Source organism: Chlorocebus sabaeus, chromosome 24 (assembly GCF_047675955.1).
Source record: "Chlorocebus sabaeus isolate Y175 chromosome 24, mChlSab1.0.hap1, whole genome shotgun sequence".
NCBI lineage: Eukaryota > Metazoa > Chordata > Mammalia > Primates > Cercopithecidae > Chlorocebus > Chlorocebus sabaeus.
Genome location: NC_132927.1, coordinates 40,047,604 through 40,191,782, shown reverse-complemented (window position 1 = coordinate 40,191,782; position 144,179 = coordinate 40,047,604). Strand labels below are relative to the sequence as shown.

General features: G+C 41.7%; 1 protein-coding gene and 1 pseudogene across 2 annotated transcripts; one reads left to right on the top strand and one right to left on the bottom strand.

The window, feature by feature from the left end:
• Positions 1-92,447: 92,447 nt before the first annotated feature.
• LOC103229158 (eukaryotic translation initiation factor 2 subunit 2 pseudogene) lies at positions 92,448-93,941 on the bottom strand (annotated as a pseudogene).
• A 6,465-nt stretch (positions 93,942-100,406) lies between these two features.
• SGPP1 (sphingosine-1-phosphate phosphatase 1) lies at positions 100,407-141,641 on the top strand. Of its 2 annotated transcripts, XM_007986930.3 has the most exons (3): positions 100,407-101,259; positions 132,755-132,844; positions 139,195-141,641. In XM_007986930.3, the coding sequence occupies exons 1-3, from the start codon at positions 100,576-100,578 to the stop codon at positions 139,744-139,746; spliced, it is 1,326 nt and encodes a 441-aa protein (XP_007985121.1). In that variant the 5' UTR covers positions 100,407-100,575; the 3' UTR covers positions 139,747-141,641. The 2 variants fall into 2 exon arrangements, with proteins under 2 accessions (XP_007985121.1, XP_037840027.1); XM_037984099.2 differs by lacking the exon at positions 132,755-132,844.
• Positions 141,642-144,179: the final 2,538 nt, after the last annotated feature.

Here is a 144,179-nt window from a genome sequence, read left to right as displayed (position 1 = left end):
AAGGATGCTCAACTCACTTATATAGAATGGCACAGTATTTGCATATGGCCTATGAACATCCTCCCATACGCTTTGTTTTTATTTTGTTTTTCTTTTTATTTATTTTTTGAGATGGTGTCTCACTCTGTTGCAGTGGCATGATCTCAGCTCACTGCAACCTCCACCTCCCAGGTTCAAGCAATTCTCCTGCCTCAGCCTCCCAAGTAGCTGGGATTACAGGCATCTGCCACCACGCCTGGCTAATTTTTATATTTTTAGTAGAGATGGGGTTTCACCATGTTGGCCAGGCTGGTCTTTAACTCCTGACCTCAGGTGATCCACCCACCTCAGTCTCCCAAAGTGCTGGGATTATGGGTGTAAGCTACCTTGCTGGGCCCTTCCCATATACTTTAGATTATCTCAGGTTACTTACAATACCTAACATAATGTCAATATGGTCTAACTTGGTGGTGTACTGTATTTTTTTATTTGTATTATTTTTTATTGTTGTACGTTATCTTTGTTTTATTTTTCCCCAAATATTTTATTTTTTCCCTTGAGACAGGATCTCACTGTCACCCAGGCTGAAGTGCAGTGGCACGATCATGGCTCATGGCAGCCTCAACCTCCTGGGTTCAAGGAATCCCCTTCCACCACAGCCTCTGGAGTAGCTGGGATTACAGGCATGCACCACCACACCTGGCTAAGTTTTTGTTTTTTTTTTTTTTTTTAAAGATGAAGCCTCATCATGTTGTCCAGGCTGGTCTCAAACACTTGAGCTCAAGTGACCCGCCTGCCTCAACCTCCCAAAGTGCTGGGATTACAGGCATGAGCCACTGCGCCCAGCCCCAAGTATTTTCAATCTGCTGTTAATTGAAACTGCAAATGTAGAACCCATGGATATGAAGGGCTTACTGTATATATTGTTTGGAGTCATGACTATTTAAATCCTTTGCCCATTTCTTGGCTGATCTCATCTTGCTGAGGTCATTCCGCTCTCCCTCTGTGAGAATGTAATACTGTGCTTAATAAACTTTTGCTGCTTTCCTTTGAAAAAAAAAAAAAAAAAAAGCCTTTGTCCATTTCTTTTTTTTCTTTTTTTTTTTGAGACAGAGTTTCAATCTTGTTGCCCAGGCTGGAGTGCAATGACTCAATCTCGACTCACCACAACCTCCGCCTCCCGGGTTCAAGTGATTCTCCTGCATCAGCCTCCCGAGTAGCTGGGATTATAGGCATGTGCCACCACACCCGGCTAATTTTTGTATTTTTAGTAAAGACAGGGTTTCACCATGTTGGCCAGGCTGGTCTCAAACTCCTGACTTCAGGTGATCCACCCACCTCGGCCTCCCAAAGTGCTGGGATTACAGGCGTGAGCCACTGTGCCCAGCTGCAAGAATTCTTTATATATTCAGGATACTAAACATTTATCAGGTATATAATTTGCAAATATTTTCTCACTCAAATGGGTTGTCTTTTCACTTTCTTGGGGAGTTTTTAAAGCTCAAAAGTTTTCACTTTTGATGAGGTTTAATTATCTCTTTCATATTTTATACCTGTGCTTATTGGTGTCCTCTCTCAGAAACCATTGCCTAACACAAGGTCACAAAGACACTCACCTAGATTTTTTTCTAAGAGTTTCATGTTTTAACTCTTATAAATTGATGATCTGTTTTTGGTTAATTTTTGTAAGTGATGTGAGATTCAATTTCGTATTTGTAGGTGTCACTCTTGTGCATGTGAATATCATGTTGTGCCGGCAACATGATAGCAAATGTCCCAGTCTCATTGAAAAGACTATTGTTGGCCAGGTGTGGTGGCTCACACCTGTAATCACAGCACTTTGGTAGGCCGAGGCAGGTGGATCATGAGGTCAAGAGATCAAGGCCATCCTGGCCAACATGGTGATACCCCGTCTCTACTAAAAATACAAAAAAATTAACTGGGTGTGGTGGCGCGTGCCTGTAGTCCCAGCTATTCAGGATGCTGAGGCAGGAGAATTGCTTCAACCCGGGAGGCAGAGGTTGCAGTGAGCTGAGATCGTGCCACTGAACTCCAGACTGGTAACAGAGTGAGACTCGGTCTCAAAAAAAAAAAAAAAAAAACTATTGTTTTTCTACTGAATTTTTTTGGCATGCTTGTCAAAAATCAATTGACCATAAGTGGAAGAATTTACTTGTGGATTCTCCATGCTATTCCATTGATGTATATAATTGATGTATATATCTGCCTTTATGCCAATACCACACTATCTTGATTACTGTAGCTTTTAGTAAGTTTTGAAATTGGAAAGTGTGTAACTAAGTACTCTAACTTAGTTATTTTTTTTTTTCAAGATTGCTTTCACTGTTCTGGGTTCCTTGCATTTCCATATGAATTTCAGGATTAGCTTGTCCAATTCTTAGAAAATGGCAGCTGAGGTTTTACAGCTATTGGATTCAATCTGTAGATCAAGTTCGAAAGTGCTGCTATCTTAACAATATTAAGTATTCCAGCCCATCAGTATGAGCTACTTTTCATTTACTTAAGTCTTTACATTTCTTTCTCTTTTTTTTGAGGCAGAGTCTCACTCTGCTGCCCATGCTAGAGTGAAGTGACACAATCTTGGCTCACTGCAAACTTCGCCTCCTGGGTTCAAGCGGTTCTCCCTGCCTCAGGCTCCCAAGTAGCTGGGGTTACAGCTCACTGCAACCTCTGCCTCCCGGGTTCAAGCAATTCTCCTGCCTCAGTCTCCCAACTAGCCGCCACCATTCCCGACTAATTTTCGTATTTTTTAGTAGAGATGGGGTTTCGCCATGTTGACCAGGCTGGTTTAGAACTCCTGACCTAATGTGATCCACCTGCCTCGGCCTCCCAAAGTGCTGGGATTACTGACGTGAACCACCGCACCTGGTTACATTTCTTTCAACAACATTTTGTAATTTCCATTGAATAAGTCTTGCACTTCTTTTGGTAAATCTATTGGTAAGCAGTTTCTTCTGTTTGATGCTGTTGTGAATGATATTTTCCAATTGTAATTTCTTGATTTTTTTCATTGACAGTATATAGAAATACAATTGATTTTTGTGTATTGCTTTTATATCTTGCAACCTTGGTAAACACATTAGTTTTGGTGTTTTTTTGCAGATACAATAAGATTTTTTACATAAAAGTTTATGTTATTACTATTAAAGACAATTTAACTTCTTTCCTTCCAACCTTGGTAATTTTTTTTATCTTACTCCAGTGCTACGTTGAGTGGAAGTGATAAAAATATACATCCTTGCTTTGTTCCTGATACTCAAAAAAAGCATTCTGTTTTTCACCATACAGTATGTTAGTGTAATTTTCTTCATCAATGTCCTTTATCAGGTTAATAAAGTTTTTGTCTGTCCCTAACTTTTTTTTGAGATGGAGTCTAGGTCTGTCGCCCAGGCTGGAGTGCAGTGGCATGATCTCAGCTCACTGCAACGTCCACCTCCCAGGCTCAAGCAATTCTCCTGCCTCAGCCTCCCGAGTAGCTGAGATTACAGGCTCCTGCCACCATGCCCAGCTAATTTTTGTATTTTTAGTAGAGCTGGGGTTTCACTGCATTGTGCAGGCTGGTCTCAAACTCCTGACCTCGCAATCTGCCTGCTTTGGCCTCCCAAAGTGCTGGGATTACAAGTGTCAGCCACTGAGCCCGGGCATCTGTCCCTAACTCTTAAAAAAAATTAATTTTTAATTTTTGTGGGTGCATAGTAGGTGTTGTGTATATTTATGGCTTACATGAGATATGTTGATACAAGCATGCAACGTGTAATAATCACATCAGGTAATGGGGGTAAATGGGGTATGCATCAACTCCAGCATTTATCCTTTGTGTTTCAAACAATCCAATTACACTATTTTAATTACGCTTTTTTTTTTTTTTTTTTTTTTGAGACAGATTCTCGCTCTGTAACCCAGATTGGAGGGCAGTGGCACCATCTCAGCTCACTGCAACCTCTGCCTCCCAGGTTCAAGCAATTCTTCTGCCTCAGCCTCCCAACTAGCTGGAATTACAGGCACCACCTGCCACCACACCCAGCTAATTTTTGTGTTTTTAGTAGAGACAGGGTTTCGCCATTTTGACCAGGCTGGTCTTGAACTCCTGACCTTAGGTGATCCACCCACCTCGGCCTCCCAAAGTGCTGGTATTACAGGCATGAGCCACCTCGCCTGGCCTATTTAAGCATTTTTAAAAATCTCACTCTGTTGCCCAGGCTAGAGTGCAATGGCACAGTTACAACTCACTGTAGCCTTGACCCCTGCAGCTCAAATAGAGCTTGAGCCTCCTGCCTCAGCCTCCCAAGTAGCTGGGACTACAGGTGCTCACTACCATGCCCCGCTAACTTTTATATTTTTTGTAGAGATGGGGTTTGATCATGTTACCCAGGCTGATCTCTAACTCCTGAGCTCGAGTGATCTGCCTGCCTTGGCCTCACAAAGTCCTAGGATTACAGGCATGAGTCACTGCGCTCTTCTCTCTTTTAGTTATTTTTAAATGGATAAGTACATTAATTTCTTACTGTAATCACCCTGTTGTGCTAGCAAATAGTAGATCTTATTTACTCTTTCTAACTATTTTTTTGTGTCCACTAACCATTAACCTGGGCCAGGTGTGGTGGCTCATGCCCATAATCTCAGCACTTTGGGAAGCCAAGGAGGGAGTATTGCTTGAGCCCAGGAATTTGAGACCAGCCTGGACAACATAGGGAGACTGTTTCTACAAAGAATAAAAAAATATTAGCTGGCCATGGTGACAAGTACCTGTAGTCCAAGCTACTGGGAAGGCTGAGGTGGGAGGATTGCTTGAGTCTGGTATGTTGAGGCTGCACTGAGTTGAGATAGGGCCATTGCACTCTAGCCTGGGTGATAAAGTGAGAACTTGTCTCAGGAGAAAAAAAAAAATGTTCTTTCCTTGTGGTGTTTTTGTCTGATCTTGATAACGGTGTAATACTGGCAAGGAATGTTTTAGGGAGTGTTCCCTCCTCTTCTATTTTTTGAGAGTTTGTGAAGTATAGGTGTTAATTATTCTTTAAAGATTTGGTAGACTTGGGCTGGGCGTGGTGGCTCACACTTGTAACCCCAGCACTTTGGGAGGCTGAGGCAGGTGAATCACCTGAGGTCAGGAGTTCAAGACCAGCCTGGCCAACACGATGAAACCCTGTCTCTACTAAAAATACAAATGTGCCAGGCATGATGGCACATGACTGTAGTCCCAGCTACTTGGGAGGCTGAGACAGGAGAATCACTTGAACCTGAGAAGTGGAGGTTGCAGTAGCCGAGATTGTACCACTGCACTCCAGCCTGGACAACAAAAATGAAACTCCATCTCAAAAAAAAAAAAAATAGAGATTTGATAGACTTCAGCTGAAAAGTCAAGTGGGCCTGGATTTTCAACTATGGGAAGATTTCTTTTCTTTTTCTTTCTTTTTTTTTTTTTGCAGAGACAGATTTCACTCTGTCTCCCTGGCTGGAATGCGGTAGTATGACCATAGTTCACTGTAACCTTGAACTCCTAGGCCCAAGGGATCTTCCTGCCTCAGCCTCCTAAGTAGCTGAGACTACAGGTGCATGCCACCACGTCCAGCTAATTTTCAAAAATTTTATAGAGATGGGGTCTCACTATGTTGCCCAGGCTGGTCTCAAACTCCTGGCATCAAGTGATCCTTCTGCCTTGGCCTCTCAATGTTCTAGGATTACAGTTGTGAGCCACTATACCCAGCCCTTTCTTCTTTTTAAATATAGGTGTCTACAGTTACAAATTTCAAATTAAGCACTGCTCTGTACATGTGTTGGAATGTTTTCAAAGCTCCAGCCCTGTGCCTTAGCCTTCACTTCCTGCTTATGCAGAACCCTCAAGGTTCATTCTAGACATGAGCAGAGCATTGCACTTGCATATGGTCTTTTAGGTTTCCAGTAATATGTTTAACCTTTGCAAAGTTTCATATGAACATCTCGTTCCACAGTTTTCCTTTTTAATTGTTTTTTGGTGGGTAACAAGGTGGGTCACCTTGTTAGCTCTAACTGGTATCACTTCATCGGGCATCTGCAGTGTTAAATGATGGCCACTGATTGTTTCCAACAAATGCCCTAGGGATAAAGCTAGTCATACATAGTGAACCTACTCAGGTCATATAAAGACAGTCCTTGGGAATGGAGATTTTCAGGGAGCTGCAAGACAGGTTAAATAGTGACAATTCTCTGGGGATAAAACTTAAGCCTACCCTGAAATTAAGGAGCATAGGATGGAAATAGTGTAAGTTAAAACCTACAAAACTCACTGTTCTTTCTGATATCCAGCAGGGTTTTGTTTGTTTGTTTGTTTTTTGCTTTTGTTTTGTTTTGTTTTTTTTGAGACAGAGTCTCCCTCTGTCACCCGGGCTGGAGTGAAGTGGTGTGATCTCAGCTCACTGCAACCTCTGCCTCCCAGGTTCAAGCAATTCTCCTGCCTTGGCCTCCCAAGTAGCTGGGAACACAGGCACATGCCACAATCCCCAGTTAATTTTTGTACTTTTAGTAAAGACGAGGTTTCGCCATGTTAGCCAGGCTGGTCTTGAGCTCCTGACCTCAAGTGATCTGCCTGCCTCAGCCTCCCAAAGTGCTGGGATTACAGGCATGAGCCACCATGCCCAGTCCAGCAGTTTTTCTTCAATAAATGCTCCTAAGATGGTGCAACCTTTTGGTTAATTTCTAATGTTTTGAACAATTTGATTTGGACAATTTTTGTTAGTGTTCTGTTCCTTTTATGAACAGATTTTCATAGGTCCTTACTCCATTATTCTTTTTTTTTTTTTTTCCGAGATGGAATCTAGCTCTGGAGACTCCCAGGCTGGAGTGCAGTGGCACAATCTCAACTCACTGCAACCTCTGCCTCCCAGGTTCAAGTGAGTCTCCTGCCTCAGCCTCCTGAGTAGTTGGGACTACAGGTGTGCACCACTATGCCCAGAGAATTTTTTTTTTTTTTTCAAGTAGAGATGGGATTTCACCACGTTGGCCAAGCTGGTCTCAAACTCCTAACCTCAAGTGATCCATCCACCTCAACCTCCCAAAGTGCCAGGATTACAGACATGAGCCACTGTGCCCAGCCTCAGTTACTCCATTATTCTAGAAGTGCTTCTACACAAGTACATTTTGAAGTTTCCTTATTTATATAGGACGTCTGGAGTGCTATATTTTATTTTTGATTTCTCACTTAATTGCAGTTTTCTTATGTACCAAATTTTAAATCGTAGAAGCTAGATTAGTAAGTTGAAAAGCAGCAGGTTAAATTAACTTTAATAGATCCAAAATGTAATTTCAGGCTGTGATCGGTATAAAAATTATTGGGAAGATTTTTATAATATTGTCTTTGAAATGTAGTAAGTTTTTATATTTTTATGTTTTACTGAGTTTACCTGGTATACAATAGGTTGCATATAATATAAAGTATACAATTTAATAAGTTTTATATATCCATGAAACTGCATCAGTACAATCAAGTAATGAAAATATCCTTTATTTACCTCAAAAGTTCTCCTGGCCGGGTGCAGTGGCTCGTGCCTGTAATCCCAGCATGTTGGGAGGCCAAGGTGGGTGGATCACTTGAGGTTAGAAGTTCAAGACCAGCCTGGCCAACATGGTGAAACCCTGTTTCTAATAAAAATACAAAAAATTAGCTGGGTGTGGTGGCGCTCACCTGTAATGCCAGCTACTCAGGAGACTGAGGCATGAGAATCACATGAACCCAGGAGGCAGAGGTTGCAGTAAGAGGAGATTATTCTGCTGCACTACAGCCTGGGCAACAGAGTGAGACTCCATCTCAAAAAAAAAATAAAAAGTTCTCCCATGCTCCTTTGCAATTCCCCTGCTAGCTCATCCATCCCAAAACAAGCACTGATTTCTTTTCTGAAATAATTTCCTTTCTGGATATAAGTGCTTTATCAGATATGTGATTAGCAAGTACATCCCAGTGTCTAGCTAGTCTTCATTCCATAGCAGTGTTTTCTGAAGAGAAAGAGTTCTAAATTTTTTGAAAAATCAAATTTTTAAAATTCTCTTTATGAATTGTTTATACCATATGTAAGAACTATGCCTAATCCAAGACTACAAGGTTTTTCCTATGTTTTCTTCTAAATGTTTATAGTTTTAGGTTTAAATTTATGCTCTGATCCATTCTTAATTAATTTTTGTACATAGCACCAAGTATGTATTGAAACTTTTTTTTTTGCACACGGATATTCAATTTTTCTAGTTCCATTTGTTAAAAAGACACTGACTTGTACTTGACCTTTTGTTCACAATCAAGTGACCATATATGTATGGGTTTATTTCTACTTGCCCTATTTGCCTATATTGATGCTATCTATAATCACATTATCTTGACTTCCATGAATTTATAATAAATCTTAAGTCAGATAGTATCAGTTCTCCAACTTTGCTCTTTTTCAGAGTCATTTTTGCTAATCTAGGTCATTTGTATTTCCATATAAATGTTATGGTCTTCAGTTATTTAGATTTTTTTTTGGCTCATGATTTCACAATGAAAAAATAAATTAAAAAAAGACTTTTAATTCCTTTTATCAATGTTTTGTAGTGTTTTACTAGCTATGTCTTGCAAATCTTTTGCCAGAATATTCCCTAAGTATTTTATATTTTTTGATGTATTTTTAAAATATATTATTGTAATTGGATTTCTAATTTCAGTTTTTGATTGTTTATTACTAGTATAAAGAAATAAAATTGGCCAGGCACAGTGGCTCACACCTGTAATCCCAGCACTTTAGGAGGCCAAGACAGGTAGATCACCTGAGGTCAGGAGTTCAAAACCAACCTGGCCAACATGGTGAAACCCCATCTCTACTAAAAATTCAAAAATTAGCCAGGCATGGTGATGGACACCTGTAATCCCAGCTACTCAGGAGGCTGAGGCAGGAGAATTGCTTGAACCTAAGAGGCAGAGGCTGCAGTGAGCCAAGATTGTGCCATTGTACTGCGGCCTGGCCAACAAGGGCAAAACTCCGTCTCCAGAAAAAAAAAAAAAAAGAAAGAAAGAAAAGAAAAGAAAGAAATTGATTTTTGTATGTTAATCTTGTATCCTGGTGACTTACCAAATTTATTTTCCAGTTCTACTAATTTTTTTTTTTTTTTTTTTTTTTTGAGACGGAGTCTCGCTCTGTCACCCAGGCTGGAGTGCGGTGGCTGGATCTCTGCTCACTACAAGCTCCGCCTCCTGGGTTTATTCCATTCTCCTGCCTCAGCCTCCCAAGTAGCTGGGACTACAGGCACCCGCCACCTTGCCTGGCTAGTTTTTTGTATTTTTTTCATAGAGATGGGGTTTCACCATGTTAGCCAGGATGGTCTCGATCTCCTGACCTCATGATCCGCCCATCTCGGCCTCCCAAAGTGCTGGGATTACAGGCTTGAGCCACTGCGCCCGGCCGTAATTTTTTTTTTTTTTTTTAATTTCAAAGGATTTTCTGTTTGAGCAATCACATATAAGTGGTTTTACCACTTCCTTTACAATTTGAATCTTTCTAGTTTTTTTTTCTTGCCTTATTGCACTGGCTAGAACTCCTAGTACAATATTGAAAAATAATTTATGAGAATAGATATCTTTGCCTTGTTCCCATACTTAGGGAAAAACATTTAATCTTTTACCATTCATGATATTATCTGTATGTTTTATGTAGATGCTTTATATCACATTGAGAAAATCCATTTTATTTCTAATTCACCCACATACATTTACTTATTTATTTATTTATTTATTTCGAAACAGGGTCTCACTCTGTTGCCCAGCTGGAGCGCAGGGGAGCAATCATAGCTCACTGCACCCTTTAATTCCTGGCCTCAAAGGATCCTCCCACCTCAGCCTCTTGAGTAGCTGGGACTACAGACACGTGTCACCATGCCCAACTTTTTTTTTTTTTTTAGACGGAGTCTCAACGGAGTCTCACTTTGTCACCAGGCTGGAGTGCAATGGTGCAATCTCAGCTCACTGCAACCTCCGCCTCCCAGGTTCAAATGATTCTCCTGACTCAGACTCCCGAGTAGCTAGGACTACAGGCATGTGCCACCATGCCCAGCTAATTTTTGTATTTTTAGTGGAGACAGGGTTTCACCATGTTGACCAGGATGGTCTTGATCTCCTGACCTTGTGATGTGCCCACCTTAGCCTCCCAAAGTGCTGGGATTACAGGCATGAGCCACTTCGCCTGGCCTAATTTTTATTTATTTATTTATTTACTTATTTATTTTTTTGAGAAAGGGACTCACTTGGTAGCCCAGGCTGCAGTGCAGTGGTTCTATCATGGCTCACTGTAGCCTCAGACTTCTAGGCTCTAGTGATCCTCCCACCTTAGCCTCCCAACTAGCTGGGACTACAGGTATGCACCACCATGCTCAACTAATGTTTTAATTTGTTTCTAAAGACAGGGTCTCCCTATGTTGCCCAAGCTGGTCTTGAATTCCTGGGCTCCAGCAATCCTCCTGCCTTGGCCTCCCAAAGTGCTGGGATTATAGTCATGAGCCACCATGCCTGGCCTGACATTTGTTTTAGGTCTGAAATGGATATTGGACTTTGTTATATGCTTTTTCTGCATGTATTGAGAGATTACCATACAGTTTTTCCTTTTTAGTCTTGTTAATATGTTACATTGGTTTATTGATTATAATTTAAAGGATATCTCAACTTGAACTAGCTTCATTTTAAGTGCTCAGTATCTCATGAGAGATGAGGCTGGAAAAAGTGGGTGGAGAATGATGACTTATGTCTTTGTTTGTTTGTTTTTGTTTTTTATGGTTTTTGAGACAGGGTCTGGCTCTGTCACCCAGGCCAGATTTCAGTGGAGTGATCACGGGTTACTGCAACCTCTGCGTCCTGGGCTCAAGCTATCCTCTCATCACAGCCTCCCGAGTAGCCAGGACTACAGGCACATGCCACCATGCCCAGCTAATTTTTTGTGTGTGTTTTTTGCAGAGACAGGATTTTTCCATGTTGCCCAGGTTGGTCTCCAAACTCCTGAGCTCAAGCAATCCACCTGCCTCAGACTCCTAAAGTGCTGGGATTATAAGCATGAGTCACCTCACCCAGCTGACCTGTGTTGTATGTACATAGGAACAATCAGGAACCAAAGTCTAAAGCTTTGCAAGAGAACTGGGATAGTCTGGAATTGTCGAATCCAAGGGCAGAAAGAAAAGGCAGGATCTGAAATAAAGAATCATCAAGTCAAGCATGGTGGTGTGCACTTGTAGTCCCAGCTATTCAGGAGGCTGAGGCAGGAGGGTTGCTGCTTTAGGTCAGGAGTTCAAGGCTGAAGTACAGTGTGATCATGCCTGTGATTACCCTGACCAACATAGCAAGACTCTGTTTCTTAAAATAATAATAAAGAATAGCCAGGCATGGTAATGAGTCACCTGTGGTCTCAGCTACCCAGGAGGATCACTTGAGGCCAGGAGTGGCTGCAGTGAGCTATGATCATGCCACTGTACTCTAGCCTGAGTGATATAGCAAGATCTCATCTTTAAAAATAAAAATAAAAAAGACATTTTCAGATTTTTCTCTGTCACCCTTCATCTTCAGAGAGAGAATATTCTTTCCCTAAAGCTACAGAAAAGACACCTCTTATGTGAGCGTCTTATGACCAGCTTCAGGGAAGGTCAGGGATTTCTTCCTAGATTGTATGACCTGCTCCAGGGAAGAAGGGTAGGAGGAGAGTGAGAGTGACCTTTCTGTTCCTGCTGTTATTCAGTATACCAAGGTAGCATATTTTGGGTAGCACGTCTTGAACACCAGCATTCCCTCTTATGACACTTCCCCAAGAAATTTCACAATCCAAAAGCTGAGTTGATAGGTTATTCCATAATCCATTGAACTAGTCTTTCAGCTTGGGGAATAGTTCAGTCCACTTAAATGACTCTGTCCATTTCAATGTGGCAGGTGGGCTCCCACCAAAATTAGGCCTCCATATGGTAATAATAATAATTTAGGCTGGGTGCGGTGGCTCACACCTGTAATCCCAAAACTTTGGGAGGCCAAGGCAGGTGGATCACGAGGTCAGGAGACTAAGATTATCCTAGCCAACATGGTGAAACACCATATGTACTAAAAATACAAAAATTAATTGGGCATGGTGGCACGTGCCTGTAATCCCAGCTACTTGGGAGTCTGAGGCAGGAGAATTGCTTGAACCTAGGAGGCAGAGGTTGCAGTGAGCCGAGATTATGCCACTGCACTCCAGCCTGGCGACGGAGTGAGACTCCATCTCAAAAAAAAAAAAAGAATAACTTAATAAGAACATTTCTATGGAAACAAAAGAAAAACAAAGGTTAATGGTTGAAGCAAATTATAAACTCAGTTTCTGAGTCTGGAGAGCAGCCAGTGGAGATTTATAGATTTGAGGTTTGAAGCGTATCTTGTAATTCGAGTGTTGTGGTGGTATCGTAGTGAATTTTCTGAGTGGCCCATGCAGCATCAGGCATGAAGGTTGTCCATACCTGAGTTGTTATGGTGATGTCTCTAAAGTTTATATCAAGTTTTCTACCTTCAGCTTGCAGAGCTTTGGGAAAAGGGCAGTGTGATGGTTAATACCGAGTGTCACCTTGATTGGATTGAAGAATGCAAAGAATTGATCCTGGGTGTGTCTGTGAGGGTGCTGCCAAAGGAGATTAACATTTGAGTCAGTGGACTGAGAAAGGCAGACCCACCCTTCATCTGGGTGGGCACCATCTAATCAGCTGGCAACACAACTAGCATATACAGCAGGCAGAAAAACATGAAAACACTAGACTGGCCTCCCTTCCCAGCCTATATCTTTCTCTTATGCTGGATGCTTCCTGCCCTCAAACATTGGACCTCAAGGTCTTCAGCTTTGGAACTTGGACTGGCTTCCTTGCTCCTCAGCTTACAGACAGCCTATTACGGGACCTTATGATCATGTGAGTTTAATACACCTTAATAAACTCATATATATCCTATTAGTTCTTTCCCTCTAGATAACTCTGACTAATACAGGCAGTTTTTTGTTTTGTTTTGTTCTGTTTTGCTTTGTTTTGTTTTTGAGACGGTGTCTCACTCTGTCACCCAGGCTGGAGTGCAGTGGCATGATCTTGGCTTACTGCAACCTCTGCTGTCTGGGTTCAAGCAATTCTCCTGCCGCAGCCTCCTGAGTAGCTGGGATTACAGGTGCCTGCCACTGTGCCTGGCTAATTTTTTAGGGTTTTTTTTTTTTGAGACAGAGTCTTGCTCTGTCGTCCAGGCTGGAGTGCAGTGGTGTGATCTCAACTTACTGCAACCTCTGCCTTCCGAGTTCAGGCAATTCTTCTGCCTCAGCCTCCCAAGTAGCTGGGACTACAGGTTCATGCCACCACACCTGGCTAATATTTTTTGTATTTTTAGTACAGGCAGGGTTTCACCATATTGACCAGGCTGGTCTCAAACTCCTGACCTCATGATCCACCCGCCTTGGCCTCCCAAAGTGCTAGGATTACAGGTGTGAGCCACCACACCTGGTCTAGTATTTTTTTAGTAAAGACAGGGTTTCACCATGTTGTCCATGCTGGTCTTGAACTCCTAACCTCGTGATCCACCCCCCTGGGCCTCCCAAAGTGTTGGGATTACAGGCATGAGCCACTGCACTTGGCCAATACAGGCAATTATTGTTCTTAGTGATTTCAAGTCACAAGTGTGGAAAATTGGACATATTTGTTTGAGGAATCATAGCTAGACATTGGAGGAAAGTAGACTAGTTCAGATTTACATGTCCAGTTTACAAGTAGACAATAAAACCTCAAAGACAATGAACAGGGCTAGTATCTAATATCCACACGCACTATAGTTTTTTTGAAACACAATCTTTCTCTCTACATTCACTCTTGTTTCTGCCAAAGACAATCACAATAAGACTAATTTATTTCCAAAATAAGTCTAGTCTCATTAAACTTGATTGATTGTTTACATAAGTGCAGCAAGAATAGTGATTGATTATATAGGCTTTACTTAAGTCTGCTTTGTTGAAACTCTAAAAATTTTACACTTTTAAAAACCTCTGGAGGCTAGGAAGCCAAGCAAATGACTGACCATCAGAATTTGACTACGGTAGTCAAACATTTGGGTGAATTCCTCTCTTCTTGAGGTCCCCAAAGTATCTCCAGTTTCCTGGGCCTACCAGGAAGTGACCACTTCTACTCACATGTAAGGCCAGAAACCATTTAAAGCCATGTATCAGGCTGGTTTTTCTCTTTTTAATTTTTTTAATTTTACTTTAAGTTTCAGGATACATGTGCAGAATGTGCAGGTTTGTTACATAGGTATACATGTGCCATGGTGGTTTGCTGCACCTAGAGGCTGGTTTTTCTAAGGGGCTTTATAAGCATTAGTTCCTTAAAGTCAACTGTTGTGGGAAGTCAGGGACCCCGAACGGAGGGACCAGCTGGAGTCATGGTAGAGGAATATAAATTGTGAAGATTTCATCGACATTTGTCAGTTCCCAAAATTAATACTTTTATAATTTCTTACTCCTGTCTTTACTGCAATCTCTGAACATAAATTGTGAAGATTTCATTTTAATATGGACATTTATCAGTTCCCAAAATTAATACTTTTATAATTTCTTACGCCTGTCTTTAATCTCTTAAATCCTGTTACCTTCGTAAACTGAGAATGTATGTCACCTCAGGACCACTATTGTGTTAAACTGTACAAATTGATTGTAAAACATGTGTGTTTGAACAATATGAAATCAGTGCACCTTAAAAAAGAACAGAATAACAGCGATTTTCAGGGAACAAGGGAAGACAACCATAAGGTATGACTGCCTGCAGGGTCGGGCAGAATAGAGCCATATTTTTCTTCTTGCAGAGAGCCTATAAACGGACATGCAAGTAGGAAAGATATTGCTGAATCCTTTTCCTAGCAAGGAATATTAATAATTAAGACCCTGGGAAAGGAATGCATTCCTCGGGGAAGGTCTATAAACGGTCACTCTGGGAGTGTCTGTCTTACGAGGTTAAGGACTGAAATACACCCTGGTCTCCTGCAGTACCCTCAGGCTTATTAGGGTGGGGAAGAAACCCCACCCTGGTAAATTTGAGGTCAGACCGGTTCTCCGCTCTCAAACCCCGTTTTCTGTTGTTTAAGATGTTTATCAAGACAATACGTGCACAGCTGAACACAGACCCTTATCAGGAGTTTTTGATTTCGCCCTTTGCCTTGTGATCTTGCTTTGCCCTTTGCCTTGTGATCTTTATTGCCCTCAGAAGCATATGATCTTTGTTCTCCTTTTTGCCCTTTGAAGCATGTGATCTTTGTGACCTACTCCCTGTTCACACACCCCCTCCCCTTTTAAAATCCTTAATAAAACTTACTGGTTTTGCAGCTCGGGGGTATCATGGTCCTACTGATATGTGACGTTACCCCCAGAGGTCCAGCCGTAAAATTCCTCACTTTGTACTCTTTCTCTTTATTTCTCAGCCAGCCAACACTTAGGGAAAATAGAAAGAACCTACACTGAAATATTGGGGGTGGATTCTCCTGATAGTCAACCTTAGTTCTTTAAAACTGGTCATATCTGAAAATATAATATTCCAGTCAAGGCCGGGTGCAGTGGCTCATGCCTGTAATTCCAGCACTTTGGGAGGCCAAGGCTGGAGGATTACTTGAGCCTAGGAATTTGAGAACAGCCTGGGCAACATGGCAAAACAGCATCTCTACAAAACAAAAATACAAAACAAATTTAGCTGGGCATGGTGATGCGTACCTGTGGTCCAGCTACTCAGGAGGCTTAGGCAGGGGGATCACTTGAGCCCGGGTGGTCAAGGCTGCAGTGAACAAAGATCATGCCACTGCACTCCAGCCTGGGTGACAGAGCAGAGCAAGACCCTGAATCAAAAACAATAATAATAATAATAATAATAATAATAATAATAATAATACAGTCAAAGCCTTGGTAAGATAACTGATGTTTCCAATTTTGCCTTGTTACAAGGAGAACAGAGTCTTATTAAACACATGCAAATAAGTATATTGCATGAAAATAAGAGTATTCACTATGGGCATGGTGGCTGACAACTGTGATCCCAGCACTTTGGGAGGCCAAGGTGGGCAGATCACAAGGTCAGGAGACCAAGACCATCCTGGCTAACACGGTGAAACCCCATCTCTACTAAAAACACCAAAAAATTAGCCGGGCATGGTGGCAGGAACCTGTAGTCCCAGCTACTCAGGAGGCTGAGGCAGGAGAATTGCTTGAACCCAGGAGGGAGAGGTTGCAGTGAGCTGAGATTACACCACTGCACTCCAGCATGGGCAACAGAGCAAGACTGTGTCTTAAATAAAAAAAAAGAATATTCACTAATACTTTCTGAATTCTGGAGGGATCAGTCAGAGAGAAAAGCAAGCATTTCAATTCTGTTTACAAAAGTACTTTACTAAATTGCTATAAGCTATAGACAGGTTAAGAGAAAAGGGCTTCCTTAAATCGGGAAAACAAAAGATTAAAGAACTGGCAATGTTTCAAATAGAAAATAAAAAAAATTATAATCATCCTTATCAGTTTTTTCAGTGCCATGTAATTAACTCTTGTTCTGCTTGATCTTGGGTTAACAGTTTCATGAAGCCATCAGTTTCTTCATTAGTGTTACAGAAATTCTTACCCAGGCCAATGGTATGATCCCAAGTTTTCAAAAGTTTGTATTTCAGAGTACTTCCCAGAGTCTTTTTCATAAATTATCTTTGAAGATGAAGCAATCTCATTATATCTTAGCTCCTTACAAAAGCTTCCAGGAAAGCATCAGAGTAAAACCGTAACCAAGCTTTATACATTTTTGACACATTTACTATATATATGGGTTTATCATCACTTATTCAACATGTTTCCATGCAATTTAACATATCAAATACTGCTAATCAGTTAAACATCTTTCTTTTTCCTTTCTCACTCTCTCTCTTTTTTTTTTTTTTAAAAGAGTCTTACTCTGTTGCACAGGCTGGAGTGCATTGTGCAATCATAGCTCACCCTCCTAGTAGCTGGAACTAAAAGCATGTACCATCACACCTTGCTACTTGTAAAATAATTTTTTGTAGAGACAGCATTTGGCTAAGTCGCCCAGGCTGGTTCTGAACCCTGGCCTTAAGAGATCCTCCTGCCTTGGCCTCCCAAAGTGCTGGGATTATAGGCATGAGCCACCAGACCTAGCCTTCTTGCCTTTGATAAGGAGAGAGAGTGGATTTTTTTGAGATTTTTTAGGAGCCCTCTGGGAATCCTCAAAGTTAGTTTGAAGTCAAAAGACCTCCATTTGATTTCAGGAAATTATCAATAAGTTTTAAAATACTTAATTAGCCAGGCGTGGTGGTTCATGTCTGTAATCCCAGCACTTTGAGAGTCTGAGGGAAGAGGATCACTTGAGGCCCTGAGTTCAAGACCAGCCTGGACATCATAGAGAAACCCTGTCTGTCCAAAAAATAAAAAAATTAGCCAATCATGGTCGCATGTGCCTATAGTCCCAGCTACTTTGGAGACTGAGGCAGGAGCACCACTGGAGCCTGGAGCACTGGGCCTGGGGCCCAGGAGTGGAGGGTGCAGAGAGCTATGATCACGCCCCCACACTCCAGCAGCCTTGGTAACAGGGAGTGACCCTGTCTCTTTAAACAAACAAACAAAAAACCCACTTGATTATAGGATCACAGACCACAATGAGGCAGTACCTGGTTATCTATTTAACCAAAACAACAATAAAAGATTTTCAAGGCAAATACAGAAGCTTAGATATTTGTGAACAAAATATAACTCTTTTAATATTGAGAAAATTCAGTTTTCTTAAGTAATCAAAGACCTCAGAAAAACAACATGAAGCACACGGCATTTTTTTGATAAAATACAGGCTGTTTCCTAGGCAAATTTACTTAAAAAAAAAAAAACAAACAAACATGGAACACAAACCCTTTATTTAAAGATGCATCTTAATTCCTCTGTGGTAAGCAAAAATAAAATAAAATAAAGGAGCAGATAGTGGCACTTCATTCCTGTGGGCCAAGTGGTCAACCCGAACATCCAAGCAGCCAAGCTCAGTGCAACCTCCGGGCCTCTCCACTTTGTCTTTGTTTGTTTGTTTGTTTTTGAGACAGAGTCTCACTGTTGTCACCCAGGCTGGAGTGCAGTGGTGTGATCTCAGTTCACTGCAACTTCCGCCTCCTAGGTTCAGGCAATTCTCCTGCCTCAGCCTCCCGAGAAGCTGGGATTACAGGCATGCGCCACCACGCCCGGCTAATTTTTGTATTTTTAGTAGAGATGGGATTTCACCATGTTGACCAGGCGTGTCTCAAACTCCTGCACTCCTAACCTCAGGTGATCCACCCACCTCGGCCTCCCCAAATGCTGGCATTACAGGCATGAGCCACCGTGCCCAGCCACCTCTTCACTTTGACTCCAACAGGGTGAGCATGTCATCCTTGCACATGGGGCCTTTGACACAGTGGATAATGGAGTGGCTCCTGTTGTCCACAAATTCCACGTCCATCTCCATACACTGTCCCTGAGAGCCGGTCATCCCAGTACCATGGTGCCCCAGGCTCGCTTGAAACGCTGCACACAGCTGGTGTCCATGATGGCAGCGCAGCAGGGGATGGGTGGAGGCAGATTTTTTTTGTTTGTTTTTGAGACGGAGTCTCACTCTGTCACCCAGGCTGGAGTGCAGTGGCATGATCTCAGCTCACTGCAACCTCTGCCTCCTGGGTTCAAGCGATTCTCCTGCCTTAGCCTCTGGAGTAGCTGGGACTACAGGCACTTGCCAACTCACTCAGCACATTTTTGTATTTTTAGTAGAGACAGGGTTTCACCATGTTGGTCAGGCTGATCTCGAACTCCTGACCTCAGGTGATCCATCCGAGGCAGATTTCTTAAAGGTAAGGAAAAATTAGCTGGGTGCAGTGGCTCATGTCTGTAATCTCAACACTTTAGGAGGCCAAGGCCGGGGAATCGCTTGAGCCCAGGACTTTGAGACCAGTCTGGGCAACACAGCAAAACCTCACCTCTATAAAAATTTGAAAAATTAGCCTGTGGAAGGTAAGCTATGAGAAGGCAAAGGCATAAGAATGATGTAATGGACTTTGGAGACTAGGAGGAAGGGTGGGAGGGTGGGATGGGGGTGAGGGATAATAAAACTACACATGGGCATGGTACACTGTTCAGGTGATGGGTACACCAAAATCTCAGAAATCACCCAGAAGAACTTATCCATGTAACCAAACACCACCTGTTCCCAAAAACTATTGAAATTAAAAAAAAAAAAAAGCCTGGAATAGTGGTTCATGCCTGTAGTCCTAGCTACTCAGAAAGCTGAGGCTGGTGGATCCATTGAAGTGGAGGCCATGATCCTGCCACTGCATTTCTGCCTGGGAAACAGAGTGAGACCTTGTTCCAAAAAAAAAAGGTACGGAAAAACTTTTCACGATCGCTTACCAAGAGCTGACCAACTCTCTGAGAAAACTTTGTCATTGTACAGAGAGAGAAAACTAATTTCTAGTTTTGTACAAGTGTACTATTAATAACAAAGCTGATTTTAATAAATCCTTATAAATAAATCCATCTAATCTCAGACAGTTTTGACCACACAAGATATCCTTTTCCAAGATTCCTTTTCTGCAAACCTTACATAATTTTTATAATGTATTCAGTTTTTGTCCTTTACTCTCCTTTTTCATTCTGAAACAATCTGTTTTTCTACGTTAGTACAGACCTACTTTTTTTTTTTTTTTTTTTTTTTTTTTTTTGAGACAGGGTCTTGTTCTGTCATCCAGGCTGAAATGAAGTGGCACAATCAGCTCACCGCAACCTTGACTTCCTGTGCTCAATCTGTCTACCTGCCTCAGCCTTCTGAGTAGCTAGCTGGGACTACAGGCAAATGCCACCATGCCCAGCTAATCTTTAATTTTTTATTTTTTGGAATTTTTTGTAGAGACTGCATTTCACCACGTTGCCCAGGCTGGTCTTGGACCCTGGGCTCAAGCAATTGCCCACCTTGGACTCCCAAAGTGCTGGGATTACAGGCATGAGCCACCGTGCCTGGCCCGGAGTTACATTAAAAAGAAAAATGTGGACGGGCATCAGTGGCTCACACCTGTAATCCCAGCACTTAGGGAGGCCAAGGCAAGAGGATCACTTGAGGCCAGGAGTTTGGAACCAGCCTGGGCAACATAGCGATATGTTCTCTCTATTCTTTTTTGAAAAATAATTTTTCAAGTTTAAAAAGAAAAAATAGGATTGATAGGTCACTAGTTAGACTAATAAAAAAAAAAAGAGAGAAGATCCAAATAAACACAGAAATAACAATGGAGACATTACCATTTACCCCACGAAAAACAAAAAATCTTTCAGGAGCAGTCAGATTTGTTAAATTAAAAAAAAAAAGAAAGAAATACAAAAAGCCTTCAAAAACTATTACGAACAACTTTGCACACAAACTAGAAAACCCAGAAGAAATGGATGCATTCCTTGAAACACAAAATTTCCCAAGATTGAACTAGAAAGAAACAGAAACCCTTACCAAACCAATAATGACTTCTGAAGTTGAATCAATAATAAAAAGCCTACTAATCAGAAAAAGCCTTGGACCAGATAGATTCACAGCTGAATTCTACCAGACGTATAAAGAAGAGCCAGTACCAATCCTACTGAAACTACTCCAAAAAACAGAGGAGGAGGGACTCCTCTCCAACTCATTCTTTGAGTTGAGTTACCAGCATCATTCTGATACCAAAACTTGGCAGAGACACAGCAAATAAAGAAAACTTTAGACCAAAATCACTGATGAACATAGATGCAAAAATCCTCAACAAAATACTATCAAACTGAATCCAGCAGCACATCAAAAAGTTAATCCATCATAATCAAGTAGGCTTTATTCCTGGAATGCAAAGTTGTTTCAACATACACAAATCAACAAATGTAATTTGTGACATAAACAGAATTAAACAGAAAAACCACATGATCATCTCAACAGACACAGAAAAGGCTTTCAATAAAATTCAACGACTCTTCATGTTAAAAACCCTCAACAAACTTGGCATTAGAGGAACATACATCAAAATAATAAGAGCCATCTATTACAAACCCACAGCCCACATCATACTGAACTGGTAAAAGCTGGAAGCATTCCCCTTGAGAACTGGAACAAGCAAAAGATGCCCACTCTCATCATCCTATTCAGCATAGTACTGGAAGTCCTAAACAGAGCAATTAGACAAGAGAAAGAAATAAAAGGTATCCAAATAGGAAGAGAGGAAGTCATATTATCTCTCTTCACAGATGACACGATTTTATACTTAGAAAACCCCACGGTCTCTGCCCAGAAGTTTCTAGATCTGATCGACAACTTCAACAAAGTTTCAGGATACAAAATCAATGTACAACAATCAGTAGCATTTCTATATACAAACAACATCCAAGCTGAGTGCCAAATCAGTAATGCAATCCCATTCACAATAGTCACACACACACGTACAAAATACCTAGGAATACAGCTAACCAGGCAGTAAAAGATCTCTACAATGAGACTTACAAAATACTGCTGAAAGAAATCAGAGGTGACACAAACAAATGAAAAAAACATTCCATGCTCATGGATAGGAAGAATCAATATTGTTAAAGTGGTCATACTGCCCAAAGTAATTTACAGATTCAATACTATTGCTTTCAAACTACCAATGAAATTTTTCACAGAATTAGAAAACCTATTCTAAAATTTCAAAAAGAACGCAAAGAGCCAAAGTAATTCTAAGCAAAAAGAACAAAGCCAGAGGTGTCACACTACCCAACTTCAAAGTATCCTATAAGACTAGTATGGTACTGGTACAAAAAGAGACACACAGACCAATGAAATAGGTTTGAGAACCCAGAAATAAAGCTGCACACCTACAATCATCTGATCTTTGACAAAGTTGACAAGAACAAGCAACAAGAAAAGGACTCCTTATTCAATAAATGGTGCAGGGATAACTGGCTAGCCTTATACAGAAGATTAAAACTGGATCCCTTCCTTTTATCATACACAAAAATCAACTTAAGATGGATTAAAGGTTTAAATGTAAAACCATTCGAAGTAATGGCAAAACCACAATTACTTTTGCACCAACCTAATAAAACTATAAAAACCCTAGAAGAAAGCCTAGGAAAGCTGGGCACAGTGGCTCAAGCCTGTAATCCCAGCATTTTGGGAGGCCAAGGCGGGCGGATCACCTGAGGTCGAGAGTTCAAGATCTGCCTGACCAACATGGAGAAACTGCCGTCTCTACTAAAAATACAAAGTTAGCTGGACGTAGTGGCATATGCCTGTAATCACAGTTACTCAGGAGGCTGAGCCAGGAGAATCACTTGAACCTGGGAGGTGAAGGTTGCTGTGAGCCGAGATTGCGCCATTGCACTCCAGCCTGGGAACAAGAGAGAAACTTTCGTCTCAAAAAAAAAAAAAGAAAGAAAAAAAAGAAAAGAAAACCTAGGAAATACCATTCTGGACATAGGTCATGGCAGATTTCACGACAAAGACTCCAAAAGCAAGTGCAATAGAAACAGAAATTGACAAATGGAACTTAATTTAACTGAAGAGCCTCTGCACAGCACAACAAACTATCCACTGAGTAAATGGACAACCTGCAAAATGGGGAAAAAATGCAAACCATGCATCTGACAAAGTTCTAATATCCAGAACCTATAGGGAACTTAATTCAAAAAACAAAAATCAAATTAAACTGATTTTAAAATGGGCATATTAGTTCATTCTCACACACTGTTGTAAAGAACTACCTGAGACTGGGTAATTTATGAAGAAGAGAGGTTTAATTGACTCACAGTTCCACAGGCTGTACAGGAAGCATGGCTGGGATGCCTCAGGAAACTTATAATCATGACAGAAGGTGAATGGGAAGCAAGAACATCTTACCATGGCAGAGCAGGAGAGAGAGTGAAGGGGGAAGTGCTACACATTTTCAAACAACTTGATCTTATGAGAACTTACTCACCATCATGAAAACAGCAAGGAGGAAATCTGCCCTGATGATCCAATTACCTCCTACCAGATCTCTCCCTCAACACAAAGGATTACAATTCAACATGAGATTTTGGTAGGGACACAGAACCAAACCATATCATTCCACTCCTGGCCCCTTCCAAATATCATGTTCTTCTCACATTTTAAAACATAATCATGCCTTCCCAACAGTCAACCAAAGTCTTAGCTAATTTTATCATTAACTCAAAAGTACAAGTCCAATGTCTCATCTGAGATAAGGCAAGTTCTTTCTACCTATGAGCCTGTAAAATAAAAAACAAGTGTGTGGCTGGGCGCAGTGGCTCATGCCTGTAATCCCAGAACTTGGGGAGGCCAAGGCGAGCAGATTACCCGAGATCAGGAGTTCAAGACCAGCCTGGCCAACATAGTGAAACCCCGTCTCTATTAAAAACACAAAAATTAGCTGGGCGTGGTGGCACATGCCTGTAATCCCAGCTACTCGGGAGGCTGAGGCAGGAGAATCACTTGAACTCGAGAGGCAGAGGTTGCAGTGAGCCAAGATCGCGCCACTGCACTCCAGGCTGGGCCACAGGACAAAACTCCATCTCAAAAAAGAAACCAAACCAAACCAAAACAAAACAGGTTTGTTACTTCTTAGATACAGTGGGGGTACAGGCATTGGGTAAATGCCTCTGTTACAAAAGAGAGAGATTGACCAAAACAAAGGCATGACAGGCCCCAAGCAAGTCTGAAACTCAGCAGGACATTCATTAAGTTTTAAAGCCCCAAAATAATCTCCTGTGACACCAAACAGGGAAAGACTCACTTCCAGGGCATGCTGATGCAAAGAGTGGGCTCACGAAGCCTTGGGCAGCTCTTCCCCTGTGGCTCTGCAGGGTAAAGCCCCTGCAGCTGCTTTCATAGGCTAACATTGAGTGCCTGTGGCTTTTCTAGGTGCACAGTGCAAGCTGTCAGTGAATCTACCATTTTGAGGTCTAGAGGGTGGTGGCTGTCTTCACACAACTCCACTAGGCAATGCCCCAGTGAGGACACTGTGGGAGCCACAACCCCACCTTTCCCCTCCACACTGCCCTAGTAGAGGTTCTCCATGAGGGCTCTGCCCCTCCAGCAGACTCCTGTCTGGACATCCAGGCATTTCCATACATTCTCTGAAATCTAGGCAAAGGCTCCCAAATCTCAACTCTTGCCTTCTGTGCACCCCCAGGCCCAACACTACATGGAAGCATGGCTGGGAGGCCTCAGGAAATTTATAATCATGGCAGAAGGCAACGGGGAAGCAAGCACATCTTACCGTGGTGAAGCAGGAGAGAAAGAGTGAAGGGGGAAGTGCTACACACTCTCAAACAACCAGATCTCGTGAGAACTCACTCACCATCATGAGAACAGCAAGGGGGAAATCTGCCCCTACAATCCAATCACCTCCCATCAGGTACTTCCTCCAACACAGGGGATTACAATTCAACATGAGATTTTGGTGGGAACACAGAGCCAAACCATATTAATGGGCAAAGAGCATGACTAGACACTTCTCAAAAGAAGACATACACATGGCCAACAAGCATATGAAAAAATGCTCATCACCACTAATCATTAGAGAAATGCAAATCGACTGGGCATGGTGGCTCACACCTGTAATCTAGCACTTTGGGAGGCTGAGGTGGGAAGATCACTTGAGCTGAGGAGTTCAAGACCAGCCTGGGCAACATAGTGAGACCCCATCTCTAAAAAACAAAAACAAAAATGAGAAATGCAAGTCAAAACCACAAAGAGATACCACCAGTCAGAATGGCTATTATAAAAAAGTCAAAAGATAACAGATGCCGATGAGATTGCAGAGAAAATGGAACACAGATTCACTGCTAGTGGGAATGTAAGTTAGCTCAACCACTGTGGAAAGTAGTTTGGAGATTTCTCAAAGAACTTAAAGCAGAACTACCAGCTGGATGCAGTGGCTCACACCTGTAATCCCATCACTTTGGGAGGCTGAGGTGGGAGGATCATTTGAGGCCAGGAGTTGGAGAGAAGCCTGGGTAACACACTAAGACTCCATCTCTACAGAAAATAAAAAATTAGCCAGGCATGTGGCATGCGTCTGTGGTCCCAGCTGTTTGGGAAGCTGAGGTAGAGGATCCCTTGAGCCTGGGAGGTCGAGCCTGCAGTGAGCTATGATCATGCCCCAGTACTCTAGCCTGGGCAACAGAGCAAGACCCTGTCTCTTTAAAAACAAAAAACAAAACAATAAAAAAAAATGAGGCTGGGCACAGTGTCTCACGCCTGTAATCCCAGCACTTTGGGAGGCCAAGGTGGGTGGATCACGAGGTCAGAAGATAGAGACCAACCTGGCTAACATGGTGAAAGAAAAGAAAAAAATCCCATAACTACCATTTGACCCAGCAATCCTATTACTGCGTAAATACCCAAAGGAATGTAAATTATTCTATCTTAAAGGCACATGCATGCGTATGTTCATCATAGCACTATCAAAATAGCAAAGACATGAAATCAACCTAAATGCCTATGGATGGTCACTGGATAAAGAAAACATGGCAGATAAACACCATGGAATACTACACAGCCATAAAAAAGAATGAAATAATGTTCTTTGCAGCAACATGGACAGAGCTGGAGGCCATTATTCTAAACAAAGTAATACAGAAACAGAAAACCAAATACTGCCAAGTTCTCACTTGTAAGTGGGAGCTAAACACTGAGTACACATGGACACAAAGAAGAGAACAATAGACAAGGGGCCTACTTGAAGGTGAAAGTTCAGAGGAAGGTGAGGATGGAGAAGTTATCTATTAGGAACTATGCTTACTACCTGGGTAATGAAATAATTTTATAAAACAAACCCCTGTGACATGCAATTTACCCATGTAACAAACCTGCGCATGTACCCCTTGAACCTAAAATAAAATTTGGAAGAAAAAAAAAAATCTTCAATGGAAACAAAGAAAGAGGGTGTGGGAAAGTCTGGTTATGAGGAGGTGATCAGGAAAAGCACGGTAAATCAGGGTCAGGTTTGTCATGCAGATTTACATTGGTACCTTCTCCATTGATAAGAGTCTGTAGTGACTTAGAGTCATCTTTCTCTTTCTTGTATAAAGTGGGAGGAGGGACATGCTTACAAATGGAGACATGCTTGTGAATGGAGATTTCCTTTATAGATGTAAATTTCTCTTAGAAAAGTGTGACTTCTGGGCCTTCATGGAGAAATAAATAAAAAAGAAAGAAAAGTGTGACTTCTAGGCCTTCATGGAGAAATAAATAGATACATAAGAAAGAAAAGTGTGACTTCTGCTCTTGTTTTCTAAGCTTCTCCTGTAGCCGCAGTCTCTCAAAATAATGAGCTCAAAATAATCCCAAAGGCTTCTGCCATTTTTCAATATGCCAAGGTGACATATGTTGGGGTAGCATGTCCTAAACCCCATCACCTTGAAACTCCCTCAACATACAATAAAATAAGTATGTTTTCTTTTCACTTCATTCTAACTTCACGTTACATTAAGTTTAGCCTAAAACTGCCGTCTTACATATTTTATGCTCAGCTTACAGGTTTCTCTATACACAGTGAACTGTAGCTGAACTGGACGTGTAAACAGACTAACCTACTCTTGTGCCAGTCACAGAGTTTTGACCAGTCACAGACAGCTAACTGTTCAAACCATGTTCAAACAAGGCAAACACCAAGCTGTAACCAATCCAGCTGTTTCTATACCTCATGTTTTTCTGTACCTCATTTTCCTTTTTCTGTCCATAAATATTATCTGGCCATGTGGCAACCCTGAAATTGCCCTGAACCTATTCTGGTTCAGAGACCTGACCGACACTCAAATCATTCTTCACTCAGTTAAACTCTGTTAAATTTAATTTTCTTAAGTTTTTCTCGTAACATTCATCACACAGCTAGAGCTAATTCACTCCCATTGAAAAACCTAGCCCCAGATCAGGACCAGAGACCAATCTTGTCCTTTGTGGTGAGGAATTGAAGGCAATATAATTCAGCAGCTCAAGTGACGCTTTAGCTGCTAGTCTGGCTTTGCCCTATTCTTTCAGGATTTGGGTTATTCTGCTTTATTCTCACTATTCCCACAGTTCAAAGTACCTTAATTTCAGGTCCTGTTTTCAGACCTCTCGTACATTGACTGTCTGCTTGACTAAACAGCTCTCTCAAAAATGCCTTTGCTCATATTTATTTTCTCTGTCTATGCCGTACACACAGTGGAAAGGTGTCAAATGTTAAATTTTGTTTTACTTATGTATTTAGAACTATTCGGCTTTTAAATTTCTTCTTTCATCAGTCTTAGTAATTTTTTAAATCAAGTAATTTGTCCTTCTGATCTAAATTGTCACATTGTATTGGGATGCAGTTATTCATAATATTTTATTTTTTAAAGGCAGTTAGGATATATAGTGTGAAAATAAAATTTAAAAGATGCTGGAACTCCAAAAACACTTTAAGACTTCAGAGAGACATGGCCAATTCGAGTCACGGAGCATATAGTTGTAACTTCCACCTCTTATAAATTAGGCCAGGTGCGGCGCTCACGCCTGTAATCTCAGCATTTTGGGAGGCTGAGGCGGGCGGATCACCTGAGGTCAGGAGTTCGAGACTAGCCTGGCCAACATGGTGAAACCCTATCTCTAATAAAAATACAAAAATTAGTAGGGGATGATCATGGGCACCTGTAATCCCAGTTACTCGGGAAGCTGAGGCGGGAGTATTGCTTGAACCCGGGAGGTGGAGGTTGCAGTGAGCCGAGATCGTGCCACTGCACTCCAGTCTGGACAACAGAGTGACACTCTGTCTCAAAATAAAATAAAATAAAATAAAATAAAATAAAATAAAATAAAATAAAATAAAATAAAATAAATAAAATAAATAAAATAAAATAAAATAAATAAAATAAAATTATAGATTGACTCTCTTTGTCATGGTTCTTGTTGGGTAAATGACTAGGAAAGACCAGAGACCAGACAACTTCCCCTTCGAATCAATGATCTTCATCATAAGTTAACTGCTTCCTTTATTGTCCTGTACCTAATTCAGAACAGATGGCACAAAAGACCCCAGGACTATTTCATCTTCAGTGTGTAATGTTAAACATATCATTCTTGAAAGAAAAAGACCACTTCGATCAATCAAACAATTGTAACTATGCATTAACCCTTACATAAAAAGATGCTGAAATTCTATTAAGCTTCCCTAAACCTTGTCTATATAAATAACCCCAAACTTCTACACTTTGGAACACTGTCGTCCACTCTTTGGAATCTGTGCTTCCCAGATGGCTATTCTCAAACTCTACATTTAATCATATTTTCTGAACCTTGTTATTTAAGGTTGATAATATCAATGTTCACTTTTTGTTTCAGTTATTGATAACTTTTGCTTTTGAGAAAGAAAAGTGGCTCATCACAGTCTAAGGAATGTGAAATATTCAAAATGTATCAGGCCCACAGAGACAGGAACACCAGGCTTCAATCACACCCCCTGCAGCCATGCCTGGAGGTAATTGTTTTATTTTCCTAAAATGTTACCACAAATGCCACAATGTAACCCTGACTCATTATCTTCATGTTCCTAGGTTTTGCAATACAAGAACAATGTACCATAAGCCAATCAATAGCTTACTTATTTTAGGGAACCAATGTTAATTCTTGGTAACACTTTAGGGACTGCCCTCTAACTTCTCTTTTTTCCTGCATAAACCCACTCTTAACTGCTGCTAATTGAAGCATATATTCAGGGGAACTTTAACCTCAGATTCTCTGGCTGTAGTCCTCAACCTTAGCCAAAATAAACTCTCTAGTTATATTAATTTTGACTTCAGTTTCTTTAAAAAAATAATAGACTATTGATATGGAGACTGAGATAACTGACGATTAATCTTTTTTTTCTTTCTCTCTTTCCTTTTCTTTTCTTTTCTTTTTTTTTCTTTTTTTGAGACAAGGTCTTACCTGGTCAGCCAGGCTGGAGTGCAGTGGCGTGATCTCTGCTTACTGCAGCCTTGAGCTCCTGGGCTCAAACTACCCTCCCACCTCAGCCACCCGAGTAGCTGGGACTATAGGTGCATGCCACCGTGGCTAACTATTTTATTACTTTTTGTAAAGACAGGGCCCATATGTTGCCCAGACTAACCTTTGATTTTTAGTATTATATTGAAAGCTATATTTTCCCTCTGAGCACTATTTTAGCTGTATTTCACAAATTTTGTTATATTTTTGTCATATTTCATTCAAAATAGTTTAAAATTTCCACTGTGTTTTCTTCTGTAATCTACCTGGGTTTTTGTTTGTTTGTTTGTTTGTTTTTGTTTTTTAAATGTATTTTGCTCAATTCCCAAATATTTGGGGATTTTTAATTCATCTAATTTCTCCTCGAAACAGTTTGGTGATCTACATGGTGCAAGTTAGCAAATATTAGAACTGTGGTTATTATCTTTCCCTTGTTTGTTGGTAAGCATGAAGAGCCTTTTTTTTTTTTTAGATGGAGTCTCACTCTGTCACCAGGCTGGAATTCAGTGGCATGATCTTGGCTCACTGCAACCTCTGCCTCCTGGGTTCAAGTGATTCTCCTGCCTCAGCCTCCCAAGTAGCTGGGATTACAGGTGCATGCCACCACACCCGGCTAATTTTTGTATTTTTAGTAGAGATGGGGTTTCACCATATTGGCCAGGATGGTCTCGATCTCCTGACCTCATGATCCGCCCACCTCGGCCTCCCAAAGTGCTAGGATTACGGGGGTGAGCCACCACACCTGGCCAAATAGCCATTAAAAAAAAAAAAAGTTTTATATTTAGATGAATTAAAATTTTTTTCAGTCTTTTGTTGCTTTTGTCTTTCATATATTGTTTAAAAAGACCTTCTTAAGAAGAATAAATTAAGGTTAACCTAAATTTAAAATAGAATTATTGGCTGAGTGCCATGCCTTACACCTGTAATCCCAGCACTTTGGGAGGCAGAGGCAGGTGGATCACCTGAGGTCAGGAGTTTAAGACCATCCTGGCCAACATGGTGAAAGCACATCTTTACTAAAAATACAAAAATTAGCCAGATGTGGTGGCTTGCACCTGTAATCCCAGCTACATGGGAGGCTGAGGCAGGAGACTCACTTGAACCCGAGAGGCGGAGGTTGCAGTGAGCTGAGATTGTGCCACTGCACTCCAGCCTGGGTGACAGAGCAAGACTCTATCTCAAATAATAACAATAACATAGAATTATCCTTTTCTACTATTTCTAGGGTTTTATTTCTTTATACTTAAAGTTTTTAAGTTTTTATATTTAGATGAATTAAAATTTTTCAGTCTTTTATTGCTTTTGTCTTTCATGTATTATTTTAAAAGACCGTCTTAAGATGAATAAATTAAGGTTAACCTAAAATTAAAATGGAATTATCCTTTTCTTCTATTTCTAGGGTTTTATTTCTTTATACTTTTTTTTTTTTTCAGACGGGGTTTGCTCTTGTTGCCTAGGCTGGAGTGCAATGGTGAGATCTCAGCTCACCACAACCTCCGCCTCCTGGGTTCAAGTGATTCCCCTGCCTCAGCCTCCTGAGTAGCTGGGATTACAGGCATGTGCCATCATGCCCAGCTAATTTTGTATTTTTAGTAGAGATGGGGTTTCTCCATGTTGGTCACACTGGTCTCGAACTTCCGACCTCAGGTGATCCGCCTGCCTCAGCCTCCCAAAGTGCTGGGATTACAGGCGTGAGCCACTTTGCCCGGCCTATCGTGTTTTTGTTTTTTTTTAAATTTTATTTCTCTATAAGTTATTGGGGTACAGGTGGTATTTGGTTACATGTAAGTTCTTTAGTGGAGATTTGTGAGAACCTGGTGCACCCATCACCTGAGCAGTATACACCGCACCATATTTGTTGTCTTTTTTATGAGTAGCCTTTTGCCTCTGCATTAAGAAACCCTTTCTGCTCTCTGTGTAGCATGTGTCATATCTGGCAGGCACCCTGCAAGAATCCCACTGTGCTCCCATCTGTTATACTTCCATATAACTTCAGGCATAGAGCTCAAAAACAATTTTCTGAAGAGATTTTTGTTTCTATTTTGTTAATAAATACAACAGGGAAAGAAAAAGAATATGCTTACTTATCTTCATAATTCCTTGAATAGAGAAATGTTCAACATTATCATTTATTTTGTTTTTTAACTTTTTAGGTTTGAAGGTCCCATATGAAGGTTTGTTACATAGGAAAACTCATGTCACGGAGGTTTGTTGTACAGATTGTTTCATCACTCAGGTATTAAGCCCAGTACCCAATGCTTATCTTTTCTGCTCCTCTCCCTCTCCCAGATTCCACCCTCAAGTAGACCACAGTGTCTGTTCCTTCTTTGTGTTCACAAGTTCTCATTATTTAGCTCCCACTTACAAGTGAGAAAATGTGGTATTTGGTTTTCCGTTCCTGCATTAGTTTGCTACGGATCATGGCCTCCAGCTCCATCCATGTTCCCACAAAATACATGATCTTGTTCTTTTTTATGGCTACAAAACATTCTAGTTTTTGAACTGAAATATTATTATGGCTGGGTACAGTGACTCATGCCTATAATCCCAGCACTTTCAGAGGCCAAGGCGGGCGGATCACTTGAGGTCAGGAGTTTGAGATTAGCCTGGCAAACATGGTAAAACCCAGTCTCTACTAAAATACAAAATTAGAGAGAAATTCCATCTGTTCTAAAAATACAAAAAACCCCAGCACTTTGGGAGGTTTACACTTGTAATCCCACCACTATGGGTGGCAGATGCCTGTAATCCCAGCTACTCAGGAGGCTAAGGCTAAAGAATCACTTGAACCTGGAAGGCAGAGGTTGCAGTGAGCTGAGATTGCACCACTGTACTCCAGCCTGGGCAACAGAGGGAGACTCCGTCTTGAAAAAAACAAAACAAAACAAAACACCCTATTATTATACTTCCTGCAAGAAAATCAGAGACTAATTGCCTTTCATCCTCAGAAGAAAGCTTGTTCTAGGATGGAAACAGAACACAGGTCACAGAGTTAAAGGGCTCACCAAAAGAACCTCAAATGAACAGGGTAACAGGAAAATTAAGAGTTTTGTTGTTGTTGTTGTTTTTAACTAGACTGCTTATTTTAAAATTGTCATTCTCGAGGAGACTTTGGATGCTTCTAGCTAGATCTTCTTGCCAAATCTTCAATTCTGTACAACAAATTCCTCCCTGATGTCCCGTTGGAGGAAATTATTTGAGGATAAAATCAGTCTGGATCATCTGGTGGTATCTTCTATTAGATCAAAAGAAAGAAAGATGCCATCCCAGGGCTAAAAGAATTTAACTTTCATATTATAAAAGTGAAAGTTCATTTTCCAAGGGCGACACTGACATCTAGTGGAAGAAATACTTCAGTAATTTACCAAATAAACTAAACATTTTTGTTTCTGTCAATTAGAAAAAAAAGTTTTTTGTTTGTTTTGTTTGAGACGGGGTCTCACTCTGTCGCCCAAGTTGGAGTACAGTGGCATGATCTCGGCTCACTGCAAGCTCCGCCTCCCGGGTTCACACCATTCTCCTGCCTCAGCCTCCCGAGTAGATGGGGCTACAGGCGCCCGCCACCTCGCCCGGCTCATTTTTTTGTATTTTTAGTAGAGACGGGTTTTCACCGTGTTAGCCAGGATGGTGTCGATCTCCTGACCTCGTGATCCACTCGCCTAGGACTCCCAAAGTGCTGGGATTACAGGCGTGAGCCACCACCCCCGGCCAAAAAAAAAAAAGTTTTAAAACATTTGTCCGCCGGGTGCTGTGGCTCACGCTTGTAATCCCAGCACTTTGAGAGGCAGAGGTGGGCAGATCATTTGAGGTCAGGAGTTCAAGATCAGCCTGGCCAACATGGCAAAACCCCGTCTCTACTAAAAATACAAAAATTAGCTAGGCGTGGTGGCGTGTGCCTGTAATCCCAGCTACTCCGGAGGCTGAGGCAGAAGAATTGCTTAGACCCGGGAGGTGGAGGTTGCAGTGAGCGGAGACTGCGCCACTGCACTCCAGGCTGGATGACAGAGAGAGAGTCTGTCTCATAAAAACAAAACAAAACAAAACAAAACAAAACAAAACAAAACAAAGCACATTTGTCCTTTATTAAGTGTTTGTTTCCTAAATACAGGTCAGTGCCATTGATATAAAAGGCTTCCAACATTTATATTTAGAAAATGTTCTTGGTGACTTGTGTGAGCAGGACCCTGGGACCCATGAAGGGTTGTTCAGTAGGATTTCGGGTCATCTCTGGCATCCACAGAACTCATTTGGACAAGTGAACACGGCCTGTTCCTACCCACCTTTTTTCCCTCCATTAGAACTCTCATGAATTGTTTTGACAGTAGCCATACAGACTATGGGTGCTGCTCTACTCATACCCCTTAATGATGCTTGGAGATAATAGGGAAATAATATCTCTTATACCCAGCGGTAGAGTCCAGAGAATAGGAGAAGGAGATTAAAGTAAGGTTTTTAGGCCAGGCGCGGTGGCTTATGCCTGTAATATCAGCACTTTGGGAGGCCAAGGCAGGTGCATCACTTGAGGTCAGGAGTTTGAGACTAGCCTGGCCAACATGATGAAACCACGTCTACTAAAAATACAAAAATTAGCCGAATATGGTGGTGCATGCCTGTAGTCCCAGCTACTCAACAGGCTGAGGCAGAAGGGTTGCTTGAGCCCAGGAGGTGGAGGCTGTAGTGAGCCGAGACCACACCACTGCACTCCAGGCTGGGAGACAGGAGAGAAACACTGTCAAAAAAAAAAAAAAAGTTAAGGTTTCTAGATAAGACATATGCAAGAAAGCTAGATGCAGAGGGTCGCACCTGTAATTCTAGCACTTTGGGAGGACAGGGTGGGAAGACTGTTTGAGTTTAGGAGTTTGAGACAATCATGGGCAACATAGTGAGATCTCATCTCTAGTTAAAAAGAAAGAAAAAAAACAGCTTAGCGTGGTGGTGTGCACCCATAGTCACAGATACTTAGGAGGCTGAGATGGGAGGACTGCTTGAGCCCAGGAGATGGAGGCTGCAGTGAGCTATGATCCTACCACTGCACTTTAGCCTGGGTGACGGAGCAAGAGCTTACCTCAAAAAATATATTATATATGCAAGAAAAAGAGGTGTTTAATATGCTAACCTAGATCAAATAAAACAAATATATTGAATATATATAGCCATTGAATAAGTTCTGAATTGTTCTTTGTTCTCTTTCAAGTTTAGTTTTGCTGAGAAGTCCTAGCAAATTGCCCTGCCCTTCTGTGGAAGACACGACTGGTTCTAATGTTTAAAATAATCCTGATATCTAGAAAGATCTCTCACTTCTTCAGTATCTACTGTGAGCAAGGTATTGTGCTAAGATTTTGCACGCATTAATTCATACTGTGTTTCACACATACAATCCTGACATGTAGAAATTATTACATCTGGCTGGGCATGGTGGCTCATGCCTATCACCCCAGCACTTTGGGAGGCCAAGGCAGGTGGATCACTTGAGGTCAGGAGTTTGAGAGCAGCCTGGCCACCATGGCGAAACCCCGTCTCTACTGAAAATACAAAAATTAGCCGGGTGTGGTGGCACACACCTGTAATCCCAGCTACTTGGAAGGCTGAGGCAGGAGAACTGCTTGAACCCGGGAGGCAGAGGTTGCAGTGAGCAGGTTGCATCTATTTTTATAGATAAGAAATGAGGCTCCAAACAAGTTAAATAACTTTTCAACATCAAATGGTTAAGTAGCAGAGTCAGAGACCAAATCTCAATTTTTATTACTATTATTTTTGAAACTGAGTCTCACTCTGTCGCCCAAGCTGGAGTGCAGTGGTGTGATCTCGGCTCACTTTAACCTCCGCCTCCTGGGTTCAAGCAATTCTCCTGCCTCAGCCTCCCGAGTAGCTGGGATTACGGGCACATGCCACTACGCCCAGCTAATTTTTTGTATTTTTAGTATAGACAGGGTTTCACCATGTTGACCAGGCTGGTCTCAAACTCCTGGCCTCAGGTGATCCGCCCACCTTGGTCTCTCAAAGTGCTGGGATTACAGGCTTGAGCCACCATGTCCAGCCTATTTATTTTCCTTTTTCTTTTCTTTTCTTTTTTCTCCTTTTCTTTCTTTCTTTTTTTTTTTTTTGAGATGGAGTCTCACTCTGTTACCTAGGCTGGAGTGCAGTGGCACGATCTTGGCTCATGGCAACCTCCACCTCCTGGGTTCAAGCGATTCTTTTGCCTCAGCCTCTTGAGTAGCTGGGACTACAAGTGCACGCCATCATGCCCGGCTAATTTTTTGTATTTTTAGTAGAGACAGCGTTTCACCATATTGGCCAGGCTGGTCTCAAACTCCTGACCTCGTGATCTGCCCACCTCGGCCTCCCAAGGTGCCTATTTCTTTTTTTAAATGGGTCTTGCTGTGTTGCCCAGGCTGAACCGTAATGCCAATTTACAGCTGTAATCATAGTGCTCTGCAGCCTTGAAATCTGAGTTATATCTATTCTAAGGCCCATTATCTTTTCTGTATATATATTGCCTCCTGCCATACAACTAGAAGGGGGGAAAAAAGAAAAGGCAGGCTATTCTTCCTTATTTGTGTCTAGAAGACCGATAAAGCATTTTTATTATTTTCTTAAAATTGGAAAATAACATACATCTTCTCATGCTTTGCACTACCAAATTTAATACGTTATATATTTTCAACTTCAGGAGAGATTCTGAATGATTCTTTATCGAACCTTTTGAAATATCATCAAAACAAAAATATTTGTTGAGGCAGAGTCTTGCTCTGTCGCCCAGGCTGGAGTGCAGTGGCATGATCTCGGCTCACTGAAACCTCTGCTTCCAGGGTTCAAGTGATTCTCCTGCCTCAGCCTCCCGAGTAGCTGGGATTACAGGCATGTGCCACCACGCCTGGCTAATTTTTGTATTTTTAGTAGATTAGGGTTTAGGGTTTAGTAGATTTAGGGTTTCACCATGTTGACCAGGCTGGTCTCAAACTCTCTACCTTGTGATCTGCCTGTGGTGGCCTCCCAAAGTGCTCAGATTACAGGTGTGAGCAATTGTGCCCAGCCAAATATCATCAAAATTTGATTTACATTAGCAAAGAGGTAAGAGAATAGCCACTAGAACCAAATGCCTGGAATTGAATCCTGGCTTGCTGCTTACTAGCTGCATGACCTTGGACAAATTTTAACATTTACAAAAATGTTTAGAACAGTTCCATCATTCTAACAATTTCCTCTGTACTCATTTATGGTTAATCCCCACTCCTATCCTCACCCTAGACTGCCACAGATCTGCTTTCTGTTTCTATAAATTTGCCTTTTCTAAACATTTAATGTAAATGGAATTATAAAATAAGTAGTCTTTCTGTTTGATTGCTTTTACAGAGCACGATGTGTTTCAGGTTCATCCGCATAGTATTAATAGTTTGTTCTCTTTAATTGTATTCTACAGACATGCAGTATTGTATCACCCACTCACCATTGGATGGACTTTTGGGTTGTTTCCACTTCTTGGCTATTATGAATCACACTGCTGTGAACACTCACAATGCTGGGCACGGTGGCTCATGCTTGTAATCTCAGCACTTTGGGAGGCCAAAGTGAGAGGATTACTTAAGCCCAGGAGTTTGAGACCACCCTGGACAACAAAGTGAGACCCTCATCTGTATTAGTCAGGATTCTCTAGAGGGACAGAACTAATAGGGTATGTATGTGTATGTGTGTGTGTGTGTGTGTGTGTGTGTATATATATATATATATATATAAAAAGGGGAGTTAATTAAGTTAACTCACATGACCACAAGGTCCCACAATAGGCCATCTGCAAGCTGAGGAGCAAGGAGAGCCAGTCTCAGTCCCAAAACTGAAGAACCTGGAGTCTGATGTTTGAGGGCAGGAAGCATCCAGCACAGAGAAAGATGTAGCCTGGGAGGCTAGGCCAGTCTAGGCTTTTCAAGTTTTTCTGCCTGCTTTATATTCTAGCTTATGCTGGCAGCTGATTAGATGGTGCCCACCCAAATTAAGGTGGGTCTGCCTTTCCCAGCACACTGAGTCAAATGTTAATCCCCTCTGGCAACACCCTCACAGACACACCCATATCAATACTTTGCATCCTTCGATCCAATCAAGTTGACACTCAGTATTAACTATCATACCATCTTTGCCAAAAAATAAAAAATTTAAAATTAGGCAGGTGTGGTGGCACATGGCTGTGATCCCAACTACTCGGGAGGCTGAGGTGGGAGGATCACCTGAGCCTGGGAGGCAGAGTGAGACCCTGTCACAGATAAAAACCGTTCACATACAAGTCTTTGTGTAGGCAGATGTTTTCAGTTCTCTTGGGTCGTATCTAGGAGTAGAATTATTGGGTCATATGATAAACTTACATTTAACTTTTTAAGTAACTGCCAAATTGTTTTCCAAAGTGGCTGTTCCATTTTACATTCCACCAGCAATGTATGGGTTCCCTTTCTTTATATGTTCACTTATACTTGGTATGCACTGTCTCTTTGATCATAGCACATTTCAGTGAGTGTGTAGTTATATTTTTATTGTGGTTGTAATGTGCATTTCTCTAATAGTTCATGATATTGAGCACATTTTCATGAATTTATTAAACATTTACATACTTTATTTAGTGAAATGTTTATTCTATCCACTTTATAGTTGATTGTTTATATTCTTTTTAATGAGTTGTAAGATTTTCTGTGTAGTTGTTATTTCCATTTTTGAGAATAGGATATTTAAAGTTTCTATAACACGGCTGGGCACGGTAGCTCACGCCTGTAATCCTAGCACTTTAGGAGGCTGAGGCAGGCAGATCATTTGAGGCCAGGAGTTTGAGATCAGCCTGGCCAACATGGTGAAACCCTGTCTCTTCTAAAAATACAAAAAGTAGCAGGGCGTGGTATCTCTACTAAAAATATAAAAATTAGCTGGGTGTGGTGGTTCATGCCTGTAATCCCAGCTATTCTGGAGGCTGAGGGAGAAGAATCACTTGAACCCAGGAGGTGGAGGTTGCAGTGAGCCAAGATTGCGCCAGTGCACTCCAGCCTGGGGGAGAAGAATGAAACTCCATCTCAAAAAAAATAAAAAATAAAAAATAACAATAAAGTTTCCATAACAACAAGAAAAAAAATAAAGTTTCCAGTTATTGTTGAATTGTATTTCTCCCTTCAAATCTGTCAAGTTTTGCTTCATATATTTGGGGCTCTGTTGTTAGAAGGATATATGTTTATAATTTTTTTCCAAGCAAAACTGTATCCAGCTTTATTAAAGATACGTTCCATAAACAACCCTGGTACCAGTGTATTTCAGGCAGGACATGTGCAAACAATTGTTAACAGTAATAGTATGCAACCACTTTCTTTTTTCTTTTTCTTTCTTTTTTTTTTTTTTTCTTTTTAGTGACAGGGTCTCATTCTGTTACCCAGGCTGGAGTGCAGTGGCATGATCATGGCTCACAGCAGCTTCGAACTCCTGGGCTCAAGTGATCCTCCCAACCTCGACCTCTCAAGTAGCTGAGACCACAGGCATGTGCCACCATGTCTGCCTAATTTTTTAATTTTTTAGTAGAGGGGGAGCCTCATTTTGTTGCCCAGGCTGATCTTGAACTCCTGGGCTCAAACGATCCTCCTGCTCCAGCCTCTGGAAGCCCTGGGATTATAGGCGTGAGCCAACTGTGCCCAGCCCAACAACTTTCAAACTTCCCTCTTCAATGGACTACCCAAATCAGAAAGCCCCTAAAAAACTCAATGAAGTCTTTATCTGATGCTCTGAACAGGGAAAGTTTAGAGTGAGAGTTGATATTTCAGGTTTAGTATGTTGCTTGACAACTTTTTGAGAGCCAACTCGACTTTCACGAAGTAAACTGAAAATGGCAGAATTTATGTAAAGATTCATAATGTAGAAATGGAACTGCCGCTCTTTTGAGGTGCACCTTCTCAGTGGCATCCCTGAGAAGTTCAGATTGCCTGACACATCGGTAATCAATTATTGGAGGTCAGGTCTCAAAAGGTGTCTGGGTTTAAGGGAGTTAAGTCTGTTCAGAGGTGGAAAGGGAGAAGTGGACATAAAGATGAATTAGTTTTTCCATACCTCAAGACATTTGTGCCAAGGTAGCTATGTGTGTCAACATCAGGAAATTCCTCCTCCTGGGAGCCAAGAGGAAGTCTCTCAAATCTAAAAGATAAAGCTGTTTTCCCCACATCAATCCAGCTTTGGGGACATTCTATTAGTAGCACAATGTGCCTTTTCTCCAAAAAACAATGAAGTGTTCTGTGTGCTAATAACATAGCTTTAAAAAAAGTATGACAATATTCTGCATTTTCGTGAAACTTGATTAAAAATAGTATTTCAGGCTGGTGCGGTGGCTCAGCCTGTAATCCACCACTTGGGAGGTGGAGGAGAGAGGATCTCTTGAGTCCAGGAGTTCAAGACTGGCCTGGGCAACATAGTGAGACCCGATCTCTACAAAAAATAAAAAATTATCTGGGCATGGTAGCACGCACTTGTAGTCCTAGCCACTTGGGAGGGTGAAGTGGGATGATCAGGTGATCATGATCACTTGAGCCTGGGAGGTTAAGGCTGCAGTGAGCTGTGATTGTGCCACTCATTCCAACCTGGGCGAGAGAAGAACAACATCCTGTCTCAAAAATAAATAAATTAATTAATTAAATAAAATGTCCATCTCTTTTATAGTAACTTCTAAAAAAATCTTAAAGTCTATTTTATCTGATATAAATATAGCCACTCCACTTTTTTTTTTTTTTTTTTTTTGAGACAGAGTCTTGCTCTGTAGGCTGGAGTGCAGTGGCACAATCTCAGCTCACTGCAACCTCCACCTCCTGGGTTCAAGTGATTCTCATACCTCAGCCTCCTGAACAGCTGGGACTACAGGTGCACACGACCACGCCAGCCTAATGTTTTGTATTTTTAGTAGAGACAGGGTTTCACCATGTTCATCATGTTGGCCAAGCTGGTCTCAAACTCCTGACCCCAAGTGATCCGCCGGTTTCAGCATCCCAAAGTGCTGGAATTACAGGTGACTCCAGCTGTCATGATGATTTTTTCCATAATTTTACATTTACATTATATCTTTGAATCTAAAGTGTATCTTTTATGGACAGCATGTAATTGAACCCTATTTATTTATCTGATAATCTCTGCTTTTAATTGGAGTGTTTAATTCATGTACATTTACTGTAATTACTCGTATGGTTGGATTTACGCCTCTCATTTCCCTATTTGCTTCTATTGTGTTTCATGTTATTTTTGTTCCTCTGTTCCAATGTTACTGCTTTCTTTTGCATTAAACAAATACTTTTCAATATACTCTTTTAATTCCTTTGTTCATTTCTAAGTTTTTTGTTTGTTTGTTTTGTTTTTTTGAGACAGAGTCTCACTCTGTAGCCCAGGCTGGAGTGCAGTGGCACAATCTCCGCTCACTGCAAGCTCCACCTCCCATGTTCACGCCATTCTCCTGCCTCAGCCTCCCTAGTAGCTGGGACTACAGGCGCCCGCCACCACGCCTGGCTAATTTTTTTTTATTTTTTAGTAGAGATGAGGTTTCACTGTGTTAGCCAGGACAGTCTCGATCTCCTGACCTCATGATCCACCCGCCTCAGCCTCCCAAAGTGCTGGGATTACAGGTGTGAGCCACCGCATCCGGCCTTAAGTTTTTATTTCAGTAATTTTCTTACCAATTGCTATAGGGATTGCAGTATGCTTCTTTATCATAGTTACTTCAGGCTAATACTAAGTAGTTCTGGTAAAAATATAGCAAATTTGTTATGATATACTTCCGTTTTCTCATCTCTCCTAAAATGAAGCGACAAATTGAGATATTTATTGGCATAAAATGTAATAGGGAAGTGACAGAAGAGACAAGCACCAGATCATAGAGGACTGTACATACCATGCTAAGTCAATGAAGGAGGGAGTTGACAGGACAGTAAATTATTTTAAATTATAAGGAAATATTGTTACATTTGCATTTCAGTTAGACCTCTCTAACAGCAATAAGGAGGATCAATTTCAAGGAGGCGGGACTGGGCCAATCAGAATCTCTCTGGCGGGGCACTGTGGCTCACACCTGTAATCCTAACACTGTGGGAGGCCAAGGCAGGCAGATCACCTGAGGTCAGGAGTTCAAGACCAGCCTGGCCAACATGGTGAAACCCCAACTCTACTAAACATACAAAAATTAGCTGGGTGTGGTGGCAGGCATTTGTAATCCCAACTACTCAGGAGGCTGAGGCATGAGAATCACTTGAACCTGGGGGGCAGTTTGCAGTGAGCCAAGATCGTGCCACTGCACTCCAGCCTGGGCAACAGAGCCAGATGCTGTCTAAAAAAAAAAAAAAAAAAAAAATTCTTCTCATACCTATAATCTTCAAACATAGCAATCGGGATAGTTGTTATTTCTGTTCTGTACCATGTTTCTAGACATGATTTTCTTCTGTCTCTAGACAGGAGAGTTTGTACAGAACCCAGTGAGAATGAAGTTTTCATTAGGAGGAAAATAAGTGGCATAATAAAGTTATTATATCTTTGTGTTGTTATTTGAAAAATTGTGGCAATTCTTTCTGCACAGAGCCAGATACCTCTGCAAAATGTTGAATAATGTTCAATAGAACTGTGTGAACCTTTTACTGACCTTTCATTTATCCAACAGGCTCTCCTATTCATACCACTCTCTCATCACTCATTGATAAGAAACTACTGTATACCTTGGAAATGTTCCTCTACAAGATTTTCTTCAGTTTCTCTCAAACTGCCACAAAATGCAGACAACTGTATTGTTTTTTCTGATTACAAAAGTAAAAGATATTCTTTATGGAATAAAACAGTAATAGAAGTCAGAAATGTACATGGTGGAGGGGTAAACTTTGAGCACATGACAAACTCAGATGTACAAAACATGCAGCACTCTTTCTTTTTTCTTTCCTTTCTTCCTTCCTTCCTTTTTTCTTTTCTTCCTTCCTTCCTTTCTTCCTTTTTCTTTTTTTGAGACAGGGTCTTGCTCTGTCACCCAGACTGCATTGCAGTGGTACAATCACGGCTCCCTATGGCCACCTCCTCCTCTCCAGGCTCAGGTGACCCTCCCACCTGAGCCTCCTGAGTAGCTGGGACTACAGGTGCATGCCACCATACCCAGCTAAGTTTTGTATTTTTTTGTAGGGATGGGGTTTTGCTATGTTGCCTAAGGCTGGTCTCGAACTCCTGGGCTTAATTGATTGACCCGCCTTGGGCTCCCAAATTGCTAAACAATTTCCAGCCAATCCCTTAATTTCTACGACTGACTTAAACTTCTTTTTGAGTTCTCATTCTACAGAGGGAGGGTGGAAGTGGAATAGGAATGTAATTCTGCCAATTAAAGGTATCTCAGTTTCTTCCTAGTTCAACGTCTCATTTCAGGTGAATGTATTCAGGCAGTCCTCCAGGATCCACTCCTGAATTTTCAAACTCTCCTACAATTTTTTCATCTCTACACTCACTTTTTATATTCCCAATCTAACTGTCTTTGGTGAGGTCTCCTTAGTTTAGGTTCTACTTTTTCTTCTTCTTTTTTTTTGAGACGAGTCTCACTCTGTCGCCCAGGCTGGAGTGCAGTGGCACAATCTCGGCTCACTACAACCTCCACTTCCTGAGTTCAAGCGATTCTCCTGCCCCGGCTTCCTGAGTAGCTGGGATTACAGGCACGTGCCACCACACCTGGCTAATTTTTGTATTTTTAGTAGAGACAGGGTTTTGCCATGTTGGTAAGGCTAGTCTTGAACTCCTGACCGCAGGTAGATCTCTGCCCGCCTCGGCCTCCCAAAGTGCTAGGATGGCAGGTGTGAGCCACTGTGCCTGGCCAGGTTCTACTTCTGATAAATCAAATACAAGATGGGAAATAGGAATATTTTCAGATGTGCAAAGAATGAAAAAGCAAACAAAATGAAACAAAATTCCTTTGTACCTTTATTAGGAAATTACTAGAGATACGCTCCTCTGAAACAAAAATATAACCAAAAAACAAAAATGACGTAGGACACAGGAAACAGGAGATCTAGGATAAGTACCAGGATGATAGTGAAGGGAGACCCCAGGTTGTCAGTTGTCACTAGGCACTGAGAACAAACCCGTTCAGTTGGAGCAGATCATAGGCACCAAGAGGGATTTCTTTACATGATGAAACCAATGAAGTATTTGACGCATCAGAACCTCTTGAAAGGAGATTTAGACAACTGGCACAGGGTTTGGGGTAATGAAAACTAAGAAAACTAACCTAATGTTATCTAGTTTTATCCATGTTGCTGCAAATAACAGAACTGCATTATTTCTTATAGCTGAATAATATTCCATTGTGTATATATACACCACATTTTCTTTATCTGTTTATCTGTTGATGGACACTTGGGTTGACTACACATCTTGGCTATTGTGAATAGTGCTGCAATAAACGTGGGAGTGCAGATATCTCTGTGATACACTGATTTCCTTTCTTTGGGGTATATACGCAGCCATGGAATTGCTGGATCATATGCTAGTTCTATTTTTAGTTTTAGGGGAAACTCCATATTGTTTTACATAGTAGCTGTACTAATTTACATTCCTCATCAGTGTACGAGCATTATGTTTAGTGAAATAAGCCAGGCACAGAAATAAGCCAGTAGTGGGGAGGTGTGGCTGGGGCTGCATGCTCCGTGGAGCCATGGGGACCCCGGGACAGACAGGAGCCCCACTCCTTCTGAGTTAAGGCGCGAGCTTCCCGGGTACCGCTGCAGCAGCCGCCCAAGCCGCGCCTGTAGACCTGGGCCTCCTGCTCCATGAAGAAGGCAGGAGCCCCGCTGTTCTGGACAGTCTGCAGCCACCCAAGTTGTGGCTGCAGATCCAAGCCTCCCTGTGCTCTTGTGGGGGCCGGGAGCAGGCAGGATCCCTGCCCTCCCCGGTGCAGCTGCAGCTGCCTGATCCACTGCTGCAGACCCAGGCCTCCTGTTCCAAGGAGCCGGTGATAAACAGAAGCTCTGCCCCTTCTGAGTTGGCAGGGCTGGAGCTCCCTGGTGCAGCTGCAGCTGCCCTCCCAGGTGCAGGACCCAGGCAGCTGTCTCTGCAGTCTGCACCCTTGGGGACCCTGGAAGGCTTCCCCAACCCTGTCCCAGCAGGCTGGGGGGTTTCTTCTCCCTCTGCCTGGTCTCTCTCCCCTCCCGGAACGGCTCCAATTATCAGAGCAGGGGCTGGGAATGAGCAGGGATGCTGTTACAGTCCAGCCGGGTGTGCTCAAGCTCAAGCTCGCCGCAGTGCTGATACACCAGGCCTCTGCCGCCTCTGCTGCCTCTGGAATTTGGGCACCCACGAGTGTGAGAGGGGAAGCCAAGGGAGTGCTGAGAGTGGAAGCCAAGTGGGGGCTGAGGGCGGTTTGGCACTGGCCTGCAGGAGCCCCTTGGTTAGAACAGCCTGGGTGACATGGATGCTGGTGGCACAGTGGGAGGCAGACAGGCTCCTGGGCAAAGGGGGCGGTCCTGTAAGACCCCACCTTCAGGGCAGGGAGGGCCTGAAGGCTGGGAGTCAGGTGCCAGTCCCCGTGGGTCTGAGTGGGCACTTGCGGGGCCTTTTCCAGCCAGCCCATGGCTGCCTATGGACCAAGAGCACTTCATCCTCTCTGAGGTCCATAAAAGTCCCCAGTTCAGCCAGAGCAGGGCAGAGGATGGAGAGACCATGGGACTACCAGTTGCAGAGAGGAGCCACCCACTCCGGCGCCTGCTGAGACAACCAGGCTACAGAGATGAGCTGCCCACTGCAGGTCTCCTCTGAGCTGTTCTAACACTCAGTGAAGTTCCTCTTCATCTTGCTCACCCTCCACTTGTCTGCATACCTCATTCTTCCTGGACGCATGATGAGAACTCAGGCAAAGGCGCCACTGGCCACAGAGGTTTCTGGTCACAAGAGTGACAACACATGTTTTCACTCCTATGTGGGAACCAAAAAATTGATCTCAGGGAGGTAGAGAGTTTATTGGGGTTACCAGAGACTGGGAAGAGTAGTGGGGAGATAGGGAAGAAGATGAGTCTGTTAATGGGTACAAAAATGTTGTTACATAGAAGGAATAAGATCTAGTTTTCAATAGCCCAATGAGGTGACTATAGTTAACAATAATTAATCATATATTTCAAAATAGCTAGAAGAGAAGATTTGGAATGTTGCCAACACAAAGAAATGATAAATATTTGAGACTGTTGATATCCCAATTATCCAGATTTGATCATCATAAATTGTATGCATGTATGTATACCCTGGTTCAAAATTAATAGAAAGAAAAAAAGAAGGCTGGGCACAGTGGCTCATGCCTGTAATCCTAGCACTTTGGGAGGCCAAGGCAGGTGGATTGCTTGAGCCCAGGAATTCAAGACCAAGTTGGGCAACATGGCGGAACCCTTTCTCTACAAAAAATACAAAAGTTAGCCAGGCGTGGTGGCAGGCGCCTGAAGTCCCACTACTAGGGAGACTGAGGTGTGAGGATCACTTGAGCCCAGGATGTGCAGGCTGCAGCGAGCCATGTTTGCACCACTGCACTCCAGCCTGGGTAACAGAGCGACACCCTGTCTAGAAAAAAAATTTTTTTTTTTTTTTTTGAGACGGAGTCTCGCTCTGTCGCCCAGGCTGGAGTGCAGTGACGTGATCTCGGCTCACTGCAAGCTCCGCCTCCCGGGTTCACACCATTCTCCTGCCTCAGCCTCCTGAGTAGCTGGGACTACAGGTGCCTGCCACCACGCCTGGCTAATTTTTTGTATTTTTAGTATGGATGGGGTTTCACCGTGTTAGCCAGGATGGTCTCAATTTCTTGACCTTGTGATCCACCCGCCTCGGCCTCCCAAAGTGCTGGGATTACAGGTGTGAGCCACCGCACTCAGCCTAAAAATTTTTTTTTAAAAAGAGAGAAAAAGCACAATTATTAAATCTAGGCAAAATAAAGATTTATTCAGGATAAGAAGATAATCATAGCACATACTACTTGTCTCAGCTATGAATAATGTTTACATAGTCATAATCATGTACTTAATATTGGTGAAGGAAGAGCAAATAGAATTGGGTCCTCATCTGCAGCAGGAAACCGACAGATAGTTTACAAAACTGAAGACTCAAGAAATAACAATTAAGCATGTTGTTTAGAGACACGGCAGTAAACATCAAAACAATCAGTTATAAATGATGAAAGTAGTTATGTCTGAAGATAAGGGAAGGTAATGGGTGGAAGAAGGGAAGGGCAGTGCTGTTTTCTTTTTTCTTTTTTTTTCTTTTTGAGACAATTTCACTCTATCACCCAGATTGGAGTGCAGTGGTACGATCACTGCTGACTGCAGCCTTGATCTCTTGGGCTCAAGTGATCCTCTTGCCTCAGCCTCCTGAGTAGCTGGGACCACAGGCTCATGCCACCATGCCCAGCTAATTTTTTTTTTTTTTTTGAGACACCTTGCTCTGTTGCCCAGACTGGAGTGCAGTGGTGCAATCTCAGTTCACTGCAAACTCCACCTCCTGGGTTCAAGAGATTCTCCTGCCTCAGCCTCCCTAGTAGCTGGGATTACAGGCACCACCATGCTAAGCTAATTTTTAAATTTTTAGTAGAGACGGGTTTCACCATGTTGGCCAGACTGGTCTTGAACTCCTGACCTCTGGTGATCCACCCACCTCAGCCTCCCAAAGTGCTGGGATTACAGGCGGGAGCCACCATGCCTGGATGCCCAGCTAATTTTTAAATTTTGGTTGTACAGATGGGGTCTGGCTATGATGCCCAGGCTGGTCTTGAACTCCTCGGCTCAGTTGGTCCTCCTGCCTTGGCCTCCCAAAATGCTGGGCCTACAGGCATGAGCCACCATGCCCGTGCTGTTTTTCTTAACAAAACTGGTTGAATCACTTGAGTCTTTAAACCAAGTGTGTGTATAATGTCAATAATGATTTTTAAAATGCTTCACTAAAGCTTCATATTTCTTTGGTTTTATGAGACATACCCACATATCAAAAGACAGTACAGAATCTTGTACATTTTGTGGACAGATATTCACACTTGTTACACATGGTCCTTTTTTGGATCCTGCCAATTCCTTCAAGCAATTCATCCCTAAAAGCAGGCAAATAGGCCATAATCACTTCATGAACAGGTCTGAAATTGTAACTGGGAATATTCACATTTCCAGGCAGAGTTAATCCTAATAGATTCTGGATATGAAGTGCGCCATGTGTTTTGTTTTTGTTTTTGTTTTGTTTTTGAGATGGGGTCTCACTCTGTCACCCAGGCTGGGGTGCAGTGGCGCAATCATGGCTTACTGCAGCCTCAACTTCCCAGGTTCCAGCAATCCTCCCATCTCAGCCTCCCAAGTAGCTAGGACCACAGGTGTGCACGACCTACCTAACTAATTTTTGTATTTTTGGTAGAGACAGGGTTTTGCCATGTTTCTCAGGCTGGTCTCGAACTCCTGAGTTCAGGTGATCTGCCCGCCTTGGCCTCCCAAAGTGCTGGGATTACAGGTGTGAGCCACCGTGCCTGGCCTGAAGTGTGCCAGTTCCGATTAAGGGTGAAAATAAGGTGGGATATCTTTTCCCAACTCTTCAATATTTCCAAAACAAAAATAAAACATTCGAGGAATAGTGAATAGTGGAACTTATCAATACAAGAGGGTTTGTTTTCCTTAAGAATGAGGGTCACCACTTCAAACTTAACACAAAGAGCTTATGTTTTTCCTACATTCACAAATATAACACCCCTCACCCAAAGAAAAAAAAAAAATAACAGCCCACCACTGAATTTAGATGTACACACGTAAACAAACATATGTAACACATGTGTAGATGTAACACACTTATACATATGATATATAGGTGGTACAAATAACTTAAAGCTATTTATACTTATTTATTTATACATTTTTATTTTTATAGAGGCAGGGTCTATGTTTCCCAGGCTGGTCTCGAACTCCTGGGTATAAGTGATACTCCCGCCTCGGCCTCCCAAAATGCTGGGATTGCAGGTGTGAGCCACTTCACTCAGCCTAAACTATTTTTATATAATCACAAATGTATAGCTGGGCTCCATGGCTCATGCCTGTAATACCAGCACTTTGGAAGGCCCAGGTGGTCGGATCGCTTGAGCCCAGGACTTTGAGACCAATCTGGGCAACATAGACCCATCTCTACAAACAAACAAAAATTGTTTGTTTGTTTGTTTTTGAGATGGAGTCTTACTCTGTTGCCCAGGCTAGAGCGCAGTGGCACGATCTCTGCTCACTGCAATCTCTGCCTCACGGGTTCAAGCGATTTTCCTGCCTCAGCCTCCCGACCACCTAGGACTACACGTGTGCACCACCAAGTCCAGCTAATTTTTGTATTTTTTTTTAGTAGAGACGGGGTTTCACCATATTGGATACGCTGGTCTCAAACTCCTGACCTCGTGATCCACCTGCCTCAGCCTCCCAAAGTGCTGGTAGTACAAGCATGAGCCACCGCACCCGGCCCAAAAAAATTACAAATTTACAAAAAAAAACTTGCAAGAATAGTACAAGGAATTCCCATCTACCCACTAGACCCACAAATGGTTTCTGTCTTGCACCGCTTGCTTCATCATTCCCTATGACACATATTTGTATGCATGCATGCACATATATGTACATTTATATTTTTTGAACCACTTAAAGTTAAGTTGTTACAAGGTATGGAGGGCAACTGTGTTCTTTAGCCCTTGATACATTTGCGTGTATTTTCTAAATATAAGGACATTATGTTATGTAACCAGTACAATGACCTAAATCAGAGTTTAGCATCGATACCATACTATTGAATCTACAGTCCCTGTTCAAATTTCATAAATTGTTCAAATAGAGTCCTCCACAGCTATTTCTTTTTCCCTTGTCCAGGATCCAAGCCAGAATTACATATTTACATGTAGTTGTATTGGGTCTTTGATCTCTCTCTGTTTTTTTTTTTTTTTCTGGCAGTTACAAAGGCAATCTTTGGTCTCTTTTAGTCTAGAACTGCTCCTCAGTGTTAAGAGCACAGGCCAGATATTTTGTAGAACGTTATTCAATTTGGACGTGTCTTATGTTTCATCATAATTACATTCAGGTTATGCATTTTTGGCAGGAATACCGCAAAAGTGATACCATATCTGTTTAGTCCATTTTAACACTGCTATAAAGAAGTGTCCGAGACCGTGGTGGCAAACGCCTGTAGTCCCAGCTACTCAAGACGCTGAGGCAGGAGAATTGCTTGAACCTGGGAGGCGGAGGTTGCAGTGAGCCGAGATCGCGCCACTGCACTCTGGCCTGGGCGACAAAGCAAGACTCAGTCTCGGGGCGGGGCGGGGCGGGGGGGAAGAAGTGCCCGAGACTGGGTAATTTATAAATGGAAGAGGTTTAATTGACTCACAGTTCCCCATGGCTGGAGAGACCTCAGGAAACTTATAATCATGGCGGAAGGCAAAGGGAAAGCAAGATACCCTCTTCACAAGGCCCCAAGCAGGAGAATTAGCGCAGGAGGAACTACCGAACACTTACAAAACCATCAGATCTCGTGAGAACTCATTCACTGTGATGAGACTAGCATGGGAGAACTGCTCCCATGATTCAATTACCTCCACCAGGTCTCTCCCTTGACACATGGGGATTACGGGGATTACAATTCAAGATGAGATTTTGAGTCATGACACAGCCAAACCATATCAATATCCTTCTTAGAGCATTGTTATCAGGAGACATATGTCAGATTGTCCCAATATTGTTAATGTTAACTTTAATCACCAGGTGAAGATGATGGCCACGAGACTTCTCCATTTTAAAATTAATATTTTATAATATTTATTAATATTCTAGGATATTAATTAAACAAAATTTAATTATTTCAACTTAATTTTAAAATAATTGATTTTATATATTTGTAATTTTAGTATTAAGTAATTCATGGGGAAGTATTTTAATACTATGTGAATATTCTGTCATGCTTTACCCACTAGTTTTGGCATCAGCTAATAATATTTCACTTTATCATTTCCTCTACATTTTATAGTTGGCATTCTCTTACAAGTAAAAGTTTTCTCTTCTTTCTTATTTATTTATTCATTCATTCTTATCAATATGGGCTCATGTAATCTTATTTTATTCTATGGGTAATACTCCATTTCTATCATTATTTATTTTGATGATCAAATTGTCCTGAATTTGGCTGGTAAGACACTTTCAAGTTAGACCATTTGTCCCTTTTGATGTGTTCCAATCACTCTTTTTTTTTTTTTTTTTTTTGAGACGGAGTTTCACTCTTGTTGGCAGGCTGGTGTACAATGGCGTGATCTCAGCTCACTGCAACCTCCGCTTCCTGGGTTGAAGTGATTCTCCAGCCTCAACCTCCTGAGTAGCTGGGATTACAGGTGCATGCAACCACACCAGACTAATTTTTGTATTTTTAACAGGGTTTCACCATTTTAGCCAGGCTGGTCTCGAACTCCTGACCTCAGGTGATCCGCCCATCTCGGCCCCTAAAGTGCTGGGATTACAGGCATGAGCCACTGTGCCTGGCCTCCAATCATTCTTTAAGCCCTTTTCTTTCGTTTTTTTTTTTTTGTTTTTTGAGATGGGGCCTTGCTCTGTAGCACAAGCTGGTGTGTAGTGACATGAACATGGCTTACTATAACCTCAAACTGCTGACCTCAAGCCATCTTCCTACCTCAGCCTCCCAAGTAGTTGGGACTACAGCTGCATGCCACCACACCTGGCTACTTTTTTCTTAGACAGAGTCTCGCTCTAGTGCCCAGGTTGGTCTCCAACTTCTGGACTCAAGTGATTGTCCTGCCTCGGCCTTTCAAAGTGCTGGGATTACAGGCATGAGCCACTGCTCCTGGCCTTTTAAACACTTTTCTAATTTGACACAGGATATTCTATACTCACCTTATTCTTTTGCAACCCCAAGAGGAAAATAAAGGAATCAAATCTGGGTGCTAGGTGTGCTTACTGCTATTGGTGTGTCACTGTTTCTAGTCCCTCTCTGGAGAAAATGCTAGAAAAAAAAGTACATAAATATACCTTAATATATATACATATATATCTGTCTAGATAGAGGGCCTAAGGTCCATCTCTCTCTCTCTACCTCCGGGGTTCATACTAGCCCTCCTCTTTTCCACATGTGTAACTTCCATTTCCAACAGTGAGAAAACAGTGGCTTTCCAAGATTATGCCACTGCACCGCAGCCTGGGCGACAGAGCGAGACTCCGTCTCCAAAAAAAAAAAAAAGAAAAGAGTGACTTTCATTATCCTCCTATATACTTATTTATTTGCACAAACCTAGAATGCAAATGAGGTACCTTTAGGATTGCTAATTCATGCTACTGTGGAAAGCAAATCTCATGAATTTCAATATTTATTTATACCTCTTTTCCATTTTTTTCAGGTAAAATTTCCATACAGCGATGTCCACAAATTCTTTTTTTTTTTTTTTTTTTTTGAGATGGAGTTCCACTCTTGTTGCCCAGGCTGGAGTACAATGGCACGATCTCGGCTCACTGCAACCTCTGTCTCCTGGGTTCAAGTGATTCTCCTGCCTCAGCCTCCTGAGTAGCTGGAATTATAGGCATGCGCCACCACGCCCGGCTGATTTTGTATTTTCAGTAGAGACAGGGTTTCTCCATTTTGGTCAGGCTGGTCTCGAACTCCCGACCTCAGGTGATCCACCCACCTCGGCCTCCCAAAGTGCTGGGATTACAGGCATGAGCCACCGTGCCCGGTGTCCACAAATCTTAAGGATATCATTTAACAATTAAATATACCCATTTAACCTCCCGATAAACATTTCCATCACCCCAGAAAGCTCCTTCATGCTTCCTTCTCAGTTGATCCCCATCCCAATGCCATCCACAAACTGTCCTGATTTTTTCACTACAGGTTTTCCCTGTTCTAGAACAACATGCAAATGAAGCATACATTATGTATTCTTTTTTCGTCTGGCTTATTTAATTCAACGTAATAAGATTCAGGCAAGTTGATGTAGGCTTCAGTAGTTTGTTCATTTTTTTTTAATACTTCTCAAACAGTTTTATATTTTAGTTATGAAGGTCAGTTACCAGAGCCAGACTTGTTCTTAAGAAGCAGAATTTTTACTTCCATTGAGAGTCGCTTACAATTTTCTCAGCCTATTCACTTGCAGAGAGTAGAAACTGTATAGTTTGTTCCTATTTATTTATTTGTTTAGAGACAGAGTCTTGCTCTGTTGCCCAGGCTGGAGTACAATGGCATGATCTCAGTTCACCGCAACCTCTACCTTCCCCGGTTCAAGCTATTCTCCTGCCTCAGCCTCCCAAGCAGCTGGGATTACAGGCACCCGCCATCACGCCCAGCTAAGTTTTGTATTTTTAGTAGAGACAGGGTTTTGCCATGTTTGCCAGGCTGGTCTTGAACTCCTGACCTCAAATGGTCTGCCCGTCTCAGCCTCCCAAAGTGCTGGGATTACAGGCATGAGCCACCATGCCTGGCCCCTTTTTATTACTGAGTAGTATTCCATTGTATAAATATAGTACAGTTTGTTTTGTAGTGCTCAGGGTGGAAGTCTTGCACAGCTTTTGTGAGATTTATTCCTAAGTATTTTTATGCTATTGTAAATAGAATTGTTTTCATTTCATTTTCCAGTTGTATTTCCAATGTCATTGATTTTAAAACATTGACTATGTGTCCTATGGTCTTGGGATTATTAGTTCTAGAGTTGTTTTATAGATTCCTGGATTTCCAAAATTAATGATCATGATATGTGTGAACACTGAAAGTTTTACTTATTTGTTTCCCATCTGTATTCCATTTATTTATTTATTTATTTATTGAGACAGAGTCTTGCTCTCTTACTGTAAGCTCCGCCCACCCACCCCTCCTGCTCACCCCGCCCCCCCTTCACCCCACCCCAGTTCAAGCGATTCTCCTGCCTCAGCCTCTTGAGTAGCTAGGATTACATGCACACAGCACCACACCTGGCTAATTTTGTATTTGCAATAGAGATGGGATTTTGCCATGTTGGCCAGGTTGGTCTCAAACTCCTCACGTCAAGTGACTGCTCACCTCAGCCTCCCAAAGTGCTGGGATTACACATGTGGGCCACTGTGCCCAGTTCCTTTTATTTATCTTTTTTTTTGCATTCACTAAGATTTCTAATACAATGTTGAGTTGAAATGGTGAGAGGGGACATTTTGGTTTGTTCCTGATCTTACAAAAGATAATTCAATATTTCACTAATTGTGTGAGGTTAGCTCTAAGGTTTTTGCAGCTGATCCTCGTTTTCTAGCTTTTTTTTTTTTTTTAAGACCTGTCAAGCGCAGTAGTGAGAAGGGGAACAGAGTAGTTTTCTAGCTTCTTAAAGTGGAAATTTAGATTACTGATTTTATTTATTTATTTGAGACAGAATTTCGCTCTTGTTTCCCAAGCTGTCGTGCAATGGCATGATCTCAGCTCACTGCAACCTTCGCCTCCCAGGTTCAAGCTATTCTCCCGCCTCAGCCTCCCGAGTAGCTGGGATTACTGGCACATGCCACCAAGCCAGGCTATTTTTTTTTTTTTGTATTTTTAGAAATGGGGTTTCACCATGTTTGCCAGGCTGATCTCGAACTCCTGACCGCAGGTGATCCACCCACCTCGACCTCCCAACGTGCTAGGATTACAGGAGTGAGCCACTGCGTCCAACCTGTTGATGAATTTCTTTCTTTCTTCCCTCCCAGCTTTATTGAGGTAACATTGACAAATTAAAATTGTATGTGTTTATAGGCTGGGCCCAGTGGCTCATGCCTGTAATCCCAACACTTTGGGAGACTGAGGCAGGAGGATCACTAAGGCCAGGAGTTCAACATCAGCCTGGGCCACATAGTGAGACCCCATTCCAAAAAAATAATAATGAGCCAGGTGCAGTGGCTTCAACCTGTAATTTTGGCACTTTGGGAGGCCACTGTGGGTGGATTACTTGAGGCCAGCAGTTTGAGACCAGCCTGGGCTGTAACATAGTGAAACCTTGTCTCTACAAAAATGACAAAAATTAGCTTGGCATGGTGGTGCATGCCTGTAGTCCCAGCTACTCAGGAGTCTGATGTGGGAGGATCACTTAAACCCAGGAGGTTGAAGCTGCAGCAAGCTATAATCATGCCACTGCACTACAGGCTGGGTGACAGAGCAAGACTCAGTCTCAGGAAAAATTTTAAGAATAATAAATAAATAAAATAATAAAATTAAAAATTGTATATATTGATGGTGTACAACATGATGTTTTCACATATGCATATAGTGTTAAATGAATACCACGATCAAGCTAATTAGCATGTATTCATCCATTTTCACACTGCTGTAAAGACAAACCCAAGACTGGGTCATTTATTTAAAAAAAAAAAAAAAAAAAAAAGAGGTTTAATTGACTCACAGTTCCGAATGGCTGGGGAGGCCTCAGGAAACTTACAATCGCAGAGGAAGGGGAAGCAGGCACATCTTACAACGGGGCAAGTAAGAAAGTATGAGCAAGAGCAGGGAAAATTGCCTTATAAACTTACCAGATCTTGTGAGAACTCACTCACTATCAGGAGAACAGGATGGGGAGAAATGCCCCCGTAATCCAATCACCACCCACCAGCCTCCTCCCTCGGCACCTGGGGATTACAATACAAAATGAGATTTGGGTGGTGACATAAAGTTTAACCATATCATATCATGTATCCATTGCCTCACATAGTTACCGTTTTTTCACATGTAGTTAGAACATTCAAGATCTACTCTCGGTCTGGCATGGTGACTCATGCCTGTAATCCCAGCATTTGGGAGGCTGAGATGGGAGAATCAGTTGAGTCCAGGAGTTTGAGACCAACCTGAGCAAAATAGCAACACCCTGCCTCTACCAAAAATTAAAAAACTAGCCAGGCATGATGGCCTGTGCCTGTTGTCCTAGCTACTTGGGAGGCTGAGGCTGGAGGATCCCTTAGGCCCAGGAGTTCCAGGTTATAGTGAGCTATGATTGAGCCACTGCACTCCAGCCTATGTGACAGAGGAGACCCTATCTTTAAAAAATATATTATTATTGTATGTGGGAATATTGATCCAATACAAACTACTCCACTATTACAGAACTGTAACATGGAAAATTTTAAATTATACTAATTATCTTCTGTGAGTCTTCAAAGTTGAAATTCTCAGACTGGTTACATACACCGATTTGTTTTTGTTTTGTTTTGTTTGAGACAGGGTCTTGCTCTGTCACCCAGGCTGCTCACTGCAGCCTTGAACTCCTGAGCACAAGCGATCCTCCCACCTCAGCCTCCCAAAGTTCTGGGATTACAGACACGAGGTACTGCACCTGGCCCATATACCACTTTGTATGAGAAGTATAAGTAGATGTTAACCATATTTGGACATATTTCCATTCATAATAATTTATTTTCTGGGAATGGAATAGAAAATATGGTTTCCCACTATTCTTGCTCTGAATTGCAAGACTGTCCTCTGTTTTGACATAGTATTCTGACATAGCAGTCAAGGGCAAATTCTTTCAGCTGTGAGTCATCTTACTCATCAAAAGCCTCAAAATATAGCTTACTGATTTTCTCCATTTGTTAGATAAAGAATTTCCTACCTCCTCCCAGACAGTAGTTTTATATGTTGGGCTGCTGTATATGATTTTGTTTAAAGGTAGTGTGCCACTGTTTTTTTTAAAAAAAACAATTGTAAATCCTAGTTTAGAAAATCTCTAGGAGTCTCTAAAATTAAATAACAATGTATTTTAGTTTGTTTGCCTGTAGAGGAATGGTGAATGTGTACAAAAATAATCTTTGGCTTAGAAATTCCCAGTTCTGGATGAGCATAGTGGCTCACACCTGTAATCCCAGCACTCTGGGAGGCCAAGGTGGGCGGATCACTTGAGATCAGGAGTTTGAGAGCAGCCTGGCCAAGATGGTGAAACCCATTCTATGAAAAATACAAAAATTAGCTGGGTGGTGGTGGCGCACACCTGTAGTCTCAGCTACTTGGGAGTCTGAGGCAGGAGAATTGCTTGAACCCAGGAGGCTGAGGTTGCAGTGAGCCGAGATCGCACCACTGCACTCCAACCTGGGTGACAGAGCAAGACTCCGTCTCAAAAAAAAAAAAAAGAAAGAAAGAAAAGAAAAAGAAAGAAAAAGAGAAAACTGAAGACAAGAGAGAGATTTTTTCTTGTTTTTCTTTTTTGAGACAGGGTCTTGCTCTGTCACCCAGGATGTAGTATAGTGGTGTGATCATGGCTCACTGCAGCCCCGATGTCCCAGGATCCAGCAATCCTCCTGCCCCAGCCTCCCAAGTAGCTGGGACTACAAATGTGCATTACTACACTTGGCTAAAGAGAGAAGGTTTTAATAAATAAAATAGCTATAATTTGGTAGGTAGAGTTTAAATTATTGTATTAATAATTGTCTTAATATGCTGTAACAAAATGCCATAAATTGCATGGCTTAAACAACAGTTTAAGCCATTTAATGAAACCCAAGGCAGCATGTTAGGCACTGACAGAATTACAAGCATTAATAATATGACATGATCTGTGTCTCCAAGAAGCCTACAATGTAGGAAGGGCAATCTGCCAGTATTTTATTTTATTTATTTATTTATTTATTTATTTATTTATTTATTTATTTATTTTGAGATGGAGTTTTGCTCTTGTCGCCCAAGTTGGAGTGCAATGGCATGATCTCGGCTCTGTGCAACCTCCACCTCCTGGGTTCAAGTGATTCTCCTGCCTCAGCCTCCCAAGTAGCTGGGATTACAGGCACCCACCACCACGCCCAGCTAATTTTGTATTTTTAGTAGAGACAGGGTTTCGCCATGTTGGTCTGGCTGGTCTCAAACTTCTGACCTAGGTGATCCACCCTCCTCGGCCTCCGAAAGTGCTGGGATTACAGACATAAGCCACCATTCTCGTCCTTCATTTACTTATTTTTGAGACAGAGTCTCACTCTGTTGCCCAGGCTGGAATGTAGTGGTATGATCTCGGCTCACTGCAACCCCTGCCTCCCAGGTTCAAGTGATTCTCCTGCCTCAGCATCCCGAGTATCTAGGATTACAGGTGCCTGCCACAGTGCCCAGCTAATTTTTGTATTTTTAGTAGAGACTGGGTTTTGCCATGTTGGCCAGGTTGGTCTTGAACTGCTGACCTCAGGTGATCCACCTGCCTCAGTCTCCCAAAGTGTTGGGATTACAGGCGTAAACCACTATGCCAGACCGATTTTATTTATTATTATTTTTTGAGACAGGGTCTCACTCTGCTACACAGGCTGGAATGTAGTGATGCCACCGTGGATCACTGCAGCCTCAACCTCCTTGCCTCAAGTGATCCTCCTGCCTCAGCCTCCGAAAGTAGCTAGGACTACAGATGTGTGCCACCACCCCTGGCTAATCTTTTTTGTTTGTTTGTTTGTTTTTTGTAGACACGGGGTCCCACTATGTTGCCCTGGCTGATCTGCTGGTATTTTAGCGGAGGTATTGTAATAGCTTTTGTTAATGGGCTAAAAAACTAGGCTTCTTCTCAGTTAACACATTAAAAAGAGCACCTAGTACTTTTCCTTTACCATTAAAAGCATTCAGAGTACATTCGGTAAATTAGTAAGCACACCAAGGAGGAGGGAACACACCGACCTATATCAGTGTATTGTTTTTCATTTAAATAGCATCTGAATTCACTGCAGACTTTAAGTGAATGTTTATTAGAATATTTATTCCTATTGATTACCACAGTAGCAGATGATTAGTGAGTTCCATGCCACAATTAAAATGAAAATTCCCACCGCTCTGATGGACAGGAATGTCCAGATGATGGCAAGTCTGAAACTTACAACAAATCAGATAAATTATTGCATGAACCCAAAGTGTTGGGATTACAGGCGTGAGCCACTGCGCCTGGCCAATTTTTTGTATTTTTAGTAGAGGTGGCGTTTCACCATGTTGGCCAGGCTGGTCTCGATCTCCTGACCTCTTGATCTGCCCGCCTCGGTCTCCCAAAGTGCCAGGATTACAGGCATGAGCCACCATGCCTGGCCCCTTTTTATTACTCTTGTCTTCAGTTTTCTAAACTGTACAATGAGGGAAACGTCTTCTAGTGACACTTGAAAATCCATGAAATGCCTTACAAATGCAATGCATTCATAATTTTATTATAGGTGTAAAAGTCCTATGAGAGGTCAGGATTGCTAAATATGTAATCATATTTCAAACAAGATGTGCTTAGCTCAAACAAGAGATCATTCTGTCAGAAGGATAATCACAGATCATCAGAGGCAAATGCACTGGTATCTGCACTTTTCATGTAAAACTGAAATCTGTTGCTTTAGACATGACAATCTTGCTCATAATAACCATATTAAAAATAGCTTCTTTTTGCTGGGCATGTTGGTGCATGCCTGTAGTCCCAGCTATTCAGGAGGCTGAGGCAGGAAGACTGTTCGAACCCAGGAGTTTCAGTCTATAACATGGTATGATTGCACTTGTAAATAACACTATATTCTAGCACAGGCAGCATAGTGAGACCCCCATCTCTAAAAAAGCAAAACCAAACAAACAAAAAACGTATTTTAAAAATAGGCTTTAAAAAATATAGTGTATTGGCCAGGAGCAGTGGCTCACGCCTGTAATCCCAGCACTTTAGGAGGGTGAGGCGGGTGGATTGCTTGAGCCCAGGAGTTTGAGACCAGCCTGGGCAACATGGCGAGACCTCTGTCTCTACAAAATATACAAAAATTCTCAGGGCATGGTCATGTGCACCTGTGGTACCAGCTACTTAGGGGCCTGAGGTGGGAGGATTGCTTGAGCCCGGGTGGTTGAGACTGCAGTGAGCCATGATTGAGCCACTGCATTCCAGCCTGGGTGACAGAGTGAGACCCTGTCAAAAAAAAAACTTTTTAAGCCATAAAATAAATAGCATTTAAATACAATTATAATAACAAATAAAATGGAGTTTAAACAGTAAAATGTATTGTATGACTAATAAACAATAATAAAATAACAAATAACTTCTTTTAAAATGTAATATAGGCTGGGCATGGTGGCTCACGCCTATAATCCCAGCACTTTGGGAGGCCAAGGCGTGCAGATCATCTGAAGTCAGGAGTTCGAGACCAGCCTGGCTAACATGGTGAAACTCCGTTTTACTAAAAATACAAAAAATTAGCTGGGTGTGGTGATGCGCACCTGTAATCCCAGCTACTTGGGAGGCTGAGGCAGGAGGATCACTTGAATCTGGGAGGTGGAGGTTGCAGTGAGCCGAGATTGCTTCATTGCACTATGGCTTGGGCAACAAGAGCAAAACTCTGTCTCCAAAAGAAAAAAGTAATATAGCTTAGATTTGTTTTTGTTTTGTTTTGTTTTTGAGACAGAGTCTTGCTCTGCCACCCAGGTTGGAGTACAGTGAAACAGTCTCGGCTCACTGCAACCTCTGTCTCCCAGGTTCAAGCAATTCTCCTCCCTCAGCCTCCCAAATAGCTGGGATTACAGGTGCATGCCACCACGCTCAGCTGATTTTTGCATTTTTTAGTAGAGATGGGGTTTCACCATGTTGGCCAGGTTGGTCTCAAACTCCTGCTCAAGTGATCCATCCACCTTTGCCTCCCAAAATGCTGTGGTTACAGGTGTGAGTCACTGCACCTGACCTATAGCTTAGATTTTTTAAAAGTAAAAGATGTATTGCTAATAGGTAGCTTGATGGAGATAAGAAGTACTGTTTGCTGAGGTTTTTTGTTTGTTTGTTTGTTTGTTTTTGAGATGGGGTCTTACTCTGCCACCCAGGCTGGAGTACAGTGGCATGACCACAGCTCACTGCAGTCTCAGCCTCCTGGCCTCAAGCAATCCTCCCACCTCAGCCCCCCAAGTAGCTGGTACCACAGGTGCACACCACCACACCCTGCTAATTTTTGTATTTTTTGTAGAGACAGGGTTTCGCCATGCTGCCCACATTTGGTCTCAAATGCCTGGGCTCAAGGGATGCATGCGTCTTTGCCTCCCAAAGTGCTGGGATTACAGGCATGAGCCACCGCACCCAGCCTGTCCTTGACCTTTACATAATGGAATCATACTCTATATATTTTTCTGTGATACATTTTTCTCCATTTAGCATTTTTGAGGTTCTCATCCATATTCATGCCTACAGCTATAGTTTACCCATTTTCACTGCTGCATAGTGTTTCAGGGTTTTTTTGTTGTTTGTTTTTTCTTTTTTTTTTTTTTTTTTGAGACAGAGTCTCACTCTGTCACCCAGGCTGAAGTGCAGTGGCATGATCTCGGCTCACTGCAACCTCCCCCTCTCAGGTTCAAGCGATTCTCATGCCTCAGCCTCCTGAGTAGCTAGGATTACAGGCACACACCACCACGCCCAGCTAATTTTCGTATTTTTTTAGTAGAGATGGGGTTTCACCCTGTTGGCCAGCTGGTCTTGAACTCCTGACCTCAGGTGATCCACCTGCCTCAGCCTCCAAAAATACTGGGATTACAGGCATGAGCCACTGTACCCAGCCTGTGTTTTGTGTTTTTAATGCACCACAGTTTCATCCTTCTATGATGTGTCCAGGTTTTGCTATTATGAACTCTTTAGCTAAGAAATTTCCGCATACGTCTGTTGGTGTTTGTGCCAAAGTTTCTCTAAGGTAAATACTTAGGAGTGAAATTGCTGCATTAGAAATGACATTTTCAATTTATAAGACAATACTAAATTTTTATCCAAAGTCATGAGCAAATTTTCAGTCACATCAAGAGAGTATAAGGGTTTCTGTGACTCTATTTCCTCAACAACATCAAAAATTGACTGATTTTAGGTCAGGCATGAGGACTTATCCCTGTAATCCCAGCACTTTGGGAGACCCAGGCAGGAGGAACACTTGAGGCCAAGAGTTAAAGACCAACCTGGGCAATATAGTGAGACCCTGTCTCTCTCTTTTCTTTTTTTTTAAATTGACTTCTGTAGGTCATGGTTGATGAATTAAAAAATTTTTTTCATTGAAAAATGTTTGGTTGCGCACAGTGGCTCACACAGTGGATATCGGGTCTTGCTCTGTTACCCAGGCTGGACTGCAGTGGCACAGTCACAGCTCACTGCAGCCTCAATCTCCTGAGCTCAAACGATCCTCCCACCTCAGCCTCCTGAATAGCTAGGACCACAGGCATGTGCCTCCCCTTTTTTTTAATTTCCATAGAAACAGTGTCTCACTATGTTGCCCAGGCTGGTCCCAAACTCCTTGGCTCAAGTGATCCTCCTGCTTTAGCCTCCCAAGGTGCTGGGATTACAGGCATAAGTCACTGTGCCCAGCTATCATTTTATACTTATTTGAATATTTATGACTGGTTAGCTAAAAAACTATTCAATGAAGCTTTCATCCACAGGAATTTACAAGAAATTCTCGAAAATGCTCAGTTATTACTGAGGACTAACGTGCCACCAGAGGGAGCCCAAAGAGGTCGATGAATGTGACATAATAGCATTCAAGTTCACACAGGATAGGGGAGTTTAGCTTTACTTAACATTTTTATGGGTATTTTTCACTATTGCTGACATCAAGATCTTGGAGTTTTGTTTTTTTTGTTGTTTTTTTTGTTTGTTTGTTTTTTGTTTGTTTTTGAGACGGAGTCTTGCTCTGTCGCCCAGGCTGGACTGCAGTGGCACGAGTGGCTCCGCCTCCCAGGTTCACACCATGCTCCTGCCTCAGCCTCCCGAGTAGCTGGGACTACAGGCGCCTGCCACCAGGCCCGGCTAATTTTTTGTATTTTTAGTAGAGACAGGATTTCACCGTGTTAGCCAGGATGGTCTCGATCTCCTGACCTCGTGATCCGCCTGCCTCGGCCTCCCAAAGTGCTGGGATTACAGGCGTGAACCACCGCGCCCGGCCAAGATCTTGGAGTTTTCATGCATTTTTGCAGTATGTCACATCTTTCCGCTGGTATTTCATTATTTTAATTTTGTTTTTCCATATGACTATGTAAAATAAGACATCTTGAGATGAGATAACTAGTTCAATATTTTTTTTTTTTTTTTTTTTTTTTTTTTTTTTTTTTTTGAGACGGAGTCTCGCTCTGTCGCCCAGGCTGGAGTGCAGTGGCGCAATCTCGGCTCACTGCAAGCTCCGCCTCCCGGGTTCACGCCATTCTCCTGCCTCAGCCTCCCGAGTAGCTGGGACTACAGGCGCCCGCCACTGTGCCCGGCTAATTTTTTTTTTCTATTTTTTAGTAGAGACGGGGTTTCACCATGGTCTCGATCTCCTGACCTTGTGATCCTCCCGCCTCGGCCTCCCAAAGTGCTGGGATTACAGGCGTGAGCCACCGCGCCCGGCCAACTAGTTCAATATTATACGTAAGCCTGGGCAACATGATAAGACCCTGTCTCTACAAAAGATAAAAATAAAAAATAATTAGCCAGGCATGATGGCACATACCTGTGGTCTCAGCTACTTGGGAGGCTAAAGCAGGAGGACTGCTTGTGCCTGGAGGCCAAGGCTGCAGTGAGCTGTGATTGTGCTGCTGCAGTCCAGTCAGGACAACAGAGCAAGACCCCATCTTAAATATATATATATTGCCCCTAGAATTTTTTTTTTGAGACAGGATCTGGTTCTGTTGCCCAGGCTACAATGCAGTGGCACAATCTTGACTCACTGCAACCCCTTCCTCCTGGGCTCAAGTGATCCTCCTGCCTCAGCCTCCTGAGTAGCTGGGACCACAGGTGCATGCCACCATACTCAGCTAATTTTTCTTTTTCTTTTCCTTTTTCTTTTTCTTTTTTTTTTTTTTTTTTAGAGACAGGGTTTTACCTTGTTGCCCAGGTGGGTCTTGAACTCCTGAGCTCAAGCAATCTGCCTGCCTTGGCCTCCCAAAGTGCTGGGATTACAGGCATGAGCCACTATGCCTGGCATACCCCTATAATTTTTAATGGCCTTCCTTATTCTCCATTCTTAGATTGTTCCCTAGGCACTACAGTCTTGACCTATCTCTAGATGCTGGAACGAATTCTGAAAGTGGAAGTTTATTTCAGCTCTGGTTACTTCCTACAAGTTAAGCTTGTTCTATTCTAACCTTTTTTAAAACAATTTTTTAGAGATGGGGTCTCACTGTATTGCCCAGGCTGGTCTCAAACTCCTGGGCTCAAGCCATCCTCCTGCCCTGGCTTCCCAAAGTGCTGGGCTTAAAGGTGTAAGCCACCATGCTCAACCTGTCCTCTTGTAATCTTATTGGCCAGACCTAGTAATAGAATTCTGCCACCTCCTAAATCCTCATTGCAATTAATATGTCTTGTGTTTTGTTCTTCATCGTCTAGGTGCCTGTCTGAAATCCAGTTCTTCTATGACTATGATCTCCAAGTGACCAAAGTCCTGTCCTGGAAACTAGACTAGTGGTGTGCACCTTGTACCTTACTCCTCAAGGCACCAACAACTATGAATCCAGAGCAACTTTCTTAGCTAGAGGTTTAGTTTGTTTGTTTTATCCACACTGCTTTCTGGGACAGGGGCTAATCCTGCAATATCGACAGGCTACAGGCCAAGACCTTTGGCTGCTTCTTTCTTTGTCCTGGCTGCTACGAGTCTGAAAAACAATTTTATGTTTGATTGCTATAGCTTTTCTTTAGCAGCAACAGAGCGAAAAAGTTTCCTGATACATTTTCATCTATTATTGAACTAATGAGGCTCTATGCTATGCACTTTGGAATATGGCAATATATAAGATTGACAAAGTCCCTGCCATTAAGAGTTTATAGTCTAGCGGGGGTTTAAGGCATCAAACGAAGTTTTAACTGGGTAAGTACTACAAAAGGGAATGACCCAAAGGAGGCTTACAACATGAAGGCTTAACCTCAGCTGATTGACATTTTTTACTGGATTTTTGCCTTTTATTGTGGGGTGGTTTGTCACTTGTTTTGTTGTTATAGTCTAATTTTACTTCAAGTCATCTCAAATTCTTTCCGTTGTAGGCAGAGATGTGTCTGTGCATGTAATCATACAATTTTTTTTTTTTTTTTGAGACATGGTCTCACTTTATCACCCAGGCTGGAGTGCAGTGGCATGATCATGGCTACTGCAACCTCGACCTCCTGGGCTCAAGCGATCCCACCTCAGCCTCCCAAGTAACGGGGACTACAGAGGTGCCACCACGCCTAGCTGATTTTTTGTATTTTTTGTTGAGATGGGGTTTCACCATGTTGCCTAGACCGGTCCTGAACGTCCACGCTCAAGCAATCTGCCCACTTTGACTTCCCAAGGTGCTGGGATTACAGGCGTGAGCTACTGTGACCAGCTTACACAATGGCTTTCATATATCCCTCCTTTCACACAAAAAATTGAAATGATGTATCATGGGGGATATTCATTGGAATTTCTGAGATGAGTTTTCATTAATTCAAATAGTAGCTTAATAAATGGACACTAATCATGACAGAAGCTGATTCAATACAAAAAGACAGAATATGAGGGTGATAGTGCAAACCCTTAGGCAATTTAGAATGCAGAGAAGAAAGGAAAAAGGATTACTTGCATACAGGGGCCAGGCAAGTAACATACATGACTGAACCAGAAAGGCTGGGACATGGTGGACTGGAGAGGGTTCAAGTGACCGCCATGTAGGAATCAGGGCCCAGTGTGGCCATGGCATCCCAATCTATAAGAGAAGCTAGAATTTAGATTTTTATATGAAATTCTCTATTTTTAATGTCAAATAACTTAATTTAAATGATTATACATAAGATAAGACCCATGCAAAATTTTAAAAAACTAAGAAAAACTAAAAAAAAAAAAAAAAAAATCGGCTGGGTGCAGTGGCTCATGCCTGTAATCCCAGCACTTTGGGAGGCCAAGGTGAGCAGATCACTTGAGGTCAGGACTTCGAGACCAGCCTGGCCAACATGGTGAAACCCCATTTCTACTTAAAAAAAAAAAATACAAAAATTAACTGGGCATGTTGGCCGGCACCTGAAATCCCAGCTACTCAGGAGGCTGAGGCAAGAGAATTGCTTGAACCCGGGAGGTGGAGGTTGCAGTGAGCTGAGATTGTGCCACTGCACTCCAGCCTGGGCGACAGAGCCAGACTCCATCTCAAAAAAAAAAAAAAGATAAAAAAAAAAAAGATTGTGCAAGCTGAACAAAACGCCCCTGCCATTTTGGCATATTCAATTTATTTTCTTATTTTTATTTTTTATTTTATTGACTCTGCTTGATAAGGCATATTTAATTTAGATTCTAAATTTTATGATGACTTTCTAATTACGGACTCACCGACTTCTGCCCATTGCATCTTGTTTCCTCTCGTATTTTACTCATCCCTCTCTCCTCTGTACTGCCTACCTTCAATCTCAACCCCATTCACTGGCTTCCAGTATCATTAAGTGATTCAGCTAACAAAGAAGTAGATCTAAGGTCTTTTGTCCCTCTCTCCCCAGAGAGGCTTTCTTTACAGAGGGAAGGGGAATGGGCAGGAGTGGTGAAATACAAGGTTTTCTTTTCTTCCCCTGAAGTGGTCTACAGACTGAAAAGTTTAAACAACGTTGTCCCAGAATTTCCTTCCTGTCTGGAGAACAGTACACCTAGAAGAATAATTAATGGAGCTCTGTGCCACTGCTAAACCTGCACTTCTGCAATCTTGTCACGTTGCACAGCTCCCTGCCACTGGATAACGCATATGGTACAATACTTAACCACACAACAACAAAGAAACTGCTCCCCAGATGACACCAGCTGTTCCAGGAGCTTTTTTAGTATCACATGGATGACGCTTTACCTTCACTCAACCAAGTATTCAAAATTTAGCATTGTACATTCTCCTGGAAAAAGAATTCCACTATTGGCTGGGAGCAGTGGCTCACGCCTGTAATCCCAGCACTTTGGGAGGCTGAGGTGGGTGGATCACTTGAGGTCAGGAGTTCAAGACCAGCCTGGCCAACATGGTGAAACCCTGTCTCTACTAAAAATACAAAAAATTAGCCAGGTGTGGGGGCAGGCACCTGTAATCCCAACTACTCGGGAGGCTGAGGCAGGATAATTGCCTGAGCCCAGGAGGTGGAGGTTGCAGTGAGCCGAGATCATGCCACTGCACTCCAGCCTGGACAACAGAGCAAGACTCTGTCTTAAAAAAACAAAAAAACAAAAAAAAAAAAATCCACTCTTAAGAGATTTTTATCCACGCAAGAGTAGTTAGTTGGTATCAATGATATATATGTTTACTTATTCATTGAGACAGGTTCTTGCTCTGTCACCCAGGTGGCAGTGCAGTGGCATAAGCATGGCTCACTGCAGCTTCGACCTCTTGGCTCAAGCAATCCTCCTGCCTTAGCCTCTCGAGTAGCTGGGACTACAGGCGTGCACCAACACACCTGGCCAGGGCAGACATAATTTTTTTAAAAAATAGATTATTTATTGAAGATGCAAAGGAAACTTCATGTTTCACAGCAATCCTATGTAAGTCCATATATGGTCAGAAGACATTATTTTTCAAATCCTGTCTTTTCATTAGTCTTAAACCAACTCAACCATTATTACTAGAGTTTCATATTTCCTGTTGTTTTTTCAAAGTCAGTCACATATAGGCCGGGTGTGGTGTCTCATGCCTGTAATCCCAGCACTTTGGGAGGCCAAGGTGGGTGGATCATGAGGTCAGGAGATCGAGACCATCCTGGCTAATACAGTGAAACCCCGTCTCTACCAGGTCGTGGCTTTCTGCTGATGTTAACTCTGAGTTGCTTTACTGTCCCCTTTGTTTTGTTTTGTTTTGTTTTGTTTTGAGACAAGGTCTCACTCTGTTGCCCACTCTGGAATGCAGTGGCACAATCACAGCTCACTGCAACCTCAACCTCTCCAGCTCAAGCAATCTGCCCACCTCAGCCTCCCAAGTAGCTGGGGCCACAGGTGTGTGCCACTACGTCCAGCTAATTTTTAAATTCTTTGGACATAGGGAGGGGAACATCACACACTGGGGCCTGTTGTAGGGTGGGGGACAAAGGAAGGGAGAGCATTAGGACAAATGCATGCAGTGCTTAAAACCTAGATGATGGGTTGATAGGTGCAGCAAATCACCATGGCACATGTATACCTATGTAACAAACCTGCACGTTCTACACATGTATCTCAGAGCTTAAAGTAAAATAAATAATTTTTAAAAAGAGTCAAAAGAACAGAATTTTTTTTTTTTGGTAGAGATGGGGGTCTCACTATGTTGCCCAGGCTGGTCTTGAACTCCTGGGCCCAAGCAGTCCTCCCACGATGGCCTCCCAGAGTGCTGGGATTATAGGCATGAGCCATTGCACCTGGCCCTCACCGTCCACTTTGAACTTCTTAGCCTCAGCTGTTCATCCCCTGTGTAAACAATTCCCTGAACTAGTTTCTCTCTTTCAACCAGTGGCTTCTATTTTTCTGACTGGACTTTCACGGATACAAACAGTGGGGCTCTTTACAAAACACTCTTCTAAGCTTTCAGTTATATGTCATTCATCCAGTCTGGGGACTCACATGTATGTCAGTTTTATCTGTGACCAGACATTCCCAGATTAAGTCATATTCTCTACTTATGCCTAACAGCTAGCCCCCAAATTTTAATTCTCCTGGTCTGATGCCAATGAATTCCATTTTACAAATTTGTTTGGAGTTATCTATATTGCCTTCCTTTTAAAATTTTTTTGGGAAGACAAAAGTTTAGAACTCAGTTGTAAATTAAAATACGATTCAGGGCCAGGTGCAGTAGTTCACACCTGTAATCCTAGCACTTTGGAAGGCAGAGGCACGAGGATCGCTTCAGGTGAACCCTTGACGGGAGACCAGCCTGGGCAACGTAGGGCAAGTCCCCATCTCTACAAAAAATAAAAAATAAATTAGCTGGGCATAGTGGCATGTGCCCTTATGGTTCCAGCCACTCGTGAGGCTGAGGTGGGAGAATTACTTGGGCCTGGGAGTTTGAGGCTGTACTGAGCTATAATCATGCCATTGCACTCCTGCTTGGGGGACAGAGCAAGACCTTGTCTTTTGTTAGGTCTTGCTATGTTGCCCAGGCTGGGCTTGATCTCCTGGTATCAAGCAATCCTCCTGCCTCAGCCTCCCAAAGTGCTGAGATTACAGGCCTGAGCCATTATGATGGCTGGCCTTTTTATTTTTTATAGAGACAGGGTCTCGCCATTTACCCAGGCTAGTCTCAAATCCCTGGCCCCAAGCAATCCTCCTGCCTTGGCTTTCCAAAGTCCTGAGATTACAAACCTGACCCACCAAACCAGGCTGAGACTCTGTCTCTTGAAAAAAATAAACAAACAAAATAAAGTAAAATATGATTCAGGGGTTAAAATGCGCTTTATTTTGCTTCTAAAAACCATGTGTATTACTTCTTCACAGTAGGCTTCAAGGAGGAAAACTCTTTTAAGGAGTTTAAAACTCTTTTAAAAACTTTTTTGTTGGCCAGGCGTGGTGGCTCATGCCTGTAATCCTAGCACTTTGGGAGGCTGAGGAGGGTGGATCACCTGAGGTCAGGAGTTTGAGACCAGCCTGACCAATATGGTGAAACCCTGTCTCTACTGATATTACAAAAATTAGCCAGGTGGTGGTGGGCGCCTGTAGTCCCAGCTACTGGAGACGCTGAGACAGAAGAACTGCTTGAACCTGGGAGGCAGAGGTTGCAGTGAACCGAGATCGTGCCACGGCACTCCAGCCTGGGCCATAGATCGAGACTCTGTCTCAAAACAAAACAAAACAAAACTTGTTTTAAATCGTGTTCTCTTTTAATTTCAAATTAGAAAAAGAAAAGAAAATTATAGCATAATACATCCCCATATAATCTTTGCCTGGATTCACCATTTGTTAGCATTCTACAAATTTGCATTTTTTTCTCTCTCTCTTTCTGAACCATTTGAAAGTAAGTTGCAGGCATCATGACATTTCACCACCAAATAGTATGTCCTAAGAACAAGAACATTCTCCTGGCCATGCATGGTAGCTCACACCTGTAATCCCAGCACTTTGGGAGCCAAGGTAGGCGGATTGTTTGAGCCCAGGGGTTTGAGACCAGCCTGGGAAACATAGCAAGACTCTGTCTCAATTTATTTTGTTAAAAAAAGAAAAAAATTCTCCCTATATAACCACAATACCATATTTATGGCTAAGGCATTTAATGATCCAGTCCATTCTAGTTTCCTGAATTGTCCAAAAAAAAAAAAAAGTTCTTGATAGTTTTTTCTTTTCTTTTTATCCTAATAACTTTTTTTTTTTTTTTTTTTTTTTTTTTTTGAGATGGAGTTTCGCTCTTGTTGCCCAGGCTGGAGTGCAATGGCATGGTCTCGGCTCACTGCAACCTCTGCCTCCCGGGTTCAAGCGATTCTCCTGCCTCAGCCTCCCAAGTAACTGGGATTACAGGCATGCACCACTACGCCTGGCTAATTTTTTGTATTTTTAGTAGAGACAGGGTTTCTCCATATTGATCAAGGCTGGTCTCAAACTCCCGACCTCGGGTGATTCGCCCGCCTCGGCCTCCCAAAAGTGCTGGGATTACAGGTGTGAGCCTGGCCACTTTAACTTGCTTTCTATAAGAATCTTCTATCGTAGGATCATATTTTTCAACAAAATTTCACTGAACAAATTGTACAGTCAAAGCAGACTTTCCAACCCCTCCTGAGCCAAGAACGACTAGCTTATATTCACACATGATGCAAACTTGTCAAAACCTATTACCTCTGATGCTGTCACTGGGTCCCCGCAGCCAGCGTCGCCCCTCGCCGCTCCCCCAGGGTGGCTACTCTGGGCGCCACGGCGGCCCTGCAGCTGTGGCCGCCGCCCAGGCTGGTTTACACGCCTGACTCTGGGGGAGGTTTGGCAGTGTCCTGAATACTTTCACTGTACTAGGTGCTGGTGGAGTTCATGACGTGCTATCCCAAAATACAACACCTTGGCATTTGAGAAGACAGCAGAAGGAGGAGGGTCATTCTCACCTTTCCCCTCTTTTCTCCAGAAGCAGGTCATAAAGCCGAAAAGGATGTTTCTGACCTTTCTCTGAAGCAGGTCATAATTCGCTCACTAGAGAAGTACCCTCCCTATACCTGAAGAAAAGGAACATCCTTATCTATGAAGACACAGGAACTCAGAAGAATCTGAACAAACAGGCCTTGCAAAATGCCCTTCAGCTTCTTGCCATTAGATCATACCTCATTTTTCCTGCCATGCTTCTCTGTAACTATCCACTTCTTCATCAGATCTAGCGTAAAAACACTTCTGTTTAACTGTTGCTTCGGTTCTTCATTTCCTTATGAAGGCTCCACATCACGTAAAACTTACATTAAATAAATGTGTATGCTTTTCTCTTGTTAATCTATTTTTGGTTCTGGGGTCTCAGTCATGAACCTCAGATGGGAAAGAAAATAGTTCTTTCACCCTGCAGTACCATGGATCAAAAAGAAAAAAAAAAAAAAACGCAGGCTCAGTCATGTTTTATTTGTGTGTGTGTGTTTGTTTTGAGACAGAGTTTTGCTCTTGTCTCCCCAGGCTGGAATGCAATGGGGCGATCTTGGCTCACCGAAACCTCCGCCTCCCAGGTTCAAGCGATTCTCCTGCCTCAGCCTCCCAAGTAACTGGGACTACAGGTGCCCACCACCACGCCTGGCCAATTTTTGTATTTTTAGTAGAGACTCGTTGCACCATGTTGGCCAGGCTGGTCTCTAGCTCCTGACCTCAGGTGATCTAACCACCTCAGCCTCACAAAGTGCTAGGATTACAGGCATGAGCCATGGTGCCCGGCCTCAGTCACATTTTATTTGAAAGGAACAATTATATCATAATTCTTTTCAGAAATAGAGGTACAAGGCTGGGCCTGGTGGCTCACGCCTGTAATCCCAGCACTTTGGGAGTCTGAGGAGGGTGGATCACGAGATCAGGAGATTGAGACTATCCTGGCCAACATGGTGAAACCCTGTCTCTACTAAAAATACAAAAATTAGCTGGTCTTGGTGGTACACTCCTATAGTCCCAGCTACTTAGGAGGCTGAGGCAGGAGAATCACTTGAATCTGGAAGGCAGAGGTTTCAGTGAGCTGAGATTGTGCCACTGCACTCCAGTCTGGCGGAAAAGCGAGACTCCATCTCAAAATGAATAAATAAATAAATAAAAATAGAGGTACAGGCCTGGCGCAGTGGCTCATGCTTGTAATCCCAGCACTTTAGAAGGCCAAGGCAGGTGGATCGCTTGAGGTGAGGAGTTCGATACCAGCCTGGGCAACACGGCGAAACCTAGTCTCTACAAAAATTACCAAAAAATTAGCCGGGCATGGTGGCACACTCATGTGGCCCCAGCTACTCAGGAAGCTAAGGTGGGAGGATCACCTGAGGTTTCAATGAGCTGGTATCATGCCACTGCACTCCAGCCTGGGCAACAGAGTGAGATTCTGTCTCAAAAAAAAAAAAAAAAAAAAAAAAAAAAAAAAAAATTACAATACGCTGTGAGGAAACATAGGAGGGAAACTACGTGGTAGCCTCAAAAGTTTCACATCAGAAGTAATATTTGTGCTGAGTCTTAAAAAACAAGGAGAAGTGTGTCAATCCTATCTCTTACTTTCAATCTCTAAAAGAGGAACAAAACGCAAAAACAAATCTCTATTGCAGATGGAGATTCAGAACTTTGTTAAAAAATGTTTTTTTATTTCAATTTATTACTTCCTTGATCTTTTCTACTTAGGATATTGACCTAACACTGAGTGGCTTAGTAAATATAAATTTAATACTTGATAAGCCTTACTCCTTAATATTTTCTTGTGTCAGTGAACAAGGTTCCTTTTCTTCAGGAACACTAGATTTTCTTCCCCCTGTGTGTGGCTCAATATTAATTTCTCATCCTCTTATCTGTGTGCCTGCCAAAAATGGAAACTACAGAGACTGGAAATACATCTGAGCTCCTGCGTGAATTTCCTGAATTATTTCCTTATTCCTGAGGAAGGATCTCCAAGAAGGTGAAGAGAAGCAGCCAAAAATTATTGTAATTCAAACCAGCAGTGCTTGTCTTTGCACAGTGACAGCTTCCTAGATCACATGGTAAAGTAAGTCTTAGACATGCCCTGTCCTCGCTCTGCCCACATCCTCTGCTTCAAGGACTGTGTCTGACAGTTTCATTTTTGCTTTCAACCATTCCTATAAAATTCTAGAAAACATGATTTCAACCAGGGGATGCCAAATTTTGAACCTGACTAGCAGATATGACTAGTAGATATATCCAAAAAAATGAGTACGAAGTATAGCACAAAGGCATGCAAAATTTTGTTTCTTACTTTTTCTGCTATTTACTCTCAAATCTTGTTTTTAAATAATGGAAACACAATGTGTAAGCAATCTTTTGAGACAGAGTCTTACTCTGTCACCCAGGCTGGAGTGCAGTGGCATGATCTCGGCTCACTGCAACCTCTGCCTCCTGAGTTCAAGCGATTATCCTGCCTCAGCCTCCCGAGTAGCTGGGACTACAGGTGTGTGAAACCATACCTGGCTAATTTTTGTATTTTTAATAAGATGGGGTTTCACCACGTTGGCCAGGCTGGTCTTGAATTCCTGACCAGCCCCAGCCTCCCAAAGTGGTGGGATTACAGGAGTGAGCCACCGTGCCCGGCCTGCATGTAAATAAATTTAAAATATTCTTTTTTTTTTTTTGAGACTGAGTCTCACTCTGTTGCCCAGACTGGAGTGCAGTGGCACAGTCTTGGCTCACTGCAACCTCTGTGTCCTGGATTCAAGTGATTCTCCTGCCTCAGCCTCCCCAGTAGCTGGGATTACAGGCACCCGCCACCACGCCTGGCCAATTTTTTGTATTTTTAGTAGAGACGGGGTTGCACCATGTTGGCCAGGCTAGTCTTGAACTCCTGACCTCGTGATTTGCCCACCTCGGCCTCCCAAAGTGCTAGGATTACAGGCATGAGACACTGCGCCCGGCCTAAAATATTCTTTAAAAAACAAAAAAGCAAAAAAAATCTGTGCTCGCTTCAACAGCACATATGTTAAAAAAAAAAAAAAAAAATCTAGATCTACAGATTTTTTGGAGGCCAGATCTCACTCTGTCATCCAGGCTGGAGTGCAGTGATGCAATCATAGCTCACTGCAACCTTGAACTCGTGGGTTCAAGGGATCTTCCCACCTCAGCCTCCTGAGTAGCTGGGAATAAAGGCACACATCACCTTGCCAAGATCACACCACTGTACTCCAGTTTGGGTGACAGAGGGAGACTCTATCTCAAAAGAAAAAAAAAATCGTCTTTATATTTTTATTTCATCCTTAAAATGTCTATATATTGCATAATGTATGTTACATATTAATACAGTAATATACATCTACAATGTCTAAATAAATAACATGCCAAAAGGGTTTGAATACCACTCGTTTAAAGTTGGTACCCTTTGATTTCATACGTTTTGTTCATATTTTGAGAAGGCTGTACGATAAACTTTCAAAGGGAATAAACTGAAATGTATAGCTAGATATAAGTTGTTTAATTATTGTATTCAGACTGTTGACCTTTGCAATACTCATTATATACTAAAAATCAAGTTAAAATACAGTCTTGTTTAATTTTTATAGATTTGTAAAAATAATTAAGAGAATTTGAAAATGACATAAAAATAAAATGAAAGCAAAATATCATGGGACTGCCAGGCACGGTGGCTCACATTTGTAATCCCAGCACTTCGCAAGGCTGAGGCAAGTGGATCACTTAAGCTCGGGAGTTCGAGACCAGCCTGGGCAACATGGTGAAACGCCGTCTCTATAAAAAATAAAAATTAGCTGGGCGTGGTGGAAGTGCCTGTGGTCCCAGCTACTCGGGGGGCTGAGGTGGGAGGATCTCTTGAGCCTGGGAGGTCGAGGCTGTGATCGAAACACTGTACTGCAACCTGGGTGACAGAGCCAGATTCTGTCTCAGAAAAAAAAAAAAAAAGCAAGACAACTGTTATCATTGTATGTATCTTCTTCTAGTTTTTTTTTTTTTTTTTGGCCAAAGGATCCTCTTTCCAGGTCTGAGGGCACAATGAATAAACCATGGAGTCACTACAACTATATCATTTCCACCAGTGCCCTCAAGCTGTTGTCTAGAATTTCCATTTATAGAAAAAAAGTTAGCCTTCCTGGGTAAGCAACAGAAAGAACGATACATCAAAAGCCAGATACAGGTACAGAGTAAGGAAAGCCTGGAATTGTAAGCTAAACGAAACCAACAAAGTCAGTAAAAGAAAATAAAAGAAAACATCCAAAACAAAGAGGTGCTATTAATAGCAGTCACTGAAAAAACATGTCAAACAAGATAATCAGTTTATGCTATAAAGAATAAAAGAGACTGAAAACATTCCTTGAAACATGAAACAACTATTTTCACTACTCTGATCCTTCTTTAATCTATGTATTCCTTTCTTTTGCCCTAAATTACTGAAAACAAATACTTGACAAGAGACAGCTAACTAAAATGAATTAATCCTTTTTAGCTTTATATAGGTTAAACTAAGAGGAGGCTAGTACATTTCACAGCATTTAGTGGACAAATCTTTGAATAGATTTAGGGTTCAATTAATATCTGAGCCTTATATTTTTATTATTATTATTATTATTTAAGGTGGACTCTCACTCTGTTGCCCAGGCTGGAATGCAGTGGTACAATCTCGGCTCACTGCAACCTCCTCCTCCCGGATTCAAGCAATTCCCTTGCCTCCGGAGTAGCCAGGACTACAGGAATGTGCCACCATGCCTGACTAATTTTTGTATTTTTAGTAGAGACGGGGTTTCACCATGTTGGCCAGGCTGATCTCAAACTCCTGACCTCAGGTGATCCACTCACCTCGGCCTCCCAAAGTGCTGGGATTATAGGCATGAGCCACCGTGCCCAGCCTCCTCATTATTTTTCATATGCATGAGGATACAATCTTACTCCAATAAAAATTAAGTTCTCTGAACAAGCATGACTAAAAAAGTGTTTCTTTTAATCCACTAGCAGTAAACTCACTGTTCAGACACATGACTAAAAGTTTTATCCTTATAAAATTTCCAGCATTTCCAATGTTTGTATATTCCAACAATATCCAAAATTTTCCAATTTATAATGTTCAGCAAATGTGAAATACTATTAGAAAATCTTTACAATTATGGCTTACTTTCACTCGAATGTAACTGTATATATAACAAAAAGGATAAAAGTAAAAGGAGGTCTTCACTTGCCAAGGTTCTTTGTTAACTGCGTCAGGAATGTTTTTAAAAACTTTTAATAAGAGACTCAGGATGGCAAGAATATTGCAATAGAAGTTGGTACCTTTAACTGTGTATCTATTTAAATTTACTGGCCAAAAATGTGTAAATGTAACATAATACAAACTTTAAGCCATACTTCTCAAATTAAAAACACTTATCTAATTCAGTGCAGAATGTTATCACACAGGTACCACAATGCACACCAACTAAAAATGTATTCATTCTTAAGTGTGGCAAGGAAATTTTTTAATTTTTATGTTTTCTTTACTTTCATAATATCCCTTTTTTTTTTTTTTTACCTTTTTTCTTTTTCATAAAAATGTCATGAGAGATACCGTGCAACAATAATTAGGGAATCCAACCTAAGGTCCCTGTGAGTTGTAAGTTTCTAAAACTTCAAAATTATGGTCATCTATGTATTTCATTGGTTGTCTCTTTTTTTTTGAAACCGAGTCCCATTCTGTCGCCCAGACTAGAGAGCAGTGGTGTGATCTCGGCTCACTGCAACCTCCACCTCCCAGGTTCAAGCGATTCTCTTGCCTCAGCCTCCTGAGTAGCTGGGATTACAGGTGCCCACCACCACACCTGGCCAATTGTTTTTTGTGTTTTTAGTAGAGGCAGGGTTTCACCATGGTGGACAGGCCAATCTTGAACTCCTGACCTCAAGTGATGCACGTGCCTTGGCCTCCCAACGTGCTAGGATTACAGGCGTTGAGTCACCGCACCCAGACCATAGGTTGTCTCTTTATGTATCATGTACTTGATAACTGCCAATTTAAAATTCCAACTCCAAGTAAAATTATCTGGCTGTCATCCATGCATTTTCCTTCATTCCATATCTTTAATAGGTATGATATCTTGTAAATTTTAAAACTGTTCCCGCTGTTTTATTGATTTAGTAGAATGTGGTTATCAATCTTAATTGATTAATTAAACCCACTTTTTTATTGTCACCATATTGAGTTCATGAATCACTTAAGGATTATAATGTTACCTTTATTTATCTATGTTCAGGTGAACATCACATATATTGCATAATAATAATTTACCATTCCAAAATTTTCTAAATTAAGTAATTTTATTTATTTTTATTTTATTTTTGAGTTGGGGGTCTTGCTATGTGGTCCAGGCTGGAGTGCAGTGGCTATTCACAGGCACAATTATTGTGCACTATAGCCTTGAACTCCTAGACTCAGGAGATCCTCTTACCTCAACCTCCTGAGTAGCTTGGAATATATAGTATAGGTTCATGCCACCATGCCCACAAATATATATATATGTGTGTGTGTATATATATATATATTTTTTTGAGATGGAGTCTCGCTCTGTCACCCAGGCTGGAGTGCAATGGTAGGATCTCAGCTTACTACAACCTCTGCCTCCTGGGTTCAAGCAATTCTCCTGCCTCAGCCTCCCTCGTAGCTGGAATTATAGGCACCTGCCACCACGCCCAGCTAATTTTTTGTATTTTTAGTAGAGACGGGTTTTCACCATGTTGGCCAGGCTGGTCTCGAACTCCTGACCTCAGGCAATCCACCCACCTCGGCCTCCCAAAGTGCTGGGATAACAGGCATGAGCCACCACGCCTGGCCTATTTTTGTGGACTGGAAGTAAATTTAAAATGGTCAACCATGGCTGGGTGTGGTGGCTCATGCCTATAATTCCAGCATTTTGGGAGGCCAAGATGGGAGGATTGCTTGAGCACAGGAGTTCAAGACAAGCCTAGGCAACATAGTGAGACACTGTCTCTACTTTTTAAAAAAAAAAAAATTAAAAATTAAAGGAAAAACAAAAAAGGAAAAAAAAATTAAAAATTTAAAAAATTTTAAAAAATAAAATAAATGGTCAACCAAAATATAACTCAATCACAATGCTAATTTCTTAAATTTTGATCCTTTTAGAAAGAAAATTTATCCCCTCTGCTTGTGATAGTTCTGAAATTGAAATTTAAACAAAGAGTAATGGATTAATTAAGTAAATATTACCCTATGGAATGGTACCTCTAGAAATTCAGCTTTATCAGCTCTGGAGTTCCCAAAATAATAGAATAGTATATCAAGTTATAGTTTTTTTTTTGAAATGGAGTTGCCCAGGCTGGAGTGCATTGGTGTGATCTCAGCTCACTGCAACCTCCTCCACCCAGGTTCAAGCTATTCTCCTGCCTCAGCCTCCCAAGTAGCTGGAATTAGAAGTGCACACCACCACGCCTAGCTAATTTTTTTGTATTTTTATTAGAGGTGGGCTTTTGCCATGTTGGCCAGGCTGGTCTCAAAATTCTGGCCACAAGTGATCCGCCTGCCTCGGCCTCCGGAAGTGCGGAGATTACAGGTTATGTGCCACTGCCCCAGGCCGAGTTACAGTATTTCCCCCCAAACGTTAATTCAACCTATCTCCATTAAGAAACTTAAAAATTGTTCAAGAGTGTTATTTCTTCATGGAAGAAAAATTTATCCATTTTTATGTACAAATATTATTCCTCTGTTTATGAAGATTTTTGAATTATGTCAAAGATGAACCAGTTAAAGAATTCATATAAGGCAGATACATATATATTCAAAGTTAAGGTAAAGGTTTTCTTTTTTTTTTTTTAAAGACAGAGTTTTGCTCTTGTTGCCCAGGCTGGAGTGCAATGGCGTGATCTTGGCTCACCGCAACCTCTGCCTTCCGGGTTTAAGTGATTCTCCTGCCTCACCCTCCCAAGTAGCTGGGATTACAGGCATGTGCTACCACACCTGGCAAATTTTGTATTTTTAGTAGAGATGGGTTTTCTCCATGTTGGTCAGACTGATCTCGAACTCCCGACCTCAGGTGATCTGCCTGCCTCAGCCGCCCAAAGTGTTGAGATTACAGGCATGAGCCCCGGCGCCCGGCCCAGAAATGTTTATTGAATAAATATCAGTGAATAAACTTTAGAAGTCCATTCTCATTCAACTCCCCTACAAAGATATTGAAGCCTGAAGAATGATTAAAATTTGTTTGAACCTGATTATTTGACATTTGCCACAGGTTCTGGTTCTGGTCAAACCAGTATGTTCAGGAGCTGTTTGGTAATCAATTATTTGGAATTATTTCACTTAAATGATCACTAGAAAACAACAAGAACGTGAAGTTTTCTCTTTTCGGATAGCCAATTTTAATAATGAAGGTAACTTTATTGGTACTTATGTGACAGGTACTATCTGATGTGCCTTGCAGAGAGTAACCACCTTAATCTTCACAACTATATGGTAGATATTATTTCCATCCTCATCCCACATATGAAAATTTGAGGTATGGAAACATTAAAGAATATATTCAAGGTCATCTAGTAGCTAGTAGAGCCAGAACTCAGAAACTAGAGTCCACACTCATATACAGTAGCTATGTTACCCCCAAGAACTCTTTCTTTTAAAAAAAAAAGAAAAAGAAAAAAGAAAGAAAGAAAAAAATATATATATGTAATATATATGTATATTCTTTCTTTCTTTCTTTTTCTTTTTTTTTTTTTTGAGATGGAGTCTCGCTCTGTCGCCCAAGCTGGAGTGAACTGGCACGATCTCGGCTCACAGCCACTTCCACCTCACGGATTCAGGCGATTCTCCTGCCTCAGCCTCCTGAGTAGCTGGGACTACAGGCACCCCCTCATCACGCCTGGCTACTTTTTTGTATTTTTATTAGAGACAGGGTTTTACCGTGTTAGCCAGGATGGTCTCAATCTCCTGACCTTGTGATCCGCCTGCCTCAGCCTGCTGGGATTACAGGCTTGAGCCACCGCACCCAGCCCTTATAATTTTATAAAAATAGACAGGGTCTCACTATGCTGCCTAGGCTGGTCCCAAACCCTTGGGTTCAAGTGATCCACCAACATTGGCCTCCCAAAGTGCTGGGATTACAGGGATGAGTCACCAAGCTTAGCCAACTGCCGAGAACTCTTAAGAGTACCTGTTCAATGTTTTCTATTCACTTGTAACCACTATTTTAGGAAATTCCATCTTCTGCCTTACAGCAAACAACATTCAACTGACTTCTGAGTCTTGAACTTTCACATTATATTTAGTTTAGATATAATAAACATATGTTACACAAAATGTTATGTGCGCCAAATAGGAAATTGTTTTCCATTCATTTTAATGAAAACAACAAATATTGAATGCTTACCAAATGCAAGGTATTAGGGTAAGGGCTAGAGAAGATACAGAGAGGAATAAGACACTGTCTTGCCCTCAAGAAGCTCATAATCAGAAGGGCAGATTAAAAATATACACAGCATACTATAATGAAAAACAACTGTGTTAAAACTTTAAGGGACTGGGCCAGGTGCAGTGGCTCATGCTTGTAATCCCAGCACTTTGGGAGGCTGAGGTGGGAGGATCGCTTGATCCCAGGAGTTTGAGACCAGACTGAGCAACATAGTGAGACCCTGTCTCAAAAAAAGAAAAAAAAAAAAAAGAAAGAAAAAAGCTTTAATGGAAGTACAGCCACAGTATCAGGGGAATAATAATAGAATAATCAAAGAGATTATTTCCCAAACAGGGAAGAAATAGCATTTGTGTTGAATAGAAATTTAGAGGGGGAAATTTGGGGTTTTTGTTGTTGTTGTTGTTTTTCGAGACAGAGTCCCACTCTGTCGCCCAGGCTGGAGTGCAGTGGCACGATTTCGGCTCACTACAACTTTCACCTCCTGGGTTCAAGCAATTATCTTGCCTCAGGCTCCCTGTTAGCTGAGATTACAGGCATTCACCACCACACCCAGCTAATTTTTGTATTTTAGTAGAAACGGGGTTTCACCATGTTGGCCAGGCTGGTCTTGAACTCCTGAATTCAAGCAATCTACCCACCTCCACCTCCCAAAGTGCTGGGATTACAGGCGTGAGCCACGGTGCCCAGCCCAGAGGGGAAATTTTGGAAGCAAACCATTCAAGACATAGAAAAGGAGATTGAGTGAACACAGTGTTGAAGTTGTTAGAATCGATATGGGATCACTTGTTTTAAAAATCAAAACGGGCCGGGTGCGGTGGCTTAGACTGGCCAACAGGGCGAAACCCCATCTTTACTAAAAATACAAAAATTAGCCGGGTATGGTGGTGCACGCCTGGGATCCCAGCTACTTGGGAGGCTGAGGCAGGAGAATCACTTGAACCCAGGAGGCGGAGGTTGCAGTGAACTGAGATCATGCCATTGCACTCCAGCCTGGGCGACAGAGTGAGATTGTCTCAAAATAAAATAAAATAGCCAGGCATGATGGCTCGTGCCTGTAATCCCAACACTTTGGAAGGCCAAGGCAAATGGATGGCTTGAGCTCAGGAGCTCGAGACCAGCCTGGGCAACATGGTGAAACCCCGTCTCTACTAAAATACAAAAAAATTAGCCGGACATGGTGGTGAGCGCCTGTGGTCTCAGTTACTCAGGAGGCTGAGATGGGAGAATTGTTTGAGCTCAGGAGGCAGAGGTTGCAGGGAGGTGAGATCACATCACTGAGTTCCAGCCTGGGTGACAGAGTGACACCTTGTCTCAAAATAAAATAAATTTTAAAAATTAAAAGCAAAAAATCTTTTCTAAGCACAGCTGTGTTTAAAAAAACAAAACAAAACAAAACAAAAACAAAAAACCTTTGTCTTCCTTTACCTCCTTGAATACGCATCTATGCATCGTTTACTATGGCACATTGCAATGTCCTATTCCCAAATAAATATAATTTTTGTTTAGAGAACCTCTGTTAATTAGGGTAACAATGGTGAGACTAGAAATAGCTAGGTAGGTTTTTAAAACAGCTGAAAGTGTTCATGGGAGAAAGAAGAGATGAGGTTAAACCTCATTGCAGAAAAATTTAAAATCGATGCTACAAAATTGTACTTTATTCTTTGGCAACAGAGAGCTACAAAAAGGAACAAAAGAGGATGAAAGAATGCTGGGATTGGCATAGTAATCTTTAGGAAGACTAATTTGCTAGCAATAAGAAAAATTAGGCCAGGTGTGGTGGCTCAAGCCTGTAATCCCAACACTTTGGGAGGCTGAGGAGGGAGCATCACCTGAAGTTAGGAGTTCCAAACCAGCCTGGCCAATATGGTGAAACCCCATCTCTACTAAAAATACAAAAATTAGCCAGGCATGGTGGCAGATGCCTGTAATCTCAGCTACCCGGGACGCTGAGGCAGGAGAATTGCTTGAACTCAGGAGGTGGAGGTTGCAGTGAGCCGAGATCGCACCATTGCACTCTAGCCTGAGCAACAAGAAAAAAAAGAAAGAGAAGAGAGAGAGAGAGGAGAGAGAAAAGAGAAAGAGAAGAGAGAGAGGAGAGAGACAAGAGAAAGAAAGAGAGAGAGAAGAAGGAAGGAAGGAACGAAGGAAGGAAGGAAGGAAGGAAGGAAAGAACGAAGGAAGGAAGGAAGGAAGGAAAGAAGGAAGGAAGGAAGAAAGGAAGGAAGGAAGGAAGGAAGGAAGGAAGGAAGGAAGGAAGGAAGGAAGGAAGGAAGGAAGGAAGGAAGGAAGGAGAAATTAAGATGGGAGCTGAGGAATCTAGATAGTAATGTAATGGGGAAAGATAAGGTTAATAAGGTCCTGAACAAGAGGAGTGGCAAGGGATAGGAGAGGCAGAGGTAGGGTATTCAGAAAATATCTCCTTTTAGAATAAAATAATATACAATCAATTTTTAGAATTCTACATACAAAGATAGACTATGCCAACTAAAAACCAAATCCATTGGAATTGTTATGGTGGGGAGAGGACTGCTGCAGTCCTCCCTCAGTATCCATGGGGGATTGGTTCCAGTACCCCCTCCCAACTGCGCTCATACCTTGTAATCACCCACTGCACAGACACAGTCAATTCAGTGAGACTGCAGCAGTGCAGTAGAGAAAGAGTATAACTGACACGAGGCTGACCCACATGGGAAAAAACTGGAGTTATCGCTCAAATCAGTCTCTCAGAAGGCTCAGAGGCTCTGGTTTTTATGGACAATTTGCTGGGCAATGGGGGCTAGGAAATGGGTGCTGCTGACTGGTTGGGGATGAAATCATAGATGTAAGGAACACTGTCCTCATGCACTGAGTCCACCTCTGGGTAGGGCCACAGGAGCAGTTGAGTCATGAGTCAGAAGTACAGGTGGGGTCCATCTGAAAAACATCTAAAAATAAAACCAATCTGAGGTTCTACAATAGTGATGTTATCTATAGGAGCAATTGCGTAAGTCACAAATCTTGTGACCTCTGGCCAAGTGACTCCTGAGCAGTAGGGGGTTGGAAACTATGCCTACATTTTAGAGTTCAAGCATAGCAAAGTTCAAGCCCCTCCAAGAATCCTATTCTTGTGGTGTTTCATTAGTCTTACAAAGGTAGGTTTTGGTCCCTGAGCAAGGAGGGCATTAGTTTTAGGGAAGGACTATTACTGTCCTTGCTTTCAAGTTAAAGTATAAATTCTTCTCAGAGTTAGCTTGGCCCATGCCCAGGAGCGACCATGGTGTCAGAAGCAAGGCTGAGTGGTCTATGTCAGATTTCTCTTACTGTCATAGTTTTGAAAAAGTTGGTTTCACACCAAAATCTGCGGATGCTGAAGTCTGTGATATAAAATGGTGTAGTATTCACATACAACTTACACACATCCTCATGTACTTTAAATCATTGCTAGTTTATTATAATGCCTAATACAATGGAAATGCTATGTAAATAGCTGTTAGTTGTTTTGTTTGTTTGTTTGTTTTTGAGATGGAGTCTTGCTTTTTTGCCCAGGCTGGAGTGCAGTGGTACGGTCTTGGCTCACTGCAACCTCTGCCTCCTGGGTTTAAATGATTCTCCTGTCTCAGCCTCCTGAGTAGCTGGGATTACAGGTGTGCCACCACGCCTGGCTGATTTTTGTATTTTTAGTAGAGACGGGATTGTTCACCATGTTGGCCAGGCTGAAATAAACACTTTTTGTTTCTGTCGATCAGTGAGGACAAAACATTTCAGCTAGTTATTTGTGAGGCGAGGAATGGAGATTTGGAGAGCCTGTGTCTGGCACTGTCAGAGCTAAACAAGGCAGGCATCCCTGACTCTTATCTAACTTATCTAACTCATATGGGGGAGTAGCTATTTTTTAGAACACAAAAAGATGAAGGGATTTCCTAAACCTTCAGGTTAAGTTCAACATTGTCAAATAAAATGGCCTTATTTTATACTCAGATTCCCATTAAAGGAGTAAAAGTGTTAGTATTCTTTGGGCGTCAATGGCAACACTATTTAAGTTTCATTTCAACACCCAGGTGTCATCATTCACTCTGACACACCCACATTCAGTGATAGGACAAGGACTCTAGTATTTTACATTTATGGAACAGAAGTGGTTGCCATATGCTAAAATTGTTGCTGAAAAGTATACCGCAAGTGGAAGAACTTAGGTTATGCAAATAGAAGATAGGCTTCAAATCAGCAGTTTGGAAACTGTAGTTTTAATGTTACTAATTTAGGATAACAAGGGGAAGCAACCTTAGATGTTTCTCAACTTAAGGCTAGAAAAAGCTGTTATTTTTTTCTTCTTTTTTCTTGGGACAGAGTCTCAACTGCAGCCCCGAGCTCTTGGGCCCAAGTAATCCTCCCACCTCAGCCTCCGAAGTAATTGGAACTACAGGTGTGCACCACTGATGTAGGAGTTAAAAAGAAATTTTTTAGGCAGATAGTGAGTGTAAGGAAGTCCTCCATAAGGTTTCCCTTTTAATGAAAAGCAGCCCTGCTGGGCGTGGTGGCTCACACCTGTAATCCCAGCACTCTGGGAGGCCCAGGTGGGTGGATCACCTGAGGTCGGGAGTTTGAGACCAGCCTGACCAACATGGAGAAACCCCGTCTCTACTAAAAATTCAAAAACTTGGTCAGGCTTGGTGGTTCATGCCTGTAATCTTAGTTACTCAGGAGGCTGAGGTAGGAGAATCGCTTGAACCCGGGAGGCAGAGGTTGCAGTAAGCTGAGATTGCGTCATTCCACTCCAACCCGGGCAACAAGGGCGAAAATCCATCTCAGAAAAAAAAAAAAGGCAGCCCCAAAATAATTTTCTTTTCTAACAAAGAGCAGCCTGTAAAATTGAGCTGCAGACATAGACAAGCAAGCTGGAAGCTTGCACAGGTGAATGCCAGCAGCTGTGCCAATAGGAAAAGGCTACCTGGGACTAGGCATGTTCAGAATGGTGGCTCCATGTTCCCTTCTCTTTGCCAGTCACGTGTACAAAAAGGAGCGGACAACACGGCGCCGGCCAAGTGGAAAGTCAATTTGCATAATAAGATTAGGGTGCGTGGCAAGCCTTCCCCGTGCTCTATGTAAACATTACACCTGGTATAACCAATCTGTGGGCCCTATGTAAATCGGACACTGCCTTCTCCAGCCTGCCTATAAAATTCGGTGCACTCCCATTCCAGCCCAGAATTCCCTTTCGGGGGCCCCCTTCTCTTGCAAGAGACAGAGCTGTTCTCCTTTCTCTTTCTTTGCCTATTACACCTCTGCTCCTAAACTCCTAAACTCACTCCTTGTGTGTGTCCATGTCCTTAATCTTCTTGATGCAAGACGAGTAACCGCAGGTATTTGCCCCAAATAATGATGCCACTTCACCACTACACATGGCTAATTTTATTTATTTATTTTATTGAATAAGAAACCTCACCTGGATTTTTAAAACAAAGTCTTATTTAATATCTTTTCTTTTCTTTTTTTTTTTTTTTGAGACAGAGTTTTGCTCTTGTTGCCCAGGCTGGACTACAATGGCGCCATCTCAATCTCGGTTCACTGCCACCTCCACCTCCTGGGTTCAAGCAGTTCTCCTGCCTCAGCCTCCCAAATAGCCGGGATTACAGGTGCTCACCACCACGCCCAGCTAATTTTGTATTTTTAGTAGAGTTGGGGTTTCTCTATGCTGGTCAGGCTGGTCTCCAACTCCCGATGTCAGGTGATCTGCCCACCTCGTCCTAAAGTGCTGGGATTACAGGCGTAAGCCACCGTGCCCAGCCCTTTAGTATCTTTCAGTAAGAAAACTTTTAATTTTTTTTTGTATTTTTAACTTTTTTTTTGGTTTTTTTTTTTTTTTTTTTTTTGAGGGAGGGTCTTGCTCTGTTGCCCAGGCTGGAGTACAATGGGAACGTTACAGCTCACTGCAGCCTCAAACTCCTGGACTCAAGTGATCCTCCTGAGTAGCTGGGACTATAGTTATGTGCCACCATGCCTGGCTAATTTTCTTTTTGTATTTTTAAATAGAAAAAGAGTTTGGCCATGTTGCCCAGGCTGGTCTCAAACTCCTGAGCTCAAGGGATCCTCCCACCTCAGCCTCCCAACATGCTGGGATTACAGGCGTGAGCCACTACACCTGGCCAAAAGCTGATTATTTCAACCATCAAATCAAGAGACAGACATCATATCCACAACAAGAATATGTACATATCAAGAAGTGTGATATTACTTCAATAACAGGTTACTATTGTTTTTTTTCTTCTTTTTCACATTGTTTTGATTTGGTAAACCTGATTATTTATTTTCATGTATAAATGATGAGTGCTATAAATTCGTACCATTTCTACTTACTATCCACAATACCAGAATAATCTCTTAACTTCATAATTCCAATTGTTGCTATCTTTTTACTTTACCACTACTTTCAGCCACTTTAGATTTTTAAAAGTAGGTGCTTTATAATACACTTGCTTCAAAAAATATATTTAACTGATAAAGAAGTTAAATGAAATACATTTATACATTGAATTACCAAGAATACCAGAATGCCAAAGAATAATGATACTTCATAGTTTATGTAATACATTTTCATAAAATCGAATACATTATTTCATTTGATCTTTACAATATTTCTGAAATAAATTATCACCATTTTATAGTTGAGGCAAGTCAGTGGCAGAGCTGGAATGAGATTTAAGTACTAATTGATTTACTTACATTGCCCTATATACTACATAATCAGAACATTTTATGTAGGATAGTAAAAAGATTAAAATATCCAATAAGAATGATAGTACAAGGCCGGTCACAGTGACTCATACCTGTAATCCCAGGGCTTTAGGGCACTGAGGCAGGAGGATCACCTGATCTCAGGAGTATGAGACAAGCCTCGGTAACACAGCAAGATCCATCTCTACAAAAAATAAAGATTAGCTGGGCATGGAAGCACCTGCCTGTAGTCCCAGCTACATGGGAGGCTGAGGCAAGAGAATAGCTCGAGCCCAGAAATCTGAGGTTGCAGTGAGCTATAATTGCTCAATGGGTTCACCTTGCCCACTGCCTAGACTGACCCAATTTATCAAGACAGGGGAATTGCAATAGAGAAAGAGCAATTCACGAACAGCCAGCTGTGCAGCAGACCAGAGTTTTATTATTTACTCAAATTGTTCTCGCTGAGCATTCAACTTGGTGGATGGGGGAAAGCCAGTGAGCCAGGAGTGCCCATTGGTCAGGGATGAAGTCACAGGGAGTCGAAGGTGTCTTCTTGGGCTGAGTCAGTTCCTAGGAGGGCAACACAAGATCAGATGAGCCAGTTTATTGATCTGGGTGGTACCAGCTGACCAAGCACAGGGTCTTGCAAAATATTTCAAGCACTGATCTTAGGAGCAGTTTAGCAAGGGTGAGAATCTTGTAGGCTCCAGCTGCAAGACTCCTGAAACCATAATTTCTAATCTTGTGGCTAATGTTAGTCCTACAAAGGCAGTCTAGTCCCCAGGCAAGAAGAAGGTCTGCTTTGGGAAAGGGCTGTTATCTTTGTTTTAAACTATAAACTAGCTTTCTCCCAAAGTTAGTTAAGCCTATGCCTAGGAATGAACAGGACAACCTGGAGGTTAGAAGCAAGATGGAGTCAATTAAGTTAGATCTCTTTCACTGTCTCAGTCATAATTTTGCAAAGGCAGTTTCAGCACCGCTGCACTGCAGCCGGGGCAACAAAGCGAGACCCTGTCTCTAAAACAAAGAATGGTAGTATATGTGAAAATCTTGGTTGGTAGTGGTGACTCATGCTTGTAATCCCAGCACTTTGGGAGGCTAAGGCGGGTGGATCACCTGAGGTCGGGAGTTCGACCAGCCTGACCAACATGGAGAAACCCCATCTCTACTAAAAATACAAAATTAGCCAGGCGTGGTGGCATATGCCTGTAATCCCAGCTACTTGGGAGGGTGAGGCAGGAGAACCTCTTGAACCCGGGAGGCAGAGGTTATGGTGAGCCGAGATGGCGCCATTGCACTCCAGCCAGGCAACAAGAGTGAAACTGTCTCAAAAAAAAAAAAAAAAAATTCTGGTTTAGAAATATAGAAATCGAGGACACAGTTCCTGTCTTCAACTAACTCATGAATTAATATAGAAGACAGTCTTGAAGGACTCACCCAGGTGAGAAATGGCAGGAAGTGAGTTCAAGACAGAGAAATCACAACCATAAAAAAGAATGAAGTAATGTCCTTTGAGGCAACATGGATGCAGCTGGAGGTCATTACCTAAGCAAATTAACACAGAAAACCACAAATACTGAATGTTCTCACTTGTAAGTAGGAGCTAAATCTTGAGTACACATGGACATAAAGATGGAAACAACAGACACTGGGGACTCCAAAAGGTGACGAGGAAGGGCTGAAAACTAACGTGTACTATGCTCACTACCTGGGTGATGGGATCAGTTGTACCCCAAATCTCAAAATCATGCAGTATAGTATATCCATGTAACAAATCTGAACAAGTACCTTCCAAATTATACGTATGTGTGTATATATATATACAGAGAAATAGTCTGAACACACAGAGCATGGAATATTCAGGGAACTTCATTTCAGAATAATTGAACATCAGGTGAGAATAACTGAATACAGCACAGTGGTAAGAAAGACAGGTGGGAGCAGGATGATGAAGACCTCGCATGTGAGGCCTGGTTAGCACATGGCTTCCCTCAGCTTGCATACCTCATGGCTTTGGTCAGGAAAACAAAAAGCCAGGCGAAAGCCAGGCACCATTGTGTGCACCTGTCACCCAGTTACTCAGGAGGCCGAGGCAGAAGGATTGCTTGGGTCCAGGAGTTTGAGGCTTCAGTGCCCTGTGATTGGCCTATGAATAGCCACTACACTCCGGCTTGGGCAACAAGGCAAGACCCTGTATATATATTTAAAAGTCAGGTGGGTAGCCAAAGAGCCTCTGTGAAATCAACGTTATGTGTAAATTAGACCTCAAGTACCTGCTGTTCCTCAGGTATCTTGAGAAACCTAAATTTACTCCTTCATGAATGCCAAACAAAAATCAGAATTTCATCTTAAGGCAAGGGTAAACATGGAAGGGTATTAAGCAGGGTAGAGCTGTGAGCACGTTTACTTTTCAGAAAGCAGTTTTGAAAGCAGTGTGGAAAACAGATTTGAGGGGTGGCAAACAGAGGCAGAGGTACGGAGAAGAGAATGCATTCTGTCTGGAGATGCTGAGCTTGAGGTATTGGTGGACATTTGAATGGTTAAGATGTTAAGACCACAGTAAGACATCAGATTCAGTACTTCAAATACAGTTTCCAAGGTATATTCTGTTCTTAGCATACTCTCAGTCCAATTTCCTACAACTACTATGATTATATGTGTGTGGTTGTTAATTCACATTATAGTCTAAGAAGTTTTAACATAAAGAATGTCATTTTAGCCTTTTTCCATAATCCTACGAGGCAGAGAGGACTATTCTCCCCATTTTGCAGTGAGGAATTATATAATACCTCTGAGGCTGTACATGATTTATTTGCCTAAGATCACACAGGAATGAGGTGCAGTGGCATGCTCTCAGCTCACTGCAACCTCTGTCTCCTGGGTTCAAGTGATTCTCCTGCCTCAGCCTCCTGAGTAGCTGGGATTACAGGTGTGAGCCACCATGTCTGACCAAAAACCTAGCTTTTCTGATTCAAGATAGTGTTTGCTCCATAACGGTGTACTATATACACTTGTAGTATAACCCATCAGTGTCTGTTTTGCTCCCAGCACTATGTTAATAAAAACTTTTTTAAAATTAGAAGATCAGGACGGGCCCTTGCCTCTGAGAAACAGCAGTATTGGCCAGGCACCATGGCTGAAACCTGTAATCCCAGTACTTTGGGAGGCTGAGGCCAGTGGATCACCTAAGACAAGAGTTTGAGACCAGCCTAGGCAACATGGTGAAACCCTGTCTCTACCAAAAAACACAAAAAATCAGCCAGGAGTGGTGGTGGGTGCCTGTGGTCCCAGCTACTTGGGAGGCTGAGGTGGGAGAATCGCTTGAACCTGGGAGGCAGAGGTTGCAGTGGACTGAGATAGCACCACTGCACTCCAGCCTGAATGAGAGAGTGAGAGAGACCCCGTCACACACACACACACACACATACACACAGCAGTACTGGTTTTTGACAACACTGTAGACTGACAATCAGATCTGACTTCTGGTTCTAATTCTGCCTCTAACCACTTCTGTGATTATATTTTATTAGAAAATAACAGAAACTCAGCCGGGCACAGTGGCTCATGCTTGTATTCCCAGCACTTTGGGAGGCCAAGGCGGGCCAATCACCAGAAGTCGGAGTTCAAGACCAGTCTGACCAACATGGAGAAACCCTGTCTCTACTAAAAATACAAAATTAGCTGGGCATGGTGGCATGTGCCTGTGTAATCCCAGCTACTCGGGAGGCTGAGGCAGGAGAATTGCTTGAGCTCGGGAGGCGGAGATTGCGGTAAGCCAAGATCACGCCATCGTGCTCCAGCCTGGGTGATAGACCGAGACTCCGTCTAAAAAAAAAAAAGAAAAGAAAAGAAAAGAAAATAACAGAAACTCAACTCAAACAAATCTAAGTCAAGAGGGGAATTTATGCGCTCATGAAATCCAAGGAGGAATTGAACAATCAGGTGTCAAGAAAGGCAGGGCTGCCAATGTGGCGGCTCACGCCTATAATCCCAGCACTTTGGGAGGCCAAGGCGGGTGGATCACTTGAGGTCAGGAGTTCAAGACCAGCCTGGCCAAGATGGAGAAACCCAGTCTCTACTAAAAACACTAAAATTAGCCAGGTATGGTGATGGGCCCCTGTAATCCCAGTTACTTGGGAGGCTGAGGCAGGAGAATCACTTGAACCCATGAGGTGGAAGTTGCAGTGAGCTGAGATCACACCATTGCACTCCAACCTGGGCAACAGAGTCAGACTCTGTCTCAAAAAGGCAGGGCTAGCCTGGGCATGGTGGCTAACGTCTGTCATTCCAGCACCTGAGGATGCTGAGGTGGGAAGGCTGTAATTCCAGCACTTGCCCAGGAGTTTGAGACCAGCTTGGGCAATATGATAAAACCCCATCTCTATGAAAAATACAAAACTTAGCTGGGTATGGTGGTGCGTGCCTAATGGGAGGATCCATTGAGCCTGGAATGTTGATGCTACAGTGAGCCATGATCAAGCCACTGCACTCCAGCCTGGGTGACAGAGCGAGACCCTGTCTCAAAAACAAAACAAAACAAAAAACAAACAAAAGACGGGGCTGCAGAGATGAAACAAGGGGCCTGAACCTTGTTAGGAGTCTTTCCAAGTCTTGTATCTGTTGCTTTTGGTATGGCAGTTTCACTTTCTCTCACCACTAACCAGCTTTCTCTAAAGGTAGGACATATGTCTACTATGTTTCTAAGTTTAGACTTAAAAGTTTTAACCATTGGAGAGAAACCACCCCAATCTCTTACTGTCCGAAAGTACAAAAATCTCAGGGAACCCACTCCCTGGCCCAGCAGAGGGTGGGAACCCAATCTGTGGTTACCCAGAGGAATGCATTCCACAGAGTTCTAGCAAAATCATCACAGGTGCCAATTTTCTTCGGTATGATATGAAAGATACAAACCTTAAATACGGGGGATGATATAGTTAGGTAGGATAGAAAGCCATTGTTCCAGGTAGGGGAAAGAAGCCTTGAGTTAGCAATGTAGGTAGTCTAGGAATGAAAAGACAAGTCTGACTGGAGGACAAGGCTGGGTCCTTGTTCCCATAGGAAATAAGCATGAATTGCTAGGGTAGGAAGTGATTATAATGGACCAAAAAGCTAAACATAGAATTTGTTTTATTTGAAGCAGCCATTATAGGTTTCTTGTATAGATTCAACTATGACTTCTGAAATCTCACTTTATAACAAAGAAATCTTGAATCACTTCCTAGAATACTCCTTCCTTGTCTTAACTGAACTTAGGTTAGGGTGGTAGCAGTGGGAATGAAGAATGGGTGAGGGAATTCAGAGAAGGAAAGCTAAAAAGACAACACGTGGTCTAATCTGGAATCTAGAAGGATAGCACTCTCAAAGACTATTTGACACAAGCATCTTGAAAGCAGGAGCTATATCTTATTAACATTGCATCTCCAAGAACCTAGCACAGTCAGCAAATACCACATTAATAAACTGAGTGACTCTCATAAAATGAGGAAATTAAGAAGATGACCTCTAAGCCCCTTCCAGCTCCACAAATCTTTGAGTCTGTTTCTCATCTTGATCTTAAAAGTCATGAAAGTCCTCGAATATCTACACACAAAAATGATAGGTTGTTAAAAAGGTTAAGATGGATAGTGTTCGGTGGTTCACGCCTATAATCCCACCACTTTGGGAGGCAGAGGCCAGTGGATGGCTTGAGCTCAGAAGTTGGAGACCAGCCTGGGCAACATGGTGAAACCCTGTCTCTAAACAAACAAACAAACAAACAAAACAAAAAATATGCAAAATAGGTATTCAAAAATATATTAAACACATTTTATAATGATTTTCACCAAGGACTAAAGTTTATTAAAAGTTTACATTCTTCAGAAAATTTAATTAACTAGAATATTCCATTCTCTTTTTTTGCAGGGTGGCTGGGGGAGCTTTCTGGTAAGCACCGTAAAGTCTGATGGGCAAATTCTAAAAGAGTTGTAACACTTAGAATATTCCATTCTGATTGAGAATTTTCTCCAGTATATTCATTATTATAAACATCAAAATATTAGGGGCAAATCAACACCTAGTAAGATGTCTAAATGGTGAATGTGCAGATGTGACTGGAGATTTCAAGACCTGAACTTAAAAAAAAAAATCTTTTGAACCAGTAAGACATCTATATTTCCAATCATTGTTGGGGCGAAAAAAGGCATCAATCAGATTTTTTTTCACTGTTATAATAACTTTAATTTACTTTGCATTTTACAGAAGTCTATGAACGATTTTAAAAAAGCACCTCCTTACCCCATATCACGTTTCTCTGATAGTTGCTAAGTAGGCAATGAGTATGTCAACAGCTTGAGCATCAACATCTTGCAAGGATTTCAGACCAACCAACCACTCACCAAACAACGTGGCAGCTTTTTTATCTTGTTTTTAATACAATGGTGTATCCACTGTAATGGCAAACCTGTCCAGCCACATCTCCACAACACGCTTGGCAAAATCAGTGATTAGCAAATTAGTTAGCTTTGGCACGGAGCTGTGCTCACTTGCCAGTGACAGCCTGGAAGCCGGTTTTGATACTGGCAACAGAACATCTAGAATGACAAGTTTCATGCTGTGGGAAATAGAGTCGCCCGTCCTTCTGCAGGATTGCGTCTGGTGATTGGCATGTGTGACAAGTGACATATTCCTTGATATATCTTCTCAAGACATTTTCTCTATTTCTGTTGGAATCTTTTTTGGATTACAAGTTGGTTATTACTATCTATAGAATCACTTGTACCCAATTCAGCCAACGAAAATGCAAGGAGATGTTTGGGCCGATGATGTAATAGTTAACAGATATCTGTAAAGTTCACAAAAGAAGTTTTCTTGGTTCCTACTCGGACGACCTGTGGAGGTTTCATGACAGATTTTCTTTTTTCCCCAGCAACCATATCTAGATTCTTTTCCCTCAGGATGTTGAACACTCGATTCAGTAGCTCCTCATATGTGTAGTCTCTTTCTGAGCCTGCCCAAGCAGGGCCTGATTACTGAATGACACACCATCATCTTTTTTGCTGTCTTCATCTTCCAGAGCCTCACCTTTCTCTAGTATTTCATCCTTATCTGGGAACTTGACCTTCTTTTTCTTCTTTTTATTGCCAAACATAATGTCAAGGTCATCCTCTGGTTCAGCTGATTCTTGAACACTACTTTCAATCTGAAGATCCTTTACACCTTCAGCTTCATCAATATCAAATATCTTTTCAGTTTTTTTCTTCTTTTTCTTTTGATTAAAGAATTTCAAGTCATCTGGATCATCAGAAGCATATTTCTTCCTACTGTCCTCTTCATCAGCTCCAAGTCTTTGTCCTCAGTTGGCTCTGGCTCCACTTCTTTCGTTTCTGAAGGCTGAGTTTCCTCTGTTTGGGTATCCCCTTCCTCATCTAACATAAAAGGCTTCTTCTTCTTTTTCTTCTTACTCTTAGTAGGATCAAAAATCATGTCGTCCCCAGACATGGCTGCAGTTTGAGTGAGCTCAGCACGGACCGGAAGTCAAATGGGTCAGCTGGAGTGCAATGGAGCGATCTCGGCTCACCGAAACCTCCGTCTCCCGGGTTCAAGCCATTCTCCTGCCCCAGTCTCGAGTAGCTGAGATTACAGGCATACAGCACCACATCCGGCTAATTTTGTATTTTTAGTAGAGACGGGGGTTTCTCCATGTTGGTCAGGCTGCTCTCGAACTCCTGACCTCAGGTGATCCGCCTGCCTTGGCCTCCCAAAGTGCTGGAATTACAGGTGTGAGTCACCATGCCCGGCCCAGTCAGATTTTAAGAACAAGAAAAATAGGACTGAGAAGAGAATTGTTAACAAGGAAAGAGGAAAAACGTCTTAGGAAGTAATTTTCTTAAAAAATATTACAGAGTTTGGGTAAAGGAAAACAGTATAAATGGTCTCTATGGTAAGGAAGAATTCCACTGTCAGCTCAGCCTATGTGGGCTAGAAATAAAGTGGGTGATGGGGCCATTTATTATCATTCATTTATTTTGTTCTATTTTTGCTTTTTGCCTGGGATACTTTTAGACCATTTCTGTGTAAGGTACTTTCACTTAGAATTTTACCTTGGGAGAAGGTGATTCAAACGTTGAGGCATAAAAACCTTAGAAGATAGAAAACTCATTATCCATTAATGATAAAATTTTATTAATATACATCACACATTTTATTTACATTTGTGCTATCACAGAGATTTTTGAGAATTCAGAGGAAATCCTATTTTTGCGAAATATAATAAAACTAATCAAAGATGCAGGATAAAATCATTAGGTGTATATATAAAGAATTTAATTAACATAGGTTTAATTTTTCAAAAATAACTTATTCATAATGAATATTTATTGATGTCCATAATGTACTATTACTGATATCAACATATCACAAATATTCTAGTAATAGCCGAGTGCTATGGCTTGAACCTATAATCCCAGCTACTTGGGAGGGTGAGGCAGGATTGCTTAAGGCCAGGAGTTCAAGACCAGCCTGGGCAACATAGTGAGACCTGGTCCCTAAAAAAATAAAAATAAAACAATTCTATAATGGGCTGGGCACGGTGGCTCATGCCTGTAATCCCACCACTTTGGAAGGCCAAGGTGGGTGGATCATAAGGCCAGGAGATCGAGACCATCCTGGCCAACATAGTGAAACCCTGTTTCTACTAAAAATACAAAAATTAGCTGGGCATGGTGGCACATTCCTGTAATCCCAGCTACTTGGGAAGCTGAGGCAGGAGAATCGCTTGAACCCGGGAGGTGGAGACTGCAGTGAGCCAAGATTGTACCACTGCACTCCAACCTGGTGACAGAGTGAGACTGTCTCAAAGAAAAAAAAAAATCTCTTAGTGTTCTAGAGAAATCAAGAATTTTTATAAACAAGAATATCAACATTTGGTTTTGTGTATAAGTGGCGTTTGTATTAAAATACTTTTTCAATGAACTGTATAAACTATGTTTTATTAAACTACAATATATCAGTAAAAAAAAAAAATTAACAATTTATGGCAAATAGTTTGCAATATATACATTTTATCATTTAATAATAAAAAATTAAATTAGGTTCCAGATAGGCAAAAGAAAACAAGTTAATGACAATAAATATTCAGTTTAAAATGAATATTATAATTTTGTTAAGTAAAATAGTTGTAAACATAGATTACTTAGAATGTATATTTCTAAAGATAAAGTTCTTTGACCTCATTGTAAAAGTAGTTGAATCGGTGATTTATCTCAATCCAACATAATAAGGTACAAATTTAATTTGCCTATGGAAGGTAAAATGTCCAAGTTAGCTAAGACTGCATATTGTTTCCTTACTACTTTTATGAAAGTTACATTAGAAATGACAACAACATTTTACCTTTATAGAATATCTATGTCAAAAAAATTTTACTAATGTATAAAATTAAACTGAGGGCTAGGTGAGGTGGCTCACACCTGTAATCCCAGTACTTTGGGAGGCTGAGGCGGGTGGATCACGAGGTCAGGAGTTCAAGACTAGCCTGGCCAACATGGCGAAACCGCGTCTCCACTAAAAATACAAAAATTAGCTGGGTGTGGTGGCACATTCCTGTAATCCCAGCTACTTGGGAGGCTGACTCAGGAGAATTGCTTGAAACCAGGAGGTGGAGGTTGCAGTGAGCCAAGATCACGTCACAGCACTCCAGCCTGGGTGAAAGAGCAAGACTCCATCTCAAATAAAAATAAAAATAAAAATAAAAATAAACTCAAGCACAGAGAAGGATATAAGAAAATCAACATGTTAATTATGAAGCATGGATATGACACATTTCTCATATCATGGGATATCTTTATTTGGCTTTTGCAGGAAAGACACTGAATCACACCCAGGTAGTATATCCCTACTTGGCAGCAATATTTTTTCTTCAAAAAAATGTTTATTCACATTCTGAGAGAATGGAGAAAATAAAAAAAATTTTTAAAATTAAAATGTTATGCTTTGTGATAAAAATACTTGCCGTAGAATGTTTATATTTGAATCTTTTAATATAGTTAATTTTTTTTGTTTTCTTTTTACTTTTTTCTTTTTCTTAGAGGCAGGGTCTCACTACATTGCCCAGGCTGGTCTTGACCTCCTGGCCTCAAGCAATCCTCCTGCCTTGGCCTCCCAAAATTTTGGGATTATAGGCATGACCCACGGTGCCTGGCCTATAGTTAAACTTCAATTAAATTTTAAGGTATTCTATTATGAAAATTTCAGAGGGAATATGGATAGAAACCACCCAAACTACTATTCTTTATACCATGGCTCTTTGGTATGTAGGTAAGACCATGTCCCACTCATTAACAATGATTTATTGCACCAGTGTCAACTCCTTCAAGTTCTGTCAGCTTGTATTATTTTTCCTGTTTAGTGCAGTTATAGGTAAAATTTCCATTTCTCTATCATCTTTGTTCCCACTACTGTTAAAGAGAATATTGCATTCTGACAAAATATACCAGTGCTAAAGGACTCATAAATCAGCCTCTGATATAATGATCTCACCTTTGTTTTACATACTTTCCTCTTTCTCTGCCATCTCTGGGATAAACAGTCCCTAGAATAGGAAAGTCTTCAGATGAATCTGAATAATTCCCTTGTAAACAAATTATTTTGACAGAAAAGCACAGACACAATCCCTCAGCCTGACGCTGTTCTCCCCTTCTCTCTATAAACCAAGATGCTCCTTGTCTTCAAATGCCAACGAATCATCTGTTTCACAGAACCATTCATAGAGAATCCAATGCCACCTCTCTGCTTACTCCACGGAGTGATTACTTTGTCTCATTTTCCAGAGCTGTTTAGTATACCTGGCTTTACACCTTCTTTGAATATATTTGTATATTTTTCTCATGTTTTCTCTCCTTCATTACATTGCTAATGCTTCAATATTAGATACAAGAGTTGGCGGGGCTCGGTGGCTCCTGCCTGTAATCCCAGCACTTTGGGAGGCTGAGGCAGGCAGATTACGAGGTCAGGAGATTGGGACCATCCTGGCTAACACAGTGAAACCCTGTCTCTACTAAAAATACAAAAAATTAGCTGGGTGTAGTGGCGGGTGCCTGTAATCCCAGCTACTTGGGAGGCTGAGGCAGGAGAATCACTTGAACCCAGGAGGCAGAGGTTGCAGTGAGCTGAGATCGCACCACCATGCTCCAGCCTGGTGATAGAGCAAGACTGTGTCTCAAAAAAAAAAAAATTAGACACAAGTTTGTTCCAACCAGGAATGGACTAATATTTGCCTGTAGTCCTATGAATTCAAATGAAACATTTTAATTTTTTCCTAGTTCCAAAATCTCATTCAAATCTATCCCCTCCTTTCCAACCCCCCAGGACCAAGGTCCTAGTTCAGGCTCTCATTGTTTCTCACCTGATGACTACAATAATCTTCTAATTATTTACCTAGCCTTCACTCTCTGACCTCTGACAATTCGTCTTTGATTTCTTTCCCAGTTATCCTTCTAAAACACAGTTCTAATGGTGTCACTCCCTAGCCTAAAAGCCTTCAATGGCTCCCACTGTCTACAAAATTAAATCCCTGTGGTATTCAAGGATTTACAACCTAATACTATCCTCCCTTTGTAATCCCACTTCCAATCACCCTTGCTACTCTATGCTATAAGCTACTTTTTTTTTTTCATTTTTAAATTTTTACTGTTTGAGACAAGGTCTTACTCTGCTGTTCAGGCTGGAGTGCAGTGGTACAAATCGTAGCTCACTGTAACCTCTAACTCCTGGGCTCAAGCAATCTTTCCACCTCAGCCTTAAGAGTAGCAAGGGCTATAGGCATGTGCCATCCCACTCAGCTAATTTTTAAATTTTTCTTTATTTTTGAGACTGAGTCTAGCTCTATTGCCCGGGCTGGAGTGCAGTGGCACAATCTTGGCTCACTACAACTGCCACCTCCCAGGTTCAAGCAATTCTCCTGCCTCAGCCTCCTGTGTAGCTGGGATTACAGGCGCCTGCCACGATGCCTGGCTAATTTTTGTATTTTTAGTAGAGATGGGATTTCACCATGTTGGCCAGGCTGGTCTCAAACTCCTGACCTCAAGTGATCCACCAGCCTCGGCCTCCCAAAGTGCTGGGATTACAGGCATGAACCACTGCACCAGGCCTCCACTAAATTTTTAGAAAATATTTTTGTAGAAATAGGGTCTTGCCATGTTGCCTAGGCTGGTGTCAAACCACTGACCTCAAGTGATCCTCTCACCTCAGTTTCCCAAAGTGCTGGGATCAAAGGAGTGAGCCACTGCACCTGGTCTCTATGGACTATTGTTTACCAAATACATTTTTGCCTATCACTATCTTCTTTCACTTTCTCTTCCCAAAATGGGCTTCTTCACATATCCATATTTTGCTCTGTAAAACAATCCAGCTTAACAGGATCACCTCCTAACACCTTTCTTCCGTTCCTAGTCAAACTTGTCCTTCTCCTTTCCAAGGCATGCTGTTTATGTCTCTGTTTTACACTTGCCATCTGCTCCGTACCCTAGAAGTAGTCCTGTCTTTATCTCCCTTTTATACTGTGAACAGCGTGAGAGCATGGGTGATGATTTATTCCTATTTCTGTGGCCACAGCCTAGCAAGTGGAGTGGGAGGAGGAGAGTACCTGCCCCTGGGAAATGAAAATATTTTTCTCTTTTTTTTTTTTTTTTTTTTTTTTTTTTGAGATAGGGTCTCACTCTGTTACCCAGGCTGGAATGCAATGGCACAATCAGGGCTCACTGCAGCCTTGACCTCCCGGGCTCAAACAATCCTCCTGCCTCAGTCTCCCAGTTATCTGGGACTACAGGTGTGGGCCACCATGCCTGGCTTTTTTTTTTTTTTTTTTGAGATAGAGTTTCACTCTTGTTGCCTAGGTTGGAGTGCAATGGCGCGATCTCGGCTCACAACTTCCGCCTCCAGGGCTCAAGCAATTCTCCTGCCTCAGCCTCCCGAGTAGCTGGGATTACAGGCATGTGCCACCCCGCCGCTAATTTTTTATTTTCAGTAGAGAGGGGGTTTCTCCATGTTGGTCAGGCTGGTCTTTAACTCCCTACCTCAGGTGATCCGCCCGCCTAGGCCTCGCAAAGTGTTGGGATTACAGGCGTAAGCCACTGCACCCAGCCCTGCCCGGCTAATTTTGTTCATTTTTTGTAGAGGTGGGGTCTCCCTACGTTGCCCAGGCTGTTGTCATTCTCCTGGACTCAAGCCATCCTCCCTCCTCGACCTCCCAAAGTGTTGGGATTACAGGCGTTAACTACCACGCCTGAAGGAAAACATTTCTGGTGTCTTAAAGGCATGGGGCAATTTCAAGCCTGTTTCTTGGAAGTAGTTCACATTCTTTAATTACAGACCTTCACCTGACCATGGCCGGGTGTGGTGGCTCACGCCTGTAAACCCAGCACTTCGGGAGGCCAAGGCAGGAGAATCACTTCAGCCCAGGAGTTGGAGACCAGCCTGGGCAATATAGCGAGACTCTGTCTCATCTCTCTCTCTCCAGATATACATAAAAGACATTCACCTGACCTGAGGAGTCCAGAGACCTTATAAACTGCTCTAGCTAGAAGTCAAGTTGGTAACTTGTGAGACAGGGAAGTTAAGCGTCTAAATTAACGTTATCAAACTTAAAAATCTATATACTGCATTCATCCTCTACATTTATTCTGTGCAAGCCCTCTAGGTATTAGAATCTATGAAAAGGAAATTTTACACTTAAGTCAAGAACACCTGTGCTCCCTTAACATATACCAAAATATTTGATAAATGACACAGTATTTTGAATTTGTAGGTGACTGGGTTTTCTTTTGCAGACCACACCTGTTAATATCACCTGGCTCTGTCTTGGGATCTACATTTAGTCTTGCCAACACTGGTCAATTGGCACGTGGTTTTCCGAACATCAGTCGCCTGGGACAGCTCTGTAATTACTTGTTAATTACTTGAGTCGAATGATTCCGGACTCGTGGTGGTTGCTTCGCCTTCATTGATCATTCACCATTTGGTTCTGTGCCAGCAGAATGTCCGGCTGCTTGGCCACAGGCATTGCACAAGCTGGCACCAGGATCGTGGCCTCTTCAAGTCAACGTCTGCCTGAGGGAATCCGGCGACACTAGCCCGCGTGGAAGAAGGGCTGAAGGTAGAGCAGGGAAACACGCCGCGACGCCTGCTGGTGGTTATTACCGGGGACCTCAAAGCGGCCGCCTGCCGATCCTCAACGCCAGGCAGCCGCCGGATGCGCTCAGGGCTGAACCTCGCAGCCCGGCCCCTCAGGGAGCCGGGGCGGGGGCGCGGGCGCGGGCGCGGGCGCGGGCGCGGGCGCGGGCGGGGGCGGGGCGGGGCGGGGCGCGGCGCGCGCGCGCGGAGGCCGCGGGCGGTGGTGGGGCGCGCGCGGAGAGGGAGGGGCGCGCCAGGGCGCGCGGCGGCCGCAGCGGCCTGTGGCGCCGTCACCCGGCGCACTCCGGCGGGTAGAGCGCGGTGCCGGTACCGCTGCTGCTGGCCAAGAGCGCGGGGACAGTTCGGGGCTGCGCCAGGGGCCGGCCAGCCTTCCCGGGGGTTCTGTTATCATGTCGCTGAGGCAGCGCCTGGCCCAGCTGGTTGGCCGTCTGCAGGACCCGCAGAAAGTGGCCCGTTTTCAGCGGCTGTGCGGGGTGGAAGCGCCGCCGCGCCGCTCAGCAGATCCAAGGGAGGATGAGAAGGCGGAGGCGCCCCTCGCCGGAGACCCTCGACTGCGAGGGCGGCCGCCGGGGGCGCCTGGAGGACCCCAGCCGCCCGGGAGCGACCGCAATCAGTGCCCCACCAAGCCGGACGGCGGCGGCGCCCCCAACGGCGTGCGGAACGGGCTGGCGGCCGAGCTGGGCCCGGCCTCGCCGCGGCGCGCGGGCGCCCTGCGCCGCAACTCGCTGACGGACGAGGAGGGCCAGCTGGCCCGCGTGAGCAACTGGCCGCTCTACTGCCTGTTCTGCTTCGGCACGGAGCTGGGCAACGAACTCTTCTACATCCTGTTCTTTCCCTTCTGGATCTGGAACCTGGACCCTCTGGTGGGCCGGAGGCTCGTGGTCATCTGGGTGCTGGTCATGTACCTGGGCCAGTGCACCAAGGACATCATCCGCTGGCCGCGGCCCTCCTCGCCGCCCGTGGTCAAGTTAGAGGTCTTCTACAACTCCGAGTACAGCATGCCCTCCACTCATGCCATGTCCGGCACCGCCATCCCCATTTCTATGGTCCTCCTCACCTATGGCCGCTGGCAGGTAAGGTTCCCTCTCGTCCTGTTCAGCCTGGGGGAGTTCAAAGAACTCGGAGTTCTCTTTGCTCTCTGCATTTATTTTAATTCGGCCGTTCCCCTCCAAAGCCTCTCTTTCCACAGGTTTTCACAATACCCTCAAACAGGCCCTTTCTGGGTTTTGAAAAATTAAGTGATTGGGGGAAACTAGAGACTTAGCCATTGAATTATATTTTAATATTAAATTCCCATGTAATGCCTTTCTTAGAACCCAAAGGACACACTTTTTCTAGAGTAATATATTGTCATTGGGCTTTGGTTGAGTTTTTAAAACGGCTTTAATTCTTGCAATGCACAGTGGAAGTGAATTTTTAAAATAATTAATCGCTATGTAAACTAAGACCCAGTTTCACCGTAATATATGGTGCCTTCCCTGAAACTGATTGTTTCAGAAAGAAGTAAAGTCATTAGCTTTACCGTGAGACAGTGTTTACAAAACCTTGCTGTAATTCCAAAACAAACGTGCTGGTTTCAAGCAATGAAGTAATCGATTTTCAGCGAAATTCCCTTTATGGAAGTTAACGGAGCACAGTGTGAGTTGTTTTTAAGGGGTGTGGTTGCTACTTTGCTGATAAAGTTTAATTATCTTCTGGATTACTGATCTGTAGTATCTAACAGTTGTTGAGCTACAACTGTAATACTATAGTATTATTACCTCATTAACTCTAAAAATGCATGGTTTAGAAGTTATTCTTAAAGATAGGGCTCTTGATCAGACTAGTGGGTTTATAAAAATGGCAAATGTGACAGCAGGTTCAGCCTGACAATCAGGAAGAGTTTTTTTTTTTTTAACCCTCTCTGAAAACTGCCAAGGGAAGAGTTTTTAATGGTAATCGTTTTTATTTTGCTTACTGCTTTTGTCCTTCCAATGTTTATCTGTCTTTGAATGGTAAGATTTGTTAATCCTGCAGACCAGTCCCTTATTTTAAGAATGAAGTGCGTAATTATGGAGACTCTAAGGAAACAAACTTCCTCTATTTTTCCCCTTTACTTCACAAAATCATTTTACATTAAGAAATACACATTCTGTGTAAAACTCCATTATGGTAAGCTTACTTATCCCACATTAAATTTCAGTGTAGATAAAATTTTGTCCCCATGGATAATTCTGTGTAGTGCATCTCTCTCACAATACATGGAAAATATGCATTGTGCATAGTAAGAATGGCAGAATTAGGAGGAAAGAGTACCATGGGAAGTTTTTTTCTGTTTAACCAAAGGAGCTGTACGGTGATGTTCAGATTGTGAAGCAGTGCTAACCTGTTTTGCGTGATAGATAAGTATCTCGAATTTTTCATTTAATCTAAGTATTTATGAATTTAAAATTTTCAGTGAGCTGTGTTTGGCCTGATGATGTTAGCTGATGATGTTTCTCTTATTTTCATGAGACTTTTAGGATTCTGTAACAATAGAGCCTTTTATGATGCCTTCTCAGTGAGTAGCTATTTTGTATGCTATTAGTATTAGCAGTCAAAGTAAGAGAAAATAGCTATTTTTGCTCTTTATTTGTTCTGGACACATACTAACTGGAAGTCTGAAAACAGTACTGCTGAATCGTTTATGGGATATTGATATCCTAACATTTCAGAGTTGTTTGAATTATCAGAATAAGCTTAGATTTTAGTTTTTAAACCTAGTTTATTTAATTCAAAGTTTAAGGAATTTGAGTATCATAGAATTTTAGACTTTGAAGCAGACTGGATGTTAGAAATCACCTAGTTTCAAACTGTCATTTTACAGATGTGCAAACTGACCAGTTACATTAAAATTAATCTTGTAATGCTTTAAATTTCTTGTTTTACATTTTTTCACTCTAAATTTGCATAATTTTTTGGTTAGCTGTTCTGAAAGAAAGCTTCCTGACGGAGTCTTGCTCTGTCGCCCAGGCTGAAGTGCAGTGGTGCAGTCTCGGCTCACTGCAACTTCCTCCTCCTGGGTTCAAGCAATTCTCTGCCTCAGCCTCCGGAGTAGCTGGGATTACAGGCGCCTGCCACCATGCTGGCTAATTTTTTAAGGATTTTTAGTAGAGACAGGGTTTCACCGTCTTGTCCAGGCTGGTCTTGTGCTCCTGACATCAGGTGATCCACACGCCTTGGCCTCCCAAAGTGCTGAGATTACAGGCGTGAGCCGCCACACCTGGCCTAAGCCTCCCTTATATGAAACTTCTGTGTTTATAAATGTTTGTAATAATCCAGTACAAAAAACAAGATGGCTTTTTAACCTTTTTCCTTTTTTTCCCCTAAGACTCGGGGTCTCACTATATTGCCTAGGCTGGTCTCGAACTCCTGGGCTCAAGTTCCAAAGTGCCACCTTGTTCAGCCCCTTTTCCTTTTTTTTTTAAGATCCTTGTTATCTATTGAAAAACAAAAGTACCCTCCTTTGCTTCAGTTGTTTGGGTCCTCTGCTCTGTCAATTAGTATTGTACTGCATTGGAGGCTTGTATAGAAAGCCTTTCCTCTAGAAACTGGGCGAAGAATTAAACAATGAAAGCCTGGTGTTTTTCTAAGAAGTTTTGGTTGGCAGTCTTGCCTATCTCCTGTGCCTCAGCTGCCTATTTGGTACAGGTATGGTTACTTACATATGCCTAGGATGCTGAAACATCTTTCGAAACTGAGTTCTCTTACATATACCATTCCTTTGTCTTGGCTTTACTGCTTCACTCCTCCCTACTACTTAATGTTTCTCCCCTCATTGAAATTTGCTCAAGATTCACCACCCAGAACATTTTAAATTAACCCTTTCTGTTTCATTATTCCTCACTTACACTTGAAATGACAGTATATGGCCAGGTGTAGTGGTTCACCCCTGTAATCCTAGCACTTTGGGAGGCTGAGGCGGGAGGACCCCTTGAGCCCAGGAGTTGGAGACCAGCCTGGGCAATATAGTGAGACCCTGTCTCTGCAAAAAAAAAAAAAAAAAATCAAAAATTAGCTGGTCATGGTGGCATATGCGTATAGTTCTAGCTAAAATTAGCTGGGCATGGTGGCATGTGCCTGTAGTTCTAGCTACTAGGGAGGCTGAGGTGGGAACATCACTTGAGCCTGGGAGGCTGAGGCTGCAGTGAGCTGTGATTGCACCACTGCATTCCAGCCTGGGTGATGGGTCAAGACCCTATCTCAGAGATAAACAAAGACAAGTGTACAAAACTCGGGGGTTGTTTAAAAATGCAGATTTCTACATTTCCCAGGGTAAGTTTCCCAGTGATTCTGATCCATTAGATAAGTGAGGAGTTGTATTTCTTCAAGATTGTTGTCTCAGCTTCTTTGAAATTCCAGTCTTTGATTTTTTTTTTTTTTGAAAACGAAATCTCTCTTTGTTGCCCAGGCTGGAGTGCAGGGTCGTGATCTCAGCTCACTGCAAACTCTGCCTCCTGGATTCAAGCAATTCTCCTGACTCAGCCTCCTGAGTAGCTGGGACTACAGGAGCACACCACCACCCCCAGCTAATTTTTGTATTTTTAGTAGAGTTGGGGTTTCACCATGTTGGCCAGGATGATCTTGATCTCTTGACCCCGTGATCCACCCCCCTCAGCCTCCCAAAGTGCTGGGATTACAGACGTGAGTCATTGCGCCCCACCTGAATTTTTTTAAGGTACCGTTATAAGACAAAGGAGAGTTTGGAATAGTGTAACTCCAAGTAGTTACTTAAAAAGTTTTCTGCATATATTTTATGGTGATGGATAATAGAAAATGTTATGACCTTTTTCCAGGGATTAAATAACTTAAGATCCATTGCGTAGGATAATGATTATTGCTCTCATATTATTCATTGGAATTTTTTGTAGCCCAAATTGGAAAACAAATTAAGAAAAAGAGGAGCATCTGATATAAAGACAATAAATAGTCCTTTGAAGAATAAGATAAACAATATGACGTTCCTTTTCCATTTATGTTTGCATGTTCTTTTCAGAAATAAAATTTCTTAATTTTTAAAGCTCTGACTTGAATTAATTTAATTTTAAAATAATATGGAATATAATCAGTTCTAATTGTATACTTTGTTTAATTATAAGGTTTTAGATTAGTTTCTTTTTTTTTTTTTTTTTTGAGACGGAGCCTCGCTCTGTCACCCAGGCTGGAGTGCAGTGGCCGGATCTCAGCTCACTGCAAGCTCCGCCTCCCGGGTTTACAACATTCTCCTGCCTCAGCCTCCCGAGTAGCTGGGACTACAGGCGCCCGCCACCACGCCCGGCTAGTTTTTTGTATTTTTTTTAGTAGAGATGGGGTTTCACCGTGTTAACCAGGATGGTCTGGATCTCCTGACCTCGTGATCTGCCCGTCTCGGCCTCCCAAAGTGCTGGGATTACAGGCTTGAGCCACCGCGCCCGGCCGATTAGTTTCATTTTTTTAAAATTAGTCTTTTTTTTTTTTTTTTTTTTTTGAGACAGGGTCTCATTCTGTCGCCCAGACTGGAGTGCAGTGGCACAGTTCCGGCTCATTGCAGCCTCAACCTCCCAGGCTTAAGTGATCCTCCCACCTCAGCCTCCCAAGTAGCTGGGACCACAGGCACACACTGCCATGGACAGATAATTTTGTTTGTTTGTTTGTTGTAGAGACAGGGTTTTGCCATGTTGCTTAGGCTGGTCTTGAACTCCTGGGCTCAAGTGATCCTCCCACCTTGGCCTCCCAAAGTGCTGGTATTACAGGTGTCAGCAACCTTGCCCGGCCAAAAATTAGCCGTAGCACTTAACTTTGTAGACAACTCATTGCCAACTAGTCTTTCACTTTATGTGCTTTTACTACTTTGTATTTTAATAACTTATATTTTATAATATTAATTATATTAGTAATGTTATGATAACATTGTTAATATTTATTTATTTTGAGACGGTATCTCACTCTGTTGCCCAGGCTGGAGTGCAGTGGTGCAATATTGGCTCACTGCAACCTCCACCTCCTAAGTTCAGGTGATTCTCCTGCCTCAGCCTTCTGAGTAGCTGGGATTACAGGCACCCACCACCATGCCCAGCTAATTTTTTTTTTTTTTTTCCTCAGTAGAGACGGTATTTCACCATGTTGGTCAGGCTGACCTCGAACTCCTGACCTTGTGATCTGCCCACCTCGGACTTCCAAAGTGCTGGGATTACAGGCATGAGCCACCGTGCCTGGCTGTTAATATATATTTTTAAGCACTTACTATGAATCTGACATTGTTTGAAATGTCTTTTACCTAATTTACTCTTCTGTAATATCCCAATGTTTGATCCTATTATTAGCATGGGTTTACAGATGAGGAAACTGAGGTTCAGGGAGGTTATATTATATAACTTAAGCAAAGTAACATAGCCAGTAAGTGACAGGGCCTCAGACTGACTCGAGCTTATATAGAAAATTCATTTTAAATCACACTTTGTGTGTGATTTTTAAGTATGCTTGCAGTAATATTATTTTTGAAATATATGATTGTGTTCTTAAAATACAAGAATAGCTTTTATATACTTTGAGAAGATCATTTGTGTTTGTGTATATACATACATATGCAACATCTGCAAATATTTGTGTTTTAAACATGTATTAAGATGTTGACTGAAATCAAAAGCTGATTTGTCACCTAATATAAATAAAAAATTTGATAAACACAGTAAGAGCTTTGGAAAAGAAAGACACGTAAGAATATTCTGTCAAAATGTGGTTTACTGTAAATAGAGGAAGCTGTCTGTGAGGTCATGAAAAGATAAATGGAAGAAAGGCAAAAAGTAAGAGTTACAAAAGTAGGTCACAAGACCAGAGGAGGCTGCAAGATCCAAGAAAAATTGATCACTATGGTAATTCTGGAAAGAAACACAGTTTATTAAAAAATTGAATTGGTTTGCCTCTTTTTTACTGAGCATGATACTTGTGTTTGAAATTCACATTTTCCTGAGTTTATAAGTGCTTATTACTAATTCTTTTTTCTTTTTTTTTGGATACGGAGTCGTCGTCTTGTCACCAGGCTGGAGTGCAGTGGCATGATCGTGGCTAACTACAGCCTCTGCTTCCTATGTTCAAATGATTCTTCTACCTCAGCCTCCTGTGTAGCTGGGATTACAGGTGCGCGCCACCACACCTGGCTAATTTTTGTATTTTTTTTTTTGAGATGGAGTCTTGCTGTGTTGCCCAGCCTGGAGTGCAGTGGCACGATCTTGGCTCACCCACCACATGCCCATCTCTTCTAAAAATACAGAAATTAGACTGGGTGCTGTGGCTCACGCCTGTAATCCCAGCACTTTTGAAGGCCGAGGAGCATGGATCGCCTGAGGTCAGGAGTTCAAGACCAGCCTGACCAATATGGTGAAACCCTGTCTCTACTGAAAATACAAAAATTAGCTGGGTGTGGTGGCGGGTGCCTGTAGTCCCAGCTACTCGAGAGGCTGAGACAGGAGAATTGCTTGAACCTGGGAGGCAGAGATTGCTTGAACCCTGGTGACAGAGTGAGACTCCGTGTTAAAAAAAAAAAAAAAAGAAAGAAAGAAAAGAAAAAAAACCATGAAGAGGAGAGAACATTTCTTTCTCTGCCCCACAGCTTCTAGGGTCTTTTTTTCTAAAGGATTCAGTGTTAGACTATTTCTTGTTTAGCTTCCCAGAGAAGTTCCAGCTACTCGGGAGGCTGAGACAGGAGAATTGCTTGAACTAGGAGGCAGAGGTTGCTTGAACCCTGGTGACAGAGCGAGACTCCGTCTCAAAAAAAATATGAAGAGGAGAGTACATTTCTTTCTCTGTCCCACAGCTTCTAGGGTCTTTTTTTAAAGGATTCAGTGTTAGACATTTCTTGTTTAGCTTCTCAGAGGTAGTCTCTACTTTTGCAGACATACATTTATGTAGTTGTTTGTTTGAGACAGAATTTTGCTTTTGTTGCCCAGGCTGGAGTGCAATGGCACGACCTTGGCTCACTGCAACCTTAGGCTCCCAGGTTCAAGCGATTCTCCTGCTCAGCCTCCCAACTAGCTGGGATTACAGGCGCCCACCACCATGCCCAGCTAATTTTTTGAATTTTTAGTAGAAATGGGTTTTCAACATGTTGGCCAGGCTGGTCTTGAGCTCTTGACCTCAGGTGATCCACTCGCCTCGGCCTCCCAAAGTGCTGGGATTACAGGCATGAGCCACCGCACCCGGCCTATATAGTTTATTATTCATACACAAGGTGACGTACTGTACCGTTCTGGATCTTGCTTTTATCACTTAGTAATGTATTGCGAAGACCTTCTTTCCCCTCCCTCCCTCCCTCCCGTTCTTCCTTCCATCCATCCATCTTTCTTTTCCTCTTTCTCTTTCCTTCCCATCCTTCCTTCCTTCCTTTCTATTTCTTCTTTTTTTCTTACCATTTTTGTTTTTACATAGGTTTCACCATGTTGCCCAGTTTGATCTCAATCTCCTGGGCTCAAATGATCCCTCTGCTTCGGCCTCCCAAAGTGCTGGGATTACAGGCATGAGCCACCATGCCCAACCCTTTTTTTTTTTTTTTTTTTTTTTTTAAGATTCGGGCTCCCTCTGTCGCCCAGGATGGAGTGCAGTGGTGCCATCTTGGCTCACTGCAACCTCCACCTTCCGTGTTCAAGCAATTCTCCTGTCCCAGCCTCCCACATAGCTAGAATTACAGGCACCCACCACCATGCCCAGCTAATTTTATTTATTTATTTTTTCATGTTTTCAGTAGAGATGGGGTTTCACTGTATTGGACAGGCCGGTCTCCAATTCCTGACCTTTAGTGATGCACCCGCCTCTGCCTCCCAAAGTTCTGGGATTGTAGGCGTGAGCCACCGTGTCTGGCCCTTTTTTAAAAATTCCAACAATTAATGAATACTAATTATGTATCTGTGATATTTTTAGATGCCTTACATAAATCTTTTTTTTTTTTTTTTTTGAGACCGAGTTTCGTGCTTGTTGCCTAGGCTAGAGTGCAGTGGCGTGCGATCTCAGCTCACTGCAACCTCCACCTCCTGGGTTCAAGTGATTCTCCTGCATCAGCCTCCCGAGTAGCTAGGATTACAGGCGCCCACCACCATGCCCAGCTAATTTTTCTTTTTATTGTTTTTCTTTTTGGGACAGAGTTTCACTCTTGTTGCCCAGTCTGGAATGCAAAGGCCCGATCTCAACTCACTGCAACCTCCACCTCTCAGGTTCAAACAATTCTCCTGCCTCAGCCTCCCGAGTAGCTGGGATTACAGACATGCTACCACGCCCGGCTAATTTTTGTATTTTTAGTAGAGACAGGGTTTTGCCATGTTGACCACGCTGGTCTTGAACTCCTGACCTCAGTGATCCACCTGCTGCAGCCTCCCAAAGTGCTGGAATTACAGGTGTGAGCCACCACACCTGGCCTAAATTAATTCTTTTAATACTCATGAAATCCTGTATTTTCACTAGTTTGCAAAAGAAACTGAGGCAGAGGACGGTTGACTAACTTGCCCAAGATTACTCAGCAAGTACATACCTTACAGAGCCTGGATTCAAACCCAGGCACTTTGACTGCAAAATGATGCTATACTACTGGATCATGTTGCTGCTTCTCTCTGTCTCTCTGTCTCTGTCTCTGTCTCTGTCTCTGTCTCTCTCTCTCTCTCTCTCTCTCTATATATATATATTTTTTTTCTTTTCTTTTTGTTTTTTGAGATGGAGTCTCACTTTGTCGCCCAGGCTGGAGTGCAGTGGTGTGATCTCAGCTCACTGCAACCTCCATCTCCTGGGTTCAAGCAATTCTCCTGTCTCAGCCTCCTGAGTAGCTGGGATTATAGGCACGTGCCAACATGCCTGGCTAATTTTTGTATTTTTAGTAGAAATGGGGTTTCACCATGTTGGCCAGGCTGGTCTTGAACTCCTGACCTCAAGTGATCTGCCCACCTTAGCCTCTGAAAGTGTCCATATTAATACATTCTACATTTTATATATATATATGTGTGTGTGTATATATATATGTGGAGAGAGAGAGAGGGAGAGGCAAACAGAGAAGGAGAGAGAAAATGCTATCTAATTTTTGTCACATTTGCATGCTGTTCCAATATATTAATATGACATAATTTAATAAGTTGACTATTTCTATACATATATTTAGATATTTATTTATTTTCCCAGAGCTCCCCTCAAGTATTCCAATACCTTTAGTTTTCCAGTTGTTTGCTAGTATAATGACACAGTGACTGTTTGTTGGAACACATTACTATGTCAAAGAATATATGGGCATTTAAATTTTAACAGATAACGTAAAATTGCCTGTCATAAAGACTACTAACTTACATTCCTCCCGGAAATGTATGAGAGTATCTGGTTTCCTATGCTCTTACTGTTGCAGTATGTTATCAAATTTATTGATCTTCCTCAAAATAATTTTTCTTAAATTTTTAAAAAATAATTTTTACGTGGCCGGGTGTGGTGGCTCATGCCTGTAACCACAGCACTTTGGGAGGCTGAGGTGGGCAGATCACCTGAGGTCAGACATGGAGAAACCCTGTCTCTACTAAAAATACAAAAATTAGCTCAGTGTGGTGGCAGGCACCTGTAATCCTGGCTACTCGGGAGGCTGAGGCAGGAGAATCGCTTGAACCTGGGAGGTGGAGGTTGCAATGAGCCAAGATCATGCCACTGCACTCCAGCTTGGATGACAGGAGCGAAACTCCATCTCAAAAAAAAAAAGGGTATGTGTGTATATATATATGTAATATATATATAAAATATGTATGTTATATATAAAATATATATTTATAAAAATATATATAATATATATAAGTAATTTTAACATTGTATTTAATTTGAATTAATCTTATGAGTAAAGTTGAAGAACATTCCATAGGTTTATTGACCACTTATGTTTCCTTTTCTGTGAGCTGTCTATTCAAAGCATTTCTCTTATTTTTTTCAGTTAGATTATTGGTATTTTACTTACTGATCTTTACAGACTTTAAAAAATTTTTTATTTCTGTGGATACCTAGTAGGCATATTTATAGGGTACATGTTGATTTTTAAACACTGTATCTTTTTTAGTGGTTGCTTCACCTTAAAATAATACTACACTAGTTCAAGTATAGCATCAGAACCTTGCAACAGTATGTTTCCACTTTTCCCCGCCCTGCCTTTGTCATGCATTTATATCTACATATGTCCTAAGACTCACAATTCATCATTATTATTTTTGTATAATGTTCCAATATATGATATAGAATGTCCTAATATGGTTTTGAAATTATAAAACCTAATATGGTTTTATAATTTTTCTCTTACCTAAAGAGCCTCTTTTCACATTTTTTCTACTACAGATCTGCTGGTGAATACATTTCCTTAGCTCTTTTATTTGAAAAATATTTTGAATTAATTTTTGGAAAAATATTTTCGTGAGATACAGAATTCCAAAAATGAATAGATACAGAATTCAGAATTCTAGGTTGATATTTTTGTGTTTTCTCTTGGCACTTCTTTTTTTTTTTTTTTTGAGATGGAGTCTTTTTTTTTTTTTTTTTTTTTTTTTTGAGACGGAGTCTTGCTCTGTCGCCCAGGCTGGAGTGCAGTGGCCGGATCTCAGCTCACTGCAAGCTCCGCCTCCCGGGTTTACGCCATTCTCCTGCCTCAGCCTCCCGAGTAGCTGGGACTACAGGCGCCCACCACCTCGCCCGGCTAGTTTTTTGTATTTTTTAGTAGAGACGGGGTTTCACCGGGTTAGCCAGGATGGTCTCAATCTCCTGACCTCGTGATCCACCCGTCTCGGCCTCCCAAAGTGCTGGGATTACAGGCTTGAGCCACCGCGCCCAGCCTGAGATGGAGTCTTGTGTTCTTCCCCAGGATGGCATGCAGTGGCCTGATCTTGGCTCACTGCAGCCTCCACCTCCTGGGTTCAAGCAGTTCTCCTGCCTCAGCCTCCCAAGTAGCTGGGACTACAGGCGAGCACCAACATGCCAGACTAATTTTTTTGTAATTTTAGTAGACATAGGGTTTCACCATGTTGGCCAGGCAGGTCTCAAACTCTGAACCTCAAGTAATCTGCCCGCCTCAGCCTCCCAAAGTGTTGGGATTACGGTTGTAAACCACTGTGCCCAGCCACTTTTGGCACTTTAGTACTATGTTGTACCATTGCCTTCTGACTTGCATAGTTTTTGGCAAAAATCTGCTGAAATTCTTATTTGTGATCCCCAGTACTTAATATGTATTGTTTATTCTGGCTGGTTTTAAAAATTTCTCTTTTTCCCTAGTTTTGAGCAATTTAAAAATGATGTGCTTTAACATGCTTTTTTCTTTATATTTCTTCTGCTTTGAGGTCATTGAGCTTGAATCCATGGGTTTGTAGTTTTCATTATATTTGGAAGATCTTCAGCATTATTTTTAGAATTTTTTTCCTCTCCTTTCCCCACTTCCATTCTCTTCTTTTGAAATTCCAATTTCAGGCTGGGTGGGATGGCTCACGCCTGTAACCCCAGCACTTTGGGAGGCCGAGGCTGGCGGATCACGAGGTCAGGAGATCAAGACCATCCTGGCTAACACAGTGAAACCCTGTCTCTACTAAAAATACAAAAACAATTAACTGGGCATGGTGGCAGGCGTCCCAGCTACTCGGGAGGCTGAGGCAGGAGAATGGTGTGAACCCGGGAGGTGGAGCTTGCAATGAGCCGAGATCACGCCACTGCACTCCAGCCTGGATGACAGAGTGATACTCCATCTCAAAAAAAAAAAAAAAAGAAGAAATTACAGTTTCATGTGTTTTAAACTGTTCATTCACAGGTCACTGAAGCTGTATTCTTTCTTTTTCTTTTTTCCAGAATTTTTGCTTTCCCTGCTTCCTTTTTTACAGTTTCTATTGCTGTGGCTTTAAGTTCACTTACCTGTTCTTTTGCAATCTCTAATTTTCTGGTAATTTTATCAAATAGGATAGTGTATAATTTCAGATTCTGTGTAGTTTATATCTAAAACTTGCATTTGGGTCTTTTAAAAAATCCTCTATATTCTTGAGTAAGTTCAGAAGATTTTTAAAAATTATAATTGGGTCCTGGGCACAGTGACTCACACCTGTAATCCCAGCACTTTGGGAGGCCAAGGCAGGCAGATCACCTGAGGTCAGGAGTTTGAGACCAGCCTGGCCAACATGGAGAAACCCCATCTCTACTGAAAATACAAAAATTAGCTGGCATGGTGGTGGGTGCCTGTAATCCCAGCTACTTGGGAGTCTGAGGCAGGAGAATTGCTTGAACCCAGGAGGTGGAGGTTGCTGTGAACTGAGATTGTGCCACTGCACTCCAGCCTGGGTGACAGCATGAGACTGTGTCTCAAAAAATATATATATTATTGGGTACAGAGTCTCACTGTCACCCAGACTGGGGTTCAATTGAGAGATCTTAAACCCAAGAGCCTTGAACTCTTCGGTTTAAGGGAACCTCCTGCCTCAGCATCCAGAGTAGCTAGGACCGCAGGTGTGTGCCACCATGCCTAATTTTTTTTTAATTTTTTAAATTTTTTAATTTCTAATTTTTTGGTTTGTTTTTTTGAGTCAGAGTCTTGCTCTGTTGCCCAGGCTAGAGTGCAGTGGTGCGGTATTGGCTCACTGCAACTTCCGTCCCCCGGATTCAAGTGATTCTCCTGCCTCAGCCTCCCAAGTAGATGGGATTACAGGTGCTTACCACTGTGCCCAGGTAATTTTTGTATTTTTAGTAGAGATGGGGTTTCACCATGTTGGCCAGGCTGATCTCGAACCCCTGGGCTCATGCTGTCCTCTCACCCCGTTTTCCCAAAGTGCTGGGATTACAGCACCTTGCCCAGACAATTTGTAAGATGTTTTATAGCAGTCTTAAGATATTTATCTTCTAATTCCATCATATTTGTCATCTTTCTGTGTTTCTAATATTTCTCCTGATTATAGATCATATTTTCCTAACTCCTTGCTCGGTAATTTTTATAGAGTTTTGGATTTTGTTGTATTTCTTTACATAGTCTTGGACTTTGTTCTGGTGTGCAGTTAAATTACTTGTCAGTTTAAATCCTTCTAGGTTTGATAGGATGGTCCGGAATAATCGTAGGCTAAGGCTAATTTAGCCTCACTGCTTACATGATAACCTTCCAACCATTCTACCTAATTCTCTCTTCACTGCTTGATGGGAAAGCAATTGCAAGCTTATATGAGCTTTGGGAATTGTTTGGCCTGCTCCTCTTCAGTAGTTTTTTCTCCACTCTGGTGGACTTTCTCCCCATGCATGCACAGATTAGTACTCAGCCAGCAACTTCATGAGTTCCCTGTACACATCTCCAGGGCTCAGTCTCTGAGATTTGTCTCTCCAATACTCTGTCCTGCAAATTACAGACTTTTTGGCCTCTGAGAATACTAGTCTTTCTCCCCTTAACTCAGGGAAACTGCTGGACTCAGTTTTGATTGTTCCTCCTGTGCTCTACAGCCTGGAAACTGCCTCTAGCAGCAGGATAATGCAATCATAGGGCTCATTGTTTCCCTTTTCTCATGGATATGAGTTTCACAAGAAAAACTCTCAAAAAAAAAAAAAGGAGGATTTATTTGAAAAACATATAAACACACAACAGAATGCTTCATAAGTCACTTTAAACAATAAAATAGGCAATAATAACATATTTTTATAAGCATACTCAGGTATACTAATGACAGTTGCACAGGTACAACAGTTATGAGCAGATGAACTGTATTCATAAAGAAGGTCATTGGCTGGGCATGGTGGCTCACGCCTGTAATCCCAGCACTTTGGGAGGCTGAGGCAGGCGGATCACCTGAGGTCAGGAGTTCGAGACCAGCCTGGCCAACATGGTGAAACCCTGTCTCTACTGAAAATATAAAAAAATAACTGGGTGTGGTGGTAGGCACCTGTAATCCCAACTACTCGGGAGGCTGAGGCAGGAGAATCACTTGAACTCAGGAGGTGGAGGTTGCAGCAAGCCAAGATCCATTGCACTCCAGCCTGAGCAACAAGAGCGACACTCCGTCTCAAAAAACAAAAAAAAAAAAAAAAGGAGGTCGGCCAGGAGCAGTGGGTCATGCCTGTAATCCCAGCACTTTGGGAGGCTGAGGCAGGAGGATAACTTGAGCTCAGGATACCAGCCTGGGCAACATGGTGAAACCCCATCACTACAAAAAATACAGAAAGTTAACCAGGCGTGGTGGTGTGTGCCTGTAGTCCCAGCTACTCTGGAGGCTAAGGTGGGGAAAATCACCCGAGGCTGCAGTGAGCTGTAACCACATCAGTGTACTCTAGCTTGGGCAACTGAGTGAGACCCTGTCTCACAAAATAGTAATAATAATAGAAGGAGGTCAAGGCTGGGCATGGTGGCACCTGCCTGTAATCCCAGCACTTTGGAAAGCCAAAGCAGGAGGATCACTTGAGGCCAGGAGTTCGAGACCAGCCTGGGCAAAAAATCAAGACCTTATCTTTACACAAAATTTAAAAATTAGCCAGGTGTGGTGGTATGTACTTGTAGTCCCAGATATGGAAGCTGAGGTGGGAGGATCACTTGAGCCCAGGAGTTGGAGGCTGCAGCGAACTATGATCATGCCACTGTGTCTTAGCCTGGGAGATAGAACGAGACCCTGTAAGTAAAAAATGAAAATTAAAAAAAATAAAGAGTTAAAAAAGTGAAGTACAAACATGTATCACTATGGCTGGTAATTGTGTGCACTCTACTTTATTAACTGTGATCATCATCTGAAATACCATGATAGACAACCTGAGCCTTTTGATGAGGTCCATCAAAAACCACATGGGCCAGCTACCACACATGCAGTCACCCAAAGAGTCAAGATCTCAAGAAATTTTATCTTTCACAAATGCAGATGTACATCACTTCATTTATTAAGTTTCTAGATTTTTACCTTGAGAACCAGGGAAGCTGATGGTGTAACTCCCAGTCCATGGCTGAAAGCCTCAGGATCTGGGTGGTTGCTGGTGTTAAGTATGTGCTGGAATCCAAAGGCTGGTGAGCCTGGAGTTCTAACATCCAAGGCAGCAGAAGAAAAGCCTGTCCCAGCTCCCAAAGAATCCAGTTCACCTTCTGAATATGTTCTCTCTGGGCCTCCTGCAGATTAGATGGTGCATGCCAACACTGAGGGCAGATCTTTCCCATCTAGTCCACTCTGACTCATACACTAATCTCCTCTGGAAACATGCTCACAGACACACCTAAAATGATACTTTACCAGATTTCTAGATATTTCTTAATCCAGTCAAGCTGACACCTAAAATTAAGTCCAAAAATTCAAACCTTTTCAACTTCACACCCATATGTGTAAACTATACACAATTTCCATGTAGAGACAATAGCAAGAAAATACTTCACCTAACATGATACAGCTACCCCATGTACAATCAAAAATGTGCTAATTTCTTCCCTAGAATTTGGCTTTCAACTTCCAGGATTTTAATATTTTGGGTTTGTAATTTTCAGGATTTCAGATATTAGAGATTTTAGACTTTAGAGATTTTGATCTTTCAGGATTTCAACATTCAGGATTGTGTCTTTTGGGATTATGACTGACACCAGTTCTGACATAGACTGTTTAGGCCACAGAGCCTAAATAGTTGCTATCAGGCTCTTTACAAAAAGCTTTGCTAAGTCCCTGACATAGATAGTGTCAATGGCAGTAGAGAGAAATGGGTGAATTTGATAGATACTAAGAGGTAGAATTGACAAAACATGGTGACTTATTGGATATATCAGTAAGAAGGAAAAAAGTATTGTTCTGAGGTTTCCTGCTTGGCAAGCTGAGAAGTAGTAGTTTGGTTTATAGAAATAGCAAATATTGAAAGTGGGTCAGATTTGGGGAAAGTGGCAAGGGCATGGAGATGACTTCAGTTTTAGGTATGTTGAGTTTGAGGTGTCTATAAGTCATCTGGAGCTGTCCAGGAGATGGTTCTATACATGAAAGATCAGGACTGGTTTCGTGTCATCAGCATATAGGTGCAATATGAGGTGGTGAGAGTGGATAATATTGCCCTGAAATAGTACACACAGAAGAAGAGAGGGTCTGCTGGGCACAGTGGCGCACGTCTATAATCCCAGCACTTTGGGAGGCTGAGAAGGCTGGATTCCTTGAGCCCAGGAGCTCAAGACCAGCTTGGGCAACATGGTGAAACCGCCCCTCCCTTTTTTTTTTTTTTTTTGAGACAGAGTTTCGTTCTTGTTGCCCAGGCTGGGATGCAATGGCACGATCTCGGCTGACTGCAACCTCCACCTCCAGGGTTCAAGTGATTGTTCTGCCTTAGCCTCCTGAGTGACTGGAATTACAGGCATCTGCCACAATGCCTAATTTTTTGTATTTTTAGTAGAGATGGGGTTTCATCACATTGGCCAGGCTGGTCTCAAACTCCTGACCTGAAGTGAGCCACCCATCTCAGCCTCCCAAAGTTCTGGGATTACAGGCATGAGCCACCGTGCCCAGCCAAAACCCCATTCTCTATGAAAAATCCAAAAAAATTAGCTAGGCATGGTGCCATGTGCCTGTAGTCTCAACTACTTGGAAGGCTGAGGTGGGAGAAACACCTGAGCCTGGGAAGTTAAAACTACAGTGAGCCATGACCGCGCTAACTGCACTTCAGTCTGGGGGATGGAGTGAGATCTTTTCTCAAAACAAATAGCAGAGGGTCTAGGAAAAGAATCTTTAAAGATATCAATATTCAAAGAATGGGTAGAGTAAAAAGAACCTGAAACAGTCTGGATGTGGTGGCTCATGCTTTGGGAGGCCGAGGCTGGAGGATTGCTGGAGCCAGGAGTTCAAGACCAGCCTGGGCAACATAGTGAGACCAGGGTGCTATGGAAAAAAAAAAAAAAAATTAGCCAGGTGTTGCGGCTCATGCCTGTAGTCCTAGCTGCTAAAGAAGCTGAGATAGGAGAATCCCCTGAGCCCAGGAGGTCAAAGCTGCAGTGAGCTTTGAAGGCACCACAGCACTCTAGCCTGGTCAACAGAGTGAGACCTTGTCTCAAAAGAAAACAGAAGAAAACCTGTAACAGAATATGAAAAATAGCAGTTTGAGAGGTAAGACTATATCTTAGGGATAGTCTATGTGTGTGCTGGGGGTTCTAGTAAAAAACTTATTTGGACTAGCTTAAGCAAAAAGAGGACATTTATTTGAAGGCTAGAAGGGGCATCTCATGGAAGCCAAGGGTAAGAAAGTGCTTTTGGACCTTCTGAGGGATTGGAACCAGACTCTGGACCCCTATCAGAACTAAAGGTCCACCCTCAATCTTTGTTTCTTAGGGTTGCATGGTCTCTTATTTCTGCTGCTTTCTTCTCTCTCTCTGTTTTCATACACACATGTCTGCCTCACTCATAGTTCCATTTTTATAAGTTCAAGCACACAGTAGAGACTCTCTTTCTGACTTTATTTGCAGCTACTTTTAGAAAAAAGAATCTGATTGGCTCAGCACAGCCAACGGTTTTGCTTCCCTAGGGCCAAGTGTCCATTCCTGATCCAAGTAGCTGTGGTCAAGGGAGCAGGATCACAGGGGATGGGCATGTTTCCAGGGCCACACTACTGGGTCCAAGTGGGGGATGTTTTCAGAAGAGAGGGGTGTAGATTGGACAGTATCATAAAAAGAATGTAGTACAGAGGGAAGCTACAAGTGAAAGTAAGAGAGAGGGTGTTTCTAGAAAAGAAAAGTAGTTAACATTGTTATTCTGCTAAGAGAACAAGCAAGGTAAGTACTGAAATTTATAGAAGACTTAGAAAAATTTAAAAATTAAAAAAAAAGAAAAAGCTAATGTTGATTTTTCATTTCCTTACAATTTGGAAATAGTTGGGACCATATTATATGTGGAGTTTATTATTTTTATTTAACATTATATGTGATTATTAATTTTATATATCAGTTTATTTGAGTAAAGCTACTCAGATTTTTTTTTTTTTTTTTTTTTTTTTTTTTTTGCGATGGAGTCTTGTTCTGTTGCCCAGGCTGGAGTGCAGTGACGTGATCTTGGCTCACTGCAACCTCCGCCTCCCAGGTTCAAGCAATTCTCCTGCCTCAGCCTCCCCAGTAGTTGGGATTACAGGCACCTACCACCACGCCTAGTTAAGTTTTGTATTTTTAGTAGTAGAGGTGTGGTTTCACCATGTTGGCCAGGCTGGTCTGGAACTCCTGACCTCAAGTGATCTGCCCGCCTTGGCCTTCCTGGGATTACAGGCCTTGACCACCATGGCCAGCCAAAGTACTCAGATTTTTTGTCAAAAATGATCAAAACATCTATTCTAGATGTTTTTCTGAAGGTAGTTTTTAGATGAGTTTAACATTTAAATCAGTGGACTTTGAGTAAAGCAGATTACCGTCCGTAATGTGAGTAGGTCTTATCCAATTAAATGAAGGCCTTAAGAGAAGAAAGACTGACCTCCCCCAGGGAAGAGTGAATTCTGCCAACAGAATGGTTTCAGACTTGAGCTACACATTAACTCTTTCCTGGGTCTTCAGCCTTTTGGCCTACCCTGCAGATTTTGGACTTGCCAGCCTCTACAATTGCATGACCAATTACTTAAAATAAACTTCTCTTTGCATATGTTAGATATACATATCCTATTGGTTCTGTTTCTCTAGAGAACCTTGAGTGATACATTATGTAATGAATTTTCCCACCAATATAAATTCCTAGGAAACAATCTTAATGGCCAGGCACAGTGGCTTACGCCTGTAATCCCAGCCCTTTGGGAGACTGAGGCGGGCGGATCACCTGAGGTCAGGAGTTCAAGACTAGCCAGGCCAACGTGGTGAAACCCTGTCTCTACTACAAATACAAAAAATTAGGTGTGGTGGCGCACACCTGTAATCCCAGCTACTCAGGAGGCTGAGGCGGGAGAATCGCTTGAACACGGGAGACAGAGTTTGCAGTGAGCCAAGATTGCACCATTGCACTCAAGCCTGGGCAACAAGAGTGAAACTCTGTCTCAAAAATAATAATAATAATAATAATAAAATCTTGATGAAATAAAATCTTAATGAAATTTTAAAAATGTTCCTATGAAATAGTTTTTATACTGTAGAGTTATGATTATTTTAGGTCTTAGTATCCCCATTTATAGATGAGGAAACTAAGATGTAAAGAGATTATGTGACTAGCCCTAGCCCATGGTCCTACAACTAAAGAAGTAGCTTTTGGGGTGTCTGCCTAGTTTGCAACTCTCTAAAAGCTCCGTTACCTATAGGGAGGCTGTATTTTCTTTACATGATCTCGTCCCTTAGGCTTTGAGAACAGGTACAGAGTCTGAGCTGGGTTTCTCAATGAGGAAGTAAATTCAGAAGCCTTTGTCATGTGGACTGAAAGGCAGAGAAGCTGGTCGGCAGAAAAAGAAAAATGAAGTGGAAATATGGAAAGAAAAGATGGTCCTGTGACTGTTCTGTTTATAGTTGTGGTTTCTTCTCCAAGCTTAGCCTCATCCCACCTTAGGGTTCTGCGAGACACTCTCTATCCTTTTAATATATCTCCTTTTTTCCTTCTTAAAATAATCTAAATTGGTTTCTGTTATCTACATGTTTGGAGTTCCAGTATAATGCATGAAGTAAATGGTGATAGGTCTATACAGTTCTATAAACTCATATTTTAACTACTTCATTGTAACCAATAAATTTGATTTATAATTATCGTATGTTATCAATAATTTTATGACAAACATTTAAAAATATGAATCCTTACCCATGTTTCTATATCCTTAGTATAGAATTCTAGGATTGCTGGGTCAATATATATGAACATTTAGAGCTCTTCTGTGTGTTGACAAAATGCTTTCCATAAAGGTTGTATCAGTTTTCATTACTCATACATTAATGTATGAGAACAAGGCATGTCTATCTTTAATGTGCCATTATTGTCATCTGTTTACATGTGTACTATTCATTCCTAGAATTGAACAGAAATTCTTTCCTGTGCCTGCCTCCCATATTTAAGTTACTCTGAAAATTTTAAATTGTCTTAAACACAGTTTTTGTAATTGTTTTAATTGCAAGTGATTTTATTGACTTAATTTAGTATCTTCAATGAATGTAAATGGAACGTGCTAAAATATACAAAATAATTCTTATGTATAACAGTGAGAAAGGTATATCAGAAAGATAAAAACCCTTTGGTAGAATAACTGAAGGAAACGTTTAGATAAATTTTCTTGTGATGAAGGATGTGCAGTGAAAAGATTAGATAGTGGTATGAAATTTAAAACATCTAGGATGTCATGTGATCTGTTTTGGGTTTGGTACATTTTTATGTATTTGAAAATAATGTGAAGGACTTGTAATTTTTACTTTCTACTCTATAATATCTACAGATTTAATTTCAGCAAAAACATTCTTATTAGAGGAAATACATAAATGCCACAGATACAGCTCAACATTCTCTATGAAAATGAAAACAGAAGCCAGGAAACCCCTGCCGGACTTAAAACTGTTACCCATTTGTGTAATGATAAAAGTATAAAGTAAGAAGCATGATAAATTGGAAAAAGAGTTAGAATTAGAATAGGTCACTAGAATATAATACTAAATGTTACTTAGTATCCATAGGTCTGTTCTTTGACTGTAAAGAGAGAAGGATAGAATTAATAGCTTTTTTTTTTCTTTTCTTTTCTTTTTTTTTTTAGATGGAGTCTCACTCTTGTTGCCCAGGCTGGAGTGCAATGGTATAGTTTCAGCTCACTGCAACCTCTGCCTCCCGGGCTCAAGTGCCTCCTGAGTAGCTGGGATTACAGGCCTCCACCACCACACCCAACTAATTTTTTGTGTTTTTAGTAGAGACGGAGTTTTACTATGTTGGCCAAGCTGGTCATGAACTCCTGACCTCAGGTGATCCACCCACCTTGGCCTCCCAAAGTGCTGGGATTACAGGTGTGGACCCACCATGCCTAGCCAGAATTAATATCTTTAAGATCTCTTCTACCTCTAATTAAATGAAATTTTTATTTAACCTTCATTCTAAGAAAAACTTAAAAAATATTTGAGTGATACTCTGCTTGATCCTAAGGATAAAAGAAATGAAACAACATAGTTTGAACAACTTTATATATGAAGGGCAGCATCGTATAGTAGTTAAGCGCTCAAGACTCAGGAATCAGACTTCCTGTACTTGAATCATAGATCCATAACCTGATAGCTGGTTGACTTTGGGCAAAAACTTGACCCCTCTGTGCCTCGGTTTCATCTATAAAATGAGATGAGTTAGAATAGCTACCCCATACAGTTGTTCTGATGATTACATGGATTAATATTTATAAAGATTTTAGAATAGCACCTGGTATGTAGTAAATTGTATGTCAAATAAAAATTATTAACTTCTCAGTAAATAATAAATCCATATTCATTTCTCCTAATGTCTGCCTAGAATTGAATTTTGGCTTAAAAAAAAAGTCCAGCCAAATTAACGGTCAGAAATAAAGGTTTGCTGGCTGGGCGTGGTGGCTCACGCCTGTAATCCCAGCACTTTGAGAGGCCAAGGCGAGCAGATCATCTGAGGTCAGGAGTTCGAGACAAGCCTGGCCAATATGGCAAAACCCCATCTCTGCTAAAAGTACAAAAAAAAAAAAAAATTAGCCTGTGTGGTGGCGGGCACCTGTAATCCCAGCTACTCGGGAGGCTGAGGCTGGAGAATCATTTGAACCCAGGAGGCGGGGATTGCAGTAAGCTGAGACCATTGCACTCCAGCCTGGGGGACAAGAGTGAAACTCCGTCTCAAAAGAAAAAAAAAAAAAAGGATTGCTGCTATAGCCAGTGAGTACCAAGAAAAAAAGAAAGATTGGGTTAGGTAGGAATAGAAGTGAAGAGAGTTTCTGATACAAATATGTATCAGAAACAAGAGAAAGGTCAGTTAGATTGCTATGACTGAGGAATGGGGGAAGAGATAGTCCCTCTAGTTCTGACTTTTTATAAAATAGAACCTAAGCTCTTATAGAATTGCTAAATTTACTAATGTGGAAAAGACAGAATTTGAGTTTGCCATTATAATGCGTTTTGCGTTTTGAAAATTATTGTACTTAATGAGCTTACCACACTCACTTTTTCCCGAGTGCCAAGGCAGCTATGCAACTGTTGTCACCACAGACTAGATTTGTTCTCAACCCTGGAGGTTTGAATAAGGATTAAAAAAAAAAAAAAAAAAATTCTGCACAGAATCCACACAAAACATTGGAGAAGTTTTCTTGAGCCTCGAAGATGATGAGGCTGGATTATCCAAGACATAAAAAAATGCTTCAGTAAGGGCCTGGTACAGTGGCTCTTGCCTGTAATCCCAGCACTTTGGGAGGCCAAGGTAGATGAATCACCTGAGGTCGGCAGTTCAAGACCAGCGTGGCCAGCAGGAGAATCGCTTGAACCCAGGAGGTGGAGATTGCGATGAGCCGAGATCGCGCCATTGCGCTTCAGCCTGAACAACAAGAGAGAAACTCTATCTCAAAAAAAAAAAAAAAAAATCAGTAGATAATGAAGAAGTACTAATGACTTGGAAACTGTCTGGAAGTCTATATTTATTGGTTTCTGGAGAGGGAATCAGGAATTTCTTCCTCATCATCTGGAATGCTGGGGCCTGCCTGCAGCTCTGACATGTTACAAGCTATAACATGTAGCCCTACTCTTTCATCACAGATCCTTTCCTTAATAGGAACTGGAACACGGGTCCTGTTTTTTTAACGTAAGATTATATCAACTAGTATGGTAGTAAATAGCACTTCCCTTATTATGGTTTTTGATATAAAATATATTTTTTATTTTATTTTGAGACAGTCTCGCTCTGTCGCCCAGGCTAGAGTGCAGTGGCGCGATCTCGGCTCACTGCAAGCTCCGCCTGCCAGGTTCACGCCATTCTCCTGCCTCAGCCTCCCGAGTAGCCGGGACTACAGGCGCCCGCCACCTCGCCCGGCTAATTTTTTTTTTTTAATTTTTAGTAGAGATGGAGTTTCACTGTGTTAGCCGGGATGGTCTCAATCTCCTGACTTCATGATCCACCTGCCTCAGCCTCCCAAAGTGCTGGGATTACAGGTGTGATATAAAATATGTTTTTAATTATAATGTGTATGTGGTGAGTTCAGTTGCTAATTTGATTCTTTGTAACTTAAGAGTTCAAAAGAGAAACAGTAGTAACACTGACATCAGATGCGAATAGGTCAAAACCATAGATTGAGAATGTTTTAAATTATATTTTTCTTATTTAATGTGTACATTAAATAATTATATATGGATCAGTTTTTTTGTTGTTTTTATTTTGTTTTGTTTTGTTTTTGAGAAGGAGTCTCACTCTGTTGCCCAGGCTGGAGTGCAGTGGCATGATCTCATTCATTACAACCTCTACCTCCCGGGTTCAAGTGATTCATTCTCCCACCTCAGCCTCCCAAGTAGCTGGGACTACAGGCGCATGCCACCAGGCCCAGCTAATTTTTGTATTTTTAATAGAGATAGGGTTTTGCCACGTTGGCCAGGCTGGTCTCAAACTCCTGACCTCAGGTGATCCACCCATCGCAGCCTCCCAAAGTGCTGGGATTCTGTTTCTTAAGTTTACTCAAAAGGATTTTCAGATTGCAGTTTATTATGGTGGGTTTCACAGATGCTCTTAGAACTAGGGGTTAACACAGCCCATGTTTCAGGCCAGGAACTGAATGATACTTTGGCCTTTGACACCATGTTTTCATGAATGTAATATGGTAAGACTGGTGGCTGAAGGCTTATGTTTACTTCATTCAACAAGTATTAATTGACTGCCTACTATGTGCCAGACACATAGTAATACAGGCAGGAGAGAATTGCTGGTGGCTTAGAGCAGGTAGTAATGGTAGCGTTAGAAGTGGTCACATTCTGGATATGTTTATTTTTGTTTTTGTTTTTGTTTTTTTAACTTGAGGTAAAGCTTCCATAAAACTAATAATTTTGAAGTGAATAATTCAGCTCTAGTACATTCACAATGTCATACAACCGTTGTTTCTATCTAGTTCCAAAACACTTTCATCATCCCAAAAGGGAACCCTCTACCCATTAAGCATTTGCTCCCCCTTTCTCTCTCCCCCCTGACTCCTGGCAGCCATCCATGTTTTGGCTCTATAGATTTACCTATTTTGGATATTTCATATAAATGAAATTGTATAATATGTGACCTTTGGTGTCTGGCTTTATTCACTTAACATAATGTTTTTGAAGTTCATCCGTGTTGTAGCATGCATCAATACTTCATCCCTTTTGTGTTGACTACTACTACATTGTTTGTATATACCACAAATTTTTTACCCATTCATCTGTTGATGAACACTTGGGCTATGCCTGCCTTTTGGTTATTGTGAATAGTACTGGTATGAACATATGTATAAATGGTATAAATGTATCTGTTTGAGTACTGGTTTTCATTTCTTTGGGGGATATAGTTAAAAGTGGAAATGTGTAAGTCATATGGTAATTCCGTGTTTAACTTTTTGAGGAACTGCTAAACTGCTTTTCATAGCAGCTGCATCATTTTACATCCCAACAGCAATGTACAAAGCTTGCAGTTTCCCCACATCCTCACCAATACTTGTTACTTTCCTGTCTTTTTTCTTTCTGTTAATTATTATAGCTATCCTAGTGGAGTATGAAGTTGTACCTCACTGTGATTTTGATTTTCATTTCCCATTTTTTGAGACAGGGTTTCACTTTGTCACCCAGACTAGAATTCAATGGCATGATCTCAGCTCACTGCAACCCCCACCTCCCGGGTTCAAGCGAGTCTTCCACCTCAGCCTCCCGAGTAGCTGGGACTATAGGCACACATCACCACGCCTGGCTCATTTTTTGTATTTTTCGTAGAGACAGAGTTTCACCATGTTGGCCAGGCTGGTCTTGAACTCCTGACCTCAAGTGATCTTCCCGCCTAGGCTTCCAAAATGCTGAGATTACAGGCCTGAGCCACCACACCCAGCCGAGTTGTAAGTTTTGATGAAATTCCAGTTTACCTATGTTTTTATTTTGTTACACATGTTTTTGGTGTCATAGTTAAGAATCTGTTGCCTAATCCAGAGTCATAAAGATTTATCCCTGTGTTTTCTTTTCAAAAATGTTTTTTTAGATTTTCTTTCTTTATTGAGTCAGGGTCTTACTCAGCCTGGTTGAGGCTGAGTAAGGTTGTCCAGGCTGGTCTTGAACACCGGGGCTCAAGCAGTCCTTCTGCCTTGGCCTCCCGAAGTGCTGGAATTACAGGTGTGAGTCACCACACCTGGCCTGTGTTTTCTTCTAAAAGTTTTTAGCTCTGATATTTAAGTTGTTGACCCATTTTGAGTGCATATATGGTATGAGATAGAAGTCCAACTTCATCATTTTGCATATAGATATTTAGAAGTCCTAGCACTGTTTGTTAAAGAGACTATTCTTTACCTATTTTTTTTTTCTTTTCTTTTTTTTTTTTTTTTGAGACGGAGTCTTGCTCTGTCACCCAGGCTGGAGTGCAGTGGCCAGATCTCAGCTCACTGCAAGCTCTGCCTCCCGGGTTTACGCCATTCTCCTGCCTCAGCCTTCCAAGTAGCTGGGACTACAGGCGCCCGCCACCTCGTCTGGCTAGTTTTTTGTATTTTTTAGTAGAGATGGGGTTTCACCGTGTTAGCCAGGATGGTCTCCATCTCCTGACCTCGTGATCCGCCCATCTCGGCCTCCCAAAGTGCTGGGATTACAGACTTGAGCCACCGCACCCGGTCTTCTTTACCTATTTAATGGTCTTGACATTCTTATTGAAAAATCAGTTAACCACAGGTATATGGGTTTAGCTTGGGGCCCACAATTCTATTTCACTGGTCTGTATGTCTGACCTTATGTCAGTACCACACTGTTTTGAATACTGTAGTAAATTTTGAAATCGAAAAATATGAGTCCTTCCACGTTGTTGTTCTTTTTTAGTATTGTTTTGGCTCTTCAGGATGTTTTGCAATTCCATATAAATTTGAGGATCAGCTTTTCAGTATCTGCAAAAATGCAATTAGAACTTTGACAGAAGGGCTGGGCATGGTGGCTTAGGCCTGTAATTCCAGTGCTTTGGGAGGCTAAAATGGGAGGATCACTTGAGCCCAGGAGTTTGAGCCCAGGAATTGAGCCCAGGCAACATAATGAGACCCCCATCTCTATAAAACATTAAAAAATTAGCAGGGTATGGTGGTACACACCTGTAGTCCCAGCTACATGGGAAGCTGCAGCAGGAGGATCGCATGAGTCCAGGAGTTGGAGGCTATGGTGAACTATGATTGAACCACTGCTAAATTATACTCCAGCCTGGGTGATAAAGCAAGACTCCACTCCCCACCCCCAACCAAAAAAAAAAAAACATTGACTCTAGATCACTTTAGATAATAGTGCTATCTTAACATATTAAGTTTTAATGTATTATGTCTTCTAATCCATAAACATGAGATGTCTTTTCATTAATTAGGTCCTTTTTTTTTATTTTGAGACAGTCTCTCTCTCGCTCTGTTGCCAGGCTGGAGTGCAGGGGTGCAATCTCAGCTCACTGCAATCTCCGCCTCCCGGGTTCAAGCAGTTCTTCTGCCTCAGCTTCCCGAGTAACTGGGATTATAGGCACATGCCACCATGCCCAGCTAATTTTTGTGTTTTTAGTAGAGACGGGGTTTCACCGGGTTGGCCAGGATGGTTTCGATCTCTTTTTTTTTTTTTTTTTTTTCTTGGAGACGGAGTCTCGCTCTGTTGCCCAGGCTGGAGTGCAGTGGCTGGATCTCAGCTCACTGCAACCTCTGCCTCCCAGGTTTACGCCATTCTCCTGCCTCAGCCTCCCGAGTAGCTGGGACTACAGGCGCCCACCACCTCGCCCGGCTAGTTTTTTGTATTTTTTAGTAGAGACGGGGTTTCACCATGTTTGCCAGGATGGTCTCGATCTCCTGACCTCGTGATCCGCCCGTCTCAGCCTCCCAAAGTGCTGGGATTACAGGCTTGAGCCAGTGCACCCGGCCAGGTTTCGATCTCTTGACCTTGTGATCTGCCCGCCTCGGCCTCCCAAAGTGCTGGGATTATAGGTGTGAGCCACTGCACCTGGCCTTAATTAGGTCTTTAATTTCTTTCAGTAATGTTTTATAGTTTTCAGTGGACAAACCTTTCACTTCCTTAGTTAAATTTATTCCTAGGTATAGGTATTGTATTCTTTAGGATGCTACTGAAAGTGGAATTATTTTTCTTACTTTCATTTTAGGATTTTTTAATTGCTGGTGTATAGAAACACAGCTGATTTGTGAGTGTTGATCTTATACCCTGCAACTTTGCTGAATTCATTTATTAATTCTAATATGTTTTCTTTATGGATTATTTGGATTTTCTGTCTTTAGGATCACTTCATCTGTGAATAGGGATGTAGTAGCCCCCCTCATCAGCAGAAGATATGTTCCACGACCCCCAGTAGGTGCCTGAAACTGTGGATAGTACTCAACCCTATATATACTTTTTTTTCCTGTACATATGTATCTGTGGTGAAGTTTAATTTATAAATTAGGCACAGTAAAAAAAAAATCACTTTATCTAATTTATTATTTCCTTTAGTCATTAAGATCTGTAATCTTTTTTGTCTGCTTACTGATGAAATTCTTTAGACACTTAAAAGTTCAGAATTCTGTTATTCAATGGGGAGTAAATATGAAAGTCATCATGTCAAAACTAGATCAAGTGTTCCCCAAAATGTTTTGTTTTTTTTAAATGTATTTAATTTTTTTTTTTAAAGACATAGTCTCATGTCATCACCCAGGCTGGAGTGCAGTGGCGTGATCTTGGCTCACTGTAACCTCCACCTCCCAGGTTCAAGCGATTCTCATGCCTCAGCCTCCCAAGTAGCTTGGACTACAGGTGGGTGCCACTACACCTGGATAATTTTTGTATTTTTAGTAGAGACGAGGTTTCACCCTGTTGGCCAGGCTGGTCTCGAACTCCTGATCTCAAGTGATCCGCCTGCCTCGACCTCCCAAAGTACTGCTGAGATTATAGGCATGAGCCACCGTGCTTGGCCCCAAAATGTTTTTTTCCATAAAAAAATCTAGAGAACCTATCATAAAGGTAGAGACTAATGACCAAAAAAAGTCAATCAATAAAAATGACTTATTTTGTTTTCTTTAATCACCTCACCCCAGTGAAATCTGAAGGTGCCATGGAGCAGAGGAAAAGAAAGCCTCAGCTTCTTTAGCCTCTGCATCTGGCTTGAGAACATTCCAACTCTCCTTTTTAAACTCCTTGGACATAGTAAAATTGAATAAATGTGGGTTAAGTCATACTTGGTTTCATTGCTCCTGTTGAAAAGCTCTACCTTTCCCCTCCCTACCTTCAGCTCTAGCTTCTGAGACTCTATAGGTGATTTTTTCTTCAGTCTGTTGTGTATGAAGAACTCTTATCAGTAATTCTGTACATTTTTACTTCCTTATAGGGTCCAAGTTAAAAAAGAGAAGGAAGCGTAGAAAGATTTTTTTTTAAGTTGATTTTTTTTCTTCTTCTTTGGTTCTTTTTTTTTTTTTTTTTTTTTTTGCTGTCAACAGCTTTTTAAAAATTAGACTTTAAAGATTTTTAAAGACTTTAAAGGTTCAAGTCCCTGCTGTAGAAACAGACACCACTGTTACCTCTCACCCAGATTATACCAACAGCCTCCTAACTGGTCTCCCTGTTTTCAGCTTGCTCTCTTAAAATTTAATTTCTACATAGCAGCTTTACTCAAAACCCTGCAGTGGCTCCCCATTTGATTAACAGTAGAAGCCAGATTTCTTATGGTGGCCTCCCAGGCTCTACTTGATCTGGCCACGCATTACCTCCCTAACCTCTTCTACTTGCCCTCTCTACTATGGCCACAGCTAGCTAGCCTCCTTGCCAGTCATACTTGGTGATCAGACACTTTGTTCACTGATTCCCCTGCCTAGTATATGCTATTCCCACAGATAATCTCCTTGGCAAGTATACTCACCTCACCACCATTCCGTCTTGCCTCAGTCTCAACTTCTCAATAAAGCCTATGCTGACTATCTTCTATTTAATACTGTAACCTGTCCCATTTACACTCTGAAACTCGACCCTATTTTTATTTCTGTTTTAATTAAGATAGGCTTGTTTATACTGTGGCAATGACTTAATCCCCAAATTGCAATGACTTAACACAACAAAATCTTGTATCTTGGCCAGGAGTGGTGGCTCATGCCTCTCATCTCAGCATTTTGGGAGGCCAAGGCGGGTGAATCGCTTGAGCCCAGGAATTTAAGACCAGTCATGGGCAACATGGTGAGACCCTGTCTCTGCCAAATATTTAAAAAAAAAAAAATTAGCTGGATGTGGTGGCACACCTCTAGTCCCAGCTACTCTGTAGGCTGAGGTAGGAGGGTCGCTTGAGTCTGAGAGGTGGAGGTTGCAGTGAGCCAAGATCACGCCACTGCACTCCAGCCTGGGCAACAGAGCGAGACCCTGTCTCGAAAAAAAAAGATTCTTGTGTTACAAATCCATTATGAGTTGGCAATCAGCTTTGTCCACTTTGACCCACAAGGACCTAGGCTGATGGAAGCTTGCCCATCTTGTGATGCATCTCAACATGTGGTTTCCCAGGGTCACATCTATAGGAAAGAGAGAGTTCAAAGGAAGATTGAAAGTGGCGTAAGTCACTTATACATATTTACATATCATATCATTTGCATATTTTTGTGTTTATTATTTAGTGCCTCCTCTGGCAAGAATAAAAACTTATGCTCCCAGAAAAGAATATAATTATTCTCCCAAGAAATATTTAGAATGTAAAATTAGTAAAACTTGATTATTGGTTGAATGCAATAGCTAAGGAAAGAATTCGGGATAATTCATGTTTCTCATTTGGATTACATGGTTTTTGGTGTTTCCAAATGAAATAGGGAATATCAGAGGAGGAACAAGTGTGGGTGATAGGACATGAGTTTGGTTTGAGGTGTAAATGGGTTTACCGCCATGGGGACCTCAAGGTGGAGATAATGTGCAGAGTTGGATATATGCTTCTTAAACCCAGGGAAATGGGTAGGTCTTCAGCATGCCTAGTAATAGTTAAAAAATAAGAAAGGGGGCCAGGTGCATTGGTTTACTGCGCCTGTAATCTCAGTACTTTGCGAGGCCAAGGTGTGTGGATCGCTTGAACTCAGGAGTTTGAGATCCCATCTGTAGTCCTAGCTGCTTGGGAGCCTGAGGCAGGAGGATCGCTTAAGCCTGGGAGGTTGAGGCTGCAGTGAGCCATGATTGTGCTGCTGAACATCAATCTTGGTGACAGAGTAAGACCCTGTCTCAAAAAAAAAAAAAAAAAGAAGAAGAAGAAGAAAGAAAAAGGTAAGACTGTCAGCAACTACTAAGGACAGAATCCTTCTTTATACTAATGTTTAAAGAACAAAAAGAGGAAGATACGCTCTTGTGTGGGAAATGCAACAAAAAAATGGTAAAAGGGGAACCAGGAGAGTATGAAGCTATGACTATCAAGGATATTTAGAGTTTCAAGGAGAAAGTGAGGGACCACGTTAAATGTAGTAGATATGTAAACAACAACAACAACAAAACAACTCTGCCTCTAGTTCCAGCTACTCAGGAGGCCAAGGCAGGAGGATCACTTGGGTCCAGGAGTTGAAGGTGGTAGTACGCTATTATCACACCTGGGAATAGCCTTAGTACTCCAACCTGGGCAACATAGACCCTCTCTAAAAAACAAAAAAAAAACAAAACAAACCACCAAACAACAACAATTGTGTACTAAATATTTTCTACTCTTGTTACAAGCTTACTTAAATCCTTTGTTCCTTTATTTCAACCCAACTTCCCTAACCACCTTGGCTTCAGTTTCATTGAGAAATTTGAAGTTATCAGGCATAAACGGCCCCAAATGTGCCCTCCCTTCTTCCCTTTACAAACTTACCACCATGCCCATCCTATCCTTTCCTCTTTCTCTCCAATCTCAGGACATTTCACAGCCAACTCTTCCACTAGTGCCATTGATACCAAGAATTGTCTACACTTTCTGTTTATGCTTTTTCCCTTTTATGATTTCTGTTCCCAGTATTCCACAAAAATTTTTCTCAGTAAGGGGACTATTTGAAATTTTAGTCGATGGGCGAAAGTGAAAAGCTAAGTACAAAATGTTGAATACTGAATACAAGGTAGGGGAATAGCAATATAAATTGCAGATAGCAGTCACTGATGAAGTGAGAGAGAGATAATGCCAATCCTCCTCCCCAGACAACTGAAGACATTTACATGGACCAGATTCAGGTACTATTCCAGAGGCCCTTTCATTTTGGTGGCCATATTGAAAGTATGTCTCTTACCTGTCCTCCTCCCTCTATACCATGCCAGTGATTGAATCTTCATTGTAGAAGCAGAAATGAGCCAGTTCCCACAATAAGAATGTAGACACATGAGATTTCATTCATCTGTGCAAAAGTATTTCTTGAATGTCTGCTATGTGCCATACTCAGGGTTAGGTGCTGGGAATATAATGGGGAGTAAAAACACAAATTTCTTGTTTTAGTGGAGTTTACAGAATAGTGATTTGATTTGTATTTTATTTGTTTATATCTAACTTAAATTTGTTTAACTGATTTTCCTTTTTTCCCCTTTAGTATCCTCTTATATATGGACTGATTCTTATTCCCTGCTGGTGTTCTCTAGTTTGCCTAAGTAGAATTTACATGGGAATGCACTCCATTCTGGTAAGGAAAATGAAGAACAAGAATCTATGTGATTACATTGAGTATATAATCTCAAAGATACTGGTTTTGTTTGTTTGTTTTTGAAATGGCATCTTGCTCTGTCACCCAGGCTGAAGTGCAGAGGTGTGATCTCAGCTCACTGCACCTTCCATCTCTTGAGTTCAAGAGATTCTTCCAAGTAGCTGAGATTACAGGTGCACGCCACCGTGCCCTGCTAATTTTTGTATTTTTAGTAGAAACGGGGTTTCACCGTGTTGGCCATGGTGAAAGTATAATAATGTTGGTATTATTACAGAAGGTTGTTATTCTCCAAAAATGCCTTCAATAAATTATATATCATCTGCTTCTCTTATAGAGCTCTTGTCAGGCAGGATTACGTAGTCAATGTGATGAGTCTAAAGAATACCTTAACTATCTTTTTCTTTCTTCCTTTCTTCTTTTTTTTTCTTCCTCTTTTTGTTTTTTATTTTTAAAGAATTAACTGTCTTAATTTAACTAACCAAACATTTATTTCCTGCTTACTTATTTTTCATGCACTGAAAATGTAGGTATAAATAAGGCAAAGTCTTTGCCTTTGAGTAGTCACAATCTAAATATGCAATATGTAATAAAACAACGTAATGCAGTTGTTTTCAACCAGGGGTGTACATTAGAATCACCGGGAAGATTTTTTAGAAATACTGATGCCCCACCCCCACTTCAGTTCAATCATAATCTCTGAATATTGTCCCAGGCATCAGTATTTTTACCAAGTTCTCCACTTGATTTTAATATACAGCAAGGGTTATGAACTTTTGGTCTCCTGGAGAAACAGACAAGCAAAGAATGGAAAACTGTCATGGCAGGTATGTGGAGGATGCAGTGGAATCAAAGAAGAGAAAATTTCTTATTACATGGTAGGAAAAGAAAGTTTATGGAGAAGGTAGATGCCTCAGGAGAATCTCAAAGAATATATAATAGTTTGCCTGAAATATAGGTAGGAAAGATAATTCTAAGACAAAAAGAAATAGTCTATAAATACATTTTGGGATCTAGCATTAAATGAAACTTAATGATAGGCAAAATTCAGTTATGAAATGCTTTATATATCCTTCTAAGAGTTGGAATGCACACATGATATTTATTGCTTTAGTCGATACTTTCTTAAACATTTTGTTAATTGATCACCTCTCAGCCTTTTGGCTAAGATTAAGCGTAAACATTTTGTTAATGGATTGTGTAATATCTTTCCTTGACCTGTTATAAAAGGAATCATTTATTTAAATAAAGAGAACACAATTTTAATTTTAAGTAACTTTACTTACTTTTGTAGAAGAGGAGACTATCAGTCAAAATGTGTTTTATATCTAAATAAATTTTTAAAAATGTTTTTCATGGCTGGACACAGTGGCTCACACCTGTAACCCCAGCACTTTGGGAGGTCAAGGTGGGCAGATTACGTGAGGTCAGGAGTTCGAGACCAGCCTGGCCAATGTGGTGAAACCCCCTCTCTACTAAAAATACAAAAATTAGCTGAGTGTGGTTGGTGGCATACACCTACAATCCCAGGTACTTGGGAGGCTGAAACAGGAGAATTGCTTGAAGCTGGGAGGTAGAGGTTGCAGTGAGCTGAGATGCTGCCACTGCACTCCAGCCTGAGGGACAGAATGAGACTCAGTCTCAAATAAATAAATAAATATATAAAATATTTTCTTATATCTGTAATGTAATACATCATTTAAAAAGAGGAAAGATATTCATTTACAAGTAATTTGGTAGATTCTGCTAGATTAAACAAATTCATGTGAAGGATTTGTTCATTCATCCAAAAAATATTTGAGGTTGAACAAAAAACATAATCTATTTCCCCAACATTTTATAGTTGAATGTTCAACTGTATTCTCTTTCATAATTATCTGTATCTTCTTCTCCAGCTATTCTTTTTTTTTTTTTTTTTTTTTTGGTGAGTCAGAGTGTCACTCTTGTTGCCCAGGCTGGAGTGCAATGGCACAATCTTGGCTCACCACAACCTCCGCCTCCCGGGTTCAAGTGATTCTCCTGCCTCAGCCTCCTGAGTAGCTGGGATTACAGGCATGCACCACTACGCCCAGCTAATTTTTGTATTTTTAGTAGAGACAGAGTTTCTCCACGTTGGTCAGGCTAGTCTTGAACTCCTGACCTCAGGTGATCCACCTGCCTCGGCCTCCCAAAGTGCTGGGATTACAGGCGTGAGCCACTGCACCCAGCCCTCTCCAACTACTCTTATATTCCAAAGTATTCTGATTTGGAGTTATATATCTTTTTGAACAATGGCTTCAAGCACTGTAACTGCGGACCCTGTCATTTCATGACACAGTTTTTATTGCATAGAAAAGGAATAGCCCAGCTGGGCACAGTGGCTCACACCTGTAATCCCAACACTGTGGGAGGCCGAGGCAGGTGGATTGCTTGAGCTCAGGAGTTGGAAACCAGCCTGGGCAACATGGCAAAACCTCGTCTACAAAAAATACAAAAATTAGCCTAGCAGGGCATGGTGATGCATGCTTGTAGTCCCAGTTACTCAGGAGGCTGAAGTGGGGAGGACAACTTGAGGTGGAGGTTGCAGTGAGCTGAGACTGTGTCACCGCAGTCCAGCCTGGACGACAGACCCTGTCTCAAAAAACAAAACAAAACAAAACAAAAAACAGAAGCATTCAAGTTCAACCCTAATCAATTAATCTAAAACCTGAAAACAACTTAAATGACCATAAGTGGGAAAACCAATAAATTGTATAATCATGCAGCAAAATATTGCATGATTGTGAAAGTGAATGACCAATAACTACATATAAGATAATGAATGAATCTTAAGTGTAAAAAGCAGATCAAAATAGACTGCTGTAACATTTTAGCAAAGCTCAGAAAGAAGCAAAACTAGATCATTTTTTTTTTTTTTGAGACAATCTTGCTTTGTCGCCCAGGCTGGAGTGCAGTGGTGTAATTTCAGCTCACTGCAGACTCCACCTCGCGGGTTCTAAGTGATTCTCCTGCCTCAGCTTCCAGAGCAGCTGGGATTACAGGCACGTGCCGCCACATCCGGCTAATTTTGTATTTTTAATAGAGATAGGGTTTCACTATGTTGGCCAGGCTGGTCTGAACTCCTGACCTCAGGTGATCCTCCCACCTTGGCCTCCCAAAGTGCTGGGATTACAGGCATGAGCCACCGTACCAGACCAAACTAGATACTATTTTGCTTGAAGATATGTGGTAAAACTATTTTTAAAAATAGATATTTATGGCTGGGCCCAGTGGCTCATACCTGTAATCCTAGCTCTTTGGGAGGCCAAGGTAGGTGGATCACTTGAGCCCAGGAGTTCAAGACCAGTCTCGGCAACCTGGTGAAACCTGGTATCTACAAACACAAAACAAAACAAAATAAACAAAAAATCCCAGGTATTTATTAAGCCAAAATTCATGCTTGCAAATTGCCTCCAGGGAGGAATGCAGAGTGATAGGTTGAGAAACACACAGTAGATTTGACAATACTTGTAATATTATAGTTCTTTTGTTGGGAAGTGATTTCATAGATAGGAATTTTATAGTTTCATGTACATTCTATGTGTATTTTGCTATGTATTAAATCCTATGTAATAAAAAATTTTAAGACACAAACATTAAGCAACTAGTCTGTTGCTTACCTTTATTGAATATTGTACAGAAATGACCCAGAAATGACCTGGCCGTGGCGGGTGCAGTGGCTCACACCTGTAATCCCAGCACTTTGGGAGACTGAGGCGGGCAGATCACGACATTAGGAGTTCAAGACCATCCTGGCTAACACGGTGAAACCCTGTCTCTACTAAAAATACAAAAAATTAGCCAGGTGTGGTGGCGGGCGCCTGTAGTCCCAGCTACTGGGGAGGCTGAGGCAGGAGAAAGGCGTGAACCCGGGAGGCGGAGCTTGCAGTGAGCCTAGATCACGCCACTGCACTCCAGCCTAGGCGACAGAGTGAAAAAAAAAAAAAAAAAAAAAGAAATGACCTTAATGACCTGGCTGGGTGCAGTGGCTCAGGTCTGTAATCCCAGCACTTTGGGAGGCCTAGGCGGGTGGATCACGAGGTCAGGAGATCGAGACCATCCTGGCTAACACGGTGAAACCCCGTCTCCACTAAAAATACAATAAAAACAGCCAGGCATGGAGGCAGGCACCTGTAGTCCCAGCTACTCTGGAGGCTGAGGCAGGAGAAGGGCGTGAACCCGGGAGGCGGAGGTTGCAGTGAGCTGAGATCGCGCCACTGTACTCCAGCCTGGGCAACAGAGCGAGACTGTGTCTGGAAAAAAAAAGAAAAAAAAAATGACCATTTTTTTTGAAGACCACTAGTATCCATGAGAAAAGTGGTTTCAGTGTAGTGGTGAGTTTAGAGAAAAATCGGAGGCAAGGAAGTAGAGACAGTGAATACAAACATTGATAAGTTTTTCAGTAATAGAGAGTAGATCATAGGGTTTTGTTTTGTTATCAGGTAGAAATAGGGAACATTTTTGTATGTTGTCAGGAATGATTCAGAAAGTTATTTAATAGCTTTGTTTCCTCAAGTAAACCATCTATCAAATCTACACAGTTGCTCCTGCCTAAAACTAGGAACCATCTTTGATTCCTCTTTCATGCTCTTTTTCACATTCAATCCATCATCAAGTTACAGTTGTCAATTCTTTTTTTTAATTTTTGTTTTGTTTTGTTTTGTTTTTTTGAGACATTGTCTCACTCTGTCACCCCGGCTGGAGTGCAGTGGCACCATCTCGGCTCCCTGCAACCTCCACCTCCCAGGTTCAGGCAATTCTCCTGTCTCAGCCTCCCAAGTAGCTGGGATTACAAATGCGTGCCACCATGCTGAGCTAATTTTTATATGTATGTAGTTATGTATTTATTTGTGTATTTTCAAGATGGAGTTTCGCTCTTGTCCAGGCTGGAATGCAGTGGCACGATCTCGACTCACCACAACCTCCGCCTCCCGGGTTCAAGCGATTCTCTTGTCTCAGCCTCTCGAGTAGTTGGGATTATAGGTGTGCACCACCACACACAGCTAATTTTCTTTTGTATTTCTAGTAGAGACGGGGTTTTACCAAGTTGGCCAGGCTGGTCTTGAACTCTTGACCTCAGGTAGTCCACCGCCTCAGCTTCCCAAAGTGCTGGGATTACAGGTGTGAGCCACTGCACCCGGCCTCTCTTTTTGTTGTTAAGAGACGAAGTCTCACTATGTTGCCCAGCCTGGTCTCCAACTCCTGGGCTCAAGCAGTTTCGACAAAGTGTTGGGATTATAGGCATGAGCCCCTGCACCCAGCTCCTATCACTTTTGAAATGATATCTACTCTCTTACCTAGCCTACAAAAGCCTTTGCACTTGATATTCCCTCTACCTGGAACACATTTCTTCTGCCTCTAAATATAGGCTCCCTTTAGAATCAGATCTGTACTCAAGTGTCACCACCCTCAGACAGGCTTCCTTAATCAGTAATCGGGTCCTTCATCATACTATTCAATTGTCCTGTTTTAGTTTCTTCATAAGATTCATAACAATCTGAAATTGTAGTATTTATCTGCTTTCTTATGTGGTTATCGACAGTCTCGCTCTGTTACTCAGGCTGGAGTGCAATGGCATGATCTTGGCTCTCTGCAACCTCCACTTCTGGGTTCAAGCGATTCTCATGCCTCCATCCCCAGGTAGCTGGGACCACAGGCTGGAGCCACCATACCTGGCTAATTTTTGCATTTTTAGTAGAGACAGGGTTTCACTATGTTACCCAGGCTGGTCTTGAACTCCTGGCCTCAAGTGATCCGCCCATCTCAGCCTTCCAAAGGGTTGGGATTACAGGCGTGAGCTACCGCGCCCAGCCACATTCTTGTCATTTTTTAAAGCAGTGTATCCTCAACCCCTAAAATAGGGGTTGGTAGTCATAAATATTTGTTCCATGAATGAATGAATGAGAAAAGAAAATTACCTTGGCTGTATATCCTCTGTGGTCATGGAGATAATTACGTATATAAACATGAAAATGAAAACCATTTCTTTGAATAATAAGTTTACTTTTCCCCAGAAATCAAAACTACACAATTTTAGCATAGTTTGTTGTTCAGAATTTGAATATAAATTTGTGGATGTTATATATGTAGTTAATTTATAAAAGAGTTAGAATTATGAAAATAAAAATCTTTTTACTATTAATACAGTTTTTGGTGCCTCCTATATGGTTCATTAATAAAGTTTACTTTGAGAATTTGACAACTTTAAAAAATTTATATATATTCAACATTTGAAATGTTAAATATAAATTATTTTTTAAATGCCAAAAATGTTCAGTATTATACTAAACAACAATACTTTTATCTTTTCCTAGGATATTATTGCTGGATTCCTATATACCATTTTAATCTTAGCTGTCTTCTATCCATTTGTGGACCTGATTGACAACTTCAACCAAACTCACAAATACGCTCCGTTAATCATCATCGGGCTTCATTTAGCTTTGGGGATCTTTTCTTTCACTCTTGACACCTGGAGCACGTCCCGAGGAGACACAGCTGAGATTCTAGGAAGTGGTGCTGGAATTGCATGTGGATCTCATGTTACTTATAACATGGGTCTAGTATTAGATCCTTCTCTAGATATATTACCTTTAGCTGGGCCCCCCATTACTATGACTCTGTTTGGAAAAGCCATATTGCGGATCCTCATAGGGATGGTATTTGTACTAATAGTCAGAGATGTAATGAAAAAGATCACCATTCCTTTAGCCTGCAAAATCTTCAATATACCGTGTGATGATATTCGAAAAGCAAGACAGCACATGGAAGTTGAACTTCCTTATCGGTATATTACCTATGGAATGGTTGGTTTCTCCATCACATTTTTTGTTCCTTACATATTTTTCTTTATTGGTATCTCTTGATGGAGAAATATTGTTTATGATAAGAAAGGAGGGTATCAGTTACTGATACCTAAAAATATATTCCAGGTAAAAGCCAGGTCAGAATTAGACTTTTGCAGGAATTTAACTTAAATAATTATTTAAGTAAATTCTTAAGAGTCAGTGCATTTTATCATTGCACATCCAGATACTGATTTAGGTGAGCTGAGCTATTTCAATACTGAGAAAATGATAAGTATCCATTTAGAATGTTCATGTAATGTTTGGAGAGTTTTGTATTATGGATTCAACTTATATATAATATATATAAGGTACATAATATGCAATTATATATCTGATATATATTATATATAAAATAATGTACCTAAGTGTTTTTTTAAACTATGGGAGTGTATTATAAAATCGATAATAATATGCAAACAGTTGTGCCTGTGTATTTGAACTAAATACAGGTATGTTGTTATTAACAGATATATTTAACATTTATTTACTGTGGGAGCCGTTTCCTAATTGAATTGCGTAATTACTAGAGCAGAATGCATATGCTACTATACATTGATTTACTGCCTGTTTTTACACTGCCATTACCTTTCATGTTACCCATGATGTTGAACATGGGAGGCATTTTTAATGGACCAAATTTTTGAAAACATAAGTTTTTGGATTCTTTTTTATTTAAGTTCTGTATACTGTTTTGAATGTACTTTATTTGCAACTATTCTGGACGTCAGTTTAATAATTCAGGTACTGAATTTTATTGCTTGCTAATTGTGCCTTTCTGTTGCTAAATTAAGAAATGCTATGTATACTGTGATGTAAAAATAAGACATTAACTTTATCTTAAGTTACATATAATCAAGCAAATATTTTAAAACATGTGTGTCAAGGCGACAGGCATAAAAGTAAATTGCCCTTAACTCTTTAGCCTTTATTTGGAAAGAAATGTGGAATGGGCTAAACTTTCTCACCAATTTATTATAAAGCTAAATGGATAAATACTTCCCTTTTTGTAGGTATTTTTGTGTGCATTGTAAGTTATAAGAACAGGATATATTTTTTGTACATTGTCTTGATTGTTTATATTGCAGGTAGGTATTTCCAGTGAGTGAAAATGTAGTTGAAATTTACAGATGGGACAATGCACATACTTCATATGTAAAGAAAGCATTTTTCTAAATAATTTGGAAAGGATTGGATTTAGCACTGTTAACTTTTAATACCCATTTATTGGCTACTTAAGGTAAATTATAAAACCTAAAATTAGTATCAGTATTTTAGATCCTATTATTTTTTCAACTTTCTATTATTTTCACAGTGGAACATTTGTGTATAGTATTAAACTATTCTTTTTTCTGTCTGTGCCTTTATATTTTGAAGTGTGGTTGTACTTATGTTAGCATTAAGTGTATTTATAGAAAGTTTTTCATAAAGAAGAGGATTAACTTTCCATATAAATGAATACCAGGTATGAAATTACTGATTTTAGTGCAATATCTATATGATTATCCAGAACTATCACTTCAGATGTTTCTATTTTGGGCACCATAACTATTTGAGCTCATATTTTTATAATTCTGATTGAGAATTTAGGAGCATGGTAATTTTTATCGAAACTGAAGCTGATAATTTTAAGTAAAGCAACTAAATTTACACTTATTAAAAGGAAACCAAGGCATGTAGGAAAATGTCGGCACCTTGGAAAATGTGAAAAGAGCTTTACTTTCAAAATGTATGTTTAATGAGTTGAATTTTGGGGACTGTTTCCCATAATTTGGGCCAATGCTATCCTGTTGATTTTTATGTCTAGCTTAAAAAGTATTTGAAAATGTTCCATTTCTTTGTGTTTTATTTTTTTCTGTCCTATGACACTTCTATGCTAAGTGTATTTTAAAATAAAAGCCAAATTGAAGATTGAAGGTTTTGCTTTGTTTTGTTTGCCTTCCGGGCAATTGTTTCTGTTTTATCTGGTAGAGATTTAAAAAAATATGTCTTGGATTTTCATTCTAGCACATATTTCCTCTGAAGCATTTTGTTCAAAATCAAAGTGCTGTTTTGGCAATAGAAGACATTGAAGAAATTCTTTGAGGTACAAACTGACTTTGCCTCCATTTATGATTACTTCTAACATTGTACTTTTAGTAAAAAGTTTCATAATATTTCTTTTAAAAAGCTTATGCACAAAACCAAAAAATTTTTAAAAATTTAAAAAGGAAATAAAAAGTAAAAAAGCGTATGGACAAAAATGTTTCAGTAAAATGTGACTAATAGTATTGTAGGTAGTTTACTGCTTTTCCGTGAATGTCAAGGATTAATCATAAAACTAGGAACAGGTACTTTTTCAAGCAGAATAAAACATATGGACATTTTATTTTATAATTTTAAAATGCCATGATGTATGAACTACAAAATCCAGGTCTGCCAGAAACTAATTATATGACCTAATATAAAACAATGCTACTTCAAGATTGACACAATTATTTTTATTTTATTTTGTAGCTTTCTTTACAAGTAGTGTTTATTAAATATATGTTTCAAAGACAATATAAAAATGAATTCAGTGAAATGAATAGAATTTAAAAGCAAATTTTCCCTCACCCTCCCTGTCATTCCCTTAAAGGCAAATTTTAACAGAGCATTAAGTAAAGATGAGTAAATACTAAAGCGATTTTTTAAAATATATAATCACAAAAATTTTTAAAGGCTCCTCAAGTGAAGCAGTGGGAGTGGAGAAAAATACAATCACACAATTTTATATGACAAAGGTTTTTTATTGGTAAAACTATTCTATTCTATTGTAGATTTAAAACCTAACATGTGGCCAGATTTGGTGGTTCATGCCTGTAACCCCAGCATTTTGGGAGGCCAAGGTGGGAGGATCACTTGAGGCCAGGAGTTTGAGACCAGCCTGGGCAACATAACCAGACCCCATCTCTACCCTCCTACGCCAACACACACACCAAAGGTTAGCTGGACCTGGTGGCATAGGCCTGTAGTCCTAACTACTTGGAAGGCTGAGACAGGAGGATGCTTGAACCCCGGAGTTTGAGGTTACAGTGAGGTATGCTCACGCCACCACACTCCAGCTTGGGCAATAGAGGGACATCCTATCTCTAAAAAGGAGGGGGGGTTTAGACAGAGTCTCGCTCTGTCACCCAGGCTGGAATGCAGTGGCGCCATCTCAACTCACTGCAACCCCTGCCTCCCAGGTTCAAGCGATTCTCCTGCCTCAGCCTGCTGAGTAGCTGGGACTACAGACGCAAGTCACCACACCTGGCTATTTTTTGTATTTTTAGTAGAAATGGGGTTTCAACCTGTTAGCCAGGCTGTTCTCGAACTCCTGACCTCAAGTGATCCGCCCACCTCCACCTCCCAAAGTCCTGGAATTACAGGCTTGAGCCACCACACCAGGCCACTAAAATGTTTAATCTGGACATCAATAAGGATCAGTTTTTAACATTTTACTTTATAGCTGCATTAGATTTTCTGAAGAGGGTTTTTGTTGTTTGATAGGGTTTTTTAAGAAAGGGAAGAGGTGGCAGTTTGAGAAAAAGTAATTAAACTTAGTAGATATTACTGTGCTGGGTATTTTCTCATTATTTGATCAAGTTCTTCCATTCCTTTTGAAATACATATGTAAGTTAAAAAGAAAAAATTTGGCCAGGCGTGGTGGCTCACGCCTGTAATCCAACACTTTGGGAGGCCGAGGCGGGCAGATCACTTAAGGTCAGGAGTCTGAGACCAGCCTGGCTAACATGGTGAACCCAGTCTCTACTAAAAGAAAAAGACAAAAACAGCTGGGCATGGTGGCACATGCTTGTAGTCTCAGCTACTCGGGAAGCTGAGATGGGAGGATTGCTTTAACTCAGGAGGTGGAGGTTGCAGTAAACTGAGATCACACTACTGCACTCCAGTTTGGGTGACAAAGCAAGACTCCATCTTAAAGATAAAAAGGAAAGAACTTTTACATTTGAATTCTGATTGTGGTTACATAAGTTATACATAGCACAATAAAAATGTTAATATACTAATTGTGAAGGACTTTTAGAAAGCTCTTCATTTTTAGGCCCACCAGATAACTTTATAAGGAAACAGGCCTTCCTTGTGAGATACACAGGAGGGAATATTCAAAGGAAAATAAACTTTTTAAAAAATAAAAATGTTTAAGGAAATAAATGTGTTTATTTGTTTTTTTTAGAGGTAGGGTCTTGCTTTCTCACCCAGGCTGGGGTGCAATGGCATGATCACTGCTCTCTACAGCCTCCACCTCCTGGGCTTAATCCATCCTCCTGCCTCAACCTCCCAAGTAGCTGAGACTACAGCCATGTACCACCATGTCTGGCTAATTTTTCTATTTTTATAGAGATGGGGTCTCACTATGTTGTCTAGACTGGTCTTGAACTCCTGGGCTGAAGCAGTCCTCCAACCTCAGCCACCCAAAGTGCTGGGATTATAGG

Excerpts from the sequence above, each read along its gene's own strand:
- SGPP1 (XM_007986930.3), top strand. The coding sequence starts at position 100,576 with ATGTCGCTGAGGCAGCGCCTGGCCCAGCTGGTTGGCCGTCTGCAGGAC. Across the intron at positions 101,260-132,754 it reads TCACCTATGGCCGCTGGCAG|TATCCTCTTATATATGGACT; the intron begins GTAAGGTTCCCT and ends TTTCCCCTTTAG. Across the intron at positions 132,845-139,194 it reads TGGGAATGCACTCCATTCTG|GATATTATTGCTGGATTCCT; the intron begins GTAAGGAAAATG and ends ATCTTTTCCTAG.